Genomic DNA, 144,179 nt, shown 5'->3' with positions numbered 1-144,179 from the left:
AGAAAACCTAGATGCGCCTGGTCGACAGATCACCAGATCCTGATGCACACACACACACGCACACACTAAGTCATTTACACTACCTGACACAGCTGCGCTTAAAATTGAACTGGAAGTTAAGTGCTGGGCGTCCGGTCAGAGGAGAACTGACCCCAACTGAGTCTGGTTTCTCCCAAGGTTTTTTTTTCTCCATTCTATATGCATGGGGTTTTGTTTCCTTGCCGCTGTCGCCTCTGGCTTGCTTGGTTGGGGACACTTAACTTCTAGTGACTATCGTTGAATTGACTACAGAGACCGTCTCTGCATTTAATAAGAAATTGGTCACTCGTCACTATATATCCCTGTCATTATACTGTACAGTGCTTTGATGCAACCTGTGTTGTTAAAAGCGCTATATAAATAAAAATGATTGATTGATTGATTGATTGACATGATTACATGAAATATCCTAATGTTAAAAATTAAAGGGCAAAGTTTTATTAGATAAAAGATACTGACAAATAAGGCTAAAATGTGACAATTGTAAGAGAAGAGGGTACAATAAAACAATTGAATGATTATTGTAAAATTACACAACAACGGGTTAGTAAGGAATAGTTAATGGATGTAAAAAGGACCTTTAAATCCAAGATCGAAGCTAGGAAATAAAAAAAAAAAAAAAGAAACATCAGCTAAAACAATTGTAAAAGTGATTTAAGAAGATTTAATATTGAGTCGGGGAGACATCAAGCAGTTTGCTGAGATAAAACCACTTATTTAGCTGAAATTTAGAAGAATAGCTTTTAAAGAAACTAAATAAAGTGTTATGTTATTCACCTGAGAGGAATACATCTTTGAAAAACTTTTGAAAAATCTAATTACAATAATTGAAAATGGGATAAATGCATAAAAGAAGCATATATAATATTGTAATTTTAACAAATAAAGAAAGAATGAATTTTTGGAAAAGACAAAGAATAGTCTAGTGACAAATGTCAAGTTAAAAATCATGTTTAGTTGAGATTGGACAATTAAGAGTCAACCAAACCTTTTTAACAAATATGATTACTGAACAAGATAAGGTGATAAACATGATTGACAATCATACAGTAGAGGAGTTGCAAAATAGACTGTGGAGTAAAAGAAATGTAAGTTTAGCCACTTAACAATTAGAAATTGAACTGAAGAGGTAAAATTACTTTTTTCTAAAAACGTAATATGCCTGCATTAGTGGGTTATATCTCACAAAAGAGTTTCATGCGTGAAGAAATATGCCATAACTAGGAATGAATTATTGAAGCAATAAAACAGCTAGTAGTATGTCTCTGGATGGACCAAAAAGGAGAGAAACTTAGGTATGCTCAGAGGAAGAATATCAGAGCGTAAGATTTAAGGCAGAGAAACAAGGAAAAGTGTTCACTGGCAGTGGCGTGGCTGTCTGGCACCGTAAGTATGACATTTTATTAATTATAATAAATTGTGATAGACCCCATAGAAGGGGAATACATATGTTTTGAATGTAATAAGACTTTTAGAAGGGGAATGAAGCCCAATCAGAGAAGAAAAGTCTTTTTACACACAAACAGCCTCAAAATCTTTAACAGCAGAACTTACAATTACTTAAAGAAACTGAACACAATCTCAGATTTGTGTTATATTTTACAGGACAAGGAACCTGGAGCTAAGTGTTGGGCTCAGACAGAGAGGTGTTCAAGGGTTAGTGAAAATGGAAACAGGTCTGCTTAAGCAAACCAATCTTTGTGGTAACCATGATAAATGTAGCTATACTTATTATAGCGTTCTGGGTTTTACAAAATCCAGTGACAACTTGATGATAGTTGATCAAGAGACTGAGGAGAGGAATGAGATCTATTCTGAGTATATTGATCCTGACTATGAGATGGATGCAAATTTTGTGATAAACATTGGAGGTCCAGAAGGAAAAAACGTTAAGAAAGAACCAAATGAGAAATTGATAGCTAGTGAGAAAAAGTTAGAAAAAGGAGGAGAGAGAAATTTTCTTGAAGAAGGCAAAGATCAATATACAAAGGAAAATATACACTATATGAGACTTTGCATAAGTTAAGAAATCCTTTTCCTGGTTTAAAATGGTACAATGAGTCCATTAGAAAAGGCTGAGATAGCTTAAGGATGAAATAAATATTCACAGAACAAAAACTGTTCTATCAGATCAGTATTGTAACAGACAAATTCTGGGAGGATTGTACTGATCAAAGTGTTGAACGAAGTGCTAAAACTACGTACAATTGGCAATTACATGGGATTTGGCATAACAAAGTGCTATAAGCATTGGGTAACAAAGTTAGAGAATAAGTGTGCACAGTTGATGAGATTTATTGGGAAGGTTGTGTGTGTAGGAGAAGTTGAGCTGTGAGAAAATTTATAGCCAAAGAGCAGCTTCAAATGTTAAAGGCAAGCATTGGTTAGTGTCTTTAAGCAGACAGGATAATGATTCAAACTATTTTAAAAGAGCCACTGTTTTGGAAAAGGTTGATAACAGACGGGTTTGCTGAAACTGATCAAATGGTAATACAGTTTAGGTTATTTGATCTGTTGCAAGATGTAGCAACAAATGAGAATAAGAGAGGAGGAATGATATTAACCAAGGCATTAGTAGACTGTTGTCTGAACCCATTGAGACTGATATGAATGTATTTGCTGCTGTGACGGTGAATTATAACATTCAGGAAAATGGGCGATGTATGCCTCCGTTCCGCTATATTTTATGCTGGCTAAACAACAGTATTTCCAAGAAAGGGGCAACCTACAGGAATCTAAAAGCATATGGTTTGTAATGAACAAGACAGTTACTGAAAAAGTCTTAATTCTAGGAGGCTTCTCAGCAAGCACCTACAGAACCTTGAGAGGGATAATATGTGTATGATATATAATTTTGTATGATACTAATCATTGCGACAGGATTACTCCTGCTAATTCTTTTGGAGCAAACTGGCCTTGGGAAACTCCTTAGGATGATCTGTGGCAAGATCTGTAGATCTGCTAGAAAGTGTAGGAGAGGTGAAAGACAACCCCTATTAGTAAAGTACATTCAGCACGTCATGTACCTGGTAAAATTGGTGTTGTAAAGTCATATCAAGTCACACGCGTTTAGAAAGTTGGACAGAAGAACTCTAACATTGACCAGATCAGACATGTCTTACAGCAGGATGTACGACACAGAGGTTGCTGGAAACTTAGATGGACTTGACCATTTCAACTTACTGGTAATCACTATCTTTTTATATTATCAAGAAATGTATGTTTATATATATATATACACTGCTATTTGGTAACAGTATGTGAACAATATACTTAAGAAAAAGTTAAATCTGCATTTGATGGAATAAAAATGTTCAGAAATATACTTTATTTATAGGAACTTGGCCAACCGTTGTCACGATATCAGAGTTACTGGATCACTGTTAGAGAGGATGAATGTATGACTTGTCATCAGGTGTTATATATTCAAAAAGCTGGATTTGTTATGGGTGACTTGTGCAAAAATTGCTTTAAGAGAATCAAAACTATTATCTGGTACGGTGATGATGATGAAAGAGAGGAGTACTGTAGAAGAACATTTGACATGTTGAAGTCTGAGTACAGACATATTTCTACAATGTAAAAGTACGTTAAGAGTGCTCCACCCAGAGGTCAGAGATTCATACAATGACTTAAGTGCTCCTAAGGATTGGATAAAAGATGAGATGCTTTCAATACATCAGTTACATGATAATTATAACAACAATGTTATATGATTGGTGAAATGTGAAGGAATATTTTGTTTTATAGACAAAAACATTGGCATCACTGGAGGTGACAGAATAATCTCCCCAAACACAAGTGTCCGAACAGAGTTTCAAAATGACAAAGACGGCCTATGGGCAGGGATTCTATCCCAGATCCATCATTTCAACTATTAGTCAAAAGTCAAAAGTCTAATCAATGGAAGAGGCCGCACGTTAATTTGTGGATTGTGAAGACATTTAAAATTGGGGCATGCTGTTGCGAAATTAACAATAGAAAACCAATGAGAGTTAAACTCAGACGATATTTATTTTTATGAAACAAAGCACTGAGATTTGGCTAATTGGAGGTGTTATAAAAGAGAATTATTGTAAGCAAAATTGTGATACCTAGAAACAGATGACCTTGGGTTAATCTCTATTTTAACGTATTTCAAATTAATGTCCTAACAGAAACTGTTACGAACAGCAGCTCTGTGGCTCTCTCCGACCACCACCGGAGGGAGCCCTCACCAGAGTACTGTTCGCTCTAAGACTTGTGCCTGTGCCTTGGGCTGATTAGTGCCGCCAGGTGTTCCTCATTTCCATCACCCTTTATAATGAACTTCCCCACCATCACTCATTGCAAAGTCTTGTTTGTCTCTACAGCAATTCTGAGCGTTTATTCTTGTGTTTGATTACCTGTTGCCGACCTAGACCGTGTTTGTTCCTGTGATTGATCTCTGCCTGCCTACCGACCTTCTGCCTGTTATCTTTTACGTCTTTTGGATCTCCCTTGTGTATTATCGTTTGCTCCTGTTTGACCCTGCCTGCCCGACCACGAATAAACTCAGTCGCATATGGATCCACCTGTCTTCGACCCGTCATTACAGAAGACTTCGCCACCACCGGATCCAGCGGAAATGTATCAGTTGATGTCAGAAGTCTCGTCCCAAGCCTCTATACTCACCACGCACCAGCATCAGCTTCATAAGCTCACCACTTTAACTGAGGAACTGGTGAGATCGATCCACACGTTAACTCTCGCTACTGGGAATCCAAGCCAACATGCCGCTCAAACCACTCAACCCGTTCAACCAACCGTGACTCCGCCTCAACCAAACCTCAATCCGCGTCTCAGTCTGCTTGACAAATTCGACGGATCATCCGCAAAATGTAAGGGGTTTTTGTTACAATGCTCTTTGTTTATTAGCCAACAACCCAGTTTATACCCCACAGAAGACAGCAAGGTTGCTCTGATCAGTTCTCTGCTCACTGGGAGAGCGCTCGAATGGGCCACAGCCACCTGGGAGGCGCGTCGTATGTCTTTTCCCTCTTACAACGATTTCATGCATGAATTCAGGGGGGTCTTCGAACATGTAGCCGGAGGGAAAGAACCCGGAGAACAGCTGCTCGCCATCTCTCAAGGTACCAGCACTGCAGCTGATTATACTCTCACCTTTCGCACGCTTGCCGCCCAATCAGGTTGGGGTGAATCATCTCTCAAGCTGATGTATCGAAAAGGCTTGAACACTGATCTACAAAAGGAACTGGCTTGTCGTGATGATGGCAGATCGCTTGAGGATTTCATGGAGATCGCTATCAAGCTGGATAATATTCTCAGAGCGCACCACGGCAAGTATGCAAGTTTCCCCGTTCAAAACCCTGTTCGATCAACGGCACCAGAGCCCATGCAGATCAGTTCAGCCCACTTAGACTCCGAGGAGCGAGATCGAAGAGTGCGTGAACGCTTGTGTCTCTACTGTGGTCAGGCCGGGCACTTCCGAATTTCTTGCCCCACACGTCCTCAGTGCCATCAAGCTACATCGGTAAGATCTCAAACTCATTCTGATTCTTTTGAGATCCATGTCCAACTAAAAGTGAAACGGACATGGATTACGGCCATTGCCCTCATTGATTCAGGAGCGGCCGGCAATTTTATCGATAAAACTTTTGCTGAATCTAACGGAATCTCTCTCGTTCCATGTGAACCTCACGTAGCAGTGGCGGCGCTAGACGGGGCGCAATTTTAGTCTCATTAGCTGCTCCCTCACTTCTCTAGTCAAAGGGAATTCACATCGCCTATCATGGTCACCCGACAGCATCCAAGCATTTGACCTACTCAAAGAAAAGTTCACGTACGCTCCGATACTCCATCACCCAGACCCCAACCGGGAGTTTACAGTTGAGGTTGATGCATCGAATGTAGGTATTGGAGCCATTCTGTCGCAACGTCACGGGCACCCAGCACAACTTTACCCATGTGCCTACTTTTCTCGTAAGCTTAACTCAGCTGAGCGCAACTACGTTGTGGGGGATAGAGAGCTCCTCGTGATGAAATGGAGGGGGCAAAATTCCCGTTCACTATCCTGACCGACCACAGAAACCTTGAGTACATCCAGTCCGCCAAACGTTTAAACTCACGACAAGCTAGATGGTCTCTGTTTTTCTCCCGATTTGATTTTAAGGTTACATATCGCCCAGGCTCAAAGAACACTAAGGCAGATGCCCTATCCAGGCAGTTCGAGAACACCCCCTGCAAATTCTCTCGAGACCCCATTCTACCGTCAGCTCGTATCCAATCCAGTGGGTCATCATGACTGAGATCTCTGAGGCACAACTTTCTGAACCAGCTCCCCCAACATGCCCACCCAACCGAACTTAAAGCTTGAGGCACATAAGACCAAGAGTTCTCCATTGGGTTCATGATAACCCCAGCGCCGGTCATCCAGGCATCACAGCCACCCTTCAGCTAGTCAAAAACCGTTTCTGGTGGCCAACCATACGCTCGGACACCATCCACTTCGTTCAACAGTGCGAAACATGCAACATCTCTAAAACCTCTCATCAACGCCCAGCAGGACTCCTACAACCTCTACCCATACCGGAAAGACCATGGTCTCATATTGCCATCAACTTTGTAACTGATCTACCGGTCTCCAATTCCTTTACCACGGTGCTCACGGTTGTTGACCGGTTTTCCAAGTCATGCAGGTTCATACCTTTGCCTAAATTACCCACAGCCTGGGAAACCGCTGAGGTGCTTTTGCAGCAAGTGTTCCGCTTCTATAGCTTACCCAAAGATATTGTATCTGACTGTGGCCCACAGTTCACCTCTCGAGTCTGGCAAGCCTTCTGTTCTCAACTCAACATTAACGTGAGTCTAACGTCAGGTTATCACCCCCAATCCAATGGTCAAGCTGAACGTCTGAATCAAGAACTGTCTCAATTTCTGCGGAGTTACTGCCACGACAATCAACACGATTGGAGCCGCTATCTAGTCTGGGCTGAGTATGCGCAGAACTCACTGAGAAAACAATCTACCGGGCTGACTCCTTTTCAATGCGTACTGGGCTTTCAACCTCCACTATTTCCCTGGTCTGGAGAACCCTCAGCACTACCCGCAATCAACTCATGGCTGCAAAGGAGTGAGGAAGTTTGGAATTCTGCTCACGTTCATCTCTGAGGAGCAGTCAGAAGGTTCCAAGAACAAGCCGACCGCCATCGCCGAGAGGGGCCGGGGTACTCACCGGGCGACTGGGTTTGGCTATTGACCCGGGACCTCCGCCTTCGGCTACCCTGCAAGAAGTTAAGTCCAAGGTACGTGGGTCCTTTCAAAATCATTGCGCAAGTCACACCAGTTTCTTACCGTCTCGATCTCCCTGCTAATTACCGTATTGCTTCTACTTTCCACGTCTCACTGCTTAAACCCGCCGGTGGCCCGGGAGGAGAGAGGGACCAGGATGAGGTCGCTGCCGATGACGCCCCTCCCCTAATCATCGATGACGAGGAGGCCTACCAGGTTCGGGAAATCCTGGATTCACGACACCGAGGCAGGGAGCTGCAGTACCTAATAGACTGGGAGGGCTATGGACATGAAGAAAGGTCTTGGATACCTGCTCGAGACATTCTCGATCCCGCACTCATTGCCACCTTTCACCAGGACCACCCCGACAAACCTGCTCCTAGACCCCGTGGAAGACCCCGGCGTCGAATCACCCCTCGCTTCCGGAGGCGCTCGCAGGGGGGGGGCTCTGTTACGAACAGCACCTCTGTGGCTCTCTCCGACCACCACCGGAGGGAGCCCTCACCAGAGTACTGATTCAGACTCAGTTTCCCACAACCCCGTGCCTTGGGCTGATTAGTGCCGCCAGGTGTTCCTCATTTCCATCACCCTTTATAATGAACTTCCCCACCATCACTCATTGCGAAGTCTTGTTTGTCTCTACAGCAATTCCGAGCGTTTATTCTTGTGTTTGATTACCTGTTGCCGACCTAGACCGTGTTTGTTCCTGTGATTGATATCTGCCTGCCTACCGACCTTCTGCCTGTTATCTTTTACGTCTTTTTGATCTCCCTTGTGTATTATCGTTTGCTCCTGTTTGACCCTGCCTGCCCGACCACGAATAAACTCAGTCACATATGGATCCACCTGTCTTCGACCCGTCATTACAGAAACAGGACAAGTGTATGTCAAACTGAGCAAGTATGACAAAAACAAAATGTGTTATGTTCCATGCATAAACTTTAAGATAAGATAGTAAAGACTAGAGATAAAATGATTTACAATCATTTACCATCAGAGATAAAATTGTAACTATGCAGCCATCAACTACAGTTTCACATCAGATAGTGAGCTTTAGATCCCCTGAGGAAAAACTACACTCTTTCTCTACTTTAGGAGAAGAAGACTTACAAACTTGTTAAATCATCTAAACCAGCAACAAGTATGTTAGACCCTATTCCATCTAAACTATTAAAAGATTTGCTTCCAGAAGTCATAGATCCTATTTTGAACATTATTAATTCATCATTGTCATTAGGATATGTTCCCAAAACCTTCAAACTGGCTTAAGCCTCTTATTAAGAACCCACATCTTGATCCCAAAGACTTAGTAAATTACAGACCAATCTCTAATCTCCCTTTTCTGTCAAAGATACTAGAAAAGGTAGTATCCTCACAACTGTATTCCTTTTTAGAACAAAATGGTGTCTGTGAGGATTTCCATTTAGACCGTACCATAGTACTGAGACTGCTCTCATTAGAGTTACTAATGACCTGCTTTTATCATCGGATCGTGGTTTTATCTCGTTAATAGTGCTATTAGATCTTAGCGCAGCATTCGATACTATCGATCACAACATTCTCTTGGATAGACTAGAAAACTATGTTGGCATTAGAGGAAGCGCCTTAGCATGGTTTAAATCATATCTATCTGACCGCTATCAGTTTGTAGCATTAAATGAGGAGGTATCATATCGCTCAAAAGTGAAATATGGAGTTCCTCAAGGCTCAGTGCTAGGACCGTTACTTTTCAACCTGTACATGTTACCTCTGGGAGATATTATCAGGACTCATGGTGTTAGCTTTCACTGCTATGCTGATGATACTCAGCTCTATATTTCAGCGCAGCCTGGTGATACACACCAAATTGAGAATCTAACAGAATGCATAGTCGATATAAAAAGCTGGATGATGAGTAACTTCCTAATGCTAAATTCTGAAAAAACAGAGGTGCTAATAATTGGACCTAAAAACCCCACATATAATAATCTAGAACACAGCCTATCACTTGATGGCTGCTCTGTTAATTCTTCATCATCAGTTAGGAACCTAGGTGTGCTGTTGGACAGCAATCTTTCCTTCGAAAATCATGTTTCTAGCATCTGTAAAACTGCATCTTAAAAATATATCTAAATTACGACCTATGCTTTCAACCTCTAATGCAGAAATACTAATTCATGCGTTTATGACCTCGAGATTAGATTATTGTAATGCTTTATTGTTAAAAAACACTTAATAAACAAACTTCAGCTAGTCCAAAACGCAGCAGCCAGAGTCCTTACTAGAACTAGGAAGTATGATCATATTAGCCCGGTTCTGTCAACACTGCACTGGCTCCCTATCAAACATCGGATAGATTTTAAAATCTTATTAATTACCTATAAAGCCCTGAATGGTTTAGCTCCTCAATACTTGAGCGAGCTTTTATCACATTATAGTCCTGCACGTCCGCTGCGTTCTCAAAACTCTGGCCATTTGATAATACCTAGAATATCAAAATCAACTGCGGGCGGCAGATCCTTTTCCTATCTAGCACCTAAACTCTGGAACAATCTCCCTAACTCTGTTCGGGAAGCAGACACACTCTGCCAGTTTAAATCTAGATTAAAGACACAACTTAGCCTACACATAACACACTTTTTATTATTCAAATCCGTTAAAGGATTTTTAGGCTGCATTACCTAGATTTGCTGGAACCGGGAACACTACTCCTAAAATATGATGTACTTGTGACATCGTAAAAAGAATGGCATCTACGCTAATATTAGTCCTGTCTCTTTCTCAATCTGTTTTCACAGTTTGTATCCAGACAAGATGGTGGATCAGCACCCAGAGATTATGTTCATCAGAGACCAGAAAACCTAGATGCGCCCGTGGACAGATCACCAGATCCTGATGCACACACACACACATGCAAACACACACACTAAGTCATTTACACTATCTGACACAGCTGCGTTTAAAATTGAACTGGAAGTTAAGTGCTGGGCGTCCGGTCAGAGGAGAACTGACCCCAACTGAGTCTGGTTTCTCCCAAGGTTTTTTTTTCTCCATTCTGTATGCATGGGGTTTTGTTTCCTTGCCGCTGTCGCCTCTGGCTTGCTGGTTGGGGACACTTAACTTCTAGTGTAGACCGTCTCTGCATTTAATAAGAAATTGGTCACTCTCGTCATTATACATCCCTGTCATTGTACTCTTCTACATTATACTGTACAGTGCTTTGATGCAACCTGTGTTGTTAAAAGCACTATATAAATAAAAATGATTGATTGATTGATTGATAGAGCAAACTTCCAAGACAGGGTGTTGAGGAAAACGGGGCGTTTCCCAATTTTTGTAAGTTTGCCTTGTTTATTTGAGTGACACCTTGTATTGTAAACACATTGTGATGTGCTACTGATTTATCAAGAAGAAAAGACCACACAGAATGTTGTATTCTTTTATTTGATAAGTATTAATAAGATACACAGTACACATGGTATTCTATTCACTTTATTGAATAGTAGAAAGAAAGACCACCACAGCATCATGGGTAAAAGTAGATTATTGAGAAAAGACATTAGGTATGATATATGTATCATTTAGTTAAAGTATAGCCAGAGATAAAATATGTATTAGTAAGAACTTTGAAGAATAGGAATGTTACCGTTGAGTGCTGAGTTCCCGACGCAGAGAGGACATCTTAGAAAGATCTTCATGCAGAAGAGCAGACTGATAAGATGGCTGTGTTTTTATAGTGAGCTTCTTGAAAGGGAGGTCTCCAGCTGTACGGGACTTTCTCAAAAAGTGTTGACTTGCACCTGTAGTCTTTATAGGAGGGTTGCACTTAGAAGTGAGCCAGAAGATAAAGCTGAACCTCGGCGACACACTTCTCCGATGCCAGACAGCCGCGCCACGACGCATCCAAACGATTTGAGCTTGCAAATTATATTACTTTGTTTTTATTTCTATTTTATATTAGTGTTTTATTTGTAATGTATTTAACCTATATATAATAAAACTATATTTTATTATAACCAATACGCTCACCTGCCAAAGACTGATTTCAAGACCTGAGCAGAACAGACCACGGAGAAGTCTTCTGTGACCTGTCTTGTGAGTATGATTAAATGCTTATGAGAGATAGGACAGACTCGACCTGCTTTACCTTACCTGAGGATAAACTAAATAAGGTAGAAGGTGCAGGAGATTTATGCACCATAAAACAATATATATATATATATATATATATATATATATATATATATATATATATATATATATATATAAACTTTTTTGGAGTAGAAACATAATTATTGTAATTATGTAACTTTATAATTGTACAAAAACTTCATTGAGTATAATTTAAGTGATTGTGTACCATAATATTAACCTTCAATATTGTAGTATTGTATTTAGGGGCTGCCACTAGTGACTATTTTTATTTAGATTAGTCTATCGAAAAATTTTTCAATTAATCTAAACAATTCATTTTCCCCAATTAAGAAAATTTTTATTGAACTTACATCTTTGCCATTCAGTAGTGTACCATAAAAAAAGTGATTATAAACAAGCCTCTTATTAAACATAAAACTACAGGAGTAAAGATGTAAACAAAATGTATTTAAACAGACTTCAGCATGATTAAAAAAATGTATTGATAACCTTTTTTTAAAGCAAAAGTACACAAACAACATGGAGTGAGAGAAGCACATGTCCATCTCATAGTCCAAAGCACTGACTGTAAGATGTACTGTAATAATGACAACATATATAAATGCTCTGGATTGGTCTGCTAATAATAAAATTTAAAAAAGTTTAAGGAGTATCTACCTGAATTTATTTTAGAGAAAAATGTAAATATTGTCACGAATGAGGGGTCTGAGGCGTGCGGATCCATGTGCAGGCTTTTATTGAGCAAAGGCATGGTCAAAGCAGGCAGGCGTCAAACAGGGCAAACAGGTGTATCAGAGGCAAGGCAACAACAGTATCCAAGAACAGGCAGAGGTCGGGTCAGGCAGCAAACAATCAGAGTATCAACAGACAGACAGGGTCAAATCAAGGAAACAAGAAACAACAATCCGATAACAATCCAAACAGGTGAACAATGCAACCTGCAGGTGAGAGGCCTGCTACAGCATTTATAGTGTTCTAACAGGAAGTAGCAGCAGAGGAAGTGATCACAGATCACCCAGAGGTAAGGGCTCCCTCTGCTGGCTTGGTGACAAATATGCAGTAGCCTATTTTTATTTCTGGAAAATAAATTGTCTCTATTAATTACAGATTTTTTGATTATTAAAATTGGAACCATTAAAATGGAATCTACAAAAGTAATAGAATTACTACAATTAATTAGACAGACTTTTTTAATAATACAATTACTTTAATTTAACCAATTAAAACAAAGTACAGAAAAATGTAATTTAAACTTTATTTGTGGTAAATAAAATAGATGCAAGTAAACTATAGCCTTTAAAATTATATAAAATACACAAATAGCATTGACACAACAATAATTAATAAAAAAAGCAAGAAATCATATGGTTTTATTGAACAAAACTCTAAAAATACATAATGTGTTAAAGACTTTGCCTAATGTACATCACACATTACAACAAAGGCCTACAGGAGGAGCCAGCAGCTTTACTGCTTGATCTAATACTTCTAATATTAATAATGTTTTATTTAATATTATACAAGCATCATTTAATTCAAATGTCTACTTAATCTGTAATGTAGATGAAGAGAGTCAAGCATAGGAAAAAACACAGAAGACCAGTTTATCAGAAGTACATAGATGGTGTATTCAAATAAGAAACACGTTCTGATTTTACATTGAAATAAATATGTGAATTACTGAACATACCTTGTTCATTTCATGTCAAACGGCGTCAGATGACCTACGTTTATCAGAAGTACATAGTGGTGAAGACTCATACAGCATTATGTAGATGACCTACGTTTACCGAGTCAAGCATTATGTAAGAAACACAGAAGACCAGTATCAGAAGTACATTGATTTTATGGTGTACTCAAATAAAAACCATGCAATTTTATTTGGTAATGCACAATTGGGTTATTCATAATACCTTGCTAATTTCATGTTGTCACGTGACCCACATTTAAAGACTCAAACAGTGTTATGAAGAGAGTCAAGCATAGAAAGAAACAGAAGACCAGTATGAGAAGTAACACTGAAGAAGCATTCAGATTTTATTAAGGAACATTTTCAAAATTTTGTTGAATTTATAGATAAGTTAATGATTATTTCTTGCATTTCTGTAAAGATTACCTTCATGGGAAGACTGCTCATCGTAATCATATGCAGTGTGCATTCCAACGCATCATACTAGTAATAGAATGTTTAGGTTCAAATGAACATGGCTGCAGCTCAATGTGTTTCCATCATAAGAATGTTACTAACGGCCTACTGTTGTACAATCCTACCAAAATATTGTTAATATTTGGCCATTTCTATATGATGCGGATGCTATTACCACTGTAATTTAATGAATATGTGGACATCACGTGTAAACTCAGAGCGATGGTTTGAGCTTTTATTTTGTAATCCTTCAGTTTGACTGTTTTGTGATTTTAATATCCACATAAAAAATGCAGAAATCAAAACTACAAAAGAATTTGTAACTGTTTTAAACACTTTTGAGCTGATTCAACATGTGCATGGACCTACACATCACCATGGGCACACGCTAGATTTACTCATCAGTAAGGGTTTACAGCTTTCGTCCATTGTTATCAAGGATGTAGCACTGTCTGATCACTTCTGTATTTTCTTTGATAAAGTGATCTCTGCTACCACTGAATCCAGATCTGTCACTGTCAGAAAGAGATGCATTAATGAGAACACAAGTGTGCTATTTATGAAGGCTGTTTCTTCAATGCCAAGCATTTCTGCCGACTGCGTTGATCTTCTCCTGGAGTCCTTTGACTCAAAAGTTAAGAATGTCATGGATGACATTGTACCTGTGAAAGTCAGTAAGAAGACTGGCAGACAAAAGTCATGTTGGAGAAAATCAACAGCAGTGCAGATCATGAAAAGGCAATGCAGAAAGGCTGAGCGGATGTGGCGGAAGACAAAACTTGAAATCCACTATAGCATCTATAAAGACAGCCTGCATGCTTTTAATGTGGAATTAGCCACAGCAAGAAAGAAATTTTTCTCAAACCTTATAAATAGCAACCTGAACAACACCCGCACTCTTTTTGCTACGGTTGAGAGACTGACAAACCCCCAAGTCAGATTCCCAGTGAAATGCTTTCTGACAGCAAATGAAATGAGTTTGCCTCATTCTTTTCTGAGAAGATCGAAAATATCAGAAAGGTGATTAAAACATCAGATGATGTAGAGATATGTCAAATTCAACCACAATTTCAAAAAGGAGTCACTATGTGTGTTTTTGAAGCAATTGATAGCAAGACTTTGGAGGAAGTAGTTCAGCACCTAAAATCCTTAACCTGCTGTCTTGACACACTTCCCACATCCTTTCTCAAAAGCATGTTTAACTGTTTAAAAGCTGACATCTTAGAAGTGGTGAACACATCACTTCTTTCTGGGACTTTTCCAAACTCCCTGAAAACTGCGGTTGTTAAGCCCCTCCTGAAAAAGAGAAATCTTGATAACAGCATATTGAGTAACTATAGACCGATATCAAATCTTCCGGTCATAGGCAAGATCATTGAAAAGGTAGTCCTGAATCAGCTGAACAGCTACTTGAACTCAAATGGTTATCTGGATAATTTTCAATCTGGTTTCAGTCTCACCACAGCACAGAGACAGCGTTAGTTAAGATAATAAATGATATTCGCCTAAACTCTGATTCTGGTAAAATATCAGTGCTGGTACTACTAGATCTTAGTGCTGCGTTTGACACTGTCGATCATAACATTCTTCTAGACAGACTGGAAAACTGGGTCGGGCTCTCTGGAATGGCTCTAAACTGGTTCAGGTCATATTTAGAGGGGAGGATATTTATGTGAGTATAGGAGAGCATAAGTCTAAGTGGACGTCCATGACATGCGGAGTCCCACAAGGCTCAATTCTTGCGCCGCTCTTGTTTAGCCTGTATATGCTCCCACTAAGTCAAATAATGAGAAAGAATCAAATTGCCTATCACAGCTATGCTGACGACACGCAGATTTACCTAGCTTTATCACCAAATGACTACAGCCCCATTGACTCACTCTGCCAATGCATTGATGAAATCAACAGTTGGATGTGCCAAAATTTTCTTCAGTTAAACAAGGAGAAAACTGAGGTCATTGCGTTTGGAAATAAAGATGAAGTTCACAAGGTGAATGCCTACCTTGACTCAAGGTGTCAAACAACCAAAAGGCAAGTCAAGAATCTTGGTGTGATTCTAGAGACCGACCTTAGTTTCAGCTGTCATGTCAAAGCAGTGACTAAATCAGCGTACTACCACCTAAAAAATATTGCAAGAATCAGATGCTTTGTGCCCAGGCAAGACCTGGAGAAACTAGTCCATGCCTTCATCACCAGCAGGGTGGACTATTGTAATGGTCTCCTCACTGGCCTTCCCAAAAGACCATCAGACAGCTGCAGCTCATCCAGAACGCTGCTGCCAGGATCCTGACTCGAACCAGAAAATCAGAGCACATCACACCAGTCCTCAGGTCCTTACACTGGCTTCCAGTGACATTTAGAATTGATTTTAAAACACTTTTACTCATCTATAAATCACTCAATGGACTAGGACCTAAATACATTGCAGATATGATCACTATTTATACACCTAACAGACCACTCAGATCACTAGGATCAAGTCAGTTAGAAATACCAAAGGTTCACACCAAACAAGGAGAATCTGCTTTTAGTTATTATGCTGCTCGCATCTGGAACCAGCTTCCTGAAGAGATCAGATGTGCTGAAACATTAGTCACTTTTAAATCCAGACTCAAAACTCATTTGTTTAGTTGTGCATTTACAGAATGAGCACTGTGCTGCGTCCGAACTGTGCTACTTTGCTTCTTTTATTTTAACCTGCTTTAAATCAATCTCTTTTTGATTTAAATTCAATTTACCTTAAATCAGTGTTTTTATTTTATTTTAATTTCTTTTATTGTTATTTAAATCTTGTAATTATTTTATTTCCTTTTTTGTAAAGCACTTTGAATTACCATTGTGTATGAAATGTGCTATATGAATAAACTTGCCTTGCCTTGCCTTGCCTTACTAGAATAAACGTTTTTGCCTGAACATGGCCAAATTTTACTGAATGTGAACAAAGCACAAATAAAATTACCTGTAAATGACCAGTACTGACAACAGGCTATTCATTTACTAATATTAATTTAAAGAACAAATCTGATGACTGTGATTGTGGGTGATAGGCTCCAGCATCCCCTTTCCAAAGAAAATGGTTCTGAGAAGGAATGAATAAAAAGAAGGATGGACGGATGTGTGATTGTGAATTAGCAGATGGCACTTCCTCCTCATAAAATCCAGAAAAAATATATATACAGTACTGTGCAAAAGTCTGTGTGAAAAAATGCTTTGAACAAAGAATGGAAGTGTTTTTTTATATAAATGAACAAAATGCAGTGAAAGAACAAAAGATCAAATCAATATTTGGTGTGACCACCCTTTGCCTTCAAAACAGCAGCAATTCTTCTAGGTACATTTGAGTTTTTGAAGGAACTTGGCTGGTAAGTTGTTCCAAACATCTTGGAGAACTAACAGATAACAGATCTTCTGTGGATTTTGGCTTTCTCACATCCTTCTGTCTCTTCATTTATTCACAGACACACTCAATATTGAGATCAGGGCTCTGTGGGGGCCATGCCATCACTTCCAGTATTTCTTGTTCTTCTTTACGCTGAAGATAGTTTTTAAATGACTTTGGCTGTATGTTTGGGGTCGTTGTCCTGCTGCAGAATAAATTTGGGGCCAATCAAATGCCCCATACGTATTTCTCAGCATTGAGAACACCAATAATCCTGACCAAATCTCCAACTCTATTTGCACCATGCTTCACTGTTGCCTGGAGACAGTGCAGCCAGCCCTTTGACGAGCAAACTGTGTCTTTTATCTGCTGCATTTCCTTGGCTGACCAATGCATTTTTGAACCTTAATGTTACCTTTTTTGTGCTTCTTCAAAAGAGTTTGAACAGCACTTCTTGAAACCCCAGTCTGCTTAGAAATCTTTGTCTGGGAGAGACCTTGTTGACGCAGTATAACTTCCTTGTATCTTCTATCTGAACTGTCTTTCACAACCTCACCTTGGTAGCAGAGTTTGCCTGTTCCTCACCCAGTTTTAAGCCTCCTTCACAGCTGTTTCTGCTTCAGTTCATAACTGTGTTTCAACCTATGTGTGATATTGATGATCATTAGCACCTGTTTGGTATAATTGGTTGATCATACACCTGACTATACTCCTACAAAATCCCTGACTTTGTGCAAGTGTAGCTATAAGAATTGATGCTGGTTTGGTAGTTTGGTTGATTTTTCTTTTGTTCGCCTACTTTGCATTTAGCAAATTGACAAAATATATAATCATTATTTATATTTCTGAAAGCATTCTTTGTTTTCAGCATTTTTTCAAACCTGCCTAAAACTTTATGTGTACTGAGATGGTCTCTGTAATCAAATCGACAATAATCGCTAGAAATAAGTGTCCCCAACTAAACAAGCCAGAAGCCAGCAGCAAGGAACCAAAACCCCATCCATCACAGAATGGAGAAATAAAACCTTAGGAGAAACCAGGCTTAGTTGGGGGCCAGTTCTCTTCTGGTTGTAGGTAATTAATTAATGTATTAATACCATGACCATCTGATTTTTTTTCTCTTTTGACAGGAATACATTTACTGGAAAATCTGATTTATTTATTCATCAAAAATGCATGCATTTAATTACATCTCTAATTCATTTCTGTAATTACATTCATAATTAAACTGCTGACCCATCCCTTACACCTTAACCCACCCTAAAACCTAGCCATACCACCAAACCTGTCTTTAACCTTCCCTCTATCCAACCTCAACAGCAGCAAAAGTGTTTTGCTATGCAAAGTGAACAGTGCATTGTACTTACTTTTCGATGTAAGAGTGGGACCATTTATGTAATTGTTTTTGGTAAAATTAAAAATTAGTAGACAAAGTATTTGTGTAATCATTTAATAACTGAATGGAAAGTCAGGCAATGGATGAGTATATTTCAGAGGCGCTCAAGTCTGGTTTTATCCGCCTGTCTACATCACCTGCCACTTCAGGTTTCTTCTTCATAGACGTAGAAGAAAGACGGAGGTCTTCGACCCTGCATTGATTACCGGGGACTCAACAATGTCACAGTCAAATTTCGCTACCCTCTTCCACTGGTCCCCTCTGCATTAGAACAATTGAGGGAAGCTACAATATATACTAAACTGGACTTGAGAAGTGCGTCCAACCTGATTCGCATCAAGGAAGGTGACGAATGGAAGACCGTCTTCCTAACCACCATGGGGCAATATGAGTATCAGGTCATGCCGTATGGGCTCACCATCTCACCAGCAGTCTTCTAATCCTTTATTAACGATATCTTCAGAGACATCACAATCAAATTTGTCATTGCTTACATCGACGATATCCTGATCTATTAAAAAAAGAGATCAAACACATAACCCATGTCAGGACAATCCTATCACATCTCCTGGAAAACCAGTTGTACGTCAAGGCAGAGAAGTGGGAATTCCACGTGAGCAGGATGGATGTCAAAATGGATGAAATCAAGGTAAAAGCTGAACCCGAATGGCCTCAACCCTCCACGGTAACAGAATTACAGCAATTCTTGGGCTTCGCTAATTTCTAGATGCTTCATTAGAAACTTTAGTCTGATTGCATCACCCCTAACGTCTTTGTTAAAAGGAAAACCTGCCAAGCCTCTTCTGGTCAACTAACAATTAGTCAACAATATATATATATATATATATATATATATATATATATATAATATATAATATATATATATATATATATATATATGTGGTGGGAGGAGCCAATGACAGACACAATGGGCGTGGCATCAGGCCTCAAGAGGCTTTTTATTAACAGAAAAATATACAAAATAAAGTGTCCAGGGGGAAAAGTGCCCATATAAACGGGGAGTTTCCTCGTGCAGCAGCAGGGAAGTGCAGGTCAGGTAGTGCTCCAGAGGGAAGGGTCCAGGTAAGGGGCGGAGTCGGCGGCTGCACACGCTCCCCTCTCTGGTCCGGGGCGCAAGGGGCGGCGGCTTCTTCCTGCGGCTTCGCCTCCTTCATCCCGGTCGGTAGTTTTGAAGGGATAAACAGCCCGGCATCCTAGCCCGTCAGCGGTACATGTGTGCTGTCATCGCCTGGACTACAGAGTCCAACAGCGGTCTTCTCTGGTGGCGTGGCGAGTCCCTTCACGTGCCCTTCCTGGACCCACGAGGACTCCAGCATGCATGCACGGGGGAAGAGACCGGCCTCCCGAGGAGAGGTGCGCTCAGTATTTAACGGTGGCGGTGACGAGGCTCGATAAACTTCAGGCGTGCCTCGTCACACGCCGCCAGACCTTGAGTATAATTTAAGTGATTGTGTTCCACAATATTAAACTTCAAATTTGTAGTATTGTATTCAGGGGCTGCCTCTAGTGACTATTTTTATTTAGATCAATCTATCTACAAATTTTTCAATTAATCTAAACAATTCATTTTTCCCAATTGAGAACATTTTTATTAATCTTACATCATTGCCATTCAGTAGTGTACCATAAAAAATGTGATTATAAACAAGCCTCTTATTAAACATAAAACTACAGGAGTAAAAATGTAAACAAAATTTATTTAAACAGACTTCAGCATGATTACAAAAATGTATTAATAACCTTTTTTTAAAGCAAAAGTACACAAACAACATGGAGTGAGAGAAGCACATGTCCATCTCATAGTCCAAAGCACTGACTGTAAGATGTACTGTAATAATGACAACATATATAAATGATCTGGACTGGTCTGCTAATAATAAAGTTTAAAAAGTAAAATGGAAAAAGTACAATAAAAAAGTTTAAGGAGTATCTACCTGAATTCATTTTAGAGAAAAATGTATATATGCAGTAGCCTATTTTTATTTCTGGAAAATAAATGAAAGATTGTATCTATTAATTAGAGATGCTTTTGATTATTAAAATTGGAACCATTAAATGGAATCTACAAAAGTAATAGATAGAATTACTACAATTAATTAGACAGATTTTTTTAATAATACAATTACTTTAATTTAACCAATTAAAACAAAGTACAGAAAAATGTAATTTAAACTTTTTTGTGTAAATAAAATAAAAGTGTCATACGTTTAAAATTATATAAAATACAGGAATAGCATTGACACAACAATAAGGGTAACTAAAAGGAAATCATTTTTTATCCAAAACTCTAAAAATACAAATAAACAATACAAATACAGGCAAAGGCAGAACAAAACCACAGCTTTACTGCTTGATAATACTTCTAATATTATCGACAAACAGAACTGAAATCACAGGACTTAAATAATGTAGATGAAAGAGACAAGCATAGGAAATTAACCAGTATCACACATTGAAAATGAAACACATTCGGATTTTATCTGTAAAACACATTTGAGTTGTTCATTATACTTTGTTTCATGTTGTCACATGACCTGCATTTACCATGGTAAACACTCAAACTCAGAGTTATCAGAAGTACATTGTTTTTGTGTTATATTTCAATAAAAACATTCTGAATTTACATTATAACTAACATTTAGGTTATTCATCATATGTTGTTCATTTCATGTTGTCTCATGATCCAGGTTCATGTTCAAGAATCAAACGGTGTTATGAAGATGAAGAGAGTCAAGAATAGGAAGAAACACAGAAGACCAGTATCAGAAGTACATAGATGGTGTATTCAAATAAGAAACACGTTCTGATTTTACATTGAAATAAATATGTGAATTACTGAACATACCTTGTTCATTTCATGTCGTCAGATGACCTACGTTTACCGTGGTGAAGACTCATACAGCATTATGTAGATGAAGGGAGTCAAGCATACGAAGAAACACAGAAGACCAGTATCAAAAGTGCATTGATTTTATATTGTATTCAAATGAAATGCACTCTGATTTTATATTCGAATAAACATTGAGTTATTATACACATACCTTTATAGTTGTCACATGACCTATGCTTACCATGATAAAGACTCAGCTCATGTAGATGAAGAGAGTCAAGAATAGGAAGAAACACAGAAGACCAGTATCAGAAGTACATTGATTTTATGGTGTACTCAAATAAAAACCATGTAATTTTATATCGTAATGCACTATTGTGCTATTCATAATACCTTGCTAATTTCACGTTGTCACGTGACCCACATTTAAAGACTCAAACAGTGTTATGAAGAGAGTCAAGCATAGAAAGAAACAGAAGACCAGTATCAGAAGTAACACTGAAGAAGCATTCAGATTTTATTAAGGAACATTTTCAAAATTTTGTTGAATTTATAGATAAGTTAATGATTATTTCTTGCATTTCTGTAAAGATTACCTTCATGGGAAGACTGCTCATCGTAATCATATGCAGTGTGCATTCCAACGCATCATACTAGTAATAGAATGTTTAGGTTCAAATGAACATGGCTGCAGCTCAATGTGTTTCCATCATAAGAATGTTACTAACGGCCTACTGTTGTACAACCTAAATTTTGTTAATATTTGGCCATTTCTATATGACGCGAATGCTATTGCCACTGTAATTTAATAAATATGTGGACATCACGTGTAAACTCAGAGTGATGGTTTGAGCTTTTATTTTGTAATCACAACGTAAATGATTTACCTTACAAATGTAAGGAAATGGCACACGTTGCATTGAATAATTAAGTCATTCATATAGCGCTTTGTGTATTTCCATACACCCAAAGCACTTTACAGTCATGTGGGGTTGTCTCTCAACCAATTGGATGATGCGACAGCAGCCACTGGTCAACGGCACCACACACCAACTACAGGTGGAGACGAGAGAGAGTCATACAGATCATCAAGTGGATTCATCTCACTTCACTGGCTTCCTGTATGTAAAGTACTGAATTAAAAAATTCTACTGTTTGTTTTTAAATGTCTTGAGTAGTTAAAACCTCATACCTTGTCCAGATCACTCAGATCTCACTAACTCGGACCTGCCGGATGTTCGTAGAACAAGGCTAAAAATGAGAGGAGCATGTGCCTTTTCTGTTGTTAGCCCAGAACTTTGGGATAGTCTCCTTTCTCAGATCAGAAATGCCCAGACCTAGTCTGTTTTCAAATCTAAAAAGATTTTTTCTCGTTGGCATTTAAAATTTCATATCAAATTTTCACTAATATTGTTCTTAGGGCACTACCCATTTTTACAGTTTGTGTATATTCAGAAATCAGAGAACAGGGATAAACGCTTGGAATTGTCGACCAAGATGGGACAAGAGTCAGGGTGACTGAGTTATATAGCCCAGATAATGAGCTACACCTGGCAGGTGATCAGTTAAGTGGGTCACAGAGGGGAGTGATGGGAAATGGAGTTCGTGGGAGAGTTAATACTCAGGAGAGGGAGCCCTCCGGTGGTGATCGGAAAGAGCCACAGAGACCGAACTTGTGACAAGGAAAGCTTGCATTTATTTATCAATCAATCAATCATTTGTATTTATATAGCGCTTTTAACAACACAGGTTGCATCAAAGCACTGTACAGTATAAAGCAGAAGAATACAATGACAGGGATGTATAATGACGAGAGTGACCAATTTGTTATTAAATGCAGAGACGGTCTCTGTAATCAATTCGACGTTAAATCACTAGAAGTTAAGTGTCCCCAACAAAGCAAGCCAGAGACGACAGCGGCAAGGAACCAAAACCCCATCCATACAGAATGGAGAAAAAAAAACCTTGGGAGAAACCAGACTCAGTTGGGGTCAGTTCTTATCTGACCGGACGCCCAGCACTTAACTTCCAGTTCAATTTTAAATGCAGCTGTGTCAGATAGTGTAAATGACTTAGTGTGTGTGTGTTCATCAGGATCTGGTGATCTGTCAACAGGGCACATCTAGGTGTTCTGGTCTCTGATGAACATAATCTCTGGGTGCTGATCCACCATCTAGTCTGGATACAAACTGTGAAAACAGATTGAGAAAGAGACAGGACTAATATTAGCGTAGATGCCATTTTTTTACGATGTCACAAGTACATCGTATTTTAGGAGTAGTGTTCCCGGTTCCAGCAAATCTAAGTAATGCAGCCTAAAAATCCTTTAACGGATTTGAATAATAAAAAGTGTGTCGGTGTATTATGTGTAGGCTAAGTTAAAAAGATGTGTCTTTAATCTAGATTTAAACTGGCAGAGTGTGTCTGCTTCCCGAACAGAGTTAGGGAGATTGTTCCAGAGCACATGTCCATCTCATAGTCCAAAGCACTGACTGTAAGATGTACTGTAATAATGACAACATATATAAATGCTCTGGACTGGTCTGCTAATAATAAAATGTAAGGGTCCCCCTTTTCCTGCAGAACGGAATCCAGAGGCCCTGGTCGAAGGTCAATGCGTGTTTGGTCTTTTCTTTGCGTCTCATTAAAAATCACTAATATTTATTAATCTTTTGTATTTCCAATTATAGTACTGGCCTTACACATAAATTTATCTGACTCAATCCTTCGTGATTTTAGTACTATTTATTAAAATGTAACTACTGATCCCTCTAGTTGTGATTAAATTTGGATCATTAATTAACTATAATATTTCCTAGTTTCGACTTATCGTTCGTTAGGAGTCTGGGTCGCTTAGAGACCTTGTTTGGCCAGAACAGACTCCACGACACATCTGGGCTAGTCCAGGTCTTAGTCAGAGGCTACCCCGTAGATCGCTTACCTTAATGCAGCCATCTCCTCGATAGACACAAAAGGCTAATTTTTATGTGCTCCTAAGTAATAGCATGCTAAGCCAGTTTGGTGGCCAGAAGTCAAGATCTCCAGACGGCTCCATCCATCGATCGTTGATCTGACTCACCCTAGCACACCAACAATGCGGAAAACCTCAGAAGTCACTAACCTACTAGAAAAGTTATTTCAGACAATATTATAAGTTAACCAAGATTTATTTTGCCAGGCAAGAACAGTTTCCAAATTGGTATAATTGATAAACATTTGCACAACTGATCAGCAGTACAAAAATAACACAAAACAAAATAAAACAAACTTAAAAGGTCAGTATACCTGGTCTTTAAAAGATGAAGGACACACACCACACTCACGGGCCGATCTGGCTACAGAATCGCGCCTTGTTGTGTTTTTGTCATTTTCCTTATATACTCAGACCAGACAAAGAGATACCAAATGTAATTGTAAAAACCTTTGGGTGTTTAGGTTCCCCTGCTCCAGTGTCACACCTGGCTGGAACACGTTCAGAGACCCAAAAGGAGGACACAACAGAACACAGTTTTACCAAATTCTAATCTTTTGCATAATATAAGTGATTACTGTGAAATTGGGACCAATTTACCAATCGCACTGAGACCTTTCAATGAGACCAAACATGAGAGTGAAGAACAATAGGTTCACAAGACACATGACATATAATGCCTTATTGCTCCTGTCTGCTGATAGGTTGGTTTGTTTGTTTGTAGCTGCGTGTAGCTTCGCTTTTCAATTCATCACCTCTTCTCTAGTGATCAAATATAATTTAACTGTGTACATACCGTTGATACTATCAAATTAATCTAACTAATTAGACTGCTGTTAAAATTAGACTCGCTTTAATCTAAAACTCGGCGGTGAGTTAGTACTCGTTAGCCGATTCACTTTCGCTCTCATACGCGTTTTCACGCCTATTGTGGGCTTTTTTCCGCTCCTGTTCATTTGTTCCTCACGCTCGTTCGCTCCGTTTTCACAAGCTCATCAAAACAAGAGTGGTAAGTGAATCCTTACGGTGAGTAAATGGCTTCTCCCTGCATCGTCACTTGCAACGTCTGTCACATGTATAGCTTATCCTTCTCTGTTAGCGATCAGGGATTTACGTGTGATAAATGCAGGGAAATTGCTAGGCTGACAGAGAAGGTTTTAGAATTAGAGACACGCATCCAAACTTTAATTGAGGACAGTAAGAATGCGAGGGCTGTAGATACTGCTTTGGATGCGACTAGTACAGTAAATCATGTACATTGTTCGGTTCCAGCTTCAGAGCCCCTGCAGCAGGGCAATTGGGTGACTGTGAGGAGGGCTAGTCGCAGGTCAAAACACCGCTCTTCCGTTCCAATCAGAACATCAAACAGGTTCTCCCCACTCAGTGACGCACCCACTGAGAAACCTGATCAAAGTGCCCTAGTAATTGGCGATTCTATTATGCGGGCGTGAACCAGCCACCGTATTCCAATGCTTACCGGGAGCCAGAGCGTCTGACATCTTGTCAAATTTAAAAGTGCTGGCTAATGCTAAATGTAAATTTCGTAAGATTGTTATTCACGTCGGCTTTAATGATGTTTGACTTCGCCAGTCGGAGATCACTGAAAATAATATTAAAGAGGTGTGTGAATTTGCAAGCACGATGTCGGACAATGTAATATGCTCTGGTCCCCTCCGTGCTTACCGGGGTGATGAGATTTACAGCAGACTGCTGGGTCTCAATGGCTGGATGTCTAAGTGGTGCCCGCAGAACAACATAGGCTTTATAGACAATTGGATGAGTTTCTGTGGCAGACCTGACCTGTTTCTAGCATCTGGAAAACTGCGTTTTCCATCTTAAAAATATATCTAAATTACGACCTATGCTTTCAACCTCTAATGCAGAAATATTAATTCATGCGTTTATGACCTTGAGGTTAGATTATTGTAATGCTTTATTGGGTGGTTGTTCTGCACGCTTAATAAACAAACTTCAGCTAGTCCAAAACGCAGCAGCCAGAGTCCTTACTAGAACTAGGAAGTATGATCATATTAGCCCAGTTCTGTCAACACTGCACGGGCTCCCTATCAAACATCGGATAGATTTTAAAATCTTATTAATTACTTATAAAGCCCTGGATGGTTGAGCTCCTCAATACTTGAGCAAGCATTATAGTCCTGCACGTCCACTGCGTTCTCAAAACTCTGGCTGTCACGAATGAGGGGTCTGAGGCGTGCGGATCCATATGCAGGCTTTTATTAAACGAAGGCATGGTCAAAACAGGCAGGCGTCAAACAGGGCAAACAGATGTATAAGAGACGAGGCAATAACAAAATCCAGAGACAGGCGATGGTCAGGTCAGGCAGCAAACAATCACAGTATCCAAAGACAGGCAGGGTCAAAACCAGGGAAACAAGAACTCGGAAAACACAAGGAACTCGGAAAACAACAACAGAACAGGCGAAGAATGCAACCTCCCACCAGGATCCAGCGGCTTTTCACCTGATCCATGGCCAGGTAGGACCCTCGCTAGATCTTTATTGGCCCTCAAGCAAGGCACCCGATCAATTGAAGAGTATACACAAGAATTTCTGGACATGGCTTACCTCTCTGACATACCTGACTGTTTATTGATTGAGTTGTTTCATGAGGGAATAAATCAGCCACTCAAGATGAAACTTGTTCGCGAGGGTCCACGTGAGTCGATTGCACAGTTTATTGAGTTCGGTTTAGTGACTGTGGGGTCAGCTTTCACGTTGGGTGTTAAGGAGGAAAAGGACACCGCATCAACTCCAGTAATGGCCGCCTTCCCAGAGCCGCTGCCCAAGATGGCCGCCTTCCCCGAGCCGCTTCACAAGATGGCCACCGCCTTCCCAGAACCGCTTCACAAGATGGCCACCGCCTTCCCAGAGCCGCTTCACAAGATGGCCGCCGCCTTCCAAGAGCCGCTTCACAAGATGGCGCCGCCTTCCCAGAGCTGCTTCACAAGATGGCGCCGCCTTCCTAGAGCCGCTTCCCAAGATGGCCGCCTGCCCAGAGCCGCTTCCCAAGATGGCCGCCTGCCCTCGTCGCGCGCCTCCAGTGCCAGCGCCTCGTCAGGCGCGCCTCAGTGCCAGCGCCTCGTGCACCGCCTCCAGTTCCTGCGTCTCGTGCAAAGCCTCCAGTGCCGGGCCTCGTGCAAAGCCTCCAGTGCCCGCACATCGTCGCAAAGCCTCCAGTGCCCGCGCCCTCATGCAAAGCCTCAATTTATCCCACCCTTGCTACACATCGTCGATGGATCCCAGCAGCCCCTGCACTCAACCTCTGCCCTCCACCTGGAGCTCGCCATGGGTCTGCCAGTCTCCATCGCGCCGTGGTGAAGGATCCCTCGCTTCATCGTCCCGCCTCCGAGTCCCAGACTCTACCTCGGCTTGTAGACCCGTCGGCTTCCCTTAGGCTCCTAGCTCCCTCCTCTCCAACATGCTCCGGCAGTCCACCAGCTCCACCAGGCTCCATCGTTTCTCCGGCTCCGCCTCGGTCGGTCGTCGACCATCCGTCGCCTGTTTCATTGTTTGGATTGCTATTGGTTTGTTTCTTGTTTCCTGTTTCCCTGGTTTTGACCCTGCCTGTCTTCTGAGTTTCTGATTGTTTGCTGCCTGACCTGACCACCGCCTGTTTTTGGATTTTGTGTTTGCCTCGTCTCTGATACTCCTGTTTGCCCTGTTTAACGCCTGCCTGTTTTGACCATGCCTTCCTTTAATAAAAGCCTGCAAATGGATCCGCACGCCTCAGACCCCTCATTCGTGACACTGGCCATTTGATAATACCTAGAATATCAAAATCAACTGCGGGCGGCAGATCCTTTTTCTATCTAGCACCTAAACTCTGGAACAATCTCCCTAACTCTGTTCGCGAAGCAGAAACACTCTGCCAGTTTAAATCTAGATTAAAGACACATCTTTTTAACTTAGCCTACACATAACACACCAACACACTTTTTATTATTCAAATCCGTTAAAGGGTTTTTAGGCTGCATTACTTAGATTTGCTGGAACCGGGAACACTACTCCTAAAATACGATATACTTGTGACATCGTAAAAAGAATGGCATCTACGCTAATATTAGTCCTGTCTCTTTCTCAATCTGTTTTCACAGTTTGTATCCAGACTAGATGGTGGATCAGCACACAGAGATTATGTTCATCAGAGACCAGAAAACCTAGATGTGCCCTGTTGACAGATCACCAGATCCTGATGCACACACACATACACACACACACTAAGTCATTTACACTATCTGACACAGCTGCGTTTAAAATTTAACTGGAACTTAAGTGTTGGGCGTCCCAACTGAGTCTGGTTTCTCCCAAGGTTTTTTTTTCTCCATTCTGTATGCATGGGGTTTTGTTTCCTTGCCGCTGTCGTCTCTGGCTTGCTTTGTTGGGGACACTTAACTTCTAGTGATTTAACGTTGAATTGATTACAGAGACCGTCTCTGCATTTAATAACACTCTCGTCATTATACATCCCTGTCATTGATGCAACCTGTATTGTTAAAAGCGCTATATAAATAAAAATGATTGATTGATTGATTGATTATTCTTAATGAACTTTAAAACAACTCTTTTTGGGCAGAAGGAGGGGAAGCAGGAAGAGCAGAGGTGAAGAGGGTGTCATAAACACAACAGGGGGAGGTGGGGTGTTTACTCTCTTATTGAAGTCCTTTTGTTCCTTTGGATATCCCTTCTCAGATCAGTCTTAATGCATATACAGGTTTTGATTCACCTCCTTACAAAATAAAATAAAAAAAAAAAAAGTTTAAGGAGTATCTACCTGAATTTATTTTAGAGAAAAATGTAAATGTGCAGTAGCCTGTTTCTATTTCTGGACAATAAATGAAAAATTGTATCTATTAATTAGAGATGCTTTTGATTATTAAAATTGAAACCATTAAAATAGAATCTACAAAAGTAATATACATAATTATTACAAATAAATAAACAGACTTTTGTATTAATACAATTAATACAATTAATTTAACTAATTAAAACAAAGTACAGAAAAATGTAATTTAAACTTTTTTTGTGGAAATAAAATAGATGTAAGTAAACTATAACCTTTAATATGATATAAAATACACAAATAGCATTGACACAACAATAATTAATAAAAAAAGCAAGAAATCATATGGTTTTATTGAACAAAACTCTAAAAATACATAATGTGTTAAAGACTTTGCCTAATGTACATCACACATTACAACAAAGGCCTACAGGAGGAGCCAGCAGCTTTACTGCTTGATCTAATACTTCTAATATTAATAATGTTTTATTTAATATTATACAAGCATCATTTAATTCAAATGTCTACTTAATCTGTAATGTAGATGAAGAGAGTCAAGCATAGGAAGAAACACAGAAGACCAGTATCAGTACATTGATTTTATGATGTATTCAAATGAAACACATTCGGATTTTATCTGTAAAACACATTTGAGTTGTTCATTATACTTTGTTTCATGTTGTCACATGACCTGCATTTACCATGGTAAACACTCAAACTCAGAGTTATCAGAAGTACATTGTTTTTGTGTTATATTTCAATAAAAAAACATTCTGAATTTACATTATAACTAACATTTAGGTTATTCATCACATGTTGTTCATTTCATGTTGTCTCATGATCCAGGTTCATGTTCAAGAATCAAACGGCGTTATGAAGATGAAGAGAGTCAAGAACAGGAAGAAACACAGAAGACCAGTATCAGAAGTACATAGATGGTGTATTCAAATAAGAAACACGTTCTGATTTTACATTGAAATAAATATGTGAATTACTGAACATACCTTGTTCATTTCATGTCGTCAGATGACCTACGTTTACCGTGGTGAAGACTCATACAGCATTATGTAGATGAAGAGAGTCAAGCATACGAAGAAACACAGAAGACCAGTATCAAAAGTGCATTGATTTTATATTCTAATAAACATTATTGGGTTATTATACACGTACCTTGTTAATTTATAGTTGTCACATGACCTATGCTTACCATGATAAAGACTCAGCTTATGTAGATGAAGAGAGCCAAGAATAGGAAGAAATACAGAAGACCAGTATCAGAAGTGCATTGATTTCATAGTGTTTTCAAATAAAAAACATGCTCTGATTTTATATTACCCACATTTGGGTTATTCATCCTACCTTGTTCATTTTGTGTTGTCTCGTGACCCACATTTAGACTCAAACGGTGTCATGTAGATGAGTCAAGTATAGGAACGAACATAGAAGACCAGTATCAGAACTACATTGATTTTATAGTGTTTTCCATTAAAACACATTCTAGTTTCATTTTATAATAAATATGTGAATTATTAAACATACCTTGTTCATTTCACGTTGTCAGATAACCCACGCTTACCTTGGTGAAGACTCATACAGCATTATGTAGATGAAGGGAGCCAATTATATGAAGAAACACAGAAGACCAGTATCAGAAGTACATTGATTTTTATGGTGTACTCAAATAAAAACCATGTAATTTTATATGGTAATGCACAATTGGGTTATTCATAATACCTTGCTAATTTCATGTTGTCACGTGACCCACATTTAAAGACTCAAACAGTGTTATGAAGAGAGTCAAGCATAGAAAGAAACAGAAGACCAGTATGAGAAGTAACACTGAAGAAGCATTCAGATTTTATTAAGGAACATTTTCAAAATTTTGTTGAATTTATAGATAAGTTAATGATTATTTCTTGCATTTCTGTAAAGATTACCTTCATGGGAAGACTGCTCATCGTAATCATATGCAGTGTGCATTCCAACGCATCATACTAGTAATAGAATGTTTAGGTTCAAATGAACATGGCTGCAGCTCAATGTGTTTCCATCATAAGAATGTTACTAACGGCCTACTGTTGTACAATCCTAGCAAAATATTGTTATTATTTGGCCATTTCTATATGACGCGGATGCTATTGCCACTGTAATTTAATAAATATGTGGACATCACGTGTAAACTCAGAGTGATGGTTTGAGCTTTTATTTTGTAATCACAATGTAAATGATTTACCTTACAAATGTAAGGAAATGGCACACGTTGCACTGAATAATTAAGTCATTCATTTAGCGCTTTATTGTGTATCGCCGTACACCCAAAGCGCTTTACAGTCATGTGGGGTTGTCTCTCAACCAATTGGATGATGCGACGGCAGCCACTGTACAACGGCACCACACACCAACTACAGGTGGAGACGAGAGAGAGTCATACAGATCATCAAGTGGATTCATCTCACTTCACTGGCTGCCAAAGCTTGCATTTATTTATATTCACCTATTGTGTGCATGCATGTGTCAATGTCTTAAAATAAAGTAACATTAGGATGGGAGGAACTGTGACCAGATGTATGACTTCCCACAAAAATAAAAAACAACCGATTAATGGTGTCTAATGGAAACAAAAAAATAGGCCTGAAAATGCAAACCATTAAATAACAAGATTTATTACGTAATGTGTATTATGTGTTCAGTCTCTTTTCAGTGGCATACACAATATTTTTAGATGATGTAAACATGGACCATATTGTAAAATTGTCAATTTTACACAAAAGAGTTTTTTTTTGTGTGTATTGCTTTCTCCTTCAGATACTCCTAAAGTGACATAACATGGACATATCCTCGTTGTGCTTTGGAAAACGAATTCTAGTAGTAGGAGACAAAGAAGAGTAATGAAATGAAAGGGATTTGTTTAGAGCACATTTGTTGTCCTAATGAAATTCAAAGTATTTTAAATGACCGTGAAGAAAGTCTTATTTTTGTTATATTATTTATATTATTATTTATTTATTTACTTTTGATATTTATGCATAAATTTAGATTAGATAAACTATTATTCATTATACGTACATAAAATACAGTAGCAGAGACTTTTAAATTTAGACCTTTGAGATTCTTTGTTGGCCAAAATGTTATATTAAAATGTTATATATGTTTAGTTATTTATAGTTGCAGATGTACAGTATATGCATATACTGATTTTGATGAGTTCGACATATCTTGTTGACCCTGGAATAACATTTTAATCCAAAAATGTAGTCTTGACCATATCACTACTCCTAAACCTAACCTTACTCATTAATAATCTCTAAATTCAGGGGAAATCATAGCTGAATGACACTGATGTACAAGCACAAAACACTGATTGGCTAATCACATTGTTGTTCAGGGGTCAACAAGAATGTTGAACTAGGAACACATAGAACTCAGCAGATTCTGCTTCTGCTACAGTATATAGAATGAACACTTTTTGCCTGAACATGGCCAAATTTTACTGAATGTGAACAGAGCACAAATAAAATTACCTGTAAATGACCAGTACTGACAACAGGCTATTCATTTACTAATATTAATTTAAAGAACAAATCTGATGACTGTGATTGTGGGTGATAGGCTCCAGCATCCAAACAAAATGGTTCTGAGAAGGAATTAATGAAAAGAAGGATGGACGGGTGTGTGATTGTGAATTAGCAGATGGCACTTCTTATATATACAGTACTGTGCAAAAGTTTGTGTGAAAAAATGCTTTAAACAAAGAATGTTTTCAAAAATGGAAGTGTTATTTTTATATATATATATATATATATAAATGAACAAAATGCAGTGATCTTGAACAAAAGATCAAATCATTATTTGGTTTGACAATATTCACCCTCATTGCCTTCAAAACAGTAGAAATTCTACATTGCACACATTTGCACACAGTTTTTAAACTTTGGAACTTTGGCTCATTGTAGGTTGTTCCAATCATCTTGGAGAACCATTAATCCACAGATCTTCTGTGGATGTTGGCTTTCTCACATCCTTCTGTCTCTTCATGTAGTCCCAGACACACTTAATATTGAGATCAGGGCTCTGTCTTTGGGGAGACCATGCCATCACTTCCAGTACTTCTTTGTTTCTTCTTTAAGTTTTTAATGACTTTGGCTGTATGTTTGGGGTCATTGTCCTGCTACAGAATAAATCTGGGGCCAATTATTCGTATTTCTCAGCATTGAGAATACCATTAATCCTGACCAAATCTCCAACTCTATTTGTAGAAATGCAGCCCCAAAAGTTAAAGGAACCTCCACCATGCTTCACTGTTGGACGCCCAGCACTTAACTTCCACATTGTGCAAATAATTTATAGTTTGTGAATTAGTAATTAATTAATAAACGTATTAATACCATGACCATCAGATTTTTTTTTTTTTGACAGGAAATCTGTCAAAATCTGTTTTTTGAAAATCTGATTTATTTATGTGGTATTGTTTTATATTAAGTGACTGTAAGTTAATATTTGATACAATGCACTTATTGTGTACATAATTGCATACTTTATACACACACTGTATAAAGTTTTTTATTCATCAAAAAATGCCTGCATTTAATTAATCTCTAATTGATGCAACCTGTGTTGTTAAAAGCGCTATATAAATAAAAAATGATTGATTGATTGATTAATTTCTGTAATTACATTCATAATTAAACTGCTGACTCATCCCTTACACCTTAACCCACCTTAAAACCTAGCCATACCACCAAACCTGCCTTTAACCTTCCCTCTATCCAACCTCAACAGCAGCAAAAGTGTTTTGCTATGCAAAGTGAACAGTGCATTGTACTTACTTTTCGATGTAAGAGTGGGACCATTTATGTAATTGTGATAGGTAAAATTAAAAATTAGTAGACAAAGTATTTGTGTAATCATCAGTTTAATAACTCTTGGACAGGTGCAAAAGTAAATTTATAGAAACACATACCTCAAACATTCACCATAGTAGAAATCTTGCTAAATATTTGACAAACTATATGTTTATGCATTTAAAAGTGTCATGGGGTGACATGACCAAAGGTTTTTGCTTACTATTGGTGTTTGACAAATGAAGGTGTTGATAGAGCAGGACCACTAAACCTGAATAAGCAGCCCTTGTTTTAATTATTTTGAAAACTAACAGAGTTGTAAGGTTGTACTGTATCCTATGAAGTAAAGGACGATACTAATATTATCTACAATATTAGAAACAAATAAACCACAGATATTTCACGTACTCACAAAAACAAAAAAAAATATTAAAGAAAGAAAGTCATTGAAGAGCATGTTGCTGGAAAGTCTTTAGTTGAACAGGAGCCAAGAGGAGAACTTCTTGTTATTCTGCGAGTCTGTATTTGTGTCTGGTACAGCATTCAGTGCTCCCACAGAGACGAGGCCTCCACACTGAGCCCATCACCCATCAGTGTGCCTCCCTGGTCTCCACGCAGGTACTTCCCATTTTGACTCTTGATCCCAACCCGTCCATACTCCGCAAACTCAAAGAAGAACTCCTCAGGTTTGTCTCCATCTGTGCAAACCAGACCACTGCTGGAGACGTACCAGAACTTTTCATTTCCACCTGTGGACAAAAAAAACAAATTTACATACATCATGTGTTTGCGTTACAACTTGCGTCACAGCAATATGACTCACTTTTTATTTGGTATGCGCCATCGCTGAAAAGCAAGGAGAAGATGTCGTAAACCGAGCGGCTGCAGTCCAGGGTATTGGAGGTTTTGTGGTGACACACAAAGCCGTTCTCCCCACGCAAGACCAGGATTGGACGATTAATCAGCTTTAGCACAAACTGCTCATCCTCCCCTGTCAAATACATGCAAGGATTTATCTGACTCATGTTAAGTGGGTATCCAGTAGTGACAGGTCAGTAATAACATGCTAAATGTTAAAACTCACCCAAAGAATCGCTCACAGCAGCAAGCTGGCCATTTTTCTTTGTGCAGACATATTTTCCATTGTTTGCCCTCAAAGCAACTCGCCTGCCCAGCCATTCAATGTCAAACATGGTGCTTTCTTCTCTATCAGTTACAAGTACATATAAGTTATTTCCCTATTTTCATTAACATCACTTGTATGAAATGCGTCAAAATGACTGTGATTTGTAGTAATAATGGAAACACTTACGCTTCTGTGGCCGTGGACAAAATCCCTCCGTGAGTAACTAGGGTCCAGTAATTTCCACCATTAGTTCTGAACATACACTTTTTAGTGTCTTTATCAATCTCCATCTGAAATGTCTCCATGTCTGTCTCATCGTCCTGATTAGCTGAGATGCTAACACCTGGAAACAAAAACATTTTGTGGCTTCTCAGCAGCTGATGATTGTTTCCTTTACAAATTTACATAAACTGTGTTTTGGTTGATGAAACTTTGCCCCCAAAACCGACAGCTGTACCGGTATACTTTTTAATGCCTTTAAAAAAAAAGTCTTTTGCCTGCACTTTTTTATTAATAGTGTTTTTGCCCTGTTTTACAATGTCTCACTAAGCCTGTAAACACCCAGTTTATCTCTGTCACTGTCTCTGAACCTCTGGTCTAAATAACTTCTATACTAACTAGTCAAAGGGGCCAGATTGTGTGGGTTGAGATTCAAATGAGATGTTTCAGAAATATCCCTTCACTGTCTCTTAAGCCTTTTACTGGAGTAATCCCTAACACTCACCCCAGCAGCCTGCTGCTATAATTCCTGCAGTGATGAAAAGCAAATGAATAGAGGGGCCTAATAAGCATGCGATGCAAGAAACATTCAGCCTTAGCCAAACAGATACCGTCTTTAACAATTTCAGCTGTATAGTCTGTAGTGTTGTTTACATAGGTAATCCACTATCTAAAGGTTTTATGGTCATGTAGTGGAAAACCATTTACACTGTTTGCTATTCATTATTGTTGAATGTGAATTAATGAGCATCTAAAAGCTTGCAAATATTTGGCTATGAGAATGAAAAGCATTTGTCATAATGGCTCATTTAAAAGCTTGTCCTTTCCCCTCTGTATCAAATGTCAGCCTCCTATAGGTCCACAATGACTCTAAGAGACAGATGTCTTGCTCTTGAATCTGAAACAGTCTGAATAGTTGCAATGGTCTGTTTATCCTAGCACTACAAACAAACTGTATTACCATTAGTCCTGGTCCTGGAGGGCCAACATGCTGTGAAGTTTAGCTCTAATAGAGACCTTGATTAGTTGGCTCAAGTATGTATATAACTGAGCACTCTGCAGAGAGCCAACAGACCTCCAGGAGCAGTACTGGACTCCCCTGATATGCTCCTTTGAAGAATTGTAAAATCGTCTGGTTGCTTTAGTCACACTATAATTTAAGATCCAGTTCTCACTATTAACAAACCATTAACTATGACTTTTGCGTCAAACTCCTAATTTGCTGTTTATTAATAGTTATTAAGGTAGTTTAGGTATTGGGTAGTATTAGGTAGTATTAAACAGCCAATATGTTAATAATAAGCATGCTAATAATCAACTAGTTAACAGTGAGAATTGTTTTATACATTCCTATAAGTGTTATAAGTATTACCATTGCTTTTTTCCCTCAAGTGATTACAATGTGGTCTGTAACAGCACCAGAGAAGGGCAGGGCTGCAGGGCTAAGATCTATGTACCCAGAGAGTTCCCTTCAGAACCTGATTCAACATTTTTGTCTGTAATTATCAACTACACCATGAACAGTATTGGGCAGTATATTCGAAGAATATGGTTAGCTACCCTTGCTCTTATGTTTCGATTTGTGAACTGATCATTCATTGAAGTCTGAACTCTTTGAATGAACCACCATTTCATTGATCCTCTTAACCTCACTAATGCATTTCTGAAGATCAGGTCACTTACTTGGTCCAGTTCATTAACAGTCTACTGGAAGTAAAGCATATGCGAAACGTGCAAATCACTTGTGGTTGTTTTAATCTGAACTAGACACACAGTGGATATGACAAATCCCATTCAGTTGGTTGCCTCACACAGAGGATTTAATGGTGTTACTGGATGTACCTAATTTTTCTGAGATTCTAAAATGCACACACGCACCATCCAGAAGTCCAAGAATGTTTTATGATCAGTGTGTTTGCCTGCATTAAACTTACAAAAAAAACAACCAACAGTGTATTATAGTTTAGGCACTGTCAGCAGACAACTTGAAACTTTTGGGAGGTATAAGCTAAATCTTATAAATATAGATTGACCATTTCAGGAATCCATTTTTGTCACATACAGACATGTTGCTGATGACCTACACATTGTTTTCTTAACCATGGCTTTACCAGTTTTACCTATGTTTTTTTGCTGTATTGATTACCATTTGTATAACCACAGTTTTACTACAAATAAGACTGTCAAGAGCACTTGTTAACTACAGACAAGTGTGTTGGAGTGGGTTTTAAACTGAATTCTTTTAAACTGCAGGAAGGTAGAGATCTCAAGGAGTGCAGATAGTTGCCACTGCCACAACACCGGACAATTTGCTCCTCAATCAAGCGTTGTCTTCTTAATCAAACACACCTGACTCAGTTCAACAGCTTGATGGCAAAGACTCTGAGATGTAAAATTGGTGTGTCAGACAACGGAGACATGCAAAAAGTGTAGGGCCTTTAGGATCAGAGCAGGATAACAATGAATATGACATGTCATCGCATGATAACAAATACACAATCATTGATTACCTTGACGAATAGACACATATCTTTTGTTGGCTGCCTGGAAAACAACTTGTGGGTGGCTCTCCTCCAGATCAAACAGCTCATCTTTCCCTGGCCTTGAACAGCGGCCAGACTTCAGGGTACCCGTGGGGCCCGTTGGTGAGAGAAACTTGCCCTCAGAGTCCTTAAAAGCCAGCTTGCCAGACTTAAGTTCCAAGGTGAAACTAGTGTTAGGCCCATGATTCATTACCAGTTTACCATCATTGCTGAGAAAGCGGTTGTCACAGGTCTTCAAACTGTACTTGCCATCCAGATAGACCAAAGTTATTAAGGAATCAACGCCCCAGGGGATGTCGCTGTCCATACAGAGCTCATCGTCTGCTGTGGACAAGCGTGCATAGCGCTTGCGGGATACACTTAGAAGGTTGGCCTGTGGATGAAGGGCAAGATGCATGGCCCATTGTTCAGATTCTCCAATGGTCTGGGCAAAACAGGACAGATATTCTGCAGAGCCTCCAAAATAACGTGAATATGGCTCTGATTGTAAGGCCCAGCGTCCATCTGACTGTGTCACAAGCAAGAAACGGCAGGATGCATTTGGCACTTCCTCCTCACAGCTCACCTTGCCATCTTTATCGGTGGCCAGATAACGTCCAAGATGACTGCGCAAGAAAACCACCTGGCTGTCCTGGTCTTGCTCCAGGGTCCAGATCTGTTTCTTCTTCATGCTAGTTCCAGATGCATTCACCTTGAACCCAAATGCCTCTGCAGTGAGGTAACGATTTTCATAATTAATAAGTCCGAACTGAAGCTTAAGAGCCATACTTATTCCATTCGTGGACATCCTGACCAGATGGTTCCTTTGTTTTAGATGTTTTGTGTTGCAGATAAAAAAAAACGCTGAAAAGATGACAATATGCCCTTGGCTATTAAAAGGTCATTTAAAGCTTCTTCCCTGCTCTGAACCCTGCTTTGAGTTTCTTGCCTGTTTCTTCCCTTGTCCACTCAGACTCAGCTACAGATTAAGGCTGTTGTCCTTAAAGAGTTTCCTTTTTAGTTTGAGCAGCAGTCACAGGCTACACTAGGTTACCTTTGGCTACCTCTCTGGATTCACACAGGTGACTGCTTGCTGCTTCCTAATCAGCCTGGATTAAACTCAGCAGGGCGCAGTACCTCAATCCAACAAGCTTCTGACATCATTCACGTCAAGTCTCTGACTCCTCCCTTTTGTCCTCTGGCAGATCTCCCTCTCTCCCTCTCTCTCCCTCCCTCTCTCCTAGTTTTCAATACCAACCCAACCACCACCTTTCCCCTCTATTGTCTCACTCTTCCTTACTCTTTACACACTAGCTTGTTCTCTCGTAGTATCCTTTTTGAATATTAAATATATTTTTGTTCCCGTGACAAATAATACTTTATATACTAATACTATATGACACTTGTTCTTTACCTCTTGTTTTATATGGTAGCGTCATATCCTTTGAGGAGTTTTTTAAACACTGCTTATTTGAGCTACCTTATTTCCCAGTCAAATGTGTATTCTTTAGCCGGTAGCTCAGGTTCAGATGATCATGACGTATGATCTCTCACACAGCACCTGCCAATCTATATCCTTATAAGGGTATTACAGACCTTACACTGCAAGTTTTCAAATATGCTACAAATTGATGCCCTACGTTTTTTTTTTTTTTTTTTTGCCAGATCTATTACTGTATTTAAACAATACAGACACTAGGCATAATGTTTAACTATTTCCAGCATTTGTGTGTAACCATTTTATTTCATGATTTCATAATGAACTGCTATATAGACCTCCAGTCTTCCTCTTGTATTTTCACAGCGTGAATGTAGGTGTGTAGATTGTTTGACCTGTATGAGCTTTTTAATGGGAAACAAGAGTTCTGTGAAGAGGATAGTGTATTGGGAAAACTTTATTTCTAGATAACTGAATTATTCATACAGCGTCAATTTAGCACACTATTATTAATCCAGCCAAAATGAAAGCATGCAAACTGCATTTGAAATAAAACTGTAACAATTATAATTTGATTGAATCACTATATCCACAAATATTTTAAAATACTTACGATAGACCACACTGCATGCACCTCAAACCGATTGTCGCCTGTCCAGAATGTTTGCATTTCATTTGCATAAAACCTTTCACCATGTTGGTTCTCTTACCACTTTCTCTGCTCCACCATCAGCTCAGAGAATTTGATCAGAATGAACTGAAGACTCTCGCTGTCATCTCACTCTACACCAATGGAGATGTACAGCAAGACTGAGACTGCACTGCAGAAATACTTTTCCTTACAATACTTTTTAGTAAATCCAAATATAGTAAAAAGAAGATATATTTGTACTTGAAAAGCAAAAAGACTTCAGAGAAACTGAACAAAATGCAGGTCAAAATAAGAAAGAACTTAAGGTGACATGCAATAAGGAAAGAAATTCTTATATCTTATATTTTATTTTTCATAAAGAGAGTTTAATTTCATTATATTTCATTAAATCCTCCCCAAAATGAAAACTTTGTCATTAAACACTTACTGCACCCCATGTAGTTTCAAACTCATTTGGAACAACAGGGAGGTAAGTGGGTAATGACGAAATTTCATTTTGGGGTGGAATATGCCTTTAAGATATATTTAAATCATTAAAAGAGAAATCTAGAGTAATCAACAGGTTAGACAGTGCTAAAAATCAACATAAAAAGTATACAGGTCTGTCTGTGTTGATTTTTGTTCCAGAATTTGTTTGTATACATGCACTTTATGGCAGCAGAACCTTTACACGAATAGGGTAAACAATAATATGCTGTCTTCTGTTCATATCTGCCAATCACACCAAATTCCACGCCAAAAAAATACAAACTGGCTACCGGACAATTTGAAGTAGAGGTTCCAATAAAGGTGGAAGATGAATTATGAATAATTATTAATTATGTGCATTAATTTTCACATAGAAACAGATAACTGTCAGTAACTTGAATGTGTGAAGCTTCTGCCCATTCACTTCCAGTTTTTTTAGCTGTACAAAATAGTCTGTTATACTTCATGATACTACATATAATGATACAACTATATATACAGTATATATTTATACCGTATATATATATAAGGATTATGAAACATTGTTTCCAGTACATATCAAGTTATCTTTTTTAATTTGTTATATTTACAGGTACTTAACAAACATGAGGAATAAAACAGCAAAGATAAAACCTCTCCAAAGTCTCCAAAGGAGAACTGATTCAACTAGTTGACTAAAAAGAACCAGTTCAAAAGAATGATTCGTTTGTGACCCGAACATCATTCTGGACCAGTTGTTTGTGTCTCTGGATTACAGATATTAACATTGTAAATAAATGTTCAGTTTCTTGCACAAACCGATCATTTTACTTCATGAGACTTCAAAATATCATTAGAAGCCACACGTATATGTTTGGTGGTTCTTGATATGATTGTTTTTTTTAATAAAAAAAAAAGCTGCTAATTTGTAATTTGTCATAATTCAACAAAAACCATGCTTTCAGCTAAAAAATCTTCTTTAATGTTCTACCTTCATGTATATCTTTGATTGCATGAGGTTAAGTAAATTAACAGCAAGATCACATTTTTGGGCGAACTATGCCTTTATGTGGTATTAAACCTTCCACACCTTTTACACATAAACAAAGCACTAATTGGAAATTTGCTAAAACGTGCAACTTTCAAAAGCGCATGTGTACAAAATGGCAAAAGGCTTTTTTCATGCATTTCCGACTAGTTGTTATGGTTGTACAAATTCCCTATTTGCATGGAGCTTTCTGGTCAAAACTCCATGGAAATTTAGAACTGGTTTGGAAATCAAGTGTTTCTTTCTGCGTGCTCTCTTGAATTTACCCAATCGATCGCAAACTAATATTAATATTAATAGTAAAATTCTGTCTTTATTTACACACCGTCATGTCTTTCGTGCCTGTGGAATTCAAAATGACTTTTTTTTTTCTTTCCAGAAGAGGAATCTTCAAGCGGCATTTTTCTGTACGACGGTTAATTGTAAGCATGTCTGTCTAACTTCGGTGGTGACAGCCTGTGCCCTCAACTGAACCTCTGGACTCGGGGAAGGCAAATCAAAGCTCAGTGCTTGATGATTATAAGATGAGTTATATGAAAATACAGAAAACCACCTGTGGCATTGCGCCTAAAACTCTTCAATTGAGCATTCAAATCATCCCTTTTTAAACCCAAGGATTAGATTATGGAAAACAATGACTGTAAATGACCATAAATAGAGTCCAAAAATACGATACGGGAAGGATGTGCTTCACCAACAGAAAATGCTGTGTGTCCAACGCAGAAAGTTAAACCTGACACACACACACACACACACACACACACACACTTGTGTGAGCGACGCTTTTGTGACCTTACCGTCACCACAGCCAATGTTACAAATGTAATGTCACAAATTCTTTGTTAAACGCATAGCGCAACATCTCTCAAAGATCGTTGTTCTGCACAAGCAGGCTCTATTCACGCCTCCCGTTCCTTGTCCATCCTTCAGAACCTGCAGGTGAGTCTGGACCTTCTCAGAACCAGCAGAGCAAGCCCGTCTCGAAACCTTCTCCAGGTGGTGCTTCAGCCTCACACTGGCGGTATCACTCCAGGCATCCACCCTCAGAAGCCACACCTCCTTACTTTCTTTCTGAAACGTCTCGTGCATTTGCATGTCACCTTCATCAGTTTTGTAATCCAAATCTACTTCGTTCTTTTAAAATAAAGAATGTTTTCAACTCTTCACCTCAAGCTGACTGTTTACAAGGCTAGTGTGCATTTGTATACAGGTGTGTATTTGTTTAAAGAAATGTGTGTGAAGTGAATTATATTACATTATATTACAATGCTTTGTTAATACTGTAGTAACCATAACCTAGTGAACGTATAAACTGTAATAAATACTGTAGTATACTTTAGTTTTTAACCGCAATGTATTGTAATATAATATAAGTATAGTTGATAAAGTCATTCGTTTATATTACTATGTTTATGTTGCATTACCATAGCAACTACAGAATTACCACAACAAATGGATTCAAGCATTTTACTATAGTGCGGTTCAAAAACACTATAGTGTAATTACTATAGTAATTTTTAATTAGTAATTATGTGAGCGAATGTTACAATTGGAACATCATTGGTTTCTTGAAGGTTGTTTTAGCAATGCAAGCAGGTTGTTGTTTTGGTCAAAAATGTCTTGGTTGGTATTAACTGTAATTAAACTGTAATTAAACTGTAATTAAACTGTAATGACCAGTAGATGGCAGTGTTTTGTTATTTTTGAGTATTTTGCTACTTTAACGACCAAATGGGGGCAGTGCAGACACTTCAGCAGCAGACCACTTTGCTTTTATTTTGAATTTTAACTATGGTGTAATGTTCGACAATAATCACATGGCATCGATGTAGCGCACGAGTCGAATGAAACTGTCCGCCCAACACAATAATCCTTCTGTTCAGTCTTTGATCGCATGCGCTCTGATTCCATTATGACCTCTTCCTCCTCTTTGCGAATAACTCTTAATCAAGACGTCCAGACGAACCGCTGACGGCGGGAAAAACAGCCTCCTGTGACAGGACACATGCTTTGAGTTACAGCTCTTTCTGTAGCAATGCTAATAAATGTCACTGGCAGATGAAATTACATCAAATGACGCTTTTATTTGTTTGCTCGGGCATTAAAAGTCGCCATCCGTTTTTATATGTGTTTGTCATTATTTTTATATACGCTGAGATTAATCATATAACAAGGTATCAATACAACATTTTCAAGACCCTAGTTAGAGACGCGCACGCGCTTTACTATAAACTCTAGCCAGCAAACAGGTTCTTTAAGGTTCTTCCTTTGACCGGGACGGAGATAAATGTGCACGACGCAGCTGGTTCATTTATAGCTGTCCTGGACCTTTCAGATAAGGCCATTTTTCAGGTTGCCATCCATTAGCACCACAGACTTGCATCCATTAGGCCGCCAAACTCACAGCAAGCCTCATTTAAAGGGCCAGTGTGCACCTTACCTCTGCTAGAGATCAGACTCGGACGCATTCACTGTAAATTGGGAAGTCTTAATTATTTATTACAATAAATCAGAAGGGCAGGGGAAATTTCTTTACAATTGGAATGTAGCGCACAAGATTTCCGGTTCTTTTTCTGGTGCTTGCTTTAAGGAAGCATTCTTTCGGTTGCGTAAATAATTCTAGATTTAAGTTTATACATTCGCTTCTGGGGCAAACCTTTTGGTTGAAGGCAAATGTGCGCGTCACTTATTGTTATAACAGCAAAATCCTTCTTTAAATACAATCTCAGTTGTCATCGTTATTTCATTTTTAGTTTTTAAATATTGCATTTTTAAAAAATGCATTTTAGCTTTTCTGGTTTCAATGTCATGAAGCCAATAGGTTTTTAAATTGAATACAACCCTAAGATCATTTCTAACATCACATCAATAATGTTTTTTATCCTTTAAAAATGATTTGTATTTGCATTTATATTTTTATGTATTAACACACTTAACATATAAACATATATACCTGCTTGCAACATCCTGTCAACATCATAAATTATACACACATATATTATGCAAACTAAATGGGACTACGTTGATTTCTTATTTTTTTTTATTATAAAATAGGCATCACACTGAACACCGTAACTCTACAATAATCGTAGTCTGCAAGTTATCATGTGACTACCCACCTTAACAGTTTTCTGTTTCTTTGTTCGATTTCATTTTTACACACTTTAGTGATTACATTAACAAGAAGTCATCCATCTACATCAGCTCGTAAGACTCGTCCTGTAGAGTTCAGCTCCAGCATGCCCCAGTGTTCGGAGGCCCCTGCCCTAATTTATACGTATCAAACATAAATGAGATCCCCTCGTGAGGAATACATATCTTGAAGTTAAGACTAATGCGCTCTTCTGTCCTTCTGAAAAACCCAGTGCGTGTTAAAGCAGCGTGTATGTGGACCGATGCTGTGCCTCCGGACTGAACCAGAGAAGCGTTCGTATTACCCAGCATGCACAGCCTCTGCTTCATCATAACACTGCAGAAAAATCCACATCCAGTGCAAGTGTGCTGTGAATCCACACACACACACACACACACACACACACACACACACACACACACACACACACACACTGTACTGAGTCACGCTTCACGTCTTCTAATAGGTGCTTCTGGCAAACAAAGTCACTGCAGTCATTAGAACAAGCCGCTGTAAATGTCACCTGTTCAAAGCTCACCCGACTATAATGCCGCATACAGCACGTTCCAATTTCCCCTTTCCTGTTTGTTTTTCGTCCAACTATCAGCGTTTTTGCCCATTTTGCCTTCAGACTCTTTTAAAACAAATTTTTCATACTCCCAGTTTCTTCTCATTCTTCTAACTATGTTCTAACACTAAAAATGCAATACTTTTTAAATGGTTATTATGATTATGTGTGTGTGTGTATGTGTGTGCGCGCATGTGTCTATTAGTACGTACATATTTCACTCATTATCATCCAAAATGTATGTTTTTGTTTAATATATGTGTACTGTGTATATTTAGCATGCATATATAATATACACAGTGATAGATAGATAGATAGATAGATAGATAGATAGATAGATAGATAGATAGATAGATAGTTTACACAATAAATACTGAAATTAATTATTTCCATATTTGATTGTATACTATTTTCTGAAATATAGTAATTTATTTATTTTTAAATATAGTATTTTTTTTTTTTTTTTTAATTTTGATTTGATTTATTTCCATGTGAACTGCTTCTTTTTTATAATAGCAAATCTGGTTCTGGGATAAGAGTCAAACTATTAAAATACAACTGTACAAATTAAATAAAGGAATGGTGTATGCTTCCGAGGAAGTTTTATGAGAACTTTTTTTATAACGAAGGGTTGAAATCTGTTACTTTTATTCAGAAACCAACCCTAGAGATCCTTACGGTCGACGTTAAATGAGATCGAAAGGGAGGTGGGAAAAGATACTCTCAAGGTCTCTGCTGGAGTCGGGTGTCCAAGATCCTTCCCACAATCCAACGAGGCGCTATAAATTCCGCCCGGCCTCACCGGATGTGTTTCTCTCTGTGACGACTTTTACTGCGTTCCCACACACAGAGGTGGTAAAAAAAAGCGATTGATTTACACACTTGATGATAAATACAGCAGGCTAGTCACACGGTGAGCAATTTTATCCAGCGTGGATGGAGACCAGGATCAGAGCTCTGATGGGCACCCAAAGGAAATTGCTGACAAACGCATGGCCAGTGTTCCCGAACGATTCACGAGCGAGTGAAGTGGGGTGAATAAGGAAGGATAAATGTTAAAAAGGTGTCACGCACTAGTAAACATCTAGGAAAGACTTCTTCTTTATTGTATGTTATGCATCGCGTGTGCCAATGTTGGGCCTACATCTCTTCAAAGACTCTTAAAGGGATAGTTCACCCATTTGACTTTGTTTAGGCCTCTTAACTCGTGTTTATTAGCAAATATTAGCCAATTATAAGTAGTAATTAAGGACATATTAATCTCTAAATGTTCTGCTTGATGTTTATGCTCTTTGTAATGGGACAAGCTCCAAAGTTATAGTACGGTAATTTTATGAAAAGAGAGCATTATGATGACCGTGTTTCGACAGAAAGAATGCACGGGCGTATGAGGGAGGGTAAATACTGACAGAATTTTTATTTGCGAGTGAACTATTATTTTAAATACCGTGGTCCTTTATAACGCATGGAATTCATCCCAGAGAATAATGTGGGTTTCAGGTATTCAGGTAAATTCAGGGCTTATTTGGAGATAATTTGTGATTTTTGTCAATATAGTGCACGTTTGTTCCAGAAAGCACCATGGCTGATTCGGCTCTCATGTCTGTCTTTATGGCTGTCTGTCTCTTGGAGGTTTACAAACGTATTTGGCAGGCTCTCCTTCTGGCAGCTGGGCACAATGGTTTGGCATTGGCTGAACCAGAATATGCTTCATTTTCCCAAAGCCAGTGTAATTCTAATTTATGTGCTCTAGGGATCCATCGTCTTTCCAATAAAAGCCATTTAACAGATGATTCCAGCTGTCTTTGATTGCATTCAAGTAGGGGCCCAGTCAGGGGCCAGAATCCTCAGACTCCTAGTTTGGAGTTAAACTAACGTTTTGGGTTGAGTAAGAAGTCAACTTCCGTCATTTGTTATAAAACATATGTGATGTAACTCCGCTTGTCGTAGAAAATGATACTGACTTGTCCCTCAGTTTGTGAAAATACATAAAATCACGTCCAAAGTAACGTGGAAGCCATTGGAACGAGCTTTCAACGAAACTTTGACCTTTGTGGAACCAAAAAAATGGTTTGGTAACTTTATTTTGACATTCCATAATGAACATTCTGTAAACAATAAGTAATATACAAGTCATCTAACTTTCATTAGCATATAAGTAGACTGATTATATTATCTGCTAACTCTTTGTTGCGATGATCTACCAACAGATCTTCTTTTCAAGAAGATGTACTTATTTTAACCCTAACCCTACCAATCTACTAATACTTTACTAACACTCCAATGAAAGTTAGTTGACGTTTAGGTACAAAGTTACTAATTGTTAAAAGAATGTTCATAAAAGACCATCAAAGTGAAAGCAACGGTTGCTGTTGCCATAGAAGAACCACTATTGCACTCTTAAAAAAAGGTGCTTCAAAAGGTTCTTCACAGAAGAACCATTTTTGGTTCAACAAAGAACCATTCAGTCAAAGATTTTTTAAAGAACCATCTCTTTCTAAGCTTTTCATAAACCGAAGAACCTTCTTTCACCACAAAGAACCATGTGCGAAACAGAAAAGTTCTTCAGATGTTAAAAGTACTTCATGGAACCAGTTTCTTCTATGGCCTCATGAAGCAGCTTTATCGTTAGGAGACTTTAACTTTATCTTTCCACCTGGTGTTCAAAAATTTTGAAAACCAGTGTAGAACCATGGTGTCAAAAATACCAATCGGGTTGCATTGTGTATTTGCCAGCTTGGATTGGAAATAGCTGCATGAAAGGTCAAAGGTTAATAAGGGCACTTTTAATCCCTGAGCTGATTGTTTGACTCAGTCCCTTCCTGTTTGTGCAGCTGTGCATGGAAAGAGAAGATCGAGAGAATGAGAGACAGCGACAGCGAGAGGATATGAGCATCGTAAAGGTGCAAACAGAAAGTGTGACCCGTGACCCCTGAGAAAGAATAACACGCTCGGCTCAGGGTGAGGAGCAGATAACCTTCTCTGATTGGTCACTGCTGAGGTGTTAAGCCCTTTGAGATGCAGTCAGCTCTGAAAGACACCGGCCGCCTTTCAACACGTTTCCCTTTACATTGAGGTTCTGGAGTGGCAACAAGTGCTTTGCCATTCGACCATGTACGTTGAATTCTGTATACATTACAATTTTATTTCACGGGCAATTAATTGTTTTTTAATAATCAACTTTACACATTCTACTAACTATAAGTAACTTAGCTACTCCATGTCAACAAGTGTACAACAGGTATTAGTAGATCGTCTGCTTAACATCTTCTAACATTTTATTCTGAGAGTCCCCCAAAAGACACGATTCTACGGACTATAAGTAACTTATTTAACTTATTTCTACTAAACCAAACAGAGTTAGCCGATGTTTAGTTGCAAAGTTATTTATAGTTAGTTGAATGTCTAAAGTAAACTATGAAAAAAAGTTCAAGAGTTCTCTTTGTTGGAAAAAGTATGTAAGGACTGGGTTTTTAATTCATTTTAGGTGACGATTGGATTCAGAGAAATCTCACAGATGCCAAATGTTTGAATAGAACTAGTTAAATAATTGGAATCATAAATGTAAATTTTAAACAGATCTAGATTACTCCTTTTAGGTAATTATGACTACTTTTTGGATTACTTTTAAATGTCAATAAAAGGAAAAATCAATAAACTATAAACAATGTACTGGCGTTGTATGAATAATATGAACTCATGTAATCCATAAAAAGTAGTTATACTTTGAACATACTTTTATTACAACTTCTTTTTTATCAGTTACTACCCATATATAGTATATATTAGATACTTAAAAAATGTATACCAGAAAGATAAAAATAATTTCTTTTATATATTTTTAAAACTAAAAGATGAGCCAAAGTATTCTTTTAAAGAGACAGTTTCCCCTAAAACCCACCAAATCCGTATGATTTTCCTACTTTCTGTGAAGGTTTGTTTATTAAGCTTTTTTCCCCCAAAATCTCCTTCTGTGTTCAACATGCATGCAGATTTGGAATGATACGAAAGTAACTGATGTCAGAACTTTAGTTTTTTGGAGGAACTGTCCCTTTAAGTGTACATGTGAACGTGTGCAGTTGTAGCAGTGGTCAGTTGGCGGCAGTGTGTGTGTGTGTGTGTGTGTGTGTGAGAAACGTGAGAGGGCACTACGGTCGCCTTCATCTCTCCCTCCGCTGCCCTGAGACAGCGTACAGGTGCTGCAAGTCAGGACTCAATTTAACAAATGTGCATGTGTGTGTGAGCTGCCCAAAAGGGGACGGCGGATCACATTACATTATCCTCAGAGTCTCAAAGGGTTAAGAGCTGTCAGCCACTGTAGTCATTAAGTCCTTCAGAAGTACACAGTAAATCAAAGAGGAGACCTCCACAGCTGCTCCAATTCTCCTCTCAACCCTTGCTAATGCATGTGTGTGTGTGTGTGTGTGTGTGTGTGTGTGTGTGTGCTAAAATCAAAAACATTCAAAATGACGCTTTTAATACGTTTGTGAATCAAGGAGCTCTCTGTGTGGCATTTAAATATATATTTTGTCCCATTATTAATATGGAATAACTGTCTCTTGTTTGCTGAGAAGTGATGGTAATTAGCAAAACACACTTTTTATTCAGATTTTTCAGACTATATTTACTGGCCAAAATAATACACAACTTAATAAACCAAATAAATTGTGTTTTTGTATTACGTTTACATTTATGAGACGTATGGGAATTTCATACTGGACATTTTTAAGATGGAAGACCTACTTATTTAATCAAGTTATTTTACGTTTGTTTTAGTATTTAATTAATTAGAGACAGCGCTTTGATCCATTCTAATGGCGATAAAAGTGCTCTATAAGTAAAGGTTGAGTTCGAGTTGAGCTGAGTAATAATCTAGGTACATTAATTCAACAGTAATTCAGAAGCAAATGCGAGAATTAACCTTGCATTTTTGAACTAGTAACAGCAGGAGGGCTACTTCTGAGAAAGATACAGTTTTTAATCATAACGAGACATAAGGAGGTACTAGAAACACACAGCACTAAATCTTTCATCACACTTGCCCGTGTGTGTCCTTAAACTTAATTCACGATATTATACTGTATGAGCCACATCAATACGCTACTCATATTTTCAATCCAGAAGTCAAAACTGCAGGTGGTTCTCCAAAGCGTCTCAATTTGCAACCACTTGCTAAAAAGTAATCAAAAACAAACAAAAATATTCGGTGCGACTTATCGATCCGGGACGGTCTACAATATGGGTTTCTCAACAGCAGCTCTGTCAGAGGCTGGGTTTGTGATTGTTGCTCGGGATCTGCAGAAGACGTTTAGTGATTTTGGCAGGCGGCGATCTGGGTTTGGCAACAGCTGACCCTGTTTTACACTTCACACCGAGCAGCAGTTTTATGGAAACCCAGAGCTCTCCTCTTCACCCCTCCAAACCCAACACGCACCGCAGGGACATCGCTCACTCTGTGGTTTGTGTGCGAGGCTGCTGTTGCACGGAACTTCCTGTGTGTGTGTGTGTGTGTGTGTGTGTGTGTGTGTGTGTCCTCACCCAACTCTCTCACTCATTAGAGCTCTGAATGAGCCACCTGTGTGTCTCAGTTGGGCAGTAACCCCATCTGCCGCCCCACTAATCTACTCAGAGAAAGACAGATAAGAGAGAGATAGACAGACACAGAGAAAGAGAATGTGACAGATCATTTATCACCGACTGAGGAGATTGATGGCTGTCCCAAAACTTTTTCATTAACGGGGCAATATTTGTACCAGTGGCTCGGTTGCTTCTTTTTTCTATGTGAGGATATAGTGTTTGTAATCGTATAAAAGGCTGCTTTTAGAACAACAGACACTTCTGCGCGTCAGGGGTTGATTTTTTGTTGTTCGGGAAACTTTCGGCAGCGACTTACCGTCCTGGTTATGTTTAGTTCTCGTCCTGGTTTTCATTGTGTTTTCAGCTTGGACCGTTCCCCCTGTGACCCGTTGTTTCCAGATTGTCATTTTATTCACCTGTGTCTTGTTAATTTGCTAATTAGCCCCTCGTTTGGTTTAATACTCATGTTGTGTTGTTCTGTAACACTTTATCTTAGGGTGTCTTAGTTACTTATATTAGCCATTTATTAGTAGTAATTAAGCACATATTAATGCCTTATATATACCATATGTCCTACCCTATATATATATATTTGTCCTTGTCAAATTTTCACTATTAGCTATATTTAGCTATATAGTTTGTTTATTAGTATTTATAACGCACATATTCTACATCCCTAATCCTACCCAATACCAACTACCTTACTAATTATTAAAAAGCAGCAAATTAAGCGTTTATCGATTCAAAAGACATAATTAATGGTGTGTTAATAGCTTAAATAAGCTTTGACTATATGTATATATTTTATCTGCAGTTTCGTCTAATGTCAATGAAAAAAGATCCAACACTTTGCAATTTTCGCTTCGCTTTTTTGAGTTAATAAAGACTACTTTAATAGTGACGATGCGCATCACATCCAGTCACAAATTGCGTTCGGCCCGATCACTACAACCCCAAACCACACAGAATGTCATCCATTTATGTCAAATACTTTGTCAAATCCAGTTGTTGATACACGAAGCGTGTTCAAATTAAAATAATTACAGTCCTTTTGTTTGTGTAGATTATACAGCCCACATAAATGCTGCTGTAATTGTTGTTTCAAGCGTTGGAGTTGTTAGGAGTGTTTCGCCTCGGTTTTTTCCCCACCAAAGTACACTTCATTCTACTTCCACATTCAACAAGACTCTGCGGTTATTTGACAGCCGCGGGTCACTAAAGTCGCTGCGCTAAATGAATAAAGGTGAACGGGTCAAAGCTGTTACCGTATCGTGGGATATGACGACGTGGAGTTGACCGGTCATCATCCCATTGCTTTCATTTTTTAAATGTTCGGGATGTTTGTGTCACTTTCTGACATTTTTGACCCAGGGCTGTGGCTAATTTTTGACCCTGGACGGAAAACAGGACGAATTGAACTAAAAGCAACGTCAAAAAATAAAGATTCAAGAGCAAGGGCTGAGGAAAGGGGGAGGAGAAACGAGCGGAAGGATTGGTGAAGCATCTCACAATGAGCTATTGAGCAGATCTAAGTGCTCTCACTGAGCAGATGTGGTGGGTGTATCTGAGCTGCGTGGCACAATCGCTCGCAGTGATTCTGTGAGAGCCGACTGAAGATATGGAATTCATAGGGATAGAAGGAATAATAGCTTGGATGAATTCCAGAACTCCTCCAATGTGATTAAGCCTCTGTGCGCATGTTAAAAAGGCCCTTGTGTGGCGACATTTAGCTGCTGTTACCATGACAATAGTGACGTCATCAGTCATTACACATTGGAGGATATGCTGAGGAATGATCAACCAGATTTGTGCTTTTTTTTTAATATTACAATGTAGATTGCCCTTAAATGCATGGAGGTTTTACTGCCATAGAAATACTTCAGCTGCCATTTTTTTTATTCATTTATTTCAGAAAAATATGTTATCATTTAAAAGTGTCTTTAAAAGTATCACCTCGCTTTATTTCTTGAAAAACACGATTCCCTAAAAACATATTTATGCCATTGTTGCTAGTGGAATACTTTAATGCTTAAAGAGAGCATGCCCCGTACAATCCCATTTCCAGGGACTTTTTTCAGCTAACTTAGTTCTAGAAGTATATTTTTTAGGGATTTATTTCAGAAATTTTAACCAAGAAATCAAAATTCCCCTCATAGTTTGTAATATAAGTGTGCTGTAAAAACATTTTGTACGTTTCAGAACTTAAAATTAGTCTAAAAACAGCTCCTGCTGAAGCCAGTCTCCCAAAATGTAATCTTACAGAATATATATAACTCTAAGATATAATACTGTGGATAAACACGGTCTCTGTAGAAGAAGATCAACGTCTACTTCTACATCACGGCCGGTTTAGCCCGACCCACCAGTTCTAAATCACTACCTGTTTAGCCCCACCCACCAGTTCTAAAAAAAAAAACTGTTTAGCTCCACCCACCAGTTCTAAATCACTGCCTGTTTAGCTCCACCCACCAATTCTAAATCACTACCTGTTTAGCCCCACCCACCAGTTCCAAATCACTACCTGTTTAGCCCCACCCACCAGTTCTAAATCACTACCTGTTTAGCTCCACCCACCAGTTCTAAATCACTACCTGTTTAGCTCCACCCACCAGTTCCAAATCACTACCTGTTTAGCTCCACCCACCAGTTCCAAATCACTACCTGTTTAGCTCCACCCACCATTCCATGCACAAAGCGCAAACAACGAGAGCAGCTTTTGCAAGTCTAAGCAGAAACTAAACACTAAATCTTATTTTACCAACTTTATTTTTACTACAGTTCCAGATCACACCAGTAACAACTTTTCCCCCTAATTTTCACTTTTTGAAACCAAAAAGTAAAGTTGCGACAATAATATTGCATCGTTATTACTTTACCTCAGCATTGATCACTATTGCTTTTTTCTGTTCTTACAGATTGTTTAATATGTACTATCAATGCGTACTATTACTTAAAAAAAGAAAAGAAAATTGCATATATATATATATATATATATATATAGGTAAAATTTCATTGTAGCATGGTGTATGCTTTACCAGTGCTTTGGTTAGCGTAATGGGTAGTGTAATTGTTCAGTGAGAATCTGGTAAATGAACATGATTTTTCTAAAAAAAATATTGCTTGACATACAAGTGGCTGGTATAAGAGGAGGCAGATCGCACGAGCTGAGTAGTCGCTGCTTTGCTTTGCTGTTCATTTGCATTAGGTTTATTTTTGCTGCATTGCTAACAGCCGCTGTCGCTCCAGTCATCACAAACCTTGAACTGTACGATGTGACAAATTCACTCGACTCCAGTGCGGGCGCACACAGACACGGTGTATTGGAGGAGATTAATGTCAGGTGCTCCGTCTCGGAGGCCTGTTGACCTTCTCTCGGGTTCCTTCGCTGTACTGACTCAGCAAGAGTTGCTCGCACGCATCCAAACACACACACATACGCTACCCGCTGCTAATAGCTAGAGCGCAACAATAAAAGCTGACCACTGGATAACATTCGGTCTCATTCAAGTGTAAATCTTTTCACTTGTTTTTGTGAAAACATAAACCTGATTAGTCACTTCGGTGTATTTAAATAATAAGTCTATCCACATTCATTTCTATTTCGCAGTAAATGCGTTGGCCTTTCATTTGAAAGGACTGATCGTAGCTGACAGAAATCCGCTCAAACGTAAAGGTGAACAGATATCAGGAGCTGAAGGAGAGGGTGTGCAGCTATCATTTTCTCTCTCTCTCTAGCTGAGCTGTTTACAGCCCTGCAGTCCCGAGTAAATACAGCGGAGTGCTGTGCAAATACAGCTGGGTTTCTGAAGGCTGCAGCTCAATGCGGAGTAAACACGACACACACCTCCGGGAGCATCAGGACCATCTCCATCGTCTCCGGTCAGCCTCAGCGTGACTGGACAGGTCAGGTTTCTGCTCAACTAACGGACAGTGCTGACGATGGTCGTGCGATCGATCTAGTTCTCAGAAATCTATTTTCTGGCGAAATAAATAAATAAACACGCTTAAATCAAATCAGCTACTTGCTAATCTACAGAGCGCACTGTACAATGCGCACACTATGAAAGCTTTGTAAATACATACAGCGTAATACACAATGCAGGAAATGATGTTTTTGAACCAGAAGCCACAAACACAGGACAAGCAGACTGACAGTGAAAAGTTTCATTACTGTTGGCCTGTTCATTCTGCTCATCCAATCAGATTTGAGTATCGGAACTAAACGTATAAAATAAAACACCTCTCGTCCCTAAGGACAAAAAAAATAGTTTCAGCTCTCCTTGTAATCGTGTAATATTAATTAACAACATGTATTATAGATTTATATATATTTTAATGAAAATATGTGTAAATATGTGCAGCTTTTTGACCCTCCTAACAGCAAGGCAACTGACATTTTCCAGAAAAGTAGTAAGGATATTGTTATTATGCCAATTTTATGGCTTCTAATATTTTTTGGGAGTCTCCTACTGTTACGAACTTTAAAAGGGTCTAGAGGTGAGGACGCAACATTTCAAAATTAATGCCGGGGCGGAGTTGTAAAAATGACCACGAGTCCGTTTTAGTGGTTTATTATAAGCCACTGATACAGAGTGTGAACTATTTACAAAGTGTATAAAAGGGAGAAAAAAGAACTGAGAGGCGCCAAAGTAAAGAAATAAATATAACAAAACCCCAAACTAAGTTGCCCAATATCCCTGTAAACTAACCAAAGAAAAATGTGAAAAACAAACGGAAATCTTCAGCGCGTGCGGCGCCGTAACTAGCCTACTCTCACTAGGACGAAAATCAAAAGTACAAAAAGGGCGCTCACTCCTTACCTGGTGTGTCTAACATTAAATAGCTACGTGCGAAATGTACGTCGTACGACCTAACCCTGTTCCCTTTTCCCCAAGAGAAAGGACAGTTAACTCTAGGCAACAATGTCAGCCAAAACGCTGGATCTGAACGAGTTAGACACATTGAGTAGCGCACGCAGGAAAACGGAAACAAATCAACTAGGTCACGAAACACCTGCGTGTACAACGAGCTCTGAGCTACGAGCTGCGCGCTTTTTAAACTGCTGGAAGACGTCGGGTTGGCTGCACCGGCGACTCCGGAACGATGACGGACAGCCGCATCCTCCAATCAGCAAGCGCGTACCTGAGAGAGAACGAAAGATAGGAGCGGACGAGAGACAGCTCTCGGGAAAAACAAACAAAAATACCACGCAAACAACCAGAACACACACGCCACGTAACACCAACAATAGGTTAACATGGACGAAAAACCCTTTTGTTTTTCTTAAAATATGTTTTTAATTTTCCAGCGATTCTCAAACAATTCGTTCGAAGCAGTTCTAAGATTCAGTCTCTCTAAACCACTCCTTCCTGTGAGCCTACTATGCTCTGATTGATCAGAAGGCCTTGTCTGTTGTGATTGGTCGACGGCGTACAGAGCGTCGTAAATGATAGCCCCAATGGCGTAGTTCTGTATTCTGAATGCTCGATAGAAAAATGTGCATCTGTTATTGACTATACTTGCAGCTTGTGATTCAGTGGAGCCGCTGGACCAGATAATCTGGGTACTGATCCATCTTTGAAGAGCAAGAGTTTTGTGAGTCCCATGTTGAACCTCCCGAGAATAAAAAGTGTTTGTGGGGGACTGTTATGACTATTACACTGCAAGGAAAGGAAAGGAACCAAACCATTATAATCAGCGAATTCCTTCACTTGCTGAAGAAATTCCAAAGTTATCTTCAATGATCTGTTGAGAGCTCAAACAGAGGGTCATAATACACATTTATAAACAGTAGTTAAAGCCTTCATTTCCCCCCTATGTTTATTTCTTTTCTGTCGGTAGTTAGAATGATTGAAAGTCACCCACAGGGTCAATAAACATCTCTCTCCTCAAGAAAGACTGTTTTCTTTAGCATCATTCATGTTCATTTAGTTCATTTAACAGTAACTCAGGTCTAAAACCCAATAGCCAGGGCCTAGTCAAGCCCCTGGAGCAGTATGCTCCCAAAATCTCATACTTTCTAGTCAATAAGTACTTCGTGACCTTTAAATAGCATGTTATGAATGTGTGTAGGTGCACTACATTCATAACGTTCTCGTTATCATGTGACTTGCAATGTCAGTTGCAGACTCGCTGGAAGTAGATCATCCAGGTACTTTTTGCCAGCTGTTTTATGGATGCCGCAGAAAAACTATTTTGTGTTCCCAAAAGAATGGAACCATAGATGGCATGGATGAACTTTCTACTGTTTTTCCCCAACTGTAATAGGCATGTATCGTTCACGTGAAGCCTGTATTGGAGTGCATTTAGTACAAAGCCATCAATGTATTTAGATTCTGAAAGTATTTCGATAGCAAAGTAGATACAACTAAAGGCAATTGTCTTTTAAGTACACTTAGCTAATGGCTTTGCAGATGAACAGTTCATGCAAGGATTCTTGGTCTGGAACAACCTTACGAGTAGCATCCCCTAAAAGGGACCAAAATGGCATTTGGAATTAGCCCACAGACAACCTTGGCTTTTTAATTTCCCATGATAACCTTCACCGCTGATGTGCAGTCATCCTTTCTGCTCCAGAGCCTCATGGCACCCCCATGGGGCCACTCCAAGCACTGCCTTGGGGTCGGAGGTAATGCTCGGAAAACAGGAACTCCCTAATCAACAAGCAGCCAAACAAAGGTCTCATTCAAGAACGTTTTCGGATCGACTTGATGGGTGTCTATGCATTCTTTAATACGTGCTCATAAAAACACAGTATGCATGAAGTTTGGAGTATGTCGCGCAAATATTGCCATAAAGCTTTTTTAGAATGGCCAGACACCCCAGTAAGTGCTCTTGTTTATGTGTTCGGAACATTTCATTTCTCTGTGACTTTCAACAAAAGTTTCTTTTAAGTGAAAGACTAACAAGATCCAGAGTGCTCCGGCTTTAAATGCAGAGACAAAATTTATTGGCCTGTTTTTAAACTGTCTCAATCTAGACATAACAAATTTAAGTGGCAATAACAGGTGGAAATAACAGAGACTTGTGGGGTTGACACTGTATAAGTGACTGCTTTACGCAGAGAGGAAACATATGCGGCCGCGAGAGTCGGTAATCTTGTGCAAAGCTGTGAGTATCGCTGAAACCAAATCTATGTCTACAGTGCAAGTCTAAAGCAATCAGCAGAAGAGATGTGGATTAGACTAACCATGCTGGATCGGAGTCCTGCCGGATGCTCTCTCTCTCTCACACACACTCACAGTAGAACTGCATGACAATATTCATAAGTTGTACTCAAAATAATGTACTGAATTAAGATAAATTTCATTTCTTTCTTCATGTACGGTATGTATATGTTTTACCAGAATAAATGTGTGACTTTTGAAGTGAGCAGCAGGCTGAAAGCCGTCACAATCAGCACTTTTGTCTGATACAGCGTTCGCTCCAGCAGTACTTACCGCTCCGGTTTTTCCACCAGCTTTGTAATATGCACAAGTCCTCCAGCAAAGAGAGAGCATTAAATTCCCATTAAAGTTGAGTTAGTGTGTAAGTCGAGCGCTGGTCCTGTTCGTGTCTTGTAGCACCTCATTGAGCTCTCAGAAGCCCTCCGCGCACCCGGAGCCAACAGGGTCACGCAGAGGGTGAGACATTTACGAGGTGCCAACGTTTGCCCTGGATGGCATTTCTCTGCTAGACAACAGGCGACGCACCTGAAATGAAGAGGGGTGAGGTATGTTGCTGGATGCTTTTTTAAAGAAATAAAAAGGTCTCTTAAAAACACCAAATAAATTTTACAAAGCTGAGTTTTGTAAAGGCCTTTAATAGATTTTATGTAGTCGGCATTTGAAGTTCAAGCAGACAGAGCTTCTACGAAACATACTCAACCCGGTCTCCTTTGTCATTATTTACTCACCCTCATTTATTCCAAACCTATATTTGACATCAATAGTTGTTTCCATCACCTGGTTCCAATTCACATTTTAACGCATCACATGAGAAACAAGTTATGGAAATGGCAGATTTCAAAAGAATTAGCTTCAGGCGTTTTTGATGCAAATAACGCGAACTGGGAGATTAGATCCAGTTAATCAGGAAGTGACCGATTTGTTCTCTTTGACTCGTCGGACGGAAAGGCTGCTTATTCGCGAATCTTTTATGCGATCTTTTTACGCGTTTTTCAAGCGAGTAGAAAACATTTTCAGAATATCTCCTGTCTTCATGTTACATGTGGGTAAAGATGAAGATGGGACATTTCTTTATTTATTCATTTTTTAAGGTGCAGGAACTTTTTCATTAAATTCGTGGAAGGATACAATCTCCATACACTATACAGCCCTGCAAACACAGAAAACAGAAAAGGTTACTGACCTGAATTGTCTTCTCTGACTGAGTACCACAATGAAAAAGCTAATGGAGGTCAGCTGCTGTCAAATAATTAACTAAAACACAAACAGCATGGCCAGAGGGTGGAGGAATAAACAGATAAACCCGGTGTAACCTAGTAGAAAATGTAGAAATGCTATCGATGACGTGCTCCTATTGCCAGAAACACGTCGTTTAGTGGAAGAATGGTTGGTTAAAAACAAACCTTGGTAACTTTTCTTGTCATTCATTCCTGTATTAACACTATAGAGACATTTACATTGAATACAATATTTAAAAATAAGATATGTACTAAAAATTTAAATAGTTCTAAGCAGAACATGTTTTTTTTTTGGTGGAGCTCCACCCAAACGTCGATCAATCTACGTGCGGAAATCGGTTACGATCAAAATGACAGAGAGAATTGGCTATTAAAGTTGCAGTTAAAAACATATTGCTTTTCGTATTGCTATATGTCGTGATAGATAAGTCAAATGTGGTCGGTGTTATTTGTGTTAGGCCTGTGGAAGAAGGATTTGAATGAAGAAAGCGGAGTGGCTCTGTCCTGCCACACCTACTGATGGGTTTAGCTTCATTAATAACGCAAAACCTGACTAAAGAACGTTCTGTATTTTATTCATAGGATTTGCCTAAAGAAACCGAGTTATGCTTTGTTGGTAAATGTGCTGGCTATGACAGATTTCACTGGTTGTTGTTGTTTGTAATAGAGTTAATATACCATGGGCTATTAGCAGCTAATAGGCTAAGCTAATTTTCTGTAACCACGTGACTATAAAATCACAAAACTATATCGATGAGCAGATATTAAACAGATCTGTTTTTTTCTTCTTCTTCTTTTCTGGACAAGACATACATGGAGGGGACTAACCATTCTGGATGTGGTTGTGATGAACACAACCCTCGCAGAAAACATTCTGCATTTAAAAACATAATTTAGCACAATTTACTGAGCTGTTTTCCTCATGGGGACTAAAATTGTTGGGACAATTTAAACCACCTGAACCACACACACACACACACACACACACACACACACTGAAAACTGACCCATTAAATTATTTAATAATTAAATTTTCCCTGGTCTTATCCGAAGTGTTGTAGAAGCACTCCACCAATTAATCAAATTAAATGAAAGTCCAAAGTTTTTTTTATTTGATATTTATTCATAAGCCCTCTATAAAAAAATTGTAATACTAAACCACGTTTACAGTCGATACTCATAAAGTTTTTTTGGTTTTTTTTTTTGTAAAATGTTTACCCCAAAATCAAACCTTACTTTACACATGTACAATCTTTACAATGTTTCGAAGCAAAAAAAAAAAGAGAGAAAAAAATATAATGGAACAAAATAAACATATAAAGATATACATAATTTTTCATTTAACAAAGTTATAACATCTCATTTTATCAGAGATTCTTGGACAAGCGGAATATTAAGTACACGCCTTGCGGCATTTAAAGAAAGCTGCTTAATAGGACAGACGTTCCTGCGTCCTCCTTATCACTTCCTGTTACCCACCAGCCTTTGCAAAAAGCTTAGAAATGCTGAGTGCCGTTCATATATTTAGCCAAAGTAGTATTGCACCTTTGCCATGAACAAGTGACCTGCTCTTGTAACATATCAGACGTGCTGACCTGAATACCCTTGTTCCCTCCGCAACCAAACACCCTTGACCTTCATTTGGGGAACGCTAATTAAATTTCTCCCCTGATTTAAAAGGAGATCGTAACCAACAGCAACTCCGAATCTGTGTGTAACCGCTAGAGCTGTGCGACGTACAGACAGGTCCTTACATAATATGCGCGCTTAACGTATGCTAAGTACATTCACAACTCTATCCAGTGCCCTCTTTTGTCAAAACAGTCAAACGTAAAGGCAGAGTACAAAAAGGCACACACACACACAGACCTTTTATATAAACCTTGCTCAGAGGATTTTTAAAAAATAAATCTAAACAAACCCTACGTATCAAACATACTGGAAATACGGGGCCTCAGTTATAAAATGTGCGCATGCACAGATTCGATCGTAGATTGTGCGTACGCTTTAATTCACGCCAACGCTCGTATTTATAAAAACCTCTCTGAAAACCGTTCATTCGAGTGCAACTTCGAGATCATTCGTAGATTTCACATCTGAAAGAGACGCATACGAACGCTATTTCCGTCCGTACGTTCATTCTACGAATTAAGCATATCGGAGAAACGATTGCGAGATCGAATTTAGGGTGGTTTCTGGGTAACATTTTATAAACGAGGCCCACGATGTCAAACTGTTAAAACGCCATGTTCAAAATGGAATAGTTGCGTAAATACTGTGCTGTTTATACTGTTGGCAAAAAGCTTTGAAAATAAAAGTTCAATTTTAATGCGTAATTCACATTTGCCGTTTTGATCGAATAATTAGCCAGGAACGAGAGAGCTGACACTCGTTCGATAGTCACACTGAAAATGGAAGGTCAAGTTGAACACATTGCATTGCAGGATACAGAATTCCAAGCTTTATGTATGCCGCGCATTTTGGCAATGTTGTAGCTCATCCAGGTATTCTATACATACAGAAAATATGGATAGCTATTCCGAACACACATGCTTTTCTTTCAGGCTCTCTGCAATAAGCAAGTGACAAGGCCAAATGCGGCATTGGGGAGACTCTAGTAGTTCATTTGTATGTCTGAAAGAATGGGGGTGGACGGTCAGGAAACAGAGAGGGTCAGTGAACGACGTCACTTCCCCTGCAGGGGCGAAGCTGTTTTTAATGGGGTGGCAAGAGGTGAAGGTCTGACTGTAGCTCGAGCCGTATGCACATTAGTATGACACTTTTGGGTCAGATAGATCCCAGCAAATAAGACATCTTCATCATGATCTATTGGTTTTATAACGAAAACAGCAACACTGGCAATAAATAAACACTAATGATAAAACAACATAATACTTGTAAAACACAGTGGAAGATTGCATAATCAGAAATGACTATTTTTGGCACAAAAGAAGAACGCTATGATTGTGTGAGCCTTTCAAAACAGTGGATGCTCCTTCATGCATGAATGCGATTGTCCCTCACAGTGAAAAATGAGTGCATGGAGTACAGTCTGACTGTACGCGAAATTCTCTACGAACTCCAGCTGTGCCTAGTGCCCTAGCAATCCCTTGCTTTTAGTGTCCGGACCCTGGGATACTAATATAAAGAATCAGGTGCATTTCACCATTAATAGAAATGCTCCTTTGATGGGTGCTAAATTTAAAAATGCAGTATAGACTTTGTTGGAAAAGCAAAGAAAAATGTAAATACAGTGCATGACGCATTTGAAAACAGAAAAAAATGCATCAGATACAGTAATAACACACGTCAGAATTATTTTTCAGTTTCTTCTAGTATTATATACCAGTATTTAAGGTGAATCACATAAATTAGGCCAAGAACAAAAAAGTCATTGAGTCCAGGCAGACCTTCTGATTTTCATTACTGTGTTATGGTAATGAGAATGACATTGTGCTTAATGTCACCGTGCATCAGTTTAAATGGTCCTAAAATCAGGCTTTGTGATTTCTTCCTGATTTAATGGAATATGACCTGGACGAGTTTCACCTACTTTTCAAAAATAACTGATTTTTTCATAACCGATTTAGCCACTGAATGTCAAACCTGTAGAACAATTTTAAGGTGTCAATACTTTTTCCCTTTGTTTTAAGTGTTTACTCCACCCCGAAATGGAAGTTTTGTCATTAATCACTTACAGCCCATGTCGTTCAAAACCCGTAAACACAATTTAAGATATTTTGGAAAAACCGGGAGGCTTGTGACTATCCCATTGACTGCCAAGTAATAAATCCACAACAATAGTCTAGAAAAGTGGAGCGAGGAGAATACCTTAGGTATTCAAAGAAAGTAAAGAGAACATTTATTCAAGAACTCATCTCATTTCTCTCCGCATCACCGTTATCTTTATTTTCTTTGTGTACAAAAAGTTTTCTCTTTGTAAAACACAGATTGAACCACTGATGGCAAGTGTTCATTACTTGGCACGCAGTCAATAAAACAGCCTCCCTCGTTTTATCCTCAAAATCGTGATCTAATGGTGAACAAAGCTTTTATGGGTTTGGAAAGAAACGGGGGTGATTAATGATGAAATTTAAATTTTGGGTGGAGTGAACTTTTAACATTAAAGTGTTTTGAGTCTGTTAACTTAAGCAACCGAAAAATAAAACGAAGTAAGACATTAGAGGAACAAATGCCCAAAGTGCAGCCAATAAAAGGATGGTGCCCTGTGTAACCCCTCTCCCTGAAAGAGAAAGCAGGGCAGGGACGACTCCTCTCTCACTGTATCAGCAGGCCGTGTGCAGTGCAATGCATACATCCTCAGTTCACCCTCTCACAGAACTCAACAACTACTGTATCACCCACTTATACAAAAATAAATCAATTAGAACATGGTAAGATAAGCCTCTGTACATTACACTTATATAAAATAGCTTAGAATATTTACATATAGACAACAACAAAGAAAACACACACACACAAAAAAACACCAGCAACCTGTCCTGTACAATATACACCTGAATAAAAAGACATGTTAAGAGGTACTGAAGTGTATGGCTTGATAGGAAATATTTCCCTATATATACATAAATGAACTTAATATATATTTAGATCTATACGTACTTAAATATCCCTGGAATCATGAAAGTAACGTGCGGAGATCACTCCACACCGCCACTGCCTACAACACGGCTCAAGTCTTCATAAACATCCGCCATGTTCTCCAAACCAAGAGTTTTGCTTTGGTGATCTAAGATCAGGTAATGGTTCATACAAAATTAGATCCACAAGATGTCCATTAGAAAACCTCTGAAGAGAATTAGGACCATGGACAAACTGCATCTACTGTACTGTAAGGTATCGCTAGGAGGAGCATGCGCATATCTCCCCAGAGTAGGCCGAGTTTGTAGGTATGAGGGTGGTACTCTATTTCCTGCTCCTCAGAGAGTCCAGCCTTTTATTTGCAGTGCAACATCTCTGACTTGGACCAAAGACAACTCAGTAGTATACGCAGGCATGCAAGTCCAGTGCTAACAAAGTATGGACATCCCGTCTGCAGTGAGTAGCTGGCCACTGGTGGGGTCGTAAGTGCCGGCCAGGTAGTACAGGTCATGATAGCTCCCATCAGACTTCCTGTTGTGGGTCAAACGCTCGTATTCCTCCCGTGTGACCACCTGACACTTATGAGAGATTGTCTGGACGTCGTTTTCATCTTCATGGCAAGACTGGTACAAAGCATGCTGGAAACAATGAAAAGTTATCATTTAAATTTCCTTCAACATCTCTTGCTATCTGCAAGCATTGTCACAATATTAACATTTCAGTAGTGACTGTCAAAACTAATATATGACTTAACATAAGAACAAACACTGAACAGCATGTCTAGCTTTAATTAAATATTAACTTGGTGCTAATTTATGATCAAATATTTATAGAATTATAGTCTAAATGTCCACTGTGACTGACGGGCCTGCGTATGTTTGGATACTTACCTTGCCATCACGATGTCTCTTGCCTAGCTTTGTCTCCTCGGGGTGGTAGAACCACTGGACCTTCACGACCATGCTGCTCTGCCATGATTCCCAGAAACTCTCAATGCGGCCGATTAATGGCAGATGAGGCTGCCCAGTCGAAAGGAACACAGCGCAGTCTCCTACCCGCACCACGTCCTTGCCACGCACTATGGCCTTGTAGAAAAGCTTCCGGGCCTTTCCCTTCAGTCCACGCCGCTAATGTGATAAAGACAGATTCAGATTTTTGCAGATGTTTGTATACAACTATTTAATTTCTTTGAAAGTGAAGTTTAGGTGAAAAGATAATGGTGGTTCCAATCAGGCCCATCTGTGCTATCACTAGCACACTACACTTGGATGAAATAGATTACCAATTACTACTTATTGTACAAATCAGTTATCTTATCAAAAATGACTTACTTGCGTGGGGTTTCCTGACCACCTCCACAGCTGTCTAGATGGCAGGATGGATGACACTCTGGGTTTGGTCTGGTCTGAAAGAAGCCGTTGCCTCTTAACCAGATCTTTAGAGGTTTTGGAGAGCGAATTGGAATACTCTTTCCTCTTTTGTGGCTTGCTGTTAGTACTGTGGTTGCTATGCCCACCTTTGGCACTGGACACTGCCACAGCTTTGGCCACAAAGGAGTGCCGTGGGGGTCCCACGGGGGGTTCAGGGGTCTGGAGCAAAGAATGGTGGGGGGTCAAGCAGCTTTGGAGCAACAGTGTGGAGCTTTCCTCGTCCTCCGAGCTGTAAGATGAGTCATTTTCAGAAGAGCACAGACTGGAACTCGAGAGAGAGCCTGAGCTGGAAGAGCTGGATGAACCTGAGGAAGATGAGGAGACTGAGATGCGTGAGAGAAAACGACCGGCTGTTCTCAAACCTCCAGAGGCTGGAGCAAGTGCAGCACGGCCCGACCTCCTTTCTACTTCTTCCTCTTCCTCATCCATGTCTGAGTAAGAGCTGTGGCAGTCCCTGTGGCAGCCAAGGTTCAAGTCTCCATACTCGCTCATGCGCATTGATGGTGAGGGCTTCCTCTGGACTGCTGTCCCTTTCAAAAGAAGCTCTGCTCGGGAGCCGTCTCCTTTTCTGTTGTCCTTGACCAGTAGAACTGGGTGTGAGTAAGCCTCTGCCCTGGGCAAACCACCCACCCCATTGGAGCCAAATCCTGAGGCCCCCAGCAACAGGAGAGCCTTACTGTTTTTAGTCTTTGGAGATGTAACTCCTTCGTGGTCCAATTTGACTAAAAATTCTGCTTTCTTGCCCCGAGGTGGTGCTGGCTCCTCGGTTCTCTTCTTTTGACCATAAGAACTATTCTTGCCCTCCAGTGAAATCCCAGATGTCTGGCTTCCAAAGGATGAATACCCATTAGCTATGCTGCTGAAGGAGTCAACCTCAAAGGAGCTACTGCTAAAGAGGCCTTTGGTTGGTGTCGTCATGGAGGATGAAGGTCGAGAAGATGTTTCCGCCACCCTGCCTTTCAAGGCCTTCTTCGAGGCTAAGCCATTCAGTTGAAAAAAGTTAACAGACATTCTCTTCCTGGGTGCAGCCACCGATGGCCATGTAACAGCAGGTGCTGAGCTCTTGGCTACACTGTCTGAGAGAGACTTCTTTAGCCCTGAACCTTTAGGCCTCCCTTTAAAGAAAAGTTAAACATTTACAATAAACTTTAGCATGATCCACACTCAAAGACGGCATTTTTTTTAGTTCAGAGCAAATTTGGAAAGCTCTCTTAATAGGCAGCCTACTGCAGTTTAAGACAAACAGTAAAATAAGTTCTCTCATGGTTTATTGTAGAACGTCTTACCTGGTCTTCTGACAGGCTTCTCCTGAGCTTTGAATCTGTCCGTTCTTGCTGTCCTTTCACTCAGAGTCTTGTTTTCTTGCATGGAGCCATTTTTGTCAAGCTGCCCCTCAGACATGTGTCCAGGACTCAAATCAGCACCTGAAAGGCCAGAGGTTGTGTAATTTTATTTTTTATTGACCTTTACATGTAAAAAATATATGTAAAGTAAGAATCAATTATAGAATCTCAATTCCAAGTTCTAGTGAGCTACCAACCTATAGGCAGCATTTTAAGGCACAATATGTAATAAAAGCCAGCTTCTCAGATACCTACTTATGGCTAAAATCATGTTTATCAATTCCAGATAAGGCAATTCCATTGCAACAAGCAAAAAGTCACTCCAGACTGGATTGGATCTATCAGTATAGATTTCATCCTGCATTTCTGTCCACTTTGTAGTTTTGTATTTAGTAGAATATTGCTTTGTTAGATTATCTCAAATGAGGAGTTGACTAGTTGACTCTGCATGTTGAATCTTTATTCAAGATGCCTTTTGAGGACCATCACCCAAATCACTGCACGGTAAGACGCTACGTGTGTAGATTTTAGAACAGAGCTAATCAAAATGTCAAGTGAGGTAAAGTTAAAAGTTGAGTTGAGTTGAGACCTACACTGGATTTGGTAACCGGGAGGAAGAAAGCGAATATTGGAGAAAGAGATCCACCCTCTATCTCCATCATCAAACTCCACCATAACTCCACCAGGTTTAGTTTCATCGCCTCCTAGAAGATGACCAGTGCTAGTTAATTTAATTGAAAGACTTTACAGTAGTTTAACCCTTTAACCCTTGAATTGATATGTGATATTTATGAGGAAAATATATTATTAGATTTAAAACAAAAAGAAAATTATGTCAATGCCTTACCTCTTTGCACATATCCCGGGTAAAGACAACGTGAGCGCTCACTCCAGTAAGCACACACTCTAGTCCCTTCTTTTAGCACAGCCTCAGTGTCAGGGCGTACATCCAGTACCTAACACACACAGGAACAAACTTCTGTCAGGCAATGCCAGTGAAAGTGGTTTGGACTCCCAGGATGATAAATGACACACACACACAGAAGTCAATCAGTAAGGCTCTTATGAAAGCAGCACTTATCTCATGCCAGCATGTTAGGCCTGAAAGCCACGGAAGCGGAGGTGCGGTAAACACTAACTTGCTGAGTAATAATGAGGAGTGTGTGAATGGAGCGACTGTGATTGCAGGTTTGCAGCGTTTCTCTGTCTAACAGAGCGCCCAGATCCCCCCATTCAGCTCAAAGCCCTTTCAGGTTTCTTTAATTTACTGTTGCTATGGTAACAGGCACTCTCTGACTGATGGGACGTGAAGCTGGAAGGTTGTGCGTGTAGATTGGTGTCAAAGGTACATGGTGGAATGGAACGCTCTGGAAAGTGGAAGTTCAGTGTAATTAGAGACAGCTGCTGTAGACCGTTTACACAATGAAACAGCTGAATAACAAGTGTGTGTATGTGTGTGTGTGTGTGTGAGAGAGAGAGAGAGAGATCAATCCTCCATCTCCATCATCAAACACTCCACCATAACCCCACCAGGTTTAGACTGATTGCTTCCTAGAAGACCACAAGTAGTTAAATTTATTGAAAAACTTTACAGTAGTTCTTTAATCTTTTCATTGATAAAGATACTGAATTGAGAGAGAGATGGAGCCCCAACCACAAAAATGTTTTGTTTTGGGTTTTTTTTAGAACGTTTGCCCTGACCACCTATTACAGTGGATAATTTGATGCGTTAAGATCATTTTAAAGACAAATTAGTAATCTTTGTTGTTTGTGTTAATTTCTCTAATATTACATTATATTGCATTAACATATTTTGTATGTATAGTAAAAAAATTTATCTGTGGTATATGTGAATAGACAGTATAGACTGACTGCTAAAAGACAAATTCAATAAGTAAACTTTAAGGACACAGTACTGACCAATCAGTAACTATCCACCGGTCACTGAGAAAATGCAACTGTAAATGAAGACAAATACTAAGTCAAAGTTTTGTGTCAGTGATCCTTCTGCAAAAAGCAAGCAAGTCAACACTGCTGATATCTCCAAACATAAACGCACAAAGAAAACCTGTTACAAGCAAAACTGAACAGGCGCCAATAATTCACCTCAGTTTACACTGTGCAATTACAGTGCACTGGATTAGATTAACTGTAATGTTATTATAACCTGTAGAACTAAGATTGAGGAAGGATATCCCTCCTGGGGAGGGAAGATATATCCTTTGTGTTTAGAAACACCTAGATGGAAGCTAAATGAGACAGGACAGCTTTTAGGTCACGTAGTCTTACCAGTTACCCATATAATTGGCTATGACTGTTTTCAGGCAAGTTTCAAGGAAAGGTTTGCAATGATGGTGAGTTAATGATGAGAATTTTAATCCAATGCTTATGGTCCAAAATGTTAAAGATACTGTAATATTTAAAGTCATTGCACACCGAGTCTGAAATTTTCATATGCGTTTTTTTGTATTCGTTATTCTAAAAAAATGTATCACGGGCAGAAGCTTTGCACGCTAAGTCTGATTCGTACTAATTAATCTTTTGCAAAATAAATGAGCAAAACTAGTACTAAGCAGTGTCTTCAAGCAGTGAGGGTGATTTTGTTGTGTTCTCGCTTCTTAGAAAGAGAAATAAAGAGCAAAGAAATATTGGGTCCATCCAATTCTGAGATTCCCCCTCCTTATTAAGGAGCAGTGGGATTATCACGGGCGGTTCAGTGAGTTTATTTATCACGGGAGTTTATTTCAGGATGTCAGTGTCTCAGTTTGATGCTTTACTGGTGATACTGGAGCCACATATTAAAAATGCTGAACAAACGGATGAACTTGACAATAGCCATTCTGTATTTTGGCGTTCGTTTGTGGCTCTGAATTGTCAAAACACCTCTCAATGTGAAAAATACAGAATATTCCTGATTTTTTTTTGAAAACGTGATTGACGTAATGTGAGGTCATATTGATTATACAACGAGCAAAAATGTTGGAGTGTGCAATGACCTTTACTATTAGTTGTTGATGTGTACATGGACCAACTGTTAAAAAAATGGGCCATATGAATTGTACAAACAAGTCCTGTGTGTACAGTCAGCTGTTGAGGGAAATATCGATTGGCCCTGCTGGCACATTATAGAGGTTTGCTGTAGGATTGAAAAAAATATGAAAGTGCTGGAGAGGCCCTCTGCTCGCAGAATAAAGACGAGCTGTGTGCAAGGCGCTAGAGGAAGGTAGAAGTGATTGTGTTTTGGCAGCTAAATAGTGACAGATGCTCCTCACCGATTTTAACAGGATGCACTTTCTATTAACAGGGTAAAAAAATGGACAGTAAAAAGAGATGATTCAATTTCTGAAATGCTTATTTTATTTTAAAAGATAATTCTTAATGATAATAATGACTAAATTAACAAGATCTAGCTAAACCAATGCTGGTCTGTAACAAACCTATATTGGAAAACGTATTTCTTTGCAATTTTTTTCTTACAATAAATAGGCGACCAGATTTTCAATTTATGTATCATCAGTTAAATATAAATGTGTCGTGGATATATAGATCTATTGATGGAAAGTGTCAAGCAGAGCATGCATGGTAATGTTTGTAGATATATGTGCAATCTCGTAGGTGAGAAGGTGTGAACGGGTAGAGCTTGGAGTTGTTTGAAGAAAAGTGAGGCAAAAGGTGTGTTGGAAACAGGACTTTAGGAAATGGCATTGGGTATAGGGATCTCAGGAATGAGGATATTGTTCTGTGCTGCTTTTTAATGGAAGGGGGGATTTTGGAGGATGTGGTGATGTGTGTGGGTCCTGAGAGGCCAAAGCTCAGAGCGTAGGCAGGTTTGTTTGCTGTAAGTGGGAAACTCACGGCTTCCTGCAAGAGTTGCTCCAGGGAGTAGATTCTGGGTCGGTTTCCTCTCTCCCCATCGATAACAATACTGTAGCTGGAGAGAGAGAGCAGAAAGTACAAAGGAGTTATTTTCAGTGGTGTATGTAATGCTTGGCCGTCCGTGTCAAACTCCTACGGAGGGCTCACTTTCATTGGCTGTGACTGATTCTCTTCAGCAACACTTTTACTGCTGAAGAGAGGGCTTAGAGGAAGTGATGCAGGCTGACTTTTGCATCCAACTAAGGACTGTGGGAAACTAGTGGGTGATAATCACTGCTTATTTAGCTGTGGTAGTGAGCATAATCCCATTTGGGGTAACGTCAATCAACGTGTCTTGGTGCAAAACACAGCAACAGGAGTTTACAATAGCGGCAACACATCAGAATGTGCACCTGTCATTCACAAACAGTGTTGTTGTCATTCATTTTTAGTCCTGTCCTCTAACATTAGCATATCAAAAATAAAAATAAAATAAAAATGATTAAAGGAAATCTAAATATAACTAAAGAAAATAAAAATCAATGAATACTAATTAAATGCACTTACACATCAGGCGATTCCAGGGGTTGCACACGAGCAGCATACAGTAGTTCATCTTCTTTGGAAATCAGAACTTTGAGTCCATCTGTCAGGAGCTCTTTGGTCAGAACACAGTTCGGAGGAGCTGCAAGATACAAAGCAATAACTCAAAATACAGTTTTACATAACCACCAAAGACTTCACATCATGCCTGACAACACCTGTCAGCTGTTATAAAATCACTACAAGCATCCATTTACCTGGAACACTTCTGCTATTCGAAGACACCTTTCTCTCATCCTCCTCTGAGAAGCTACTGTCCTCACCCAGGTGGAAGCCTTCATCTGCTGCAAAACTCTCCATCAGACGGCTGACCGCTCGACCTTTCGACTGAACCACAGGAGCAGCACAGACACTGAATCGCTTGAAGGAAATGGAGTAAAACAATTTTCTACATTCTCCACATTCAGCAAAAAAATGTCCTCTCTTCTTCAGACTAAACGTCAGAGTACATGAACATCACCTTTACATGAAGTCGCTTCTTACTCAGCAAGAGAAGACAAGTGTTAAATGTACCAAAAATTGTGAATGCTTGTGTTTGCGTGTGTACCTCTCGAAGTCTGGTTCTCCGAGTGCTGCCGTTATCATCACTGTCTTGAGACTGGGCCTCGGTCGACCAGTAAGTTCTCCTCTAAAGTAAGGTAAAAACAAAACTTCAAAGATTAGCTGCAGACAATCATGGGCATGTAGTTAAATGTATGCAACTAGTCCACAATTTGGAGACATCATCTAAATGTTACTCTTTTTCTATCTTTGGAATGGTAGAATATTATATAAAACCGACAGAATTAAAAATATTGTGGTAAACAAGACGTTACAACAAGGGTTTTTAAGTCCCCGTACAATCATTTAGCTTAGCCTGTCTGCCAATGACTAGTCCTGATTCAATACTTGTTTTTCTAGTACTAGGTGCACACCATAAGTATCTTCAAGCTATTAATAACCAATCTAAAGCAGTGTGCTAGACAACTGATTAGCTCTGCAATGCTTTAAAGGGTTACTTCACCCCAAAATGCTAATTTTGTCATTTATCACTTACTATGTCGTTCCAAACCTGTAAAAGGTTTGTTCATCTTCGCAACACAATTTAAGATATTTAAAATATTTAAAACCAGGAGGCTTGTGACTGTCCCATTGACTGCCAAGTAATGTACACTGTCAAGGTCCAGAAAAGTTTGAAAGACATTGTCAGAATTGTCCATCTGCCTTCAGTAGTTCAGCCGTTATGTTAAGTGATGAGAATACTTTTTGTATGCTAAGAAACTTATTCAAAACTTTATTCTTACCTCTGCATCACCATAGTGCCATTTTGGAGAGTATGAACAAATTGTGAAACAAATTGTCATCACTATTTTCTTTGCATACAAAAAGTATTCTGTTACTTCATAACATTCAGATTGAACCACTGATGGCAGATGGACTATTCTGACAATGTCTTTCATTCTCTTCTGAACCTTGACAATTGTTTGGCAGTCAAAGGGATATTCACAAGCCTCCAGGTTTTTATTTAAAATATCTTAAATTGGGACAAACAAAGCAGGTGGAGTAACCCTTTAAGGAATAAAATACCTGCAATTTCTAAAACTATGTTATCCCACTGTACAGAATTGCTTACCGTGGCTCTTAGCATGGAGCTCTTCCGAGTGGCTCTCTTGAGCCTCTCGCTGTTGCTGCTGCTGGGAAATGAGAGAAGACTGCTACTCTTTCTGTAATGACCCGGCCTGCCTGTGATCCCAGGCCAGCGTTTGTCCTGCAGTCTGGGTCTCCCTGGGCGCCTTCTAACTCCTGGTGGTTTGGAGACAGTCATGGGGACGGATCTACAGGGGGGTCGTCGTTTTACTTTCACGTCCCCATCTGTTATAGCCCGAAACTGAGATCCTGAATGGGTGTCACAAAAGTACAAAATGTTAGAATCAAAAGCACAGGTGAGATGTGCCAATCACTGGGCTGTTTGATGGCCTTTACCATAAAGTTCTTGCCGTTCCCGCTTAATTTTCGCCTTCTGATTGGCTTCCAGTTTGACAACAGAGAAAGTGGAGGGGCCTGTAATAGTCGGACTGAATGGCAGATCTCTAAACGTCGGTGCTTTGATGTCTTGGCCTTCCTCACTGGCATAACTGCCTTCCTCTTCATCTTCGTCTGTATCATGAAAATGACATTTCAGTACGGCTGTTCACATCTGACTATAATATAAATATCCAAACATAATATGTTGGAATCACTATAAAGAAATGATTGCCGTACAACTACATCTTGATCTAATTTGGAAATCATTCACTGTGCAAACATTTGTACGCCATATGATACAGTGAGTTATAGTGTTGTTTTCAGGAGGTTTCTGAAGTAGCAAGTAAACTAGACAGCCATGGGAAAAACTCCATCATCTGATATTTAAAACTTTATACTAACAAAAATGTACAAAACTTATGCACAAACGTAAAATATGCACAAACTTTCCCGCATTTATCACTTACTTTTTCTATTTAGATTCACACAATACGCAATATGGGTTAGTCAGATGATCTCTCCCTGTCTAAATGAACCAAATAAGTCTACCAAAAATCAAGACTAATGCTGCCTTCACATGCTATCGAAAATATTGTACGTCCCACTTCTGAAGTTGTAATTACAAGTTTGTCATGTTCAAGTGCTTTGCTGTTGTCAGAAAGAACAGAAACTATTTAAACTTTATAGTACTACTGCTATGTATTTCCCCATATTTTAGGTTTATGGATCACCCAACTCAGTATCTGTGACATCAAAATTATCTCCAATTTTCCGAGTTGTAAATATGACTACAGAGGTCTTTCATCTAATTTCTAACTAGGAAACTTGTATTTACGATCATTCTGATAGCATGTGAAGGCAGTAACTTCAGAAAGAACAAAGTTTTCCATTTCAATGCGATACTTTTCCTTTGTTTCATGTAGACATGCTAGACAGACTACATATGACCATTGCGTGTGTTTCTACTGCAGTGAGCACCACATTTTCGAGACCCTGTGTCAAGTTTAAAGAATTTGAACCTTTATATGCAGCACCACTCATCGTCAGTTACAAAACAATGGACCGCTCAGAATACCCCGGAGGCAGGGCAAGAAGTCATGAGGAGGCATTCTGTGTTGCGCTTTTTAAAAACTATTTCTGAGCTCTGCATCTCAAGTTATTAGATGTGTGTGAAAAACCTAACACTAGGGATAAACTCATCGTTATTATCACGAGGAGATTTTTTTATTGTGAGGAGAATTTCTACATTATATCGCAAACGTCCATCATTCCTACCTAAAACGCATACATATTCTTCAGTGTAAATGCACACTGCTCTCTTGCTTAACAACTTTTCTTAATGCCGCTCGGGGCATGTTCATTTAAGAAGTATTAAAGAGATCAGCTGCATTTGTGTGAAAGAGAAGAGAGTCCTGAACAGAGACAGGTGTTGGCACACAGACTCAGAGTGCTGAATAATTTTGACACATTTGAAAGCTTCACTAAGCCTTTCTTACTTTTCCAAGATGACACAAACTGGCTGAGTCTCACCTTGCTCAGAGGACTCGCTCTCAGGGGGGGACGTCTCCCCGTCCTCGTCCACTTCCTGTCCCCTGCCCTGCGTGATCCTTGCCCCTGGCTGCTGCAAACAAGCTGCTGATCCAAGACTTTTCTTCCTTTCCTTTTTAACTGCCACTGGATCATGCCTCTTCCAGCACTCCTGTGTCCTGCTGTCCCCACTCGTGGCTGGAAATAATTCCATGCATACACAAGTACATCAGAGAAAACTGCCATTGTTTGCATTTCAAGGACACAAAGTTTGTGAAAGATCATTTAGTCAGAAAGTTTAGCAGTTATTCTGACTGCACAAGTACCCAAACAAGTACAACTGTAATTTTTACTTAGCTATTTCTTATTTTACCTATCTTGACTATCTTGTTATTCTGAGTAAGTCATATTTTGTACTGTATTGTGACAGTGCATCATCATAGTTTTGTCTTTTAAAGACACATGGCACGATATGTCATTATGAAAGACCGTTTTACCTGTATCGCTCAGGCTCTCAGACTCATTGGTGAGTTGTGTGGAATCTCTTTTGGAGTTATTATGGCCAGAGTATAGACTCTTAGATGCTGAGGAAAACTCAGGGTCTCTTGACACAGCTCCAGATGAATGTCGTCCACCTGAGACCTTCTGCTTGAGTTGAGTTATTTGTTGATCAAGTGTGCTGTTCTTCCGATAACATTGTGACTTCATCTAAGAGAGAACAATTATGAACAGATGAACTGAGGGAACTAACATTAACACTTACTCTGGGCCACTTTTTAAATCCTTCACTAAGCCCCTAAAATCTGTCTGCATCTCCAAATCAATCAATAGTAACCAAAAGGTGGTAAAGCTTAGCAAGGGGCTAATAATAAAGCATGAGCTGATTAATAAATATAGAAGTGATGATTGACTGAGGGGAGAAGATTGCAAGAGAGGAAAGGACTTGTGTGGATACTGACCTGTGTAGAGCTAAGGCGTCCAAATCCTCGGCTGGACAATTTTTCCTTTTTTTTCTGCGATTCACCCCCACCCCGTTGCTCTTCTGCTAGTGGACTTAGCCCCGCCCCCACCAATCTGTCAATCAAAGAAAAACAGAGGCTGTTACAGTGCTCAGAACTGGTGGATATTTTGATTCATCCCAGAATTCAATCCCGGAATCAGTTCTGACTACCCTTTAGTAAAGGTTCATAAAATCATAACAGATTTCAATGCAACAAACTGATTACAAAAATGACCCAATTTGTTCAGCGCTGCTCCATCATTCAGTCCCATTTAGTGGTATTCACCTAGCAGGTCAAACCAATGAAATTTCTCCTTCAAAAACTGCATTATAATGTTGTTTGTGCATCAGTCTCGAAATCAGGCACTTCAAAAAGCCAGAACAGAAGTGAACGAGAATGATTTGTTCACTTAAAATACTTGTTCAAAATCACTGAGTCATTCATAAGCGAAACACCCCTACAGCTCAGGCAGTGGCGATATGAAAAGAGAAAGCAAGAAAGACAGATCAGAGAGAGAACGGGGCTGAGCTGCCTCTCAGTGGGCTCAAATCGCTGCCTGGTCTTTCTCTGATGAGTATCGAAAGAGTGAAGAAAAAAAACATGGTCTTCACACCTCACGCTTGAGGAACTGCGATCAGACAGCTATCCCGCCACTGTTCGAGGGCAGTTGCCGGATAAAAAGCCCAGCGTGAATTATCAGGGGAGATTCCTGCTACAAAAAAGGGGCCGGTTGCTTTGAAAAGACAGAGCGAGCCGTTTGAGGGCACTGCATGTTTGACGCTATTGTTCTTGGTGAATATCAGAGCCCTCGCCGTTGTATTTCCATATCAGCGAGGCAGCTTGTTTCCCTCAGCTCTGAACGCAGGCTGAGAGAGAATGCCCTTGAATTTCCCTGGAAACCTGCCCGACAGACCGAACGAACGCTAGACCGACAGCAAAAGATTACCTTCCCGTCCTCCAGCAAAGGGCTGAGCGCTAGTGTGCCGTCAGTCACATGAGCTGTTTAATCGCCGGTAGACATCTCTAGAGAGGCTGTCTTTGTGGAAACCTAATTGAGATTTTGTTTGCTGTAATGTGCTTCTGCTTACGTAGACTCTGGGGAAAATGCTGTTTTGCTCTTTCAAAGCTCAGGAGACATATAGGAGATCTTGGTTATGTTTCATCTTAGTATCAGCTACTCCTCACACCAAGAACGATGACAGTTAAGATAACTATAACTATATTAGCATCCATAACAATGGACAATAATGTTCTGGGGTGTGCTTCCCAAAAGCATTGTTAGCTATCTATGGTCATAATTTCCACTGAACTCTGTTGGTAAATGCAGAGCCTGATTTCTGACGGGTTACTAGATGAACATCTTTGTTAACCCTGGAACAACATTGTGATTAACCAATCAGATTTAATGAACTAGTTTTTGTGAAGTTTAGACTTACAATTAGTGTTTGGGGCTTGTATAATGGTGTCAATTATCTATCATTTCCTCAGATATAAGGGATTACTCAAGGTTAAGGTTAGGTTTAGGTGTAGGGATATGGGACTGAATTTTGGAATAAAATATTGTTCCAAGATCAAAATATTTTGACCTATGAACACATCTTACTTAGTAAAATCAGGAAACTTTTGGAGAAATGCACCCCTCATTGTTTTGTGCCTACTTCAGCTATGTTGTCAGTTGCTTAGCTTTTTAAATTCTGGTGTATTCTGATTGACTGTCAATGTGTTTTTTATAAATTTTCAGCTGAAAAAATACAACCAAAATAAGTAATCATTATGGTTGTTGTCCTCAGTGTGAACAAGCTTTAAAACCATGTTAGATAAAGTAATCCCAGTCAGATTTAGGAACATTTCAGCTGACCTATTCAGCCAAAACAGAACATTTTTTGCCCACTCATTGGTTTAAAAATTGGTTTTGCCCACTCCTTGGTTTAAAATATTAAAAGAATGAATGGGAAAAAACTGCATGTCAATAAAAAATTGGAACACATTAAGGCATAAGATTAGAAATCTCTAAAATCACTAAGCATAGCTGAGATCATTGTATCTCTATAGAATTTGATAAGAAATGATTGAACATCTCTGATGCTTGTAACCTTGGTAAATCAGAACTCAGTATGGGACGTTACTCTGATCTCTTAACTCGTGAGATTACCATGTAAAAAAAAATGCATATGCTGGCTAGGTATCTTTTGAAGCATTGCGGCTGGTTTCAGATTTAAGATGGTTCTTACATGAGCTGGTTTAAACTGGCCAAGTGCTGGTCAACTGGCCAAGGACCAATTTAAACAAGCTCAAACCAGCAAAAACACACCTAACCAGCATATACTGTTTTTTCAACAAGGTACTGGGCTCTTTTTTTATCTGAAAAGTCAATGTCTCCATTTGATCTCCATTTATACTCATTGCTTTCCCGGGATTTTAAAGTGATCTCTTGAGATTTTTCTTTCCTGCAGGATAGAATCAGACTGGCTGTGTTTTGTGCTGGGATGCATCTGTGTCTATTGACGCTCAAATAGCCGACTAGTGTGTATACGCGCACACAAATACAGAATGTGTTTGTGATTGACAGGCAAGGGGACAGAGAGTGCAACGGAGTGTGTGTTCTTTCCCCGTGAGGTAGGCCCCACAGCGCAACGAACTGACAAACACAACATGACATGGTCCCTCCCCTTGGTGCATGCTCACGGCAGCTAATTAAACAGAGCTCTCTCAAACACACGAGCACACACACATTGAACATCACTGCAAGGAATTTGAAGCACAGATACATAGTGTCAGACACAAAAACACCCACATACACACAGGATGTGAGCTCCAGTTATTACCTACTGACCCACTGCCCTCAATCTCAAAAGGCTAAATGGAAAGCAGCAAGTGACAATGCCTCAATGAAGTCACCTGCACTAGAGAAAACACTGAACGTGTGAACTTGTCTGTTATTAGTTTCTCATTATGTAATGCAGTGGTGCGCTGTGTTACCCACAAGTGCAAAAGCAGCAGTATTATACTATCAAACAGCAAGCCAAAATTAGTGAAGGGGATTGTAAAGTATTTAAGGATTCTGGTTCCAAACCTGATTCAGCATAACATCTTTATTTGATTTATAAGTAAATTCATTTTTAGTTGTTGCATGATATGCATGATAAACAAACAAGCTTCGGTGGCCTGAGGGGAAGTTACTTGCTAAATCTGTTCTTTACCCTCAGTTTAGACTTGTGCCAGTGGCGACAATTGTTCTAAATGATATTACTTCACATTTTTGCCATGTTACTAGACACTTTAAAAGTAAAATAACAGGTGAGTGGCATTAAAAGCATGTTCAGTTTTATCTGAAACAAATGACTGTGACTATGAAGTATTATTGTGTTGGTACATCTCACGGTACTAAAAAAATTCCAGGTGATTTATGTTAAACGTGGCTTAAATATGCATTAGTTTAAATATACTTCAATTTAGAGGTCTGTTGTCATGTCTTGTTTCACCTGAACACTGATCACAAATGCAATGCTTTACCAGGTGAGCTACTGAGCAAGTATACAGTGTCATAAATGCAATATTTAACTGGTGTATAATAAGTGTATTAGTTTACGAATCATATACATAATAAAAATGTTTAAGGCCATAACACAGTATAGTGCAAGTCTTTATTAAACAATAATCAGCCCCAGTGTCTGTGAAAAGCAATACAATGGTGCATTACACCCCTAGTAATTTTTTCAGCTAGAAACATAAATAAACTACATGCATATTTATATACAGTTATATAAGGTAGAAGGACAAATTTAAAATACGTCTGTTGGAAAATAAAAATAAAAGTAACAGTAATGAATAAATAGAATTCTGTGGCTAAAGCCATCTATATTATTCTAAAATTATGTTTAAACATTATTTAAAATTAAATTTAGTTTAAAATGTCACTGCACAAAATAAAAACAGTGATTTGCGCCGAAGGGTGAGTATTTATCACTGCCCTGAGCGCGATAGCAGAAAATCTAGTGTGTTGTTGTACACAATGAAGATCTGGCTGCTAGCCTGTTAAATGCTACAAGACACACTGCCCTCCTTTATATACAGTAGACAAACACACATACACACACGTAAACACACTGCCCTCGGTGAGGGGCCCTGGCTGCCTGCCCGTGCGTCTGGGTGTCACTGTCATATGGAATCACGTTTTGGCGGTTGGTTGGCACGAGGGCAGAGGCAGGCGGGCGGAAACAGAGAGGAGGTGACATGACAGTGAGACAGCCGAGAACACAATGAGAAAAAGAGATAGAAAGAGGTTTTAGGGGGTGTTTGGAGTGTCAATAACACTCTTCGAAGCTCCAGAGAGATTCCAACATTGACAGATCCTCTCTATTCCGGCAGGCATCGAGGAACGCGGAGCAATCACTCGTCCTATCCGCAGTCATGATATGCGCTATGTTCCAAAATCTAGCGAAGCGCCTTTTTGCTACTGTGTACACACGCAGCTGTCCTTCACAACAGCGCACTCGCACACTAATTAATTGCAAGAATGTGTGTGTGTCAACGTGACCTCCTCTTCTACTGGCCTGCACTGACCCAAGTGCTAAACGACAGGAATCTGTCACATTCCTGGCAATAAAATAGATTAGAGGAGAATTCACAGCGCTCTAATTACATCCACAGCCAGTTGAACCCCGGGTGCTGCAGGATAGTCATGCCATTCACATAAACGATTGGCAGACACAGAACAAGTTTATTGACAGGCGCGCGCGCACACACAGCGTATGTACACAGATTTAGGATACTGTCTTTAAGCCTGCACCAAGCACAAACACGGTGGAAGTTTTGCGAGGAGATAAGAAGACATGGCCAACTGCTTGTTTTGCGCTGCCAAATGCATGTAATGCAATTCAGGCCTAGTACTGATTAGGAGAGATAAAGCATAACTGGACTTCCTCACCGAGGTCAGATGAGTACTCCTGTTTCCTGTTTATGGTTTGTGGAGTCATCTGCTGGGTTGTGCTGATATGAGAGGCTTATCTGCTGTGTGCGTGTGCGATGGCAGCTAAGAGAACAAGTAAATATGAGATACTTACTTTACTTTTTTCTGGGGTTCATTAAGGGCCCCGGAGCTAAGACCAGGGACTGATTTGCGTTTGCGCGGTCTACCAGGTCCACGACGTGCTGGACTGCGAGGAGTCTCCTCTTTCCTAATAAAAAAACATGGTTATCTTTTGCTAAACATCTTTTAATTATGAAGCGTGTTCACAAAACATAATTGCAAAAACAGGGTAATTATAATTTTTCAGACAGGTGATTATTTTTAGCATAGAGTGACATTTAGGGTACTGACGTTTATAAGCGTTACTAGGGCAACCATAACTAGGGATGCCTACTAGCAACCATTGCAGTACAGCATAAGTGGTATGAATCGGGATTTACTATAATAGAATTTAATCCGCATGTAACCAAAGACAGGAGAAAGTAAGTTAACATAAAATTATACACTTTGCTTTTAAAGGAGGCCAAATTTTGAGCGCTTAAAAGACTTAATGGTGTGATTTGTGATGGTGGATACAGTGCTTACTGGTGATCATGCTTCCTCTGGAGTTTAGCAAGTTCCTTCTGCTTCTCTTTGTAACGCTGTTGCAACTCTGCTAACCTCACTCGCATAGCCAGCTCCTGCCCATCCATACTGTCCATGGTACCTTTCACTGGGCAAACCTGGAGCAACCAAATAAAAAAAAACAGCATTAGTTGCTGGTTAGTTGCATTATTCTTGAATGACCTCTTGGACTACATTCTGCTACTAACCCAGAGTTAATACAGTTCTGTTATCCTATTCATTTTTAGTCCATGACAGTCCAAAAAAACTGAACAAATGTTCACATATTCTATCATTTGCTTATCTTTAAAGCTGCAGTCCAAAAGTTTTGCTCCTTTGTCGACCATCTCTGTTTAAAAACCTGGAATTGCAGCTGCTTGAAGAATTATCTTCCTTGCGTGGGGTTGTGCGTAGGCACAATTTCGTCTCCAGCGCAGATTAATCTAATATTTTGAGGTGCGTGTGTCTGTCATTGACCACACCAGTGTGGATGTTTACTGTACTTCACAATCACAGATTCTAGCCTACGTCTTAGAATATATGACGCAAAGAAAATGTTTTGTGTATTGTCATCTTGACAAGTAAGTCTGCCACATTTGTTCTGACCAAAACTGAGGAAAAAAGCATTACAATAAATTGTGCTACCAATAGGGATTAAATCTATGTCAGATCTATGCAGAGTTCAATTTCTATACAGTCTAAACTAATTATCTATTCAAATTATGCTCGAATTCGAACAGTTTTTATTAAATGCAAATCTTGTGTATCAGGCTTCTGTAATCAGAAGAACATTTAAAACTTGAATATAATTAAATTTCTTTCCCATTTAATAAACTCAACTTTCTGGATTATAATCCACAATCAAAATTTAATTATTCTAGCTGCTGTGAGAAAAGGCTACGATAATAAAGTCTGCAGCTTAAAATGCATATTAGAAAAAACATAGATGTGTTACCGGTTCATGGCGAGGTGTCCAGCTGCATTTTCTGCGCAAGTTGATAGTTTTTCGAGCAGGAAACTGCTGCTCAGCATCTGTGGTGATGCTTTCCTGTGAGTCCAATTCAAGGGCACGAGCTGCTGCCAAAGTAGCAAGACTCTGCAGGTCAAAAATCCATTGATCTTCTTCTTTGATGAAAAAAAGAAACATAACAATAATATATTAAAGCTGTACCATATATTAGCTATATATCTGGCAGCTATGCTAGCAAGAAAGGCATTATAGAAAAGACTGATTGAAAAGAAGGTCTTGATTTACAAATATCAGATTGTTCTCATGAAACAGACGCAGATTACTCTATAAGATATCACAGAAGCAAGGGTGACCACATTCAGATAACACTGAATGTGACCAAGACAACTATGTGATGCATTTTTTAACAAAACCTACTAGCTCAACAGAGCGCATACATCTCTTAAATCAAACAAAACGTGAATATTGTATTCACAATTTTAGTAGATATTCTGGGAAAGTTAAAACAAACTCTAGCTAACTATACATCCTGTTGCATGAATAAAACACATCTTAATATGATGGAAGCTTTAACAAGAGGTTGCTCTAGAGAGAAAAGCCAACTGCTTTTGTAATTACAAAACCCATTTTTGCTGTTTAGTGACAAACAGGAATGTGTAATTTTACAGATTAATTAAATTTAGGAAAATTACAGATGCAACACAGATATATAATCCTTACAAGAAAGGGAAACACTGGAGATTTTTCACTGAAAATCTGAAGCAAAACCAGTGCCTTTAAGTTATAAAATTACATTTTTAAACAAATGGAACGTTTTTCATCCTACAAACTTTCTAATGACATACCTTGAGTTTTACCGCAACTTTGGTGAAAACGTTGCAGTTCCAGATCAGCCAGCTCACTTAGCAATTCCATGCCATGATAGGCAGAGTTGAGTGGGCCACAGTATCTTTGGGATTGGTAAGGGGAGGGTGGAGAGGGAGGAGGACAGTCCCCACAGAACGCTGCTGCAATCAGGAGCTCCAAACTCCAGTAACTTGCAGTGAGACTCTGGGAACTGCTATTCATTGTTGGAGATGAAACCTTCACATAGTTTTTCTCTTCATCTTCTTCAACAACCACTGCAACATCTGTTTGGGCAGTGGTGTTTGGCAGCTGGCTGACTGAACAATCAGAAACACATGGTTGTGGTATTGGATTTTTCAGTGTGTCGATAACTTCACTCTCTTGAGGAGGTATATCTTCACCCGCTTCTTCCTCAAAGGCAGTAATCGGTTCTTCTTGATGGATTACTTCCTCAGACGATAGGGTAGTTATCTGTCCTGCTTCACAGCCTGAAACTTCAGCAGGTGTGCAAATTATCTCTTCATGCTCTTTTTCCTGATTATTCTCTATGGGTTCACAACAGCCCATGGCCATGACTGCCTCAACATCCTTCCCTTGCACAAACACACCCTCAGGCTGTTCTTCAACTAGACCGGTGGCATCAACGTCCATTGTTGGCTCTTGTGGTTCTTGGAGTGGCCTCACCATTGCATGACATTCTAGTCCCTCTCCCAAGCTGGAGAGAGCTGGAGGAGGATGCTCAACAGGTTCAGTCTGAACAGCCTCCAGATCAGCAGGTTCTGCCAGCTGTACGTCTTGAGTGGAGGGGACATTCCTATATCCCATGTTGATTTCTGGATAGGTATATCCAGGTGGCAGATCTGTGACAGGGAACATAAACAAAGATGCAGCATTCAAAAAAAAGTTTTATTTTTGACAACCTTATAAGGGTGACATGTTTAATAAGCTTTGCACCAGAGGCCCGAACAAGAGCGCATTTCATTCCACATGACAGCAACACTATGCCTTGATCTTGATTCAACTTTTGCTGCTGTTAAAGGGGTAATTCTGAGGTAAAACAGGGCTCTCTTTCTGACACTGCTGTACCCTCTGGCATGCTGTAACAGTTAGTGAGGTGTTAACGATGATAAAGAGGGTGTGAGCTGGGGGTGGGGTGAGTCTGGACAAGGTGTTTCTCCATCATTACTGATGTGATGGCGCTGGGGAGCTGAGCTGGCAGCCATTTTCTGCATCTATCAGCAGCTTAGTCAATCGTGTTCCTGCCTATATAGCCGCCCACACAGAGCCACAGAGTCTAAAAAAAGCCCTGATTGTTTCTGCATGAGGGGCTCAGCATGAATAACAACCAACATGTGGCTCATGTGTTTTTGAGACACGATGACTTGAAGCAGACACCTAAGCTTTAAGACAAAGACACAGATCTAGAGTAAATGACCATACAAATTCCAGATCGCCTCTTGACGTAAAGGCAGACTAAATTTCTCCAAGTAAACAAGTTAAAAAATTGCATTGCATTTCTAATATTTATAAGTAAAGGAAAACAACTCCTTACCAGGCTCCATAGATTGAGGATAGTCTTGCGGTGGCTGCCCTTCCACTCTCTTTTCTTGGGACTCAACAGTTTTGGGCATCTGTGATGGAGAAGGGCTGATGGCTGGTGAGCGGGGTGTCACAGCTACTGGACTTGGGGCAGGGCAGGGAGTAGAGGGTGTGCTTTTAGGGTGAGGACGCATACAAGGGGACTGGCAGCAAGGAGACAAGTGGGCAGTGGAGCCCCTGGGGGGTGAGGAGGTCTGGTTGGATGGACCGTAGGCATAGCACTTAGCAGGTTTAGGTGTCCGGGGGTCAGACAAAATGTCTTCTAGCTCCATGGTATGTTCTTCTGGTTTCTTTTGCACCTAGGTATTGAAAGAATTAGATGGAAAAATCCATAAAGAGAATTCAAGCCACATAATGACATATGGGCAGTTTGGTTAATTTAAAGAAACCGACAAATATTCTGAAGTCTGCAAAGACATGCAATCTCAACATCAATGTAACTTCAATTTGGCATCCCTTTTTGCTGAATCAGGTTTGCATTTAGGCCCTATTTGCTCAGATCTATTGATTTAGACCTGCAATCAAAAAGAGTAGTGCTTGGCGCAATCTTACCACAGTCCATTGTTGGCTGCATTTGGTTATGTCAAAAATGTAACTGAACTTCGGAGGAAGTTATGGATCCTAGGGAGTAGTTGTGGTTTTATAGGGGGATTTTAAAATGAAACTCATGATTTATTGGCTCCAAATGTTGTTTACTCCCCTGCACACAAAAAATTACTGTCTAGTTCCACGGAGAGGAGTACATCCTCTCTCAGTATCAGGTGTCAAGCATTAGCTCATTTGAAAGCCCAGCTGCTTTAAACCACTGCTGTACCATGCTTATATGAGGGTTCTGTATGCTTTGTGTACCTGACTGTGGTCAGCTGTGGCTCTCTGCTGCAGCTCTATGTTGTTTGCTACTCTGTGTGATGGAGGTGGTGGAGTGTGATGGCTGGGGTGTTGCTGATGCTGTAGCTGCTGGTGTTGCTGGAAAGCATAAAGCTCTTGTTGCCGTAGAAACTGCGAGCGAGGATACACAGCAGGATGCTGCATGTGGGAGTGGGCCCCTCGGGCCCTGTAGACTGGGGGCCACAGGCCAGGCTGCTCCATCACATCTAATGAAACAAATAGAAGCGTGTGAAATCATGTGGAAGGCCATATTAGGCAACATAATGTTAATATATCTCATATACAGTGGAGATCATCACCTTCATGACAACTTCTTACAAATAATACTGACACAGTTGAGGCATGTATCTACATCTTATGAAACTGCAAAGTCTATCATCATTTACTCACCCTTTTATTGTTCTATGTATTGTTTTATTGTTTGTTTCTATCTTCTGCTAAACACAAAAGATAATGTTTTGAAAAAAGCTGGATGCTAAACCATTTTGGTTGCCATTGACTTCCACTGTATAGTTCAAAAACAAGAAAACAAAAATAATCTTCTTTCATGTTCCACAAATAAAAAGAAAGTCATACAGTTATACATAAGAGTAAATGATGACAGAATTAGCATCTTTCATCACAAGATATATATTTAAAAAATTCAATGTCATTCAGAGTATTAAAGCTAAAAGTAAACTGAAATTGAAAACAAAATGCAATACCTTGTGAGAATGTTAAGTCTATAACAACTCTGTCCTACACTGAGTGCACGGGAGAGAGAGACCCATCAACCAGCACTCTCACGCTCTTTTCGGTGTCTTGCTCCCTGTTCACCACTTTCTTTTTCTCACACTTACTACATTCCTCTCTCAATTTTTCTCACACTAGAAGTCTCCAACCCAAATGTGCAGCCATGTGAGCACAGAACGATACATGCTTTCAATAATAATTATATGATTAAGATGAAAGTGAAGAAATGGAAGCATTTCCCATTAGAATAAATATTAGCATGAGAAGCTTGGCATTTGACAAACTATTCACTCCCTTGAAAAATCCCCTTTTCTGAAAACCACAGTGGACCCATACTACAGCATGTAGTCTAGGCGACTTCTTAGTTCCCATGTCAGGGATAAACTCCTGCCGTTCCCCTGGCAGGAACAGAAATCCAGCCATGCACTTCTACAGTGACACATCTTCGGTCCCTGCCTCCGCAAGTCAAATGTGTTTTTCTACTCTTCCGATTTCACATAGCATCATTAATGTGCATGTTCAGCCTGACCCTCTTCTCCCTCCCCTGTGCTTGCCTTGACGCATCACGGACCTTTGCTCTGGAACATTAACCCAGCTTAACTAATGTTTCCCGGGGGAAGGCTTTTGTGGATGCACTTCCCCTTTCAGCTGGAATTCCTGTGGAGCACGGAAGGAAGTGTGCCTTCGAAGACATGAGGATAATTAGATTTCACAGCCTGTTTGCAGAGCATAGGCCTTTGTAGACGTATAAGGCTGGGAGGTATTCTTACGTCAGCATGTTTTAGAGCACATATGGCAATAGCTTTGTGGGGGCTGGTGAAAGCATCCTGACCCAAACCATGTGGGGGTGGAGCAGGTGGTTGACAGGAAACGGTTTGTGTGATTGTGTGCATATTGTGTGTTTTCCTCTGCTATTTCATCTAAGCAATTTTACTGGCTGTTATTCATAGCTGCTCTCTAATTCTTTGGGAAACTGTATAGACCAGAAGAATAGCTGACTTCAAACAATTCTGAAATTATAAAATCCACTGCATTGCCTGCAACTAGACAAAGCATGTTTTCGAAGTTTGCAAACTGAGTGTCAGTTACAAATTTGACTTGTGTAATGTAGTAGATTTGGTTTCAAGTGAACTTATATCCTTGAAACTTGCGTGTAATCACTGTTTTAGAGCATAATTTTTCAGGCTTGGCAACCTGACAGTAAAATTGTCAGGTAAAAAACCCATGAGAGCTGCTGTATGCCTCACAAAAAGAATGAATGCTAAATCTGACAAATGGGTCAGGCTTAGCAGGGCAAATAAATTGAGGATATGGGAGGAAATGAGAATACTAGGCAGAAAACACCATGGTATTCTCACCAAGGTGAGTAGCCGGGTGTGTGGCAGGCTCACTAGGAAGCACCACTAGTTGGGTGGAGGGGTCCTGGGGCAGGGGTAGAACTGGCTGAAGAGGAGCAGGCATGGCTGCAGAAAACCCAGGAGGGAGATTCTGATGCAGAGCTGTGTGGCCGATACCTACAAAACATAAGACAACTTTAAGAATTTAACCAAGTTTACTAATTTATTAGCAGAAATGAACACATCACAATGTCCAAAAGGGAACAAGGCTCATTCTACACTCAACATTACTGACCATAGGAGTGACCCGTCATCCAGAGGGAGGGACTTCCTGTACGTGGCATCCAGTGGTGGTGAGCAGAGTGTGTATGTGCAGCTGGGTCTCCTAATTGGCTGGACTGCATGGAAGTGCCACCTGGCACCATGATGTGAGAGGTGAGGTCACCATGGCAACTGTTTGAGGGATGGATGTGTGCAAATTCCACCCTTTCCTTGTTATCCCTGCAAAGCCAGATCGGAGACAGGTGAAAGGTCAGAGCTTGAGCATGTGTTACAAGTGAAAAGAAGTGTGTGAGAGGTGGAACATTCACCTGATATACACGTCTCGTTCTCTCTCTAGGCAGCGGTGGCCCATGTGTTCTACACTCATCCTTTTCCTCTCCTCCTCTCCAGTTGAATCCGAAGAATACATGGAGCGTGGAGTGCCTACAAAATGGTTAACAAATTTACATCAGTGATTTTCTCTCAACTGCAACTCTCACAGTCTTTGGCGCTCAGCATGCAAACAGCTGTTGAGCAGCCCTTTTTCTACAGTGGCATGTGCTCTTTCTCCCCCTGCACAGGCATTTTCAGTTGGAAGAACCAAAAGCTGTTTCCACTTTGGGTCTTGGCAAGTTTTGCTATTTATGTTTCATCAGTGAAGTCTTCCAGAGGTCACGAATAAACAAACTGCTCTGCGTCCCTGCCTATTGTTTGCTTAGGATGGCCCTAACAGATCAAAGGTCAAGCTTACCTTTCATGGTGGAGTGCACCCGCCCCTGTCGGCTGCTGGGATGGCTGCCTGATGCTTGGCATGGAGGTTCTCTCTGTCTTGCCACTGCAACTGCAATCCCTACCGGAGGCTGTCGCACCTCCCCCTCTACATGTGGGACATCTCCTATCTCTCTGCCATGTCCACCACAATCAGCTCGCTCACTTTCATGGCTTTGGCCTTTCCTGGAGGGTAGGGTCTGCTTGCCTCCTTGTATAGAGCAGCTGGTGCCATTAGCTGCTGTTTTGAGGTTCCCAAGCCCTCCAAATGGGCTCTTCTGGGACAAAAGGAGAGGCTGCTGGTTGCTATACTTCAGAAGGTTCTTCATGGCACTGTTCTCTCCTTGTGAGCCTGTGACCTCCTGCTGATTTTGAGGAGGAGCGGGATGAAGGGGAGGAGGAGCAGGAGGACCCATTCCTGCCGTCTGGTGCTGCTGTTGTGTGGACGGTCTGTTATTGGCAGCTCCACTGTTAGGGTCCATGTAAGCTTTGTGCTGGTTATCTTCAGAGTGGATGTGATGAGGTTGCATTGCCCAAGGTGGCACTGATGTCTGCTGATGTGGGTGATGCTGCACATTGTTGTTGTAGCTGTAAGGAGACATTTCAATCTTCCGCTTCATCTCCTGGTTCCCATTAACCTGGGCCATGTCTGTGCCAGGGGTATCAGGGACAGCCCTATTGTGCTGTTGGTGGCGAATTCGGGCAACCTTCTGTCCATCTCGCTGCATGGAGCAGCTTCCATGTCCTCCTCCACCCGTGTGCTGGGTCATGGTCTTCCCAGCAAGAGGTGAGGGAATGGTTGGAGGCCCCGAGTGTGAGCAGTCTCTGTAGGGCTGGGAATTGGCGTTGGTTTGGTTGGGTAGAGGATGAACAGCCTTTGTCTCTTGAGTCAGAGTAGATCTGAACATGTCTGTTTCCATACTGTTGATGCAGTCAGCACTGCGGGAGCGCACAGTCTGGTGTTGCTGGGAATGACTTTGCTGCTGCTGCTGCTGCTGCTGCTGCTGCTGCTGCTGTTGTTGCTGTAGATGATGGTGGTGGTTGTGGTTGTGCATCCAGTCAGGGCCTTTTTCAGCTTTTCTGTAGGGATGCTGCTGCTGGGTCGGAGGTTGATGCTGTTGTTTCCTGGGCCAGTTACCATGATGCCCCCCATTGCCAGTCTTTTCCATGGCCTTGTCCTTGACACTATTCCCTCCGCCCCCAACCCCCTGGCACTCAGAGCTGCCCATCTGGAAGGAGCCTCCATTTTTCTCCCCAAGGTGGCTAACAGATGGAATAAATGTGGCTCCAGTCACTTTGGGGTCTCTGCAGCCACCACTATTGATTCCTTTATCATGTAAGGAAGGATTTCCCATAGGGGCTGGCGGTGGAGGGCAGAAAAAGTCAGGGTGATGGTGAGAGTGGCGATTTTGGTGTGGGTGATGGGGGTGACCAGGATGGAGCTGCAGACAGTGGAAGCCACTTGGATGCCCACCTCCAGCAGCCATGGGCAGTGGAGGAGGTACTGAGTAGGACAAAGAATGCTGCAGTGTCTGACCTCTCTCCAGACAGTCTGTAGAAGGCTGTTCACTGATCCGCATCTCCCCACTTATCGCCTCTTTACCACAGCGCCCATTAGTGCCACCACCCACATGTCTGTTTTGGACATTATTGGACCCTACATTACCTCTGCCCACCCCATCCCCACCACAAGTAGCCATGGAGCCTTTTGCTACTGTTCCATGGTCCCCATTTAGCATCTTTCCATTGAGCAGACAGGCACTAAGAGGCTTTCCCATGCTCTGTGGATGTTCCTTATACTCCATAGGCAGAGTGGCTTTGTGCCCCCTGCCATTCATCTCTTCCATAGTGGCTGGATGTTGTGGGTGGAGCTGGGGTTGATGGGAGTGATGATGGGGTAGTTGGTGGTGATGTCGGTCTTTAGTATCATGTTTATTACTAGGCCTGTCTTTGTCCTTTCCTGCTGAAACCACACCTCTTTCTAAGCTAGGCTCTTTAAGACCCTTTTGTAGGTTCATCCCACTTCCTGCATCTCTGTCCCTGCTGCATGAGCCCTGTGGTTGTCCTGAACCTGTCCTTGACATCGGCTGGATGTTGTGATTGGCTGAGATAAGTGGGGGCTGGGACGGGAGGCTTCTTAAATAGAAGTTCTCTGTAAAGTAGATCAGATAGGGTTGTTAATCATTTAAACTTGTGCCTACTTAAGCTTTCCTTGAGGGTCAATTTATGAAACTATGCCAGAACTATCATATTTACAGACAACAACAGTGGAGTGCAGCTGCATATAAAACCTATCATTATCTTATCAACTAACAAACTTATCAACTTCATTATTATAACGGTTTATGAAATAAGCAAAAATGTAAATTCCAGAATATAATTTTGCCCACCTTTTTGTGTATCATAGAAACGATGCTGTCCATAAAGAACCCCACTGTTGGCATGGTGATCCAAATGGCTTATGGGAAGAAAGGTGTGGGCTAGACTCCCTGAGAAGCGAGGATACCCTGGGACTGCTGTGGAAAAAAAAGAAAAGAAAAAATGAGGTCATCATATTAGTGCAAATGTGTAGAAAAATAAAATAAAATTACATAAAATACAGTAGCAAAAGAATAAGTGAAAGTAACAGTGTAAAAAGGAAGAGAGAGAGAGAGCAATAAGGCAAGGAAAGCTCTGATAACAAGACAATAATCACTGAGCCACATTTCTTTTGGCCGTAAGCATTTTGGTCCGGATCTAATCCCCCCGTTCCAATGCAGCTGGTGTTCCATATTCACCAATAACCACAGGCTTTGGATGTCATATTTGCCATTCCTATTTGGGTTTGCAATGCAAACAAGAAGACAAGTTCAGGCCTGGGGATTCAAGTAATGGATGAATTCGGTCTCCTGAACATATGGTTCTCACCATGCTAATCTCACAAGTTCCCAGTGCTGAGGTAAGAGATAACACAGTAAAACAATAAGCAAAGAGTCCTCACACCAGAACATGTGGTGATTTGAGAAGAAGGCCAAGGATCAACTTTATTTCAGCTGTCTCTACTCTCTAAAATCTGTGACTAACACAACAAAGCCATGGGGAAAGAATTTACAAGACAACCAAACACCTTTCAGGCACAAGCCTTTGAAGCTCAGTAAAGGAGGAGACCTCAACCTTTAAATATGTGATAAATGTTAGCCTCATAACTTACTGGGACAATTATAGTGCTCTGATTGACTGTGACATTTCAAATACTTACACGAGAGTGATATTTATGACATTTTTCACAGTACATTACTGAGAAAAAGAAAATATTTCCTGATTTACCAAAAACAGTTAACCTGCTGCAACCTGGATAGTACTATGTTTTTTAAGTCACTCAGTTTTTTTTTTAAATTTGTTTGTTTATTGATTTTTTTTTTTGTCTTATTGTTATTAACTATTAGTTGTACTATGTACACTTCCTTGTACCTTCTATAAATTACCCTGAAAAAATAACAATAGTAAATATTAAAATGTTATCTGCAAACTGCCATGCTTGACAAACATGGTCAATTGGTCAATACAGTGATCAATGTACAGTCTTTAATGGGATATTTCACCCAAAAATGTAAATTCTGTCATCTTTTAAAGATATTAAAGTTGTTCCAAACATGTATGAATTTCATTCTGCTAACCACAAATATATTGATACGGAATCTGATAGAAACTGGTCCACTTTTACTTCCATTATATTCCCATTTATCTTCTTGTGAGTGAGTAAATTATTAAGTTTTTTAATTTTTTTGGTTTGCTTTGGACACACAGAATTTCATTGTATTGGCAAAAACAGGATATCAATTATCAAAATATCTGTTTTATCTTTTCCACAAAAAGAAAAAAAAACCTGGCAGGTTTGGGATGACATAAGTAATTTATTTTTTTTTTTTTAGATAAACTCTCTGTATAATGCAGTTCAGACTGAAGAACATAAAACACCCTCCAGTTAAATAGCGGCTCCATTTTTTTAAACGCACAGAGGAAGGTGATAATTGCAAGCTCCATTTTTATTCTCACTGCCTGTCAGCATTAATAAGCACATTCATTTATGCCAATTCATTTAAGAATAGAAAAAAATAAGGCTCCCTTTGAACAATACATTACTTCTGTGGGTTATGCAAAAGTGTGATACAAGCTTGCGTTATGCAAATCAGCCTTCGGATGTTTTTCTGGTGTCTTTTGTATTTCTGTGCGTGACACTTGGCAGCGTAATCCCGTTTCACAGTGACGTCTGGTCGCGCCCGATAGTGGCTGGTTGCTCGGTGCTAGGCAGAGGCCTCTCAGGGCAGGTGAGCAGGCACCGCTGGGCATTGCACTGCACATTCAGCCGTTAATCTGGCCAGGACAAGGGAAGGTGCTGTGCCAGCAGGCTAGATGAGGCAGAGTTTTACCGCTTAGTGCTGACATTAATGCTGCTAACACTGTTGCACTCACAGAGACGGCAGCTGTCTGTAAGTGATTGACACCAGCTCACTCAGCACATGCAGAACCGTTATTATCTGAGCAGGATGCTACTGCAAGCCTATTGCAGAATATTTATAAGAAAAACTTTAGAGGCTTTTCTCCAAATCAGCAAAAATAAGAAGAGCTAGAGGATCATACCAGGGCCTTAATACATTTGAAAACATGTCAATGATATTTTTTCATAACTTTAATGTTTTTGCCACAGAACGGTGCCATTGGAATTGGAATCTGAAGTATAAATAAACTGCAACTTTTATAGTTTTTTTGACTGTGCAGAACCTTGTGATTTTGCTCAATTTATTTTGGTTACAATTCAGTAAATCCCTCTTCCCGTCATTCGGATTCAAATTTAATTTTACCAGCTTGTGGGTTGTGGCAAATTTCAAATTTCATGAACTCATGAATTAAATGAGAGCCTTTTTCTTTTCTTTTTTTTTTTTGCTCAAACCAGTTGAAAAGCATTTTATCGAATTGGCTAATTCCCAGACAATAAAGCTGTTATTACGCGGGCAGATTCTTTGAAGAGAGCTGGAACGTCTACAAATGCTAATGGTACACAATTTGCACATTCCTGCTAATCCTATCTCTCAATCTTCCTGTTCACATGGACAGCCGATCGTTCTCCGTGTGTCTGCTCATGACAGCGCATACAAGCGCGCATCTGTAAATAGCCCAGAGTAAATTGTTTAAGGAGAGACAGAGAGGGGCAGATAAAGCTGCCTGTCGAGATTGCAAATTGAGAAGAAGTGACAGAGCAGTACAAAAATGGCAGAGGGTGGAGAGGAAAGACAGGGGAGGATGGGAGGAGGTGAATGGTACTCATCAGGACTGCTAATTGAAAGGAAGTGATGGAGCCTGGCGATGCAGGAGGGGGAGGAGAGGACAGCCAGCATTCTACTGACAGAAAAAAGACATGATTGGATTGAGAGAGATGAAACAAGTGATGCATGAGGGCTATAAAGAGACATAAACCCTTCTTCCACCACAAGGGACCTGGTGGCCAATCTGCGACTGTTCCACCATGAAGAAGGCGATTCTTTGCCAAAAAATAAGGCCCAAAAAGGGTTTTGAACCAAGACTTGCAAACATTAGTCAACATCAACAACACAAATGTTATAATTATATTCAGCATAGCTACACTGGAAATGCCATTTGGCAATACAACACGTTAAATGGCACATTCAGTTGTTTAAAATCATTTTATTTGGAGAAGCCTGTGATAGCATAACAAATACTTTAGATATTAAAATGTGTCCTCAGGTTGGAATTGTTATGTTTGGCTCTCAAGTCAGTGGAGAAACTACTATTACCAATCTTTGAACATCCAAGCAGCAGCTCCGGCATAAGGTCCAGCATCATTTTATTTAGAAAAATGGGGTAGAAAAACGCAAAGGATGGCAGCCCCTGTTTGGCACAGTTAAAGCTGTAATTTGGACATAGACCAGCTGGCAATGTGCCTGCTGGGCTTTCCATGTGTTTTCTGTATTTCAGTTTCCTACTTCTACAAGAAATTGAATATACAGTAGTTGTTGTTTATGGCCTGAACGTATGCTACTGACTTAATACACACTGTTATGACATTATCTGGTCATGCATCAGTAGATTAATACAATTGCAGTCAACTCCTTTGAGAGCCAAGTCCCATAGGATCCCAGGGCCGTTTTGCAGAATACCAGCTAATACCAGCTTAATTCAATTCTGTTACTAGAAAAAAAAACTTTTATTTACAACATCTAATGCGATGCATGTCAGTGCAAAATATATTTGGCAACTACAATATGGTGATTTGTCTTTAAGACATTTGTAGTTTTCAGATTCATAAAACTGTGATTAAAGAGCTGCTACAAATGAGAATTTTTCGTATTTACATTTTGTTAGATTTATGTTTATGCTTGTGCGCAATTCAAGACATATGCTTGAGCAGACTTAAAGATATATCCTATGAAAAACAAATGATACTCGATTTGCTTGTCAAGAACATTTATGCTGGAAAAAAAAAAAAATTTTAGAACAATAAAAGTGCTACACAATTTATTCAGTTTCATTGATATGTTGAATGCCATAATAAACTGTTCACAGACGTTGAGGCATAAGGAATTTTAGGATATCTTCAAAGCACTCTTGCAGATACGCTTATACTGCTGCTGGCGGGAGACTCCGTCCCACAGGGTGCAGAGAATAGGCTGGGTAATTGTGCTTCTCATTTTGATCACTTGCTTTTTTATGCAAACTGAAGAAAAGACAATTTGCAATTATCTTATAGAGGAGAGAGCTGAATGATGCTGATGGCAAGCCAGGATTCAATCACTTTCACACCACGTTCTGCACAATTAAACTGCAATACAGATAATAGCTTGCTATCATAATCCCACTCATAATCAGCCTTATTACTTAGTAACGTAACCATTATCATCATCATTCTTATTAAAAATGTCCGGCTTCTTTGGGAACATGATCAGTTTGCCATTGGCCAAAGGAACATACCAACATCTCTGGATTTTTATCTTTTTGTGGCCTAGCAGGTTTGTCAAAATGCACATATGGGCAATTTCTGGGTAGTCGTGTTTTGAATATTGGTGAGCTAGTCCATTTCTAGTGCTAGCCTTAGAAGTAACACCCACGGACCATCTGATACACATTGCATATAAAAATGGGAGAAGGTTTCATAAAAATTTCATTTTGGCTTTGTGTAATTTCCTGGAGTCAGGGTTCACAGGCTTCTATATTAAGACGTTTCTGTATTTGCTTCATTTGTTTCAAGGTTTATGGCACCATTTAACCTATTCTTAAGTCTCAAAACTGAATTTAACTAATTTTAATTGGTGGTCCTTGACCAGAAATATCTTCAAAATGGACAACTGATAGACTCAATAAGGTAAGTCATCTCCACACGCCTCTTCCAAGTGTGAACTTCAAATGGAACAGGATTGTCTTCCACCATAACAGAAGGGAAGGTATGTGAAGAAAAGAGTGAAAATAGACTGGGGTATAGTGATAACAGGCATGGGGATAGTGCTGCGCTCAGAGAGGCTGAGTTTGAGGATTACACAAACAACACACGGATGAACTCCTAATGGTTTATGACTGTTTGGCACATTTGGACGTGGCCCGAAGGGGATTTATGTGTGAATAAGTGCCATTGGGCATGCCTGGGCATCTCCTACTCTTGCCGTCTCTCTCTCTATTGCTCTCTCTGCAGAGCTGTAGGAGTTTGTCATCTGTTGGGATCTGGAGCCAGTGCTGGAGAAGGCCGGCTCTTGATTTGGCAGGCTGGGGGCCGGGTGTGGCTCGGGCCGAGCTAGTATAAGGCATGGTGAGAAAAGCCACACTGGCTTTTACACAACAGCTGCGATGCTGTTGACCATTTAGCTTGTTCGTCCTCCAATGTTTTGTGTGCGTCTGAGTTTGAACGTTGTGCGCATAAATTCTTGTTGATGCACATCACAGACCACAAGATTCTTTGGCTGAACTTTTGTCCCCTTTCTGCACTGCGGAAAACCACTGGGGCGGCACATTTCACAGTGCATAAAAAAGAGAGAGCTGCTTCCTCTTGATGAGAAAGTCCAGAGGCGCAAACACATGGATGGACACAAATCCAGACAGACAGATGAGCAGGTGAGTGGAACGGAGCCATCTTACCTTCATGTGAGTGGGGAAACCAGATCTGAGAGGCGCTGGAGTGAGGACCCCCACGATAAGGAGGAGAGGAGGGAGAGGACGGTGGTCTGGAGGGGTGTGGTGGGTGTGAGGGAGGGGAGCCTAGACTGCTGGCCAGGAACGTCCCCATGAAGGAGGCTGAGGAATTGCCCATCAGTCCACTGCCTGTGTAAAAAGGGAAAAGAATGTTAGGTGTGCTGACATATCTGAGCATAAAGATTCAAAGACTTTGTAACGCAATTTCTATTGTCTATACACTCTTGGTTTACTTTCAGAGCTTGTTCGGAATTTGATCATCAGCATAAAGCTGTGTTTTCCAACCCTACTCCTGCAGGCACACCAACATTGCACATTTATGAACTCTTCATATTCAAGCACACCTGATTTAATCCATCAGCTCAGTAAAAACCCCCAAGACCTAAAATGAATGGGTCAGAAAAGTGATACATCTGGAATGCGTACTGTTGGTGTGCCTCCAGGAACCGGGTTGGGAAACGCTGTTCTAGTCCACATTGTTCAATATTAAGAGCCATAAACTTACAAACCTTTTGCTTTTTAATTAATGTTTCATGGAACATAAATCTGAAATAAAAAGAAACATAGAATATACTCTTGTACTCAATTATATCAGTTTTCTACAAAATGCCTCAAACAATCCACTTTCTGTGTAGTATAAATGTCTGTAAGATGGTGTGTGTTTTAAGCTGAGTTGCTTTTTTAAGCAACAAATATCAAATTGACTTGCTTGTGCCCTGGAAGCATGTCTGGTCAGCTCAGAGGTTAGCTGGTAATGTGTGCCAGATCCATTCATTCTCCACAACTAAGAGTGGACACCACCTATTCAGCACACACACATACATAATAAAGTTTAGCCCTGGGACATCAGAGATACGTCAAGTCATCACTGGACAGATATCTCATCTCACAGATGAATGCACACCCTATCTTTCTCTCCTTTCTTCTTTCACTCTCTCCTGTGAATTCCCATCCCATTTTTTCCTCCCCCTTACTCTGATACTCTTTTCTCTTTTTTTGGTCATTTACTTTCATGGCCTCACTCTCACCCTGAACTCTACTCTCTTTTTCTCTTCAATTCTGTCAGCAGCCTTCTCCACCGTGGTACCTTCTTCTGTCCTGCTTGAATTCCATCCTTCCGTCTCATTCTCACATTCTCACTGTATTTGAAGAATCCAAAAAAAAACAATCAGCTGCATTTCGACCTCAGACTTATGGCATCAGTTTGACATCCTACAGAACATCATGGTTGTCTCTGTGGGTCCAAAGAATGTGCAAAAACACATTCTCAACCACTGATTTGGGGAGAATATTAGCATGATGAGGTCTTCACAACCCTGACCTAAACAAGCTAACGCTTTACACAGAATTTACAGTCTTAGTAAATCAGCATTTTAACCTTTGACTCTACATCTTCAGTCTGGCATCGTAAATCATGTATTCCTGGCCTTAGACTGCATCATAATTACGCAAGGACATTTTATGGTGACTACAAAATGTAGTGAGTCCTTTCTGGGCTCTCACTGTGACCCTGTTTGCCTCTATTCATAATAGCTGCTAGAATTATATCAACCCTTGCATTTGCCAGCTAGACAAAGATGAGTAATTGACCAGTCAGAGCAACACCCCTGTAACTGCTTGATGGACTATTATTCACTACAGACAGAGAGAAAGAAAGACACATCGATTAAGCATGGTTTTAACTATACTCCCAGTTTTCCACTTGTAGATCTTATGACTTGTATCTTCTGAAGTTGTGGTATTGGATATGTCACATGGGGATGCTGGAGCCAACCCCCTCATCTCAGGCCAAAGATGGAAAAAAACACTTTAATCATGTCTAATCATGTCTTTGTGGACCAGATTTTTGCAAATTATAAAAAATACTGCAATCGTTTAATTTTAACCTTCCATCCACAATACACAAGTGAAACAATGACCACAACAATGAACTGTACAAATATTTATTCCTTACTAAAAATGTTCAAGCTTAAGCGCTAATATCTCAATCATAAACAGCCAAACACACAAAACCGAACAGGCGAGGCTCCAAACAAAACACATGAACGGTGCAAGTCTGATGTTAACAGAACACAGACGTCTCATTCTGACTCCCTGCAACAGAGCAAAACAAGGCCACTCCAATGTCAAAGGCAATCAAAGTGTGATCACAGAAGAACAAAGGACAAAAACACAAATGTACACATTGCAGTTTATCCCATGACAGATAAGCATCCAGGAAACTGGAGGTGGAGGGAAATTGAAGTGGCCTTCTTAGGAGCTAAGAGGAGGAGTATTGTAATTACAAACTTTAGACAGCCACCCACTCTCTGTTCTGGCCTTCACAGTATCCAACTACACAAATGTTGGCCGTACCACACTGGTCAGATGAAAGACTTTACCACTCCCCATGCCCCACCCATTCACATTAACTACATAATCCTAAATAAGCATAACCCCACATTCATTCATTGGTCTGTAGTCAGAACAAACACCAAGTCAAGATCACTGCCTGAGCTATACCTTAAAATACTCATTTGTAACGCAGTGCAAATTTCCTATCCAAGAAAAAGCAACTGAGCTGATGGGTAGAGGTGTACAAACACATGACCTGGGGTGGATGCCAAAGAAAATAAGCTCTGAAGTGGAACACAGACTAGGGATTTATTTAGCATGTTATTAAAAGCAAGACGAGGCTCTACTCAGCTAAGAGCTGTACCTTTTTTTCTGACCCGACGCTGTTTACATCTTTGGTCATGCCAGTCTGGTGCTACCTTAAAAGCTTAAGAAACATCCAGGTCATGTGCATCGTAATTGGCGTTGATCCGTGACAACAAAGATTAATCCTATTATATCATTTCATATAAAAATCCCATTATATCTGAAAAGCATGGATGGACTGCAGACACGGGAATAAGCGAATCTTTGAATCCCCAGGAACCACACATACACCCACAGGCTTGTAAAAACCAGCGGGGTCCTGGCACTTCCTATGTGTACACACTGGATCTCATGTGCCGCCACAGTGGATGCCATGGCCCTGCCACCCGTTAACGGAGGCAGGAAGATTCATTCAGCTCCTAGTCAGCTCAGAGGGAGGCGTCTGATGGTGCTGTTGTCATGGGGATGGCAAGAATGGGAAAGATGAGTGAGAACAGCATGGCCTCATCCAAACCAGACGCTCTGTGGGCTGAGCCGGTCTGGGGTGTTGGTAACTTGCTCTTTTACACTGATCGGATGAAAGTTGAGCAGTTTGTCATCTATTGGTGAAGTGAAGCTTTAGAGGGCAATAACTGATCGTAGGCCTGTGTCAAAGGCGGTAAGTAACACTTAGACATGACATCGTCAGTTTGGACTCACTGCTTGGATTGCTCATATTAACCATGGACTCATACCACATCACTGCTGAAAGCAGAGACACACACACACTTTTTAAACTTGAATTACTGCTTATCCCGTAGAGTCTAGAAGTGGTTAACTCATTAATATGCAGGTTGTGGATCCTGCCGGAAACGTTTAGAGCAGTTCAGACTGACCGACGTCTAAGAAAGCAGCTACAGTCCACAACAATGGAATTCCAAATAACTGAATAACAAGTGAAGAGGAAATTATGTATAAATAGTTTAATAAGCCCTCTTGTAGTAAATTAAAGTGCCTAATGAAGAAGTAAGGGTCTTAAAAAAACAGCTGTCCTCGAACAGTAACCACTGTGTACACTGCACACGACAGGCTACAGCGGTTGGAATAGAAGCAAAAAAGTATTTTAGCAGTGGGGAAACAGTCTGACTTTGACTTACCCAGTAAAAACATCCCGTAAGGGTCACTTGAGTCCTCTGTTCTTTATCGCTTATAGAAAACAGATGTTAGATGTGCAGTTCAAGAAAGCAGAACCTCAGACTCTCATAAGAGCCTTGGCACCTCGTACAATCCTTGCGTACCGACACCGACACCACGAACGCTCCTCCAAACTCCCTAGCCTCGTACTGACTGGGGCGCACGACTGGTGACTCGGAAAACACTTCCTTGCTGTAAAAAAGGAGCAGGAATTTCAAATGGCTACTAAACTGGGGGGATTTCCTTATAAGAGTCAAAGCCATCTTGAAAACATTAGAAGAATTGGTAGCCAAACATTCCTATTGGTTTGTAGACAACTGGGATGGCGCTCCTGTTTCACAATGCTGGAGGGACGTGTAGAGCGGGAAGTGGAGGGACCCTCAGGGGCCAATCTGGATGAGTGCGTGTGTGTGTGAGTTGGTGAGTGGGTGAGCATGTAAATTGGAGTGGGCTGGTCAGACAGCGGTCCCGCTCTGACCAGTACCAAAGTGAGTCAAGCTGGAGTGCTTCCAGGACTAATGTGGGAAGAGGAGGAAAGCACGTGGAAAAAGAGAGAGAGAGGAGGGATCGGTTGCACATGCTTCCGACACTCCACACTCGCTGCGTTCTTGTCAGTTGAGTATGGATGCGGTCGGTCTGTGGGTGTTGACGAATGGAGAAAGAGAGAGAGAGGGAAGGGTGTTTACTTAGAGAAGAGTAGGATAAAGAGAAAAAAAGTGACAAAACGATAAGGGCAGAGGAAGTGGTGAATTCGAGGCTATGTGTGTGTGAGGTGGCAGCCAGTGTTTGTACAGTGGCTTGGTGGTTAGCCACGAAACTAAAAATCAAAGAGGGTGGTGTGACAAGTATTTCTTGTCCAAGATTTCTTGTCTAATGTAAACTGAACTGACACATAGCTTCAACCAAAACTAATGAGACTTTTGAACACTGATTGTTTGCTTTCATTGAGCCAACAAGATGGGGATAAATCAAACTAAACCTCAGTAAGTCAACACAAATCTCCATGTGGGTTGAAAACTCTTCAAATAGCAAGTGCATCTATTTATTAACATAATATACAGGCATATTGAAACATTGTGCATATAAGGGCATGCCCTGGTAAGATTGACTTCAGTGAGGCTCGACACAATTGGTTATTCAAGATTAAGATCAATTAAGATTCAAGAGTTATGGCGGTAGGCAAGTAATGCTTTGTCCACAAACATGCTTTTGCATTTGTGGTACGGAAAACAGCTTTGGAAATCAGAATGTTCCTGTTGTCTTTAATAGAAAAAAGCCATTGTCGTTTTTAAGAGAACTAAGCTTTAAATAATATGGGATGATTAAAGCTTGGGGAAAATAGACTAAATAGCCACCAGCTGAACTCTTGTGAACCGAGTGTGAAAGAAATAAAATATAAAACAAATCAGTTGTCAGTAATGATAAAGACATTGCAGGAACATTTGCGTTAATACCTGCTGTGTGTCAACCTCACCCTAGTGTACTAGGGTTCAGCTTGAAAAAAAATCTTCATTTCTAAAGGTCTATTTGCACATGGATCGCTCATTGATAAGGGTTCAAACCTCAGGCAAACAGGCTAATGGATGGCTGTCTGCATGTCAAGCTCTGCAGAGGACACGGTTAATGGGAACGGTAAATAACAGGGCCGGAATGAGCAGTGCCATGGCAGGAAGTCTAGCCTCTCTCAAACAATGATAGCTTTCAAGTAGAGCATAGGTTTTCTGTGCTGAGATTGTGTGTGTGTATGTCAGTCTATTTGGATCAATCTACAATTGCAGTGGCATTTCGGTCTCAAAAATGAGTCCATACTGTTTTATATAAGCCATAGCACAAGGTTTGGAAGATTTTCAGTACAACAAAAAAACAACATATAGTTTTTACAACAGTTCAATGCTTGCTTATATAGGGGTTGTACTTTTATTTTACTTGTATATATTTTAGAAAGTGTGATCAGTTAAGTTGAAATAGTTCGGGTCATTCTTTGTTACCATGGTGAGTAAGTTGTTCCAAATTTGGGAAATCATCAACAGAATTGAGGAGAAATTCTTTTTTTTCTTCTCTTTCTCTCAATTGCACACACAAGTGCACTCAGACACACAGGGACAGTTCACCCAGATTTGCAAGCATGGAGGATTTCGACGACAAGTGTGAAACACATTTCATTTCAAAACTTAATTTTTGCGATTCAATGAATATAATAAACAAAATGATGCTACTGTATCATCTTTTTTGCCATTTATTATAAACAACTATTGTGTTAATTAACTATTACTACAGTGACTGCATTCACATTTACACCAGAAAACCACTTACTGCTGGATTTAGCCACATGCTGTATTATAATGTTGTATTCCTAACCCTAGCATACATACGGTGACATCAGTAAGCCGCTCTCTCCACACTTTTTAGTTCCTTTAATTATCCAACAAACATGCACACTTTTCAGAAACCTGTCAGAACTCTTGTTTTCTCAGAAAATCCTTTGAGAAAGTAGTTTACAATGATGTCTCCTAATGAATTGAAGTGCAAGCAAGTATCGTCAGTAAAGTCTGTAAAGACTTTGTTAGCCTTTTTGACATTTGTTTCATACGATTTTTTTATATATTTTTTCCTTAGCAAAGACTTAAAAAAAAAACGATGTCTGGTCTCTGAACACACTCTTAAAACAGTCACTTGAAACACTGTATCATATGACTTTGAAAACACTGTAAGAGTTGTATGGAATAATATGGTACTTTACATTCTTTTTGGAGCTTGATGCATGTTCACAAGCAGTCTACGTTGAACGGAAAAGAGCATGGGTGTAAATAACTCCTCTAGTCTTGGTACGGAAGGAAGAACATTTGATATGCTTTGATATGAAGATGAATAGATGAATAAGGTTAACTATAACTTTAATTGCTAAGACACAGCAGCCATTGATAATAATGTGCATAGAATAAGCCAGCTAAACCCCAACAGCCTCCCGAAAGCTTTACTACATACATCACCTCACAGGAGCCGCGATTCACGCCAGATTCCTGCCATTTGGCGCAGAGAGGAGTGGACTCCCGCTACACACTGTTTTCTCTCCAAACACCTCGTGTTGTTCTTTCATCCCACTCTCACTTTATTAAATTCCACTCTTCTCCCAGCTAGCGTCCCGTCTACACTGAGAGCGAGAAGCGTAGCGCAACAAAACTAGAACGATCCTATTATTATCAGTGGTGCTGTCTACACCAGTAGCACAAACTCTCTGAAGACAAATTCTGACAGAACTAGTTTTGCCCGGGGAGGTTAGAATTTAATTATGTCTATATCAAATATGCCTGTGCGTATACGTTATCACAGCTGTATAGATGCTAATAATTGGAATCAGAGTTCGAATTACAATCATGAACATCCTTTAGAGTTTAACTTCATCAAATAAATGTTCTATCCTCACTATAAAAATCCGGTGTGAAGTGACAAGATCACAGCCAGTCAGATGATATCTGAAGTTTAACTTGCTGCTATGCACAGCAGATGGACCAGCAAGATTTTACCTGCTAAAAAAACCCAGAAACTAAACCATTGCTAAAATTATGCTTGCCATGTCACGGGGTGAGACAAAAACTTGCTTTGGACTTGACGTTACTTTGTCTTTTTTCTGTTATTCGCACCGTTGTGCTAAAGCATACAAAACACACCGGGCTCGGAAAATATTCTAATACGCAGATATAAAAATAGTTTTGCGTCTCAGCTCTCAACATTATTCACCCAGACCCGATTTCAGAATTTTTTTCCTTTTTCAGTGCCACAAAATTGAGATTGTGTTTCGCCTCATCCAGCGCATCCTCAAACTCTCGCACACATATAAAGAGCCGCCCACAGCTGCGTCAGCCCATCTCCCTACAATCCAATCTGCTCCCCTTTCCCATGATGCTTCCCATTGGCACAACGGAGAGAAAATCCGATTTCTTCCCCCACAGGGCCTGTGCAGTGGAGCTGATATGGAAAATAATTTCAGAGAGCTGCTCAGACCCAGAAAGCTTATTTCAGGCTCTTTGACTAATGAGACACACTCTTTCTCACTACTGGACTCACATGACAACATATTAGACACTGATACGCATTAAAAATGTTAGAAGTACAGGTACTCTAGTATGAATTCAATAAATAAATAACACTAAAATCTTCTGCAGTATACTGAGACACAGTTTGTCGTTTAAAAAAAGGTAAATCGGTTGGCAGAAAATATTTGGCACGGTTAAAAATCTTGAATCTATGCATAATGCATTTAATGCTGTGTTAATACGGAACAAAAATACTAATTAAAAAAATTCTGCTTGCAAAATTTTTAAATTGATTAAAACAAAGATTAAAACAAAAACAGACATTCCGACACGGGACGCACAATTCAAAGACAAATAGCTTGCGGAAGCACTGTTTTTCTAGGAAACGAATATGTAAACTCAGCATGTTTCCTAAATAACTGCAAACACATTACAGTATTTTAATCGCTTTAGCACAGTCAAAAATGACATACGCCCTCTTTTAATCCTTTACTGTGGTCTGGGGAGGTTTGGTTGACTGGAATGCACAAAACAGATATTAATACCAGGTTTAAATGGAATCTTATAGACTGTTTTTAATGGAAATTCAATTCAATCCCTCTGCTTTAATGCATACAACCAAATCAAGTCACAGTTAGCAGAGACTTCATGGAATCTTTCAAAACGAGATGAAACTGTCCCAGAGCAAGGTTTTATGGTGTGAGGATAAGAACGTTGAGTAAAAGAAATGCCAATCCTTTGTTAAAGAACTTCACGCTCACTCCGAACAACCACAGCTCTGAAGATGAGGTGAACGCTGTAAACTGCTGTCAGGTGTGTTTCTCACAGGCATGACTGAAGCTGGAAGCACGGCTGTAGAGCAGTGTAGGTGGTGTGGGTTCTCAGTTGGGGCTCCAAGAACAGAGAGATCTATCTGTCTCTGATCCATTGTTAAGAGCTGCCATCTGTTTGAACTGAGCTGGGCCTGAGTCATCGCATTCAATAGAGCTCCCATATCCAGCCACTTATTCCACCCAAACGGGACTTCACGTGACTAGTATGGGAAAAAGTACGGGGAATTTTTTAACGGATCTGGTTTGTTTCGGTTGCTGTTGCTCAATCCGTTGGTTTCTCATTGCACGCGGGGGTGAGAATGAATGTCATGTTTAGAGGCCCAGAGTCTCTAGAGTCGAGGTACGGCAAATGTGTGGGAGCCCCACGGAAATACCTCTGCTGTTTTTACTCCTGAACTGAGTTTAATTGAAAAATAGACGATTGGTGAAATGTCCAGATTGCACATTTATTTCTCTTCCAATAAACTGACCGCATGATCCGAATGTGTGCAAGAATAGTGAGTTGCGTGTATAACACAAACCTTTGACTACATACACTGACGCCACTCTGGAGGCTGTTAAAGTGTGCGAGTGTGTTTTAAGAGGGCTTCAAACCCATGGCCCACACATTTACCCTCGCCACATCAAAGGTCCCCATGCAGTCAAAAACTGGGTGGTCTTTGTCAGCTGTGCGACCAATAAGCTCAAGAAAGCAGGTAACCATGGACAACCAGACGATTTGCCCTGCTGTGCATATATAGCTGGATTAAGCTAGACTGAGTGGGTGAATCTCACAAATCACGTCTAGGTCATGTTTTTCCCCCCAAAAAACAAAACATTTAAATCACAGCTAAAGTCAAATTAAGATAATCAAGATTTGTAAAAAGTGTTTACATTATGAGATTATTGAGATGACAATTAAGCACATTTTCTCATCAAATACTCATTAGTGTATTGAAAAAAAAATAATAAAAAATTTAATTGTACCACAACTCTGTGTTCTAACCACTTAATAAATCGCATCCATTAAAATTTAAGTCTGGATTAGACCTTCTAACCAGGCTCAAAAAGTAGCATGGTTATGTTGCTTGGTTTCTACTTTTGCTGAGTCATGCAAAATTTGTCCATAACCACGCTCCATTGAAATAAAGACCTGAATAGCTCCAAAATGTTCAGTGGGTGGGCATTGAACTAAACCAATATTAGTCTTAAAGAGAATCAACTAGTCTTAAAAAGAAAGTTCACCCAAACGGGAGAATCATTTACTAGGTAGCCATTAATTTCCTTTTTATGAAAAAAACTAAAACAAATAAATGGGAATCGGTGGCTACTAGCAACTGCTTGGCTACCAACATTCTTCAAAATACTTGTGTTCAACAGAATAAAGAAATTCATACAGGTTTGGACTAGTTTGAGGGCAGAGGTGTAGCACCTTTTTCAAACAAGTGATTCTGTCCCTGGCACTTGATCAATCGCCAATATTTTCACCAGAGTTCTCTGATTTGTTGGTTAGAATTGCGTGAACTAACATTCAGCCAATCATGAGGCGAATCAAATTTCAATGTTATGATATGACCTACTGTAACATCCCTTCTAAACTAGAGGCGAGCGACAATAGAACCTCAACAGAACATCGTCATATATCACGTCACAATGGATCCCATGTGCTAAATGTAACCCTGGACCACAAAAGCACAGGCATTGTAGCAATAGCAAAAATACTTTGTATGGGTCAAAATAATAAATAATAAAATACTTGATGCTTTGGATGAAAGCATCTGCTAAAGGAGACATAACTGATATGTTTAATTAATAGGTTCCACCGTCTTTTGTTGCACCATGCTGCTCGCATCCAGACAAATTATTAGTTTACAATACAGCAAATTTGTTTTGTACCGAAAACTATCATGTTTCAGTAAAACTCCAATTGGTATTCTACTTAGAATTTATTATACGAACATGAACTTACTTTCATTTTTAGGTGAACTATTTAAGACATCTTTTTTGGCTTCGTGCTTTTAATTAAGACACGTTCTTTCGTGAGATTAACCTGAGCGTACAAACAGCCACATTAACACAGCTCCAGTCACTTTAGTTTTTATTATAAGTAAGGATCTCCAGAGAGGCCGTTGTATGGATAATGTATGATACATGGAGCAGCGCTGTATAAATCTACTCTACACTACTCTTGTGAGTTCTTCTGTCTTCAGGGTTGATTTACTCTTCAATGTCTTTATGTTTCCTCTTTTTGCTTCTTCCATGTGTCTTTTTCTTCCACAACTCCACCGCTCAGTTTTCCTTTCCTCTTCACCGTTCTTTTGTTACTGTCTGTATCTCCCATTCCTGTCCTCCCCTCTCACCTCCCTTCTCCTCCTCCTTCTTATCACCCTTCAACTTTTAAAGTCCTTTTCCTTTACAAATGCCTCTCTCTCTCTCGTTGTCTTTGGCCCCGCTGGCTCGTTCATCAGTTTGATAGAGGTTTGGTACTCTGTGTTGTCGTATCCACATAAATCAGAGTCCCAGTACGACAAAGAGCAGAAACGTCCTGCTTTAGTTTGTCCTCCTACACTTCACTTATAGTCAAGGTTTCTTGCAAGGTCTATAATACCTAGAGAGCTATCCGTTAGCATTCCCATTCATCTCAATGGATGGTGCAGGACCCATGAAAGTATGTCACCTGCATGTTGCCATCTTTGCTAATGAGTTTGCTAATTTCACAGGTGAAAAACTACTTTACTGTAATGAATTAAGATGACCGTGAATAACAATAGGTGCATAATCATATATTTTACGATGATTGCTAAACAGGCAAACCCTGAAACCTTGACTTTTGCACCATATTGTGGTTTTTTACGATGAATTTCCAAATGTTCTATAATTCTGAAGCGTTTCGGAAGATGTATGTATCCATCCACTGTCTTGTGACTAACCAAAGGTCAATCAGCTTACCAAACATGAGCTGCGTATACCAGAACCTGCAGTAAACTTGAGTTATGCTGCCTTTGGACAGATGCTGGTCATTCATGGAATGACATTCTGATGTCTGTTAAACATCTACATGAATCTGGCCTTTAATGGAAGATGAGAAAATTTAGGAATGTTTCCTGCAATTTGTAGAAGAGATAGAAGGTCATGGCAGCTGGGAGAGGAGTGGATGAAGAGAAACATAAAGCAGCGCTGCTTGTAAAAACTGCTTTAGTGCTTTCGGTCAAGCCTGTGTGAAATGAAAAGGAAAATCTGGTACAAAACAGGAACACTGTTGAGATGTTTTGCTCTGGAGGAGTCCACTAGGAGTCATTTAAATGTCAACTACGGGATTGTAGAAAATTTTTAATTTAGTTAATTTTAAATTGCTTTACATAAATACTTTGTTGTCTTGACAAGCTGTCAGATTTGCTGCGTGTCTTCAAGCTGTGTGTCTTCTGTGATCTTTTTCAGCTATTTTTGTTGTATGTTTTCACAGAGTTTCTTTTTGAGAATGAACAGGTTTCTAGCCGATGTCCTTTGAGACGGTGAGAAAGCGAAACACAGATGCTGTACATCTGGACTCTGTGCTTGAGGACGGAGGTTGCTACTGCAATCAAAGCGTCAAGATTTAAAAGACAACACACAGACACGCTTTCCTTCAACAAGCAGTTTATACTGTGTTGAGTAGCCTTAAAACCGAGTTGAACCAACATATCGGATAGGCTGCCACTTTGACGGTCACATGGACAAACTTGCATGCACGCTCACGGCCTGTGTTGGGGTAACCGATTAAAAGTAAGTTACATTAGTTATGTACTTGCTTTTTTCAAATAACTAGGAAAGTAATGCATTACTTAAAAAGGCCGGAACAACCCAGAAAGTAATGGTAAAGCAATGCAGCACAACATAGTAACGCAAAGTAACGTAATGCAACTCAACGGACTTAGAGTAACGTAACATAACGTTAAAAGTAACTTCCCCCAACACTGCACACAAGTAGGGTGATTTCAGCACAATAATTAACTGATTATGAACGCCATGATATATGAAATGTTTTAATTTAGATAGTGTTTTAAATCACGTTGCAATCTTCTCATCCTTTAAAAAAGTACACATAACTAACATACCAAAGCCCATGCGAACTTTACCCTCAAAGTAATTATGAAACCACAAAGATGTAAAAACATTTTATTGACTTGCCCCTTTGCAAATGAATGTCTAGGGTACAAGCTCTCTCCAGATCTCCAAAATGTTATTTCTTCAATTCTCCTTACGCAGCCTTTAAAAACACAACTTTTCCAGACGATTTCTCACAGAGCTGGCACAATTTATCTTAAATGAAGCTCAGTTTCCCTTCACAGGCATTACAGTAAATGCAGAGCTTTGAAGGTGTGGCTTAGCATGTATTAGCTGAGCCTCTTTAACATGGAGGCTTTATTCCCATAAAACATGTCAGCTGGCCTGGCTGAGTGTTGACAGAGGGGTTGGAAGGAAGGCAAGAGCACTGGTGTGGATCTTGGGAATATCAGATGGAAAGCGGAATGAGCGGTGAGGGGGATGTAGCATTTCTACAAGCTTTCTCACGCAGCAAAGCAGAACAACATGTTTCAGCAACCTTTCATGTCAAGTCAGAAGTGTCCGCGGAGCCGCAGGATGAGTGCTCGGGTAATATAAGGCTACTGAGCAGAACTAGACCTTCTGAGATGTTACTGACGTGAAAAAAAGCAGCAAATGTGAAAAGAGAACTCATACGGTAAATAGACACCTCCGCTAAATCGTACAGGCCGATAATTTTACCAAGAGCCACTGGTTATGTGTAATTCTGGCTCTGGGTGTTGACTGATTAAAATTACACAAGCATTCCAAGAACTAAAATTGTTAGCCCAGAACCTTCACAGGGACTATATCTACTGGTGTAAAGACTAAACTTAACAAACGTTCTTAATAAAAATACGGTTTTAATGAAAATTCTTACTAACAAATAAAAAAGCGAGACTGAAGCTTTTCTAGGACAATACGGTTCGGTTGTTAATTTTCGCTTAACACAGCAGTTCTTTTTCTGCAGTCTGCGACATGATTATGGGAGAGAAACGTCAGAGGCAGGCGTTTAGTCTGTCACCCCCGTTTTTCAGTCTTAATCTGCGAGTGTGACAGATCTCTGACAGAAGAGGGCGAGATTTCAGCAAAAGCAGTTGGTGGATTTGGTATCACGTTCTAAAATCAGGTTATTCTGAGTCGCCGAGTGAGACGCCACCTTGAAACTACGCAGCGTCTTTATAAAGCCGGCGTATATCGTTTACAGACGAGAGAGCACTGCCACGTGCACACAGAGGATTTCCATAAAGCCCTTAACCGCTTGCATAAAATCGCCACGATACCGGGAATGATAACAGTGCTGCGTTATAAGCCTGAAAATAAAAAAAAAAGATTATTCTTTTAAGCCCATCAGTCAACAGGGTTTCGGACTAAGAATTGCTAGGATCCTAAAATTAAACATTTAGAAGGCAACTGGGCCATCAATTATTTAATGTGAGTTAATGATACTAATACTGCTACTAATACAAATGTGTACTCAGACCAGCCATTTAATGCAACAATGCAAGAACATGTTTCGTGAGTCAGCTGGCAAAGCAGGCTGCATGGGCTGTAGATGAATGGTAGCTGCCAAATTATATATGCGTATTATATATGCTAGCCAAAATATTGCAGGTGAAATAATATATATATAGAGAGAGAGAGAGTTGAGGAAAGTCTATAATGGATTAAATTGAATATTTGATCAATTAATGGCCATATTGTGTGAATTTATGCTTTTGTCACCCACTTTACGCATTTATTTCTAGAATAAGCGAACAGGAAATTGTAATATTTTATCCACTAGAATACCATGTTTTACAAAAACAAAGACTGTTTTGAATTTGCATCCTTAACCACAAACTCATCTTAATGCGTCAGTGTTTCTGCTTAAAGTCACCGTTATATGATTGAAAATGATTCATAGTTGAGTGAGTGAGTCAGTTGTTACACTGATTCAAAGTGATCAAATGACTCATTTGAAAGAAAGGTCTCACAAGAGTCACGAGACATTGCAGAACTGTGTACAGTGCGCACAGAATAACAAAGATACTAACTATCAGGGCAGGGAAAACAAATCTTATTGTCAGAAAATTAATCTGCTGATTTGATTCATTTTTATAATGATTCAATTTAATTTAATTTATTAATATATTCATTTTTTGTCACTGTTGCAGCCCTGACTGGGGATTGTTGATCGCAAGATCACAAAATGCTGTATGTCCATTTTACACACACACACACACACACACACACGCGTGCGCCACATACTGTAAAGGCACACCGATTTACACAGCACATGACGCACACTCTCCCCAGATGGAGCGTGCTGGAGCGGCCGCCCGGCCCGCCGGGAAACCGTGAGTTGGCGGGGAGTTCTGGCACGCTCATAAAATCACTCACAGTTATAGCAGTGTTTCAGAGCAGCACGTCTTCAAACACACACACACACACACACGCGCTGTCAGGTAAAAACAACCGTTACATGTTCAGGTGAGAGTCACATACCGCAAACGCATGCAACTCACCTTCACGCATTACATTTGCATTAATGGATATTTTTATCCAAAGCATGATACTGTGTATTCGAGTGCATACATTTTTTTTTTTTTTTATCAGTATGCGTGATTCCCTGGGAAATCAAAGCGGTGACCTTGGCATTGCAAGCTAACAGGAGACACGGGGTGGGACGATGGCAGCATATATATTTCAATGGCGTTGCTATACTGTTTATGTTGAGGGTGATAAAACTCCCAGAGAAAGTTTAATACTTCGCTTGCAACTAAATATTTTGGCTTATGGTGATATTTTTTTACTATACCAAGGTTCTAAAGAATCTTTAACGCTCATGGAATCTTTCCATTCCAGAAAAATTGTCTTTGCTATAATGTTTTCAATGAAGAACCATTAAATTAGTGGAATCTTTCCATTTCTTCACAGCGGAAAACAGTTCTACGTTTACTTGAACAAAGGGTTCTTTTAGTTCTTAAGAACCCGAAATGGTTATTCAATGGCTTCAATGGGAAAATACGGAACCTTTGTTATTAAAAAGTGTATTTTTAAAACATTGTAGTTATTCCGTTTAAGCAATCATTTTATAATTACATTCATTCTAATTTATTTTAGAATTAATTTGGGAATGTTTTGCGGCGATGATAGATTTATCAGTTATTTTTATCCTACTGTTTGGCTCAAAAAGAACAATAATAAGATGAAGGGCTTTCTAAAATATTGTGTAGAGCAAGTATTTCCAAAATGGTCATCCAGCAAGAAATAAATAAACGTTAACTAAACCGTTCTAGACATAAACCGACGCTGTCTCACGACCAATTCATACGTTCGTACAACCTCACATACGATTTTGTAATAGTCCTGATTAATAACTGGTGCATAGGTTTAGAAGCAGGGTTAGATGCGGGTTATTCAGACAAACTGTGCAGTTGGTAAAATATGTACAATTTAGCAAAAGTTTGAATTTGAATTAGTACGAATTCTTAGTACGATTTTGTACGATCTGTCTAGACGGGGCACGTTTAGGGGCGGGGTTGGGTGTAGGTTATCTGTACAAATTCATACAATTGCGCAATTCGTAAAACATATATGATTCTTCAATAGGTGAGGTCATCGAAATTCGTACGAATTGCTTTGAAATGCTGCAGAAGCGCGACTCAGGGTCCGATCCATCCCAGGTCAGATTTTTAATGAAATTCGACGCGGTATCCAGTTCATTACTTTAACCGTCTGCCTATAGAGACACGAGTCAACTAAAAGGGAGAATGTAAATGAAAGTAACTGCGGCCATGTGGTAAACTGATGATAAAGAATCGAAGGACTTCGTACGAGTGTTCATTAGGAGGCCATCTGTTCAGTGGCAGTATAAGTGTGTCTCGAACACTGCCTGAGATCTGTGTGTGTGTGTGTGTATATATGGACACACTTGCACGCCAGTAAGCTCTCGCTTTCCAAACACATCCCACCTGTCAATGCGACTGTCAGTATCTGCTGAAACATATATGCATGTACACACTTCTACAACGGCACCGTACCTGTCAGTGGACCAAAACCTAAGACTTCCAGACATGCGACTCTGTAAGACAAAAGGACAAAGCAGCTAGCGGGCCCAGACGATGTGACTGTATGTAGCAGAACCCCAGGAACATTTACTACTTAGGTCACACTTTAGCTCTGAGACTAATTCGCTGCTGAAAAAAAACAGCATCTGCTGGTTAGGTATGTTTTGAAGCTGGGGAAGCTGGTTTAAGCTGGTCGTGTGCTAGTCCTAGACCAGCTTAAACCAGCTCGAACCAGCATCCCAGCTTCAAAACATAGCTAACCAGCTATTAGCAATGACTCTTTGAGCCACGTTAAGCTGCGATGCTCTTGGGGAGATGTAGCTTCAGATCATCGGGCATTTTTTTTTTTTTCTTGATGTTTAACCACTTGACCAAGACTGATGGATTTTTTCCACAATAATCACACCATGCTGCCATAAAGCAGCACTGTGAACTCACTGAAGCATCAAAGGCCCTGGAGTAACCCGGGGTTAAGCGTCTCGCTCAAGGACACGGTGGTGGTCGCTTTTGGCTCGCTTCTTGCAGAAAATTTGTTTCGCCGTATTTATCGAATAAGAATGCGTTGTGACGGGTTCTGTAAAAAAGGTCCATGCCATTGAGACAAAAACTTTATACTATAAAGGTATTTGGAAAAAATGACTGAACAACAAGTGCTGAGTAACATAAACTAAGGTGGCTGCTTTTCTGTAGGAAATCTAAGGAAATCTCCCTTTCTTTAAGGAACGTGACTCCAATGGATGGAAAACTAGTTTTGGGCTAGTTTTGATCGCTAATCGACCCTTGACAAAAAACCCATTTCAAGATTCCTGTTTAACTAAATCAGAAAATAAACGTGAATGAACATCAGAATTTATTCTATTTCAACCATGGAAAGATACACACCATTTTTCAGGTCAACCGAAGTTCATCCGATTTGTCTGTAAGACAAAATGGTGAATTGGAGTCACGATTAGTCAGATCGCCCGTCTGTCGAACTCCCTGCGATTGGTTGGTTGGGCTCGTTTTATTTTGCAGACCTGGCAACCCCGTTTATGGGTCAATGCATCAACCTTTGTTTGTTTCACCAAGGGTAAAATATAAACGCTGCTTTTTAAATTGAACTTCACTAAAATTTGTGCAGCTCCCTGTGATCTCTCCATAAAGCCAACGATTGCAATACACCGATTTTACTACACTTTACTGGTTAGCTCCTAATTCACAGTATAGTTACAGCCTTCCTATAAATGTAGAGACAAGCATTTTCTTCAAGGAACAAGTACACTGTGTAACTACTGATCACTAAATTTGATGGAATATCATAAAGTTTCACAAGCTGAACCGTATCATCAGCAGTGTGTCTCAACCGATAAACTCACCCAGACAGAATGTGAAGACTCTGCACTTATTTTGCATTTTGGGCCAGAAAACGTGGTACGGATTTTGAAAAGCTATGCTAGACATGAAATCACTACAGTGTTATTGAAAGCTGAAAGAATAGGGAAAATGTATAACTTATGTTTTTTTTTTACAAAAAAGGCCGTTATGTGATTGCTATTTCAGCGTCTTCTAAATAGTTTGCGTAAAACGCCACACCGTTATTTAAATGCATGCAATTGCGTAATAATCTACCACGGATTAATCCAGCCCTAAACGGCAAATAAAAACGAAACCGATCGCTCGTTTTCCAGTCACTTGAATCTTTCTGTCTAAATGAGGGGTTCTTTTCCAGAATAAGCCGTGATAAGGACCGGACCTTTTACCATTCAGTCAAAGGTCTGGCTACCCGAGACTGAGAGCAACAGCAAGCTGAGAAGCGAGGAGATGAAGCGGCATGTAAAAGAACAAAACACTACACACACACCCATCTTCACAAAAGGAATGGCCAGAGGCTCTCAGCCACTTGAGCAGCTACTGACACGCCGCCAGAGAAAAAACGAAGACACATCAGAGCATCAGGCAGCCTGTAATCATAGCCTGACCTCTCTGCAATTATCGCCATCTCGCAGGAAACGGCACGCCGTCCTGCGACTAATACATAACTCGCGGCTCCCAGCCAAGCGACGCACAAACACAAGCGGACCGAAAGCAAGTGTCCGTCCCTCCCAAAGCCAAGCTCATGTTTGGAGAGGAACACTAACAGACTTGCTTACTGAATACCGCACAGGTGACGGCGTATAGGCTGCTGGCTACAGGAAGTGAAACCGTATGCGGCGATAAATGTCAGTCCTCGAGTTCTCAAATACGTTCTTAAACACATAAGATAGATAGATAGATAGATAGATAGATAGATAGATAGATAGATAGATAGATATAGATAGATAGATAGATAGATAGATAGACAGGTAGATAGATAGATGATAGATAGATAGATAGATAGATAGATAGATAGATAGATAGATAGATAGATAGATAGATAGATAGATAGACAGGTAGATAGATAGATGATAGATAGATAGATAGATAGATAGATAGATAGATTTTTTAAGAACATTATTTTCATCATTTAAGTTCTTTTTTGTCTTAAGACCGATTATGGTAAAACGAAAGACATTTATTTTTTATATATATTTTTTTAAGAACTTAAGTGTCTTTAGAACAATCATGGCAAAACAAAAAATATAATATTTTATTTATTATTTTATTTATTTGTTTTTTAATATTTGTAACTTTCCTAAAGTGAGAAAAAAAGGAAATGACAGACAAAAGTTAGGAAACGGCCATTTTTGGGTCACTTCATTTTAAGTTCCAGTTCTCGCTATCAACTAATTAAGTATTACTTTTGCCTCGGTAAACTTCTAATTACTTCTTATCAATAGTTAGCACGGTGGTTAAGTTAGTTATGGGGTTGGATTTAAAGATCTAAAATATTCTCGTGCAGAATAAGCTACTAATATATCATTTCTATATGCTTATAAACAGCTAACGTGTTAGTAATATGCGTGCTAACGAGCAAATATTTAATAGTATGAATCGGTCCTTAAAATTGAGTGTTTCCTTTTATATTATATAAAATGTCACGCACCTGCTCCCCACAGAACATCTGCACGCCGTATCGCATGCATATCGATATCAATTTTAGCACGTGACGATGCTTTTCCAAACATAACCAAAGTGAAGAGTCAGCTGTTTGCTTAACACCCATTTTCCTCTTTTCGCATCTAACTGAGAGGCAGAAAACGGGAGACAATCGGCCGCTTGACGGAGAAAAATGGCAGCAACGTGTGAAAAGACGAAAGAATAAAAGCGCCATTATTGCTGTACAGTAATGACGCCCGCGGAGGAAGAATGCAGGCTAATAAAGACTAAGAAGTGAACCGCGCTAGCACCATTACCCAGTGCGCCGCCGAGCTTGGGTGTCACTTCAAAGCATTCCCAGCTATTAATCAGATGATATCCTACACCCCCCACTCCCGAATCCCAACTCAACCCAACCACCTCCACCCCCAGAACTACAAACGGGGTAATCATTACTAGATTTAGTTCACACCTCGCTCACAAACACACCTTTATCGCACCATCAGATCCAATTAATTCACCCGCCACTTCAGCCGGAGCATTCTCAGACGGTACGGCCGGGGGCCGAGTCAGTGCTTATACGGTATTTTTACTGGACCTACCGTAAAAAAAAAAAATGCTCAGCGACATATTTTTATACGAGTCAGAGATATATATTTATAGTTTCCAGCAGGGCCGTAACTCCCATCGACATTGAAGAAGGGACGAGTCGCCGGAAGAAACCAGATACGGCCAAATTGTCGGCCCTTAATATTTGATATTCTTGATGGCGCTTCTTGAGAGCATGCTCCCCGTTCGTTTTTAGGATGGCAAAAGGTTAAAAGTTACCTTTTTTTTAGGCTGGTCTGCTAAACGTGATTTACAGAGCAGTGCTTCCATTTTAATAATGAAGGACTTTAATATACGAAGCTTAACATTTAATATTGTTCAGTTGTTTTACAGTAAAAATTTTACCAATGTCTCAACTGCTTTGCAGTAAAAACTACTAACAGTGATGTAAATGGATTGCATTTCATTTTGAATTTAAAACATTCTCTATATTAAGTGGCCTTAAATACCATGGGCTTACATAAAAATTAATCATTTGGTACAATGATTAATTTTTAGGGTCAAGTTTTAGGGTCTTTTAACTAGTAGCTTTTTTTTTAGCATTCATATTAGAATACTATCGACTTATTAGTAGTAATTAACTTATTCTACATCCCTAATCCTACCCAGCACCTAAACTTAACTCTACCTTACCGACTACTAATAAGAAGCAAATCGGAAATTTTACTGTAGGAAAAGACACAGTTAATAGTGGATAAGTGTTCTTTATTTTGAACTCAGACTGGTATGGAACAAGCGGGTGGTGAGTAAAATGATGAGACTTTTCATTCTGAAAGTGTACTGCTCCTTTAAAAGGTCTTGGTTTCCAGTAAACGGTACATTTTCTGAAAAAGGGGCCAATTGAAATCATTCCTAAAAAATTCAGCACAGTCATTTCTGCCGTCTTTTTTTATCCGCAGCGATGATTTCATCTTTAGATCAAAAAATGCATTTTTCAGGTTATTAAAGCAGTATTAACAAACAGCATTAGCATTTGCCGCTAAGCATTTTTGTTTAATCATATAAAATGATACTATTTTATTATGCCGTCATTAATTTACACTATTATTACATTTTTACTATCATCGTTTAATCTGCTTTGCTGTTTCGACAATATTGTCAAATAGGATTTATTTAGTAAATGTATTTATTTTCGTTATCAATATTATTAAGAATGAATGAATATTAGACGTATAGATTGCATCTAGATGGATTGAATAGTAGTATATTTTACTGGCAATCTTGTAAAGTATGTAAAATAATCGAGGAGAGAGAGATGGAGGGAGGTGTTGACACTTGGCTCTCGTTGCGTACAGTGGGCTCCGAGCCTGGACCCACAGCCGTTTACTGAAAACACCTGCCACAGCGAGTTTGGGGAAGGGTGGGGGGTGTTTGTTGATCAGTCCAGGCAGGCCCGACGCGGGCCGCTCCCACCGCGGTACACCCTCGGAGCCATAAATCCAGCCTGGATCTCCCCGCGGCCTCCAGAGACGAATCATCATCGCTCCTGCCCCATAGCACGGGATTAACTCCTGCGCCGCAGCTGTCTCTTTAATATTAGATAGATGTTATACAATTCTAATCCCTCGCACTAACCTCTTTAACCGTCTCCGCGCTAAACGATGCGCTTTTAGCACACATCCTAGAAGCTCGGAGTCTCCGACAAGTCCACGGTTTCAAGTTTCCGGCAGAACATTAGAGTTTCCGATTAGCGCTGATCGATCGCGCATCCGGAATAAATGTTTTTGTTTAGGTAATACGGTATATATGTGTTCTACATACATTTTGAAATTATTTCCACGTGCATTAATATAATATACAGTTTATATTCTTGACTCTCTACAGTTTATATAATATACGCCTGATATTCTTGTCCGTAGAAATGGATCCTTCCATGAAGAACAGGAGATTTCTTGCCAGGTTCACTGGCGTATTTTACGATCAGCCAGGTAAAAATCATGAACCCGGATGGTTAGAAAAACGAACAGAACGCTTCTCCTCAGTTGGGCCGCGTGATTCGAGGCGGCGTTCGCGTCTGTGAGAAAAACTATGTAAAGAAATACTGATGCTCAGGGATTGGTTCCTTCTAAAGGTTTTCAGCGATTATACTGTAAATGAATGCAAACGTTTTTGCTCCATTTTTGATTTCTTTGGTAATAGAAGGATGCTGTGCTGTCGAGAGAGAGAGAGAAAGACATAGAGAAAGAGGAGGCAGTGTACCCTAGTGGTCAAAGTGTGCACTAGGGCAGACTGAGGACAAAGGCCACGCATATTACCGTACTACTGTTACTATTTCTGTAGCACGCAGTATATCTACATCACGGACAGCAAGCAAAGCGTCTGCATACAAAGATGGATACAGATGACTTCGTATAAAAAGCCCAGTAATGCATTATACAGCAATTGCGTTCCACGCGGCTTTTCACCATCAGTGTCGGCGTTTCAGAATAAAAATAGATGTCGATGTATAACTGTTTTTTTCTTTCTCTAAACGGCAACGTATTCTATAAGCTCACTCCGAGCGCAACAAGTCGCCGTGCATTTGAGACGCAGGCAGCTTGCGTTCATCCTCCCTCGAGGCCGATTAAACGGGAATTTCTGATGCTAATCTTTGTTTTTGCGCAAAAGGGCCGACGCGTCCTCGAAAAGAACGCAGCGTAGTGACGTATCAGTGAAGCCCGTCGCTCTGATGACTTACGCAACCAATTAGTGACAGATTCTCATTCATGAGTGTGAACTGATAGCAAGGAACAGGTTCGAGAAGAAGAAGAAGAAGAAGAAGTAGGGAGTGTAAGAATGATCAAACGCAACACATTCATTTCTTAACGTGTCCTGCATTTCCAAGTAGGCGTTCGATTGGATGGTAAGGATGTCAAGCTACGATTCAACGGTTTCGGTTGTCGTTAACTAACGAGAACTTACCAGTAAGATAGCTCTCAGAGATTCATCCTGAGGTCAGGACCCCGCAATCCACCTCCATCCAAAGCGCTGCATGCTTTCCTCCGCTCTTTTCTCTCAAAGATTACAATAATAAAACAGAAATTAAAAACAAGTAATCTGGATTTTCTGCTTGAGCCGTTAATAATGTCTAACAGCTGTCGCATGCGGCACAAGCACACGCGGCGGTTGGCCCGAGGCCGCCCGATGAGAGGGAGACAGACGGAAGGAGAGAGACGTACCCTTCACCTGCAGGTCCGCTAAACATCTCTTTAGCTCGTCTCGTTTAATAGCTCGTTCTTCGAAAGCTGCTGTGTTTTAAGGGAAGTGGGAGCTTCCTCTGCCGAAGTGCGAAACGCGCGACAGGGTTTGAAAACGCGATACGGGTTATGCGATACGGGAAGGATTGCCCGCCCCGGCTTGTCTTCTTTGTGTAGGGTTGCAGCGCTCCGCCTGACCTGCGGCGCGCGGGGGGGGAACGCCACGGCCGTTTGGCACCGCGTACACACGCTTATCAAACTACATATGAACATCGCATAGACTTCCATTGTTCTCGTATCAAGCCAGTTACAATTACTGTAAGCTAACGTTACATTAAAAATACGCTGTAAGAAATAAAGGTCAGTTTATTTCAAGGCCCATTAACCACGAATTTAGCCTCAGTTGACTCCTAATTTGCTGTAAAGTAGTTTTTAAGCAGGAGTTGGGATATAATGATTAATAAACAGCCAATATGTTAATAATAGGCATGCTAATAAGCAACTATAGTTATAAATCGGTAAAATAACAGAAAAACACTTAGTTACAGAGACTTAGTTAACTCTAAAGCCCAATGCAATACACTGTAAAATTCCTCTATCGTTAAACTGAATTGTAATTGTTCATTAACAATAACTATAATAACATTAACTATATAAGCGTTCTATAAACATTCTCTTCACCATAAGCAGTTTTGTCAGCTGCTATTTTACACACTTAAGCTCTTTAAAGGAAGATGGATTCTGATTGTCGCTGTTTTTATCGTTTAACAGCTGGACCGAAAAAAAATCGTAAACTGCTTCCAGTGATCATTAAAAATGCCATCGTGGCGTATTTTCGTTTCAGTCAGGGGTGCGTTTCCCAAAAGCACTGTCACCAACCTGCGGTTGTTCGTTCCGATGAAGAGGTTGAAACACCCCCAAGTTGGGCTTTCTATCGAGAGAATATCTGTCTAGTCATGTCCTCAACAAACACACAAAAAAAACCACCCAAACTCTCAAAACAACAACAAATGATTGGATTGTGGAAACTTTGTGTGGAATCCAAGCACTGTGGTTGAAGAGGACGGATATTGGAGCGAGTTATTATATATTCTGATGAAAGATTAATACAGAGACGTCCTTTTTTATTAAAGTGCACTGATTAATTGTTCGCACAGCGTACAGGTAAGCGCATTACATAAAAGGGAGCATTTCGATTTCGTGTCTTTTAAAGCATGCGCCATGACAACAGAAACGGTTTCTAACAATATCGGCGGAGCCCTCGATGAGGGCCCTAAAACTGCAATCTCAGAATTTTTTGGAAGTGAGAGAGGCTTTATGGCTTGCCAACCTCGTATCTCCCTACAAACCCCTTCATCAGGTCTGCCGTAAACACCAGAGACGCTTTCATAACCCCACTAAACACCTGTGCCTGTCTTTATATCCCCTTACCCCCTCAGCCCGAGACGTTCACGCGACGAGCTCTTTAATAAAATCTCTCAGTACAGTTATTTATTCCCCTCTGGAAAGCAAAACACAAGGGTAAGTGGGAGTCGGCGGGGGTTAACCTGTAAACAGAGCAGGGTTGCTGGGATATCCAGGCAGGATATAAGAATGAGGGGACAGACAGGGACGTTCTGCCCCTCCAAGACAATAAAAGAGGAGGGAGGGTGTGTTTTTATCTTTGAGCAACATGCTGTAAAACACACACAAAGCTGTGATCGGAAACAATGGTCTTGGGCTGTGTGTGTGTGTGTGTGTGTGTGTGTGTGCCTGTGGTGTGGGGGGTTGCAGGAAGGAAGCCAACACAACCCCCCCCCAGACAAGACATGGTAAGAAGAACAGGAGAATCAAGGGTTTGGAGGAAATGGAGACCAAACGCTTAACGCAACATCAAGCCTCAACACACAAGAATGCTTTCAAATTTGGACGTTTCTAGAAATGTCCGTGAAACAATCATGGTGGTGTCCAAACAGTTCAAATTAAGGCAGATGAATAGCAGAAATAGGCTTAGCTCGGGTTTTTTTTGATTTCCTTTAAAGCAATGTGAGTGGTTTTGAAGCTAAGGTGTTGTGGGTGATTGCGGTTGCTTTGGGTTGCTGGTAAAGCTTAAAAACAACTTTAACTGATTTAAAACTGGTTTGTTTATTGGTTCAAAACACTCTTTTAAAATCTGTTCACTGAAATTCTTCAGGGAAGCCAAAAATATTGGGTTCTTCCATATGACATCCCGTCGTCTATACAAGAAGGTCCGTGACGGTCCAAATCTCAATGCTAATGAAGAACACCTCAGCTCCAAACGAGAAGAAACCACGACAAAGTCACGTTTTTTTAATGCTCAATTGGGATTCATTTGATATCTCCTCCTGTGACGGGTCAGGTGCCTCAAAAACGTCCCAGAGATTAGCGCAATCCCAGCGTAAGCACAAAAGCTAAAGGAACAACCGAAATAACCAAGAGGAGAAGTGAAATTGAGAGCTCTCGACGAAACGAGCCCACATTTCATAAGTCTTTGAGGAAGCCAAAAGAGCGTTGCGACAGCAGCCTCTGTCTCTACAAGCCTCCGAGTCCAATAGCAGCTGAATAATAAAGCCACTGAAAGACACCACAGAAGGTCTTTCACTGAGCCTGGATCCCAACCTGCATCTGAATGCATTCGTACATCAATTCCCTGAAATATTCATGTTCTTTGTAAAGAATTCATGCGAGGCCGCGAGGGAGGCAGTCCCTGGAGGGATAGAGCAAATCCACTAACGCAGATACACCCCCTTTACGCCTGCGGGACGCTATTGACCGGTCCGTTCGCTTAATGAGAGAAAAAAACCGGTTTGGTGACCGTCCAGCTTGGTTTGCATGACCACGGCGCTTTTCTTAGCTTGGCCTTAATGAAACAAACCGCGCGATTTGTTCAGTTACGTACACATTAGCGCTAGACTCGCTTAATATTTTGTCGATTGTGTTAATTAATATTTTATTGCAGAACGACGGGTTAATTGACACTTCGGTGCTGTCGAAGCGTTACATTGTTTCAGCTCAATCAGCTTCAAACGTCCTCCGAATGGCAGACCTGAGGAATGTGGAGGAAACAGAAATTACACAGTATATATATACGGTATGTGTATATATATATATATATACACGAAAATAACACAGTTGTCAGTCAATAAATTAACAATATAATTCCGTCCCATCATTAAAGTGCATCCTGATACCTGAGCTTTTTATCAACTTCAGACAACGCAAAAATTGCCCTTCGTCATCCTGGTCTACGATGAAGGTGTAGTAATAACACGCAGGTTGAATGTCACCACATGAATCAAGCGCGAGACATGGCTGAGGCTGTAATATTCCAGACAAAGCTATAAAACCCGGAGCTCTGTGAATTTTATCTCTGGCCTACGATACTTCACCTGTCTCGATCATTGAGCGGCGATGACAGTTAAGGGCACGGCTGCATGGTGGCGCAAGCTGCGATTGTACGACCGAAAGACATTGTCATATCCGGTTAACAGCACACCTGCACCCTTTAGCTAACGTTAGCCTAAATACTCATTGGCCGAGACCGAATGGACGCATCTAACGCTATAAATATAATAGGTGCACGTGAGTGTATGGAGACCGGCTGGGAGCAATGCATTACTGTAGATAGAAACAACAACACAGATTTCGTTTTAAGACATTTTAGGAGTCCGAATCGGGTTTTAATCATCTATAAACCCAACGGTTATTCAAAATAGCTTGTAGGTTTAAGAAATCCGAAGAAGACACTGAATGGCAATGTTTATGTGACTTGCAACATTGAGGCCTTAGCGGTGCAAAACGAGCACGGTCTTCATGAAGATCATTTGCAATGTGTTATTATCCACGGATGGCGAATGCAAAATAGGCCGAGTGGGGTTTTTTTTTGGTCATTAAGAAAATAGCATCCGAATAAACCTGATGGCTCATTCCTACAGGAACAGTGCAATACCGTATTTTGCTAAAATAATCGGAAAGCTGAATTCAGGCTATTAACTTTACACAATAAAATGCTTTGTTGGTAACACTCGAATACGAAATAACTACAAATGCTAAATCAAAGTAAAAACAAATAAATAACAGTAAAATAGCCAAATTTAAAAAAAAAAAAAATGTCACTACATTCTGCCAGCTTTCAAAGCCTTCATTGTTTTAAATCGTAATCTGAGGAGTAATTTATACGTTAAAAAAAAAACGTATGCCCAATATATTCATAAACGTTGCCTGTCAGAATCATCTCACGTTTATCAAAAATCACATTCGGTAAGATTTTAAGTCTTAAATCTGGATTTAATCAGCAAGGATATGAACATGACGATTAAAAAAAAGCGGGCTTATCTATCTACGTTAGTTCAATGTGGCACAAAATTCAAAATAATAATAATCGAGCAGATTTCAGAGCAGGCTACGTGCTTCTTGAAACGTCTTTGGCGTTACGTTCTAGGCGTTTCATAGCCGCGAAGCCCATCGTAAAAACCCTGAACGTAAATAAGACACAGGCCCGAACTAAACGTTAACAGAAATCAGATGAAAAACAAAAAAAAACGCCAGCGAATCAAAGAAAACGCCACAAACCTGAATGCGCCGCCATCGGTAAGTGAGACGGATAATATTTCCCGGCCGGAAAGTGAGGCGCATGCTGCACGGAGCCGTGGCCGGACGAGGAGATGCGCGAGGCGGCGCGGTGCACGAGAGTGGCCCGCTCTGAGAGGAGGTGCGCCGGAGCGGAGAAATCACGACCCTCCATTCCAAAGAAAACGGCCGACGTGTATATAATCCCCAAAAAAAAAAAAAAAAACAAGCGGAAATCAGATGAAGCCTTTGTACCGTAATCCGTCTGCGTTCGCTTCAGCGGAAAGCTCGCCTCCCCTGCTCAGGCTGAAGTCCTCAATCATCTTTTCTACAAAGAAAGAAAGAAAAGGAGAGACGTTGTGATCTCGGTTAAGGCACGGCCGACATGCATCTGCTTCGCCGTCGCATAGAAGAAAACTGCGATATAAATCGAGGCGTAATTTTGATGCACAATCGTTTAGTTGTTTTTATTTAAACGTCCATTGAAACGATTTGAAAGAGACGTGAAAGGCCATAGATGGCAGTGATTGAACGGGCCTGACGGAGACGATCCTTGGTCATAAAAAGATGCACCTTTTCCACAACGGAGAAATTCATCTTTTAAACTCAAATAGTGTTTTATAAGCGAAAACAACGAGCTCGACAAAAAGTGACTCTTTTTTTTCCCACAAATAATGATTGTATCGACTTCAGCCCCGTCTTTTTTTTTTATTGTTAAAAGAACCGAAAAGGGCCGTCAATCAAATGCGATAAAATAAAATCGTACCGCGTTATTAGACGCGCGCGCGTTATGCGAATGAAATATAAAAGTGTGATATCGATCAGATGCGTATAAATTAAATAACCAGTTCGTGGGCTGTACAATATATCATAATGACATTTTTTTTTACGTACAGTGCTAGTGGGACCACACATGCGCTGAATAAACATGGCATTAATTGACATTTAATAAATAGCAGCGTACACGCCCGGCCCATTGTGAATGAATAATAAAAAAAAGACAGCGACCTATAACCAGTAAATACCATTTTTTTGTACTTTATTTGTTTTTTTTATCAGAATGAACTGTGAGTGTGTGTGTGTGTGTGCGCGCGCGCGCGCATGTAAACAACTGCAATTTCCTTTCATCTGGTTGACCTGTTTTTAGCTTTTATGTGGAGCAATTAAATCTAACACAACCGTACACACGACGCGTCCAGCTAATACCGTACCGACGTTCGTTAGTTTTATCCGTTCCCTGCAACGAGCCTTTTGTGCTCCCTCGGACCAAACCTGAAGGAAACGCCACATAATGGATGAATTATTTCACGCGGGTCCTCGCGCTAACTGGCGCGCGCGGGCCGCTGACGATCAGCGCGTGTTCTGAAAACACACAGCCCGCCGTTTTCCGCTGTCGCGGGCCGTGCTTGCGAACCGGGGCCGGCCTTACGGCGAGCAGCTTTTGTCTCCCGAGTGAGGACCGCTGCTCTCCGTCAGCCATTACCGTGAGGGCTCCGGCGACGGCCGTCCATTTCGAGCGCGCGGGCGGCGTTCAGTCACGCGCTGCACGCTTCGTTTTAATCGCGGCTTCTGCGTGCAGCCGAACGCTTAAAACGCATTGCATCGGCGGCCGAATCGCGGATGTTGTTAAATATTTGCATAATCCATTGTTTTGTTTTGTTTTTTGTCTCGTGCATGACAACGCACATAGTTAATTGCTGGAAAACGCGCCTCTGCGTATCGAAGCGAGCAAAGAGCGCGAGTCAGCTGGGGATCTTGTGTTCACGAAAGGGAGAAACTCGCGAAGACGATCGCGTTCATGTTCGGTCGGTGGCGTTGTTCGGCCCGGGGAGGACGCGCCGCACGGACACGAGCCTCTCGCGCGCGCCGATCAGAAATAAATCAGAACCGATCGTTACTAAATAAGCATCGATCGGCGAAGAAAAACGCAGATCCGAATATGATGATAAAGGACAGCTGGAAATTTGGACGATGCGCGTTTCGCTTTTATTTTTTCCCGTGGCGTGTTTCAAATCGGGGACCGCGATGCGGTGTTTTTAGAGAAAATATTTCTAATTTAACAATTAAAAAAAAAAAAAAAAAAGACATTTGAAGATGTAAGAAATAGCGCGAACACTATAAGAAAATCAATTTTAAACAGCAGGCTGTATTCGTGAAAACACCGCTGCTAATTCAAGTAGTGAACTGAACAAGGCCATGCAAGCTTTAGCTAAAAAGAATAATTTCGCGAAATGATTAAACGGATGCTTTAGAAATATAAATACGAAATATAAATAAACGCGGACCGTATAGCTACCCCGGTGATTAATAAGTGCGTTTATTAATTATTTTATATTCATAGGCTTTCCGTTTCCCCTTTGGATGTTGCACCGTAATTGTTTATGCTACTTAGTTAACGATATTTTCTTTATTTCTTTGAAGGTATTTTTGATTTTATTCGACGTTTAGGCGACACAACCATGACGTAAAAAATAAATGAATTACTTACTGGTATGTTATATCCTTGCATAACAATAAATAATTTTAATTAGAAATCAAGAAAATTATTCGGAGCAATGACGCTTATTTTAAAAAGCATATTTCAGTGGTTCAGTCCTAATTCCCCTCATACGATGGAAGCGGTTGTCGCTCGCCGGTCTCGGGCTTCTCTAGGCCACTGGAGTCGAGAGTCGAGTCTCGGAGCGGCGATTCTCTTGTCCTGCGCCGATCGAGCCTCTCAGCTCCGCGAGAGTAAACACGCGCGCTGATTGGTCGGGCTCCCGAATCGTAATGAGCTGGCGTCTCTCGCCTGGGGACACTCCGCGTTCTTATTGGTCGAAATCGGTGGCCAATAGGAATTCGACGTGGAGCGCGAGAGCGATGAGGCGAGCGGCAAATTCAAGCAAAATACTAAAGACAGGTTACAATGTGTTAAAACTGCAAATAGTCCTTTGCAAACGGGCACAGGATTCAGACCTGGAGAAGATTGCTACTATTGCAGTGTCTTTAATGACATCCAGGAGGTATAATGTATTTTCATTAAAAGAAAAAAAGACATTAATCAGCGATTGACAAATTAATACACTATTTAGCGTACATGCTAAAGAGCCTTTAAATGTAGAGATAGGTTGATACGTTAAGTATATAAATGACCGCAACTGCACTGTGTTTGTATTAGTTTATTTAACGCTAATAGCCTGTGTGCGGGTTTATGGACACGTTTTTAAAAAAAGGCTCCATACGGAGGAGGATTTGATTGGTTGGCACGTTGCCAGCGTATTGTCACTCACGGAGTGTAAACAAGACTCTGATTGGCTGCTCGCCAGTCCGCATTGGGTTATCCGGAAGAAAAAAAAAAGAAAGAAAGAAATAACTGGATCCGCGGTTTCAAGGCGTCCCAGGTTAGATGATGAAAACAGATAAGAAGAAACGGTTTCAAGGCGCTCCGAAAGGCGGACCCTCGGTGGCCCTGAAGCTATACTCAGAGAACAGGCGAAGCGCAGAAAGAAATGTTCGATATGTCGAAGGATTAAACGTTCGTTGCGCGATGCTTTCAGACCCGGGACGAAGAAACGCGATACACATTTCTGGACGCATCGGTAAGAAATCGGGAGAAGTGTTTGAATCGGCTTTGCTCGAATTCGTTTAATCATAGCGGAAGATAAATCAAAAAAATGTTGCCGATAGAAACGACACACGCAAATGCTAAGCTAATTTACGTATATATATATATATATATATATATATATATATATATATATATATATATATATATATATATATATATATATAACTGTATTTAATTATCTTAACTTTGTCTTGCTAAAAGGTATGTGCTCTTCAAAGATGTAATGCGCCTTTAAATAAATATCTTAGTGTATAATCTATATCTACCTAAATAATATATTGAAATCACACATCTAATTTATGTTTTTCTTTTGGCTTCGTAATGTTTGAGATGTAATGTACAGGTCTAACGCACAGTTCTTTGGGCGAAATTCCAAAATAAATATCCAAAAAACGTAAATGCTACATTATTATTCTCCCAAATCTGACCTTGTGGTAAACATTTAATGCGTTGTATTTTTCTCCTCGTCGCTGTGACCATGTGTACAGAATGTAAATATATGTAGATATAGAATGAGTCAAAGGAAACAAAACTGTATCTTGTATCTCTGAGGAGAGAGCTGGACATTCATATTTATGTGTTTGTGTAAATGGTCCACCTTACAATTTGAGCTTGAACATTGTTTGTCATACAAAATAAATGCAATTTAATTAAAAATGTCTTTGAATTGCTTTATCCTCAGGTTTTTGTATATGTTTTACTGTAATTCATTGTTTCTTTTGATATAGCCACCTGTGTCTTTAAAAAATCAGCATACAGAGAACAATGTGTGTGTGTGTGTGTGTGTGTGTGTGTGTGTGTGTGTGTGTGTGTGTGTGTGTGTCCAGTTTAATTAATATACAGATGGATTAAATTAACCAATGGACAGGACAGCATACGTTTGCATCTGATAAAAGCCGCTCTAAAACCCTTTGTAAAAAAAAAAAAATAATAATAATAATTTGCTGATTATGCCACTTTAAAGCAATTTTTACACCCAAATGACAATTTTCTTTGTGTTAGGTCTGAATTTAAACGCATTCTGTCCACATTGGTTACTGATTTAAAAAATGTAATTCTCAATTGGTAAAAAAAAAATATATGGTTGCTGAAACATTCAATATTAAAAGCCTAAAAGGCAGGGAATCTTTATGTGCGGTTAACCATTACACGTATTCACCTTTACTTTACGTTTGATTACTTTTGTACTCATCGATTACTGTAATGTGAATATTAGGTGTTCTTCGAGATGCCTGACGCTTAGATCGACAGACCAGCCGGCGTATCGTTCCTGAAAAAGCCTTTTTACGTAGACGCTGTTAGCATTGCGAGCGAAATAAGATTGAACTGTCACATGTGATCACGTGACAGATCCGTTTTACCAGTGCTGATTATCTGAGAACTTTAATATTTCGTTAATAAATCCTAGATGGATGGTACTAATAATCTCTCTGTAACTTTAAATTTACCAACCCCCAAATACTGACGTCAGCTGTGTCAGTTAACCCCTTTCCTGCCGTTGGAGTATTCCTGTGTTCTATAATTCTTTTATTGATTTCCACACTCATGTGCTTGCTGTTTGATTGAAAATAAACACCTCGGACTCTACTTTTTATGTGTTTATTTATTTCAAGTTAGATGTTGAATGGTCCCAGGGTTTGAAAAAAAAACCTGGAAACTGACTCGAAATCGTGAAGCGTAATCCAGCGGAAACTGTACGCAACAACAAAAAGGATTTTAAAATACGTATCCAAGGTAATAATAAACCAAAGTGACGAGTTTCTGCTTTCCCGCCAAAATATGCTGCACCGAACACTTTATAAATTTACATTCAAGCATCGTTTAGTTTAGCATTTGTAACCATAAAGAGATGGCTTACCCGAAAATGTAAATTAATTTTAAATGTAAAAAATGTTTAGTACAACATCGGTATAGGTTTGAATACGATGACAGTAATTCTTTAATTTTGACTAAACTGTGCCTGTAAAGTCATGTTATTTAAGCAAATATGTAATTTTGGTTTGTTGAGCACTCATCCTAAAGTTGTGGATGAAATGTCATTCACAAGCAAAAGTATAAAATAATGAGAGGTATGATCCCGTCACCTCAGCCTATGAAACAAACCCCTTCGTGTATAATAACAGACGTATCCCTCAATACCTAAAAAGCAGTGTTCCCAACACTCTTCCTGGAGGCACACTGCCAGTACAATGTTTTAAAACTCTTCCTAATCGAACGCACAACAGTAGAGACCTCAAGAGCTAACTAAAAACTGCGGGTCAGATAAGTAAGACACCCAAAGTGTTTATTGTTCATTTGCCTCTAGGGATGCGTTCCACTTGCATCCCTCACTAACTTCCTTCTGTCTCATTGACTCTGAGCTACGTTATTGGTTACTTTGCGTTATTGAAACTCTTGCAATGGCTGAATTGGAACATCTTAAGCACATGATAACTCCATCATGGAGTATGTGTGTTTGTGTGTATATATATATAAATTCATAGAGTGGTTTGGGGTGGGATGAATTAAACACAACCTGCCTTGGTGTCATGCTTGGGTTGCATTGTGGTATATGGAGCTCCCTTTGCCAAAATCATCGGGTTGAAGGCCTGTCCATATACACTTCCCACATCCACTTTACAAAGTGGAACACACTTCGAAATGGCAGCAGGGATTTCCCTGAGGGGAAGTGCTTAGGGAAGTTCACGAGAGTGTGTCTAAAAGCGAAGTGGAACACGACCTAGGAAGAGGGCTGGCAAACACTGCCCCAAAGGATAATGGTAGCATACCTTTCTACGTACTTCAATTCCAGCCCTGCTCCAACGCACCTGCCTTTTATTTTCACTTAATCCATCAGCTGGTTTCCATGTTTTTGATTACAGTTGGAGTTAAACTCTGCTGATTGAAAACCTTATTTTTGTGCGTCCAGTGTTTCTCAGCTCCAGGCCCTGGCGCCAATATCTCAGAATGCTTTATTAGTCTTTCTAGTTACCACACTAACAAGCTGATGATCTAAATCAAGTCTGAATCAAGCCGATGAGCTGAACCAACTTTAGATGTCAGTTATTCTCAGAGTTGGGTCCTGAGAGACTGGTTTAAACCAGTTTTCCTAGACACAAACAAGACTATACTACTTTTTTTAAGACCTGAATTAGTTCATTACTAGAGGCTCCAAAAGCCTCCTAAAATGGATAGGTGAGATAGGATTTTGCTCCAGCCACAATTAAAACCACCCAAAGAAGCTAATTAATGTCTTCACGCTCACTAAAAAGTGGCAAACAGGTGTGTTGGTGCTAAACTCAACAGGGTAGTGGTCCCTCAAACTCTATATATGAACTCAGACCACAATGCAACACGATTGTGACGTTGCCGCAGATCATGTTTACTTCATCCTCACCTCAAACAACTCTATAATATATCAATTATGTTTTAACATTTTGAACTGCCCGACGATACCTACAAAGAATGCTGCACCAAATAAATTCACAAGAAGAAAAATGCAAACAATAAACCAACTTTTCAACCACAACAACGTTTTTCAACATTGAGAATGCATTTGCCGTTTCATTACGAATTGGTGTTTTGACGTTTCGTTGGTATTCCACGGACCATTAACTTCCATGGACGCCAAGGCCACGTTTAGACTTTTTTAAAGACTGTGAGGATTGACCGTGTCAGAAACGTCTTGGTGCGCAGTTATTTGGGAAGCGTGAGTGATGTGTGGCTAGCAACCTAAACCTTAGTGGTACAGGCACTTGATGGGGACACCAGCACGCCACAAACGTACACACGCTGGGAACCAGCCACCGAAAAAAACAATACGCTGGTGAGGAGCCACTCTGTCATTTTGAGCAGGGAGCAGCAGCGGTATAGCAGGTCTGAGCTTCACTGACTTTCTAATCCAAGACGCAAGTCCACATCTGCAGTCTGCTGCTCTGACCGCACAATCGTCGCTCTTAAAACATCACAGCGCGCCCATTTTCCCCTAAATCACCACTGACTAAATCTGAACAAAAGAGACAAATGGTAAGAAAGCCACATATGTGATTCTGAGGTCGCTCCATGCCTCTCTGACTGCCCGAGGAAGGCCCGAAGTGCTCCGCTGGGAAAACTTTGGCTAGTGAGCTGTGACACATATTCATTTGCACCTCCATTTGAACCTGTTGTGCACGTTGACCCACAGTCTATCCTTCCGTTTGAAGCCGGTTTTGAGACCAAGCCTGCTTTTTGTGAAATTGTATAGCACAGCTGCTCTCCCCGCCAGAATACTGTATTGTTTCTAAACTAAAAAAAGGAAGAGAAAAAAAAAAAAAGTAATCTACGCAGTTTTAAAAAAGTACACTTTCATAAAGTACCTAAAGATCCATACATCTTTATTTTTGAGAATGTAAATACATTATGGAAGTGTAACTTGCGTTACCCCAACTCTGATTATTGTGTTTTATTGTCTATTGTGCTGAATGTCGTATTTTCCTTATATGATATCCATAAAACTGCAACATTGCTGCATTGATTTTTCATTCCTGTGACAAAAGTGAATAGAAAACAAATAAGTCATAACAGTCGAAGCAGTTTGGAGGTTTTTGGTGGACTCATCGGAGAACAATACGTGATTCACATAGTCCGCAGCCAAAGATTTTGAAACTGATGTTTGGCATTGGCCCGAGTGACCAAAGGTTTGGCTACGTATATTGACCCTCTGGACAGTTTTGGGGAAACAGGACAGTTGAGGTGCACGTTCAATTCTGCAGTGAGTTGGGCAGCTGTGGTTTTATGATTTTTGGATACAATCCAGGTTAGCACCCGGACGTCCCTTTCAGACAGCGTCCTCTTGCATCCACAGTTACTCTCGTTGGATGTGGTTCCTCCTTCTTGGTCATTACTCCGGATACCGTGGCTCTTGCTACATCACAAAGACTTGCTGTCTTGGTCACAGATGCGCCAGCAAGACGCTCAACAACAATTTGTCCTCTTTTGAACTCTGATACGTCACCCATAAGGTTGTGCGCATTGCAATATTTAAGCAAAACTCTGCCAATTAAACCTTCACACTCTGCTCTTACTGGTGGAATCTGCAATCAATGAAGATTGGCCACCAGGCTGGTCAAGTTTAGCCACTCTAAATTGGCCGGTGTTTCAGTTTCATTGTCCAACCCCTGTATGTCCTACTCACTCTGAAATAAGTAGAGATCTTATTCTGAAAAAATAGTTTAATTACCCCATATTTTACATCGTGGGTGTATATTTTCATTTTTGGGTGAACTATTGCTTTAAAAGTGAGGACTTCAGAGGAAGCAGGACATTCAGGTTATGATGAAACCATTTGGAACACACTTGATGAATAATGAAGAAAGTATACATCGCTCATTGTCTTTTTAGCTGTTCTTGCAACGAGAACTTATTGAACTTATTATATAATTGTTCATATAATATGATGTGATATAATATGTATTGTTTTCCTTTCACAAACTTGAATTATTCAGTTAGGTCAAACTCCATCCGCAACTTTTACAATGAATCACAACGATCAAAAATGATAAAAGTACTTCCTTGGAGTGAACGTTTCGTGAACATACTTGTTGAAAGGCCTCCGTGAAAAGATTCAGGAGCCTAATGCCATCAGTAAAGGTCGTAAAAACACCATCTGGACATTGCCTGATGTTAACTTCGACAGCAGCTTCCTAAATCAATAACAATTCCAAGATTTACTTCCAGTGTGTTTGCACTCGCGTGAGTGCGTTGTATGTGATAATGTAGAAGAAAACGACACTTAGGCACGCATGAAAAATGCCTAAATGTAACTATATTACAAAACAAATAGATTGGGCATGTCAAAGGTTTCAGCATTCTCACTTAACTACATTTTAGCAGTAGTGTGACGGCACTGGTTTACGAAACTGTGGAGCTTTTCCACTAATGAGCTGCTTTTTCAATTCAGTGAGCATGTATTTTAATTATCCTTTTACGTGCTGCTAACCTAAATAAAAAAGTCTTTGTTATCCTCCATCAAGATACTTGTCTGATCACACTTTATTTTATGGTCCAGTTCTTGCCGTAATGAATAACTTGACCTTTAGCTTCGACATCTTAGACAAAAGAATTTGCAGATGAAGTTAGTTAGTTACTTACATGATCCATTTCTATCCTACACTATAAACAAAGACTTAAAAATAACATTTAACAGTATAAAATATCCTTAACATTATTCTAATGGCATTTTAGACCAAGAGAAATCCTTCGCTGCGTAGCGCCACTATACTAACTCAGTCCAACTTAGTCCTAACACTGTGGCACAATGAAGTACACCGCAATACAGAATTAAATAGAATTTTTCAGTAATGTTGATTTAGAGAAAACCACCAATATCCAAAAAAAAGCCATCAATGGATTTCATTGTGCTAGAGCAGAAGACAATGCCTGCTTCATAATCTCCTGAGAAAAGTGGGCTACTGTATAGTCCCGTATGATGAAATATGAGCATATGTGAATACAGGAAGAATCCAAATCTTGCCCCTAATCGTATAGTACAATAAAACATTATATGTCATTCATTTATTAGCCATTTAATTATATTCCAAGCAGTTTAGCTGCATGTTTAGCTTTGTCTCTTTCTTTTTTTTTTGATTGATTTTTGACTGGTCACTGGTCACACACTTAAGGTACCAATTATATGTTGTGATCACCATTTTTTATAGTTTATAATGTTAGGAAAATTTGGATATCTGAAGTCTTCGTAAAAGGCTGGAGGCACAATCCCTAGTTACCTCAGGTTTGGGCATCCCAATGTAGAAACCATGCAACAGAGAATAATTGCCGTTCATGACTTTTTCACGTGCATTTGATCAGATGTAACTAGAATACAAGGTTATGAGATGGATTACGTGGATGCTTTTCTTAAGTATCCTTCATAAATCTAAAAAACAGAGGGCCTGAGCTCCCAACGTTTTTGCTATCCTAGGCACTACCAGAAATCCAGACTCTTGGACCCTTTAAGAGTGCAATGGATTGCACGCATTTATAAAAGGAAACTTCAATGAAAGCAATCAAAATCATGATATGCAAGTGTTATAACAAGTCTCAGTTAGCTTAACATTTTTTTTCAGATTTTCTTGTGCTGGTAAGAACTCTATAGCCGCTATATTTTGGACTAGCCTGTTTATTGAAGATTGAAGTTTATTGAAGAAAATAACAGGATCAGTGATGCAAACTTGGCTCAGGCTTGGTTCAGTTTGATTTGGAAAAGTTTAATTCAGCTTTAAGCTGCTCTATGGTATGTTTAATAGTGTCCTTATCAAGCTCAAGCCTAGTCAAGTATTTTTTAAGTCTATGACCTTTTTTTGGATCTTTTGAGTGTTGGTTGCATGGACCTCCAGTGGAGCAACAGAAACCTCTCAGGTTTTAATTCGTGTTTCTGAACCTATGAGTGTTGGAACGACACGAGGGTGAATAGGCAATGACAGAATTTTCAGTTTTGGTTGAAATTGATCCCTTTAAAAGTATAAAAACTCTTGGGACTCTCTGAAGTTGCGAATGTCCTCCAGACAGTGGAGGAGCCTGGTTGACCGTTCCACCCAAATCGATGTGCGGTATAAATATAGACAGAAGAAATGAGAGGATGGCCGGTTTTGGAGTTTTCTCACTATTATTTGTGTTGACCAACATCGAGTCCACCCTGCAGAGGAATGCCGTCCGTGGCTGGTGGGCGGCAGGAGCCTCACGCGAGCGTGAGATTAAGACCATACCAAGAAGAACAAAACAGGAAAAGCAGACCTTTTTGTGGTATCTTGATGTGATTTTGCTGTACGCCGTCTGTAGAGCCGTGACAGGGCTGGGGAGACATGGCAGAGGGAAGCTGAATGAAAAATTGCTGTGGAGATGAGAGTATGCAGGGTGTCTCCTCGGCCGTCGTTTCCTGTCCGGAAAAATCCATTCATCATTTTCACGTCTGTGTGTCACAGCTTACTTTGGCAATGAGAGAGACTGTGGTAATGATGACATTTAGGATTGATGAGCTGCGTTCGGGGGGGTGGATGGTCAAACCAGATGTGGACAATGAAACTGGAAGAAGAAGAGGAAAAGTATCATCAGTGCACTGAAGGTTATGATGATATCCTCTCCATATTTACATTTACTTTTAAAAATAAAGCCATAGAAGAATTATTTGTGATTCCACAAAGAACCGTTTAGTCGATGGTTCTTCAAAGAACTATTTCGTACCTTTTAATAATCTAAAGAACCTTTTTTGCCTCAAAGAACCTTTTGTGAAACAGAAAGGTTCTTCAGATGTTCTTTATGGACAGAAAAAGGTTTATTTTATGGCATTGAGATGCACTTTTATTTTTAAGAGTTTTGGTCATCCTTGGACAACACTACTTTAGATCTCACAATTCTGTCTTATTCCTCAGATTTGTGACAAATAATGAGACATAAAAAGCAATTTTATTTACTTATTTTTTTCATGGCACGAGAGTGAATATCATTTAAGCTAACTTTTGCTTAAAGCTGAATTTGAACGTGAAATGCGTTGAAATAAATATGGCAGTTGTGTTAGTGTGTGTGCGTCTGATTCATGCATCGCTAGGTTTTTTTTTTCCCCCACCTTCATCAAGATATATGGGACTCCATTTGCTAAACATCTGGATCCGGCCACAGCTGTCACTCCACACACCTGCTCAGATTCCTACTGAGGCGTAAAGAAGGGCTTTGTGCAACAGTATCGCTCCCCACCGTGGGACACCGGCCTTTGTAGACGGTTTTTTATACAAATAGTAATAATTATAATAATAAAAAATCAATATATTGATAAGAAAATGTTGAAGAAATGTTAGAAAATAAGATTTATGTTTATTTGTGCATCAGAGTAGCCCTTTTTTTGTTACATACCAAAGGCTGTTCATTTACAAAACCAAAGAAACTTTAGCCCTTTTCTTTTTTAAGCTCTTCTTTTTCTTCAAGAAACGCCAACTCTAGCTACAATTACAGTCATTTTTATTGGGAAAAATTCTCAAAATATCCTCACTTTTGTTCAAAAAAGCCATAGTTATTGAACAACATGAGTAGGTTAAACAATGGCAAAATTAGCGTTCTGAGCGAGCTGTACCTTTAAAAGTGAAATATCTCGTTTAAAAACGAAATCGCATGCTCCGAATTTGTGTGTGAAAGTACAAGTGTGCTGATCTACCTCTGGTGGTTGAAAGTGAAAACTACCATTGACTGACACTGCCTCTTACGTCAAAGGTAATTAAGCTTTATACCCTACACAGCACATCTGTGCCTAATGACTAAATAATGACCAATAAAAACATTCAGTTTAGATCTTTTCTAAAAAGATTGAGGAATCTCTCTTTTCGGTCTTCGGGCTCTTTTTGAGTTGTGTGGCTGTTTGACTCGGTAGCTGATCAGATCCAGGTGCGAGGCTTTTCCATGTGCTTTCCATTTGAGCAGAAGAAAATGGGTCTCAATTAAAACCAAACACGTAGCCCGTCAGCTGTGGAAAGCGTGCTCTGAGAGTAAAGAAAAACACAAGTGAAAATGATTACCTGAGACGGTGAAGACGCGCTGAGGATTCACGTGCACTGAGAAGGAAACGAATCGTGCATCTTTTCTTCTGGCACTGAGACGGAGTCCTTTCTAAATCAATAAAAAGAGCACAGAACAAGGACAGAGGCGCATCTGTTTATACAGCGGGTACAACAACAAAGCAAAAATGAATATCATCTCTTGTCCTTTCTTTGTGATCATTTGCTATCGCATACTGCGTACAACATTTTTCCTCGTGCGCCCGGCATCCACATCTAACACGCGGTGAAGTAGTTCATCTTTTGTAGTCATTTAAAGTGCTGAATTTTTGAAAATGAGCTTTCATGCAGTGTGTAACACAGCTCTAAGTGAATGAAAACATGCTGCAGAGTTTTACATATGCACTGAAATTGCACAGTGCATAAGTAATTGTGTCTCAATAGAAATAATCGATTAGTCGAATGAAGTTTTGTTGACTTCAGAATTTAACATTAGTATATTTCCCATCCAAGTTTAAAGTGTTTTTGACCTTGCACGAATATCAACCAAAATATAAACCCTTTTATAACCTATAATAGAACTTTTCCACGTTCCCTTTCATTTAGATGATTCAGGAGATGTGTGGATCATTACAGCAGAAGTAGAAACAGGAGAAGAAAAGGAATAATTAAAAGGAGATCCGGGTTAATGAGAGCGGATGAAAATAAATGTGAAGAGTACCAGTGACTACTGTAAATTTGATTCGATTCGGTTTGATTCGATTCGTCTCAATTTAAAAAACACTACCTTTGCTGCAGTGGCTAATGCATTTAGTTTGAGATTTGATTAGATTCAACTCATGACTTGAGTCAACTCAGTTTAACTGAACTGTGTTGGACTTGCAGTCTGTTTCGAAGTAGCCTATTGAAGAGCTCTCTAGAGGCCAAAGTTCAGGTCATTGTCTGTTTGTCGCATTTTTATGTCTCTTCGACCTGTTTGTCGGAAGGAGTTTTGGTTACTGAGGTGACGGGGCGATGGATAAATAATCGCTTTGTCATTTCGGAGCTCTTTCTAGAAATACCAGTGAACTGCGGACGGCGTTTCTACCACCGTGACCAAGAATGAGATCATGTGGTGGCAGGCTGGGGGAAGGTCACGCTGGCTTCTTGCAGTCAAACACAACATTGTGCATTGTGTCTGGCTTCAGAGCGCGAGCGAGCGTGTAGGGTTGCGAGTGTTGCGACTGAGGGCAGAGTTCAATATGCTATCTTATCGTAGGTATGGGATACCGAAGAGGCAGTGTCTGGCTCTTCGCACACCAGATGCTCTCGGCTCTCCAGCTGTGCCAGATGTACATCTGCAAACATCTGTTTTGTGAGTGATGTGATGAGTCACTTTGAATATGTCTTTTTCAAAAAAGGAAAATGGCTATCTTGGTGCTTTTCGAAATCCCATCAGAAACCAATATAAGTTATTGTTTCTCCTAAAAAGCAGATGGAGAGCAAACTGAAACTTCTGTTTACTGATTCTCAGTAGGGTACATTTCCGGTAATGTTAGTTAGTAAAGTCTACAGAGCCATATATATATATATATATATATATATATATACACACACACACACACACAACATCTAAACAATATTTTCTTCTGGGATAATATACTGAAATAGTAAAGGTACAAAGCAAACAAAAGAGAGTGCGTGTTTCTAGAGTGCTGTTCTCAGATACATCTGAAAGGAAAAACTCAATAGAAATCAAAGTTTCAGGAACTCTGAAGCAAAGCGCAAACACAAAGAAGAAAGGAACCAAACCGATCAATTACTGCCCCCTCGATGACATGCGTCTGCCGGCAGAAATGCTTTCATACTTATCGTAGTGGGCTCTGAGCGAGGCGGTCAGCACTCTCCATGTGTGCTCTGAAAACACCAGTATTAAACAAGCACATTCGCTCTTTAAATGCCAATGAAAATAAAAGAGAGAGCTATTGCACTCCGAAGCAACAGGGGAGAAAACTAACAGAGCGTGACGGAGGGCGAAAACTAACGCTGCTTGAAGGACTTCGTAAGGTCTTGTGGCTCTCTAATATACGATGGTTGTAAATTCTCTAGTTAGTGTCCTCGAGGTCAGACGTTTAATGTGTTGCCTCAGATGATAGCGAGAGCGTTTTACTGAAAGATCAAATGTTTATTGTCACAGCGAACACTAGCCAGGCTGTGATTTCTTACATAACTCAAATTACTCAAAAGCAACGGTGAAGTGAAGTGTAAATACAACATTAACTCAAAGACAAGCTCAGACTACTGTCTACTAGAAGCCTGCTGTTCTAGTGACCGCACTCCTCGTCCGACCTCAAGAACGGCTAGCATATACTGTGTAGCGGGCTAGTAGTTTACAGCATAGGGCCTGAAATAAATACACAGGTAAATGAGTGCAGAAACATCTAATTTCATTTAAATTAAAAATTGTTGACCTCTACGTAGTGTTCTTTAGAACTTGCCAAATATCCAGTGGTCCGCTGATATTGATACTCAAGCTGGAATCATGTTTTGCTGACATTTAAATGTGCGCGATTGGGGAAATACACAAAGCAAATTTGTTGTTGGTCTGTAAACCCCGCGCATTTCATACGAGGACCAGGCAGACTGAATTTATTTCAAACGAAGAGGATCACGCAGACTGAGCTTAAGGTAAGAGTAAAGTTAGTAAAGTAACATTAGTCGTTTAGTTAGCTATACGTTACCACAGTCTTTACTGTTTTAGAATTGTTGTGCAAGAGCTAGGGTTTGTCATTGTCATTTGAAGATAACGTTGTTGCACGTGGAATGGAATTACTACCATGTGGCTACGCCGTTAGGAAGATATTCGCTTTACGTGTTACTGAAACTTTGCAAGTGGCGATAAAATAGTTGATTCTAATGTAATTTGAAGCTAACGTTAGCATGCTGTTAGAAAGCAGGGCATTTAGTGTAAGCTAAAGTTAGCACGCAGCTCTAAAATTTAGTGTAAGCTAATGTTAGCACGTGCATGTTTACCGTATATTGTTTTGTGTCTAACGTTAAGTGACAATAGTCTCTGAAATTGGTCAGATATTGGCACTAACACAGACTACTGCAGTCTAGAGGCGAATTTACGTTCACAAAACTTTTTTGTTTTGCCACTGACATGGTTAGATTATTATTCGAAAAGTGTACTTTTAAAATTGTAGCAGTTAGTTTAATGTTGTAGCATTCTGATAGACCTGTGGTAAACTCGTATTTCACATTTTTGTAGGAAAACTGCATTGAGTCTCGAAGAGAAACTGATCAGAGGCCTCATTCTCTACCTTGGTGAAAAGACAGAGGAGTTAATCAAGGACTACAAGGTAAAGAAAATATATTTCTGCCCTCTCACTTATTATACATGCATACCGATGGATTCTTATGAATGTCTGTCTGTGTGTTTATCTGTGTCTGTTTATTGGTCTACCTACCTAGCGTCACACATTACTATTATAAACCTTTGCACTAAGCTTACTCAAGCCATCATAAACTTTGTTTATAAAGCTTTACCTCATCTACTTCTCTGTGGCATATTTTACAGGTTTGTGATGATGATGATGCTGCAGCCATCCAAGAGGAACTCACTTCATTTGTTCTTAGCATCTTAGTGGTCAGCAAAGCCAAGGATGGAGGTCTCGAGAAGAAAGCTGGTATAGTCATTGAGGGAGCAGAGGTCCTATTTGGTATTCCAAGTGTATCACAAGCGTGCGTCTACCTTATGGGGCTTATTTATGCCTTGGAACTAAGCTATCCAAAAAAACTAAAATACACATTTGAGGTTTTCCAAAAGATCTTCCTGGAACTGGAGGACGTCAACAAAAAAACATCCTCTAAAGTCCACGATCTCAAGGTCAGTTTACTGGACTAAAACAATACTGATATTGTGAAAGGTTTGAGGAAAGGCTTTTGAGTTCCTCTGGTAAAGTTTTAGAGTTCAATCTCTTAGGTTCTCTTATGCACTTTTTCATGTTGCACTGCTACATTTTCATATGGGGACCATGTTTGTGAGTTGTTGTTAAAGACAACACGACTGTGAAGAAGTGAGAAACGCGTGACTCACTGAAAATATTTTGCCCAATGTGAACTTATATCTTTTTGTTATACAACACTAAGCTACCCCAAAAAACTGAAACACGGGCTTTCCAGAAGAGCTTCCTGGAGCTGGAGGATGGAAATCCAAAAATTCTCCTCAAAGTCAGCTTTCTGGCCTATAAGCTATTGTTTAACCTAGAAGGTTTAAGTTCTGGTGAAGTTTTACAGTTTACAATTTCTCAAGTTCTCTTATGCACTTTGTGAGTCTGTTATGTTTACAATGCATGATGTTTCTGATGCATTTAAAGTGAAGCTGACTGTTAAGTCGGAAATGTGACTCGTGGAAAATTTTGCACAATGTAAATTTCAGTAGAAACCCAAAGAAACTGAGTAACTTAGATTTTTTTTTTAAAGAACTTCTGCTCCATTTTCACATGGTGATTGTTTCTGAGCTTGCTGTTTTAGAACATGTTACTGTGAAAATGTTTTGTATTAAAAATACAATGTCATTTAAAGAAAGTCCTTACAGAAAGTAATAATTAATTGGTACAGTACGTTGAGACAGAAGTCCATTTAGATGGCCACGGCATGCATTTCTTGTGATGTATCAAGTGAATTAAGGGGAAATGTTTTAAGCATATTCCTAAAATTGAGAAAATAAAGCATGTCAACTTTCACTTAATGAGCTTTCCTTTAGTGTCTTAATGTGACAGACCCAGAATCACTTTGAGATGGCCAAAATGTCAGTTTATGTTAACTAAATTTTAATATTTGACTACATTTTACTGGTATTCCATTGAAGTAAATGGTGAAATAGTAAATGGTACTAAAAAATAAACTATTTACATTCATACTTTTAATAGAATACTCTGTTACTAATTAGAAAATTGGAGTAGATCTAACTTGAAATTTGCAATGTGGAAATGTAAAAGTTTCATTGGAATCAATCAAAAAAACACATTTAAAGCTATTAAAGTCATGTAGATCGCACACACAAAAAAAATGATTAGAGAAATGCTAAATTAAGTTAACTGTGTGCAAATTTTACTTCAACAAACCGTAAAATTATGTCGTTTGTACAAAGACTAGTCTTGTATATAATTATGCAAAAAAATTCATATTAAGTAAATCAAGCGAAACATTTTTATCAGTGCACTATATAGCAAAACAATATACAGGGTATGATTTTACAGCAATATTCAACATATTTACATTACTGCAAATCTGTGTTTTATTGCCTGGTGTCCATTTGTTTCTGTTATTTGCAAGGATTTATTAGCTTTTTTTCCCTGTAGCTTTTGCCATTCTGTAAAACTATTCATGTGATTTCTTTGTACAAAGTCAATCGCATAGCTTTTTCTCGTTTTAGATGCGTTTTATGTGTTCTGCCGCAGTTTATACATTGAAAACCAATACAACTCAGTGGGCAGAACTGCAGCTCCAGCTGATGGGGACGTCGTTTGACATATAAAACGCTTTAAACGAGGAATGATTCTGTATTGTACGGAACAACTGGAAACCCTAGATGTATGCTACCTGGGTGAACGGAGTCCATTTCGAGTCCAAAACAAGAGAAGGACCTAAACGCAGTCTAACTGTATACTTTCCTTTGAGGTGAATAAGGCCTGGTTTCTCATCATATCAATGTATCTGCTGCAGAACTCAAGACTAAGTCCAAATGCTCCCGAGTACATTGTAATAGGGACTTTTGACTCAAAACTGAAAACCAAGTCCGGTCAAGTACTGCAACACTGTCACGAACCGCCGAAGGGGCTTCACATCCCGAGCTGCTGCTATTTCAGACCTCAGCTTATCATTTCTCGCAGTAATTCAGTCGAATTGGGCCTTGACTTTATGTAGGTCATCTCTATAATGAGATCAGCGCAGGGTTGTCATTCATCGCGATACACACAACATCCGCATAGTTCTTTGTGACACTTCTTCTGTTCTTTTCAGGACGATTTGATTATTCCCCGAACATAAATCTAGAATCTAGACAAGCTCCTCCGCTCGCGTACTTCATCCGGGCTTCATCCCATGAGTGATTTTGACCAAGTGATCGATTTGGCAGCAGTCGACTTGGAGATTCATTTCACCTCGGGTTGTATGTTGGGAAGTAGAAGGCGAAGAGTTTTGAAATTCTAGCCTCGAGGATCTACTGTAACAGCATCTTGAACAGCAGTCCTCTCGTTACATACCGCTAGCTTCCTTTGTGCTGTTCGTGTCATTCTGAAAACAGGAAGCTGAGCGGCGAGTGCATCTGAGGAGCACTCGAGAGCCCGCTGCCTTTGGTTTCTCTACAAGCAACCTCGTCCGTTTCAGACGAGAGAAATCAAGGGCATAAACCCTGCGATGAAACGGCAAGCTCCCTGGTCGTGTTTTTTTGTTTTGTATTTGATGCCAGGAAAGAAAGCAGCGGCGTGTAGCGTAG

At 39.9% G+C, this 144,179-nt stretch overlaps 2 protein-coding genes across 11 annotated transcripts; both read right to left on the bottom strand.

Annotated features, from left to right (window-relative positions):
- Positions 1 to 33,897: 33,897 nt before the first annotated feature.
- Positions 33,898 to 38,783, bottom strand: fscn2a (fascin actin-bundling protein 2a, retinal). Its single transcript, XM_043232808.1, has 5 exons — positions 37,682 to 38,783; positions 35,139 to 35,295; positions 34,911 to 35,032; positions 34,650 to 34,817; positions 33,898 to 34,575 (listed from the first exon to the last, which is right to left on the bottom strand). Exons 1-5 carry the CDS (start codon positions 38,499 to 38,501, stop codon positions 34,370 to 34,372), a joined length of 1,473 nt encoding a protein of 490 aa, XP_043088743.1. The 5' UTR covers positions 38,502 to 38,783; the 3' UTR covers positions 33,898 to 34,369.
- A 24,572-nt stretch (positions 38,784 to 63,355) lies between these two features.
- On the bottom strand, positions 63,356 to 127,361 carry LOC122334478 (BAH and coiled-coil domain-containing protein 1). 10 transcript variants are annotated; one of them, XM_043232496.1, is made up of 30 exons: positions 127,083 to 127,360; positions 124,850 to 124,922; positions 119,751 to 123,071; positions 96,420 to 96,602; positions 90,689 to 90,814; positions 88,282 to 90,450; positions 87,860 to 87,974; positions 87,565 to 87,770; positions 87,291 to 87,446; positions 85,162 to 85,406; positions 84,266 to 84,611; positions 82,713 to 83,573; positions 81,853 to 82,022; positions 80,880 to 81,016; positions 80,389 to 80,502; positions 75,284 to 75,398; positions 74,822 to 75,032; positions 74,328 to 74,522; positions 72,756 to 72,929; positions 72,406 to 72,668; positions 71,341 to 71,421; positions 70,991 to 71,153; positions 70,758 to 70,875; positions 70,191 to 70,266; positions 67,183 to 67,291; positions 66,929 to 67,039; positions 66,279 to 66,416; positions 64,894 to 66,107; positions 64,453 to 64,689; positions 63,356 to 64,200 (listed from the first exon to the last, which is right to left on the bottom strand). In XM_043232496.1, the coding sequence occupies exons 4-30, from the start codon at positions 96,589 to 96,591 to the stop codon at positions 63,991 to 63,993; spliced, it is 8,232 nt and encodes a 2,743-aa protein (XP_043088431.1). In that variant the 5' UTR covers positions 96,592 to 96,602; positions 119,751 to 123,071; positions 124,850 to 124,922; positions 127,083 to 127,360; the 3' UTR covers positions 63,356 to 63,990. The 10 variants fall into 10 exon arrangements, with proteins under 10 accessions (XP_043088431.1, XP_043088452.1, XP_043088379.1 ...); XM_043232517.1 differs by lacking the exon at positions 127,083 to 127,360 and adding an exon at positions 126,281 to 126,674; XM_043232444.1 differs by lacking the exon at positions 119,751 to 123,071 and having other exon boundaries at positions 124,598 to 124,922.
- Between the last annotated feature and the right edge of the window lie 16,818 nt (positions 127,362 to 144,179).

This window comes from Puntigrus tetrazona, chromosome 3 (assembly GCF_018831695.1).
Source record: "Puntigrus tetrazona isolate hp1 chromosome 3, ASM1883169v1, whole genome shotgun sequence".
NCBI classification, from domain to species: Eukaryota; Metazoa; Chordata; class Actinopteri; order Cypriniformes; family Cyprinidae; genus Puntigrus; species Puntigrus tetrazona.
Note: the sequence above shows the minus strand (reverse complement) of the source record. Positions and strands in the feature narration are given on the sequence as shown.

Excerpts from the sequence above, each read along its gene's own strand:
- fscn2a (XM_043232808.1), bottom strand. The coding sequence starts at position 38,501 with ATGTCCACGAATGGAATAAGTATGGCTCTTAAGCTTCAGTTCGGACTT. Across the intron at positions 34,818-34,910 it reads TGCTGTGAGCGATTCTTTGG|GGGAGGATGAGCAGTTTGTG; the intron begins GTGAGTTTTAAC and ends TGTATTTGACAG. Across the intron at positions 34,576-34,649 it reads TGGCGCATACCAAATAAAAA|GTGGAAATGAAAAGTTCTGG; the intron begins GTGAGTCATATT and ends TTTTGTCCACAG.
- LOC122334478 (XM_043232444.1), bottom strand. The coding sequence starts at position 124,769 with ATGGAGGGTCGTGATTTCTCCGCTCCGGCGCACCTCCTCTCAGAGCGG. Across the intron at positions 96,603-124,597 it reads ACCGATGGCGGCGCATTCAG|GCAGTGGACTGATGGGCAAT; the intron begins GTTTGTGGCGTT and ends CTTTTTACACAG. Across the intron at positions 70,876-70,990 it reads GAATAGCAGAAGTGTTCCAG|CTCCTCCGAACTGTGTTCTG; the intron begins GTAAATGGATGC and ends TGTATCTTGCAG.